Genomic DNA, 144,179 nt, shown 5'->3' with positions numbered 1-144,179 from the left:
GGGCTTTCTTTAAACGCTGTATGGAATTGATTGTGGCTGCTAAAGAGGAGGAGGAGGCATTGATTTATTTACGAGTGAGTCTCTCTCAGCGCAAGGGCCTGGCTACATCCATGGATTTGTGCGTTTGCACTGAATTTCAATTTGTGCTGTGTACTTTTAACCAGCATGACCTTTCGAAGTGTTTTTCACTTGTTTCTTTCTCTTTGTTTCTACAGAAAACTCTCATTTGCTCACCATCCAGCCTGATTTGACCACCACCACAACCAGCTACCAGGGAACTCTACGTTCTCGACATGAAGTTGCCGGGAAGTTTTCCATGAGCAACGGCCCCCTCCTGGAGCCCCTTCCCAACGGCTCCCACACGCTGCACAACGGCAAACTGCCCAGCGACCCCAACGACTTCATGAACCGCCTTTCTTCTCAGACATATTTCAAAACGCTACCGAGAGACAACGTCAACACCTCCTACGGCACTTTCAATTTCCTGGGTGGCCGCCTAACCCTCCCTAACACTGGTAAGATTATACTTGATTGTACTGCAAACAGTACAAAATGTGTTTTTGTGTTTAGTCAGGAGTGTTGTGAAAGAACACTGTAGCTTTGTTAACTGCAATGTTATTATACCGACATGGCCTAAAATGGAAGGGTGAAGTGATCCAATTACACGGTAATCCAAGCAGTTTTATGTAAATCGGGGCACGAGCGAATGCAAACATCTTCTAAAGACGTTTTTCGAGCAACAAGGCAGAGCGGGCAAAGACGTGCTTCCATTTATACACTAATGATTGTGTTATGACAATGAAGACCATTTTCGTTTTTCGACAGAAACAGCTGTAATTGGGCAACGTCTTGTTTTATTTTCCATTTCTTTTTTGAAGGATACCTCACAGCATATTCTGCGAGCCGAGCCAGTGGCTTCATTGTCAGCCGTGGCACTGTAAGCCGATATGCAACGTGCACATTCATAGTGCCTGCAACTCTATCCACTCCAAGGACACCACCAGAGTATATTCAAACCAATTAGTCTCCTTAATCACAGACAGAGGGTTCATCAGGCTGTCACATTATGAATCACACGCGGTCAAAGAGACAGCTCACGAGGCAGTGGAAATGAAATAACCAAGGCTCCCTCGGCTAAGAACATTGGGTCTCGTTCACTAATAATTGTGTGGATTATTTTGTATTTGTACACAGGAGAACTTCTCATGAAAAATATCCACCTAATTCACAACACGTGCGTACGCACATGAATTTGTTCTCAGTCTCGTTTTAATGTTAGTGAATTTGGAGTATTGTAAATGAGTGACCCGCTTGCACAAGATTAGTCATTTGCATAAACATCTCCAACATTTAGTATCTTCGTATATGGGCTTTCCGCACAACCTTTCCTTTAGACTTTCGTCACTCCCGTCAAACATATGGCGGTCTCGCCAAATCCTCCAGCAATGCCAAGTCTGCTATTCTCAAAACCAGTTGAAAGGCAATAAACACCTTTTATACAGACCCAGATTACAGACCTCTTACGCAAGTTTTAGTACAAAAGTTTTTTTTTTTTATTATTATTATTATAATTTGTTTGTGAACTTGTGCGTATGCATACCTAGTGAATGTGACCCATTGTCCTTCAAAATATAATGTCCAACTTTAGATGCTATTATCCTCTGCGGTTTTGAGAATGAAGGCAGTATAATTGCATCCCCTATACCAGCGGTTACCAAGTAATTAAGTAACCAAGCACTGAAGTAATTATAAACATAGTATAGCAGCATTAATCTATTTTATTTTATTTTATTTTATTATTAATATTTAGGAATAGGGGTTTGTTCAAATCACTAACCCAAATTTTGAGCAATAGTAATATTTTTTTAGACACCATAATAAAAAAATCAGAAAGATTTATAGTAGTGTATAATAATATTTTAGTCTTTTTTTATTTTAGTTGAGTTTCATTCTGTCACAATTTCCAGAGTTAGTTGGTTGATTTGATTGATTGATTGATTGATTGATTGATTGATTGATTGATTGATTGATTGATTGATTGATTGATTGATTGATTGATTGATTTGTTTGTGAATCCAATCAATCAATCAATCTCTAAAACTGCACGTTATGCTTTTAATTTCATAGACATAACCCAGCTGTAGGCACTTCCTGTCCCTGTACTCATCTCCAGGACAGAAAGTGAAAGAGTTTTTGAAGGTACACCTGGTAGATGACATCTTTGCCCTTTCACTGTGGATTTGTAACAGCGTTAACCACATTTTCTTTTGTCACATAAAGGCCCACTGTGAGCTGTGACAAAAGCTGTGTTCAGATTGAACAAATGAGCCTACTTTGTCTCTTTTGTTCCTATTTACATTAGGAATCAGCCTGCTCATCCCGCCAGAGGCCATTCCCAGAGGGAAGATTTATGAGATTTATCTCACCATTCAGAAGAAGGAAGACATGAGGTAGGTCCCTGGAAACAATCTGAGGATCTGCCTCACGAAGAAAGAATGCACAGTTTGAATCAGATTTTTAAAAGGCTCTGCACAGAACGTCAAATATAATTGAAGTCAATCTCCACATTCTGGCATGTATGATAGTGTGTGTGTGTGAGAGAGCCGCTCAGATTTAAGACTAATGCTAGCTTGAGATATCAAAAGCTTGTGTGTATGTGATGTGTGCCTTGTCTGTTACATGCAAATGAGCCTTGGTCCACAGCGAGGGAATTGTTCTCCTGTTTTAGATTTTCCTGTTGGAGCGAAGCACCAGGTAACGGTCTGGCTATTTTTTACTCATGCATTCATACAGTGTTCACGAACAGATTCCCTACTGGGCTTGAATGCAGAGTGTGAAAAGTCAGATCAGAGCACCAGAGCCCTGATTAATAGTGGAATCCCGTCTTATTAAAGGGTCTGCTCTGTGCTTGACATTGGCCATCCATCCAGATCCCTTCCTGACCGTGTACTCCCCCTCTGCCTCCCTCTAGATTGCCCCTGGCTGGGTGTCAGACGTTGCTGAGCCCCGTGGTGAGCTGCGGTCCGCCCGGTGTGGTGCTCACCCGGCCAGTCATCCTCAGCATGGACCATTGCTCTGATGCGTGCCTGGAGAACTGGGCCATCCGTCTCAAGAAGCAGTCATATGAGGGAACGTGGGAGGTCAGTGTTCGTTTGCATTTGTGTGCATTTATGTTTAGCTTAGTGGTAAAGATCTGGCTGATAACTGAAAGGATGCAGGTTTGAACAGGATTGAAAGCTAATTTTCCCTCTCAATTGCTATTTCCATAGTGCAAGAAAAATCTCATTATAATTCTTATGTAATATATTCTTATATAATATCATTTAATTAATTTATTAATTAAATTGTATGTATATATATATATATATATATATATATATATATATATATATATATATATATATATATATATATATATATATATATATATATATATATATATATATATATATATATATATATATATATATATATATATATATATATATATATATATATATTTATATATATATATATATATATATATATATATATATATTTATATATATATATATTTATATATATATATATATTTATATATATATATATATATATTTTTTTTTTTTTTTTTTTTTTAAGATATAATTTGAAAATTAATTAAAGTATTAGTTCACTTTAAAATGAAAATTACCTCATAAATTACCCTCAAGCCATCCTAGGTGTATATGACTTTCTTCTTTCTGATGAACACAGTCAGAGTTATATTAATAAATTTCCTGACACATTCAAGCTTTATAATGGCAGTGAATGGGACCAACGTTTATGAAGCTCAAGAAAGTGCATCCATCCATCCATCCATCCATCCATCCATCCATCCATCATGAACCAATCAGCTCTGGGGGTTAATAAAGGCCTTCTGAAGTGAAGTGATGCATTTGTGTAAGAAAAATATCCATATTTAACCAGTTATAAAGTAAAATAACAAGTTTCCACCACACCGCCTTCTGTATTGAACTTACTTTTTTCGTAATTTGAATATGGAAGGTGTAGGACGTCGCATTTTGAACAGTTGAAAAGTTGGAAATTTTACTTTGAATATTTTTCTTACACAAACGCATCGTTATGCTTCAGAAGGCCCCCTGGAGCCGTGTGAAGTAGGTTTTGCTTTGGATGGAGGTACTTTCTTTAGCTTCATACTGGTTTGTCCCATTCACTGCCATTATAAGGCTTGGATGCATCATGGTACTTAATAATATAACTTCAGTTGTGTTCATCAGAAAGAAGAATATATATATAAATTATATATATATATATATATATATATATATATATATATATATATATAATATATATAGAGAGAGAGAGAGAAATTATTACCTTTTTTTTTAGAATTTTAATCATTATTTTTTTCTGCATTTAAAAATCTGAAATAAAATGAAATAAAATGAGCTTGGGGATTAAAAAGAGAAAAACTTGCAAGTGTACTTGGGGAAAGAAAATGTACTTGTGGATAAAAAAATATGCAAAATATAGTTACATTTCTTTTCATATGCAGGGGGTGCTGAAAAATACATTTGACATTTTTGTGAGATTTACCCACTTGCGTACAAGTTTCTCCAGTGAAATCAACCCCACATGGCGACACCATGTGAAGATACGAGAACAAATTCCATCAGCTCCATGCATCATTAGCGCGGCAATAAATAAAGATTCTGTTCTATAAGATAGTGCCTCAATTTAATAAGTGCTGAACTGTATATAGGAGGAATTCATGCTTACGTTCACCTTTCTTGCCCTTTCCCATCTCCTTTTCTCTCATCATTCTGCTACTGAATTGAATATCTTATGGGGCAAATGGTCTGTATCGTCATAATCATTTCAAATAGCCTCTCAGACAATAAAGCTCTGAAGTGTCTCCATCAGCGTACTCCTCATTTCACCTCTCTCTCATACCTTCACATTTAATCTCCATTTAATTGTATGGATCTTTTCCTCATTGCATCCCATGGTCATCAGCACCCACCTTTAAACTGAGCCGGGGTGAGTCCTTCATTATGCCTGATGGCTTTTCCAAATCTGCACTGAACCGCGCCGGGTCGCTGCGAGACACGTCAGGCACAGAGACGAGGAAGAGGAGGAACCTAGGAAGGAAGGGCGGAGGAAGAGAGTGAAGGTCTTCTTTCATGTTTGATACTGTGCATAAATTATTCAGGCTCCTTGGTGTGGCAGCAATGGGGCGGCAGTAGAATGAATAGGCCTGTCTTAGATAGAGGGTAGAGCAGCACTTTTAATCATCCCCTGCCCCAAATATAGCCCATCGGCGGCAGGTCGCCGTTCTTGGCCAGGTACAGCAGACAAAAGAGGGAAAAAAACACAGGGAAGTTTGTCCTGGAAGGAGCCTTGGCAGACAGACTCGCAGCAATTAATTTCTCCAGAGGACGCAGATCAGCAAAATGCGAGGAGAAGAGAATGAAATATAGTCTGTGTCGTTATCGAACCGCAGGATGATTTTTTTTTTTTTCCCAGAGTCGTTTGAAAAAGAAAAAAAAATATAATGGAAAAAAAAAATTAGACTTCATTGTGGTCAAATGGAAAACGGCTTGTGCCAATACTAATTTCACTGATGAAGATAGTGGCTTATTTTATTGATTGCTGGATGTAATTTCCTGGCCTGGATCCAGAGGTGCATGACAGTAGGGCCGCCTCTCTGTATTTGATTAGATAATGGTGTGAGCGAGAGAAAAAGAGAGAGCCGGTGTGTGAGGAATCTTCCTGATGAGCTTCCTGCAAAAGGTTCTGTCGCCACATATCCCACTTGCCTTTTCTCTAATTAAAGCCACTCTGGGGAGCTATTATGTGATTGTATCTGACCAGAGACTGTGAGAAAACGGCATGTTCCCTCACAATAATGTTGGCCTTTGCCAGAGTCACGTTTTCTGACAGAACGCCTTTTTCTCGTGATTTTAATACATTTTTCTCTGTATTAGTCTATATAAGGCACGCTTGAAGAATCTCTGATGTCAGTCAGGATTCATACCTCCAATTAAAGGAATTTTCTTGCCAAGCCTTGATGAGCTCCATATTGCGCATGGCAACCTGCTAATTAGTTTATTCTCCTGGTTATTAGTAGAGAAACAGCTCAAACTGTCAAAGTCACTAATGGATTAACACAAAACAATGGAGTGCAAAATGAAGTAGGATAGGTTTTAGCAAAGTATGAAGTAATTATATGTATCTTAAAGGATTAGTCCACTTTCAAATAAAATTGTCCTGATAATTTACTCACCTCCATGTCATCCAAGATGTTCATGTCTTTCTTTCTTCAGTTGAAAAGAAATTAAGGTTTTTGATTAAAAAATTCCAGGATTATTCTCTTTATAGGCCTTATTTTCCAGAGGAACATGCACGCCGCCATCTTTAGAATATTGTCTTTGAACTTCCATTTTCGCGGTAGCCCTGTATATTTCTATGGCATCGCTGTTGAAGAATGATTAGCTGGTGGATTTACGTGTTGTTGAGTTAACAAAAGTTATCATGAGCATTGTAATGTTTAAAGCGGGTGTCTTAACAAATGTCAGTAGAACGGGAAGATTTTAAAATGAGAAGTTCATTCATAAATGCATATAATCGCTGTGGAAATACAAGCCGGAAGTCAAAAGACAACGAGCGCAGCCCTGAAAAGGGGCGGGGCTACATAAGGTCTATAGTGGACTTCAATGGCCTCCAGACGGTTGAAAGTCAAAATTACAGTTTCAGTTCAGCTTCAAAGGGCTTTAAACAATACCAGTCGAGGAATAAGGGTCTTATCTAGCGAAACGATCGGTCATTTTCGAAAAAAATACAACTGTTTATGCTTTATAAACACACATTATGGCCTTGCACGTGCTTCCGCTTTCCACATTCTTCAAAAAGCTTACACTGTATGTCCTACGCCTTCCCTATTCAACTTACGGAAAAAAACGAAACTGAATATATACATCAAGCTGAATAAATAAGCTTTCCATTGATGTATGGTTTGTTAGGACAGGACAGTATTTGGCCGAGATACAACTATTTGAGAATCTGGAATCTGAGGGTGCAAAAAAAAAAAAAAAAAATCAAAATATTGAGAAAATCGCCTTTAAAGTTGTCCAAATGAAGTCCTTAGCAATGCATATAACCTCACAAAAATAATTTTTGGATATATTTATGGTAGGAAATTTACAAAATATCTTCATGGAACATGATCTTTACTTAATATCCCAATTATTTTTGGCATAAAAGAAAAATCAATAATTTTGACCCATACAATGTATTGTTGGCTATTGCTACAAATATACCTATGCAACTGATGACTGGTTTTGTGTTCTAGGGTCACATATGTATTTTGTATTTATTTTTTTTTTTAAAGACTTTATTCATCAAGGGTGCATTTAATTGATCAAAAGTGACATACATTTATTGATAATGTTATAAATGTTTTCATAACTTTGATTTCAAAAGATTTCATAACTTTATATAATTATTTCAAATAAATTTAACCTTTCTATTTATAAATAAATCCTAAAAAAAAAAAATCTTGGTTTTCACTAAAATATTAACAGTACAAATGATTTCAACATTGATGATAATAGGAAATATTTCTTGAGCACCAAATCACTGAAGTTTATAAAATATATATATTAAAATGGAAAACAGCCATTTTAAATTGTAATAATATTTCATGTGTCACTGTATTACTAAATAAACAAACAAAAAAGAAAATCAGCCTTAGTGAGTAGTACATAGTAGTATAGTGTATGTAGATTAACCAGCAAATGTAGTAAAATGTAAAAATGTAGTTATCTTTACAAATCAGAATGGTGAAATAAATACATAAAGTGTGTTTGTTTGTTTGTTTGTTTGTTTGTTTGTTTGTTTGTTTGTTTGTTTGTTTGTTTGTTTGTTTGTTTGTTTTAATTGCTCCTTTTGCTGTATTTGAATTTTCACATAAGAAGTAAATCTGAGCTGTAGAAAAAAAAAAGGAAGCTCTGATCTCTTAGTGGGCACTACCATGTGTGAAGATTCACAATGAACTCCTGCTATTAGTGTCTCATTAGAGCACAGAACACAGTTCATTATGCAGATCTTTCAGTTTCTGCTCACCCAAGTCACTTCGTTGTATCTAAAATCTGACACCGAACATCCTCAGGGCAGGAGTTGACCATCTCTCCAATAACTTCACTGACACAGTTACTCTCTGCCCTCTCCTCTGATCCCCATGTCATTTTCTCATTGGCTCATCAGGATGTACTTCAGCTGGGTGAGGAAGTGGTGTCGGAGCCGTACTACTGCCAGCTGGAGGCGGAGACGTGCCGGGTGTTTACTGAGCAGCTGGGCCGTTTTGCTCTGGTCGGGGAGTCCCTCAGCATGGTTGCCGCTAAACGCCTAAAACTGCTGCTGTTTGGTCCCGCTTACTGCTCCACGCTGGAGTACAACATCCGCATCTATTGCATGGACGACACACAGGACCTACTAAAGGTGAATTCAAAATATGTGACCCGCGCTGGCAAAATGGGTCGGAATGCACATGGGCTCATTTCAAATACAGGCAAAACAAGTGTAAAATGTCAATTTTGGTCAAAATTGAGGTTTTTACAAAAATGAGATCAATGACAGTCCAATGATCCAAATAGCAAATAAGCATCTAAAAGTATCTTTATTTGTATGTTTTCTGAGAGGAGTACCTATCCCTTGACCATGAAAAATGCTGTTTTTGTTTCAGAACCTTCAGAAAACTTTGATTTTTCTCAAAATTGACTTTGCTGACTCTATCGACTTCAAACAGGTGTAGTTCAGTCTTTTTTTTTTTTTTTTTTTTTTTTTTTGTCAGATTCCAACAAATCCTACACCAGTGGTTCCCAAACTTTTTAGTGTGGAGTACCCCCTGAAGGCATTACCATCCTTCCACGTACCCCTCTCTTCCACTTCAACTGCAGTCAAACCTTTACCATTAAGGGACAATATTTGTCGCCTAAATTGATTTTCCAGTGCATTTTTTTTACCTTTATGAACGACTTTATAAAATAAATAATGTTTTAAATAAAAGAGAAATAAGCAATGATGGTAAAACTAAGTAAAACTTTTAAATATTAAACTAAAACCGCCAGTAAGTGGCAGCAAGTCACTGTTTTTATGAGTGAGTCATCGAGTCATTCATTCAGTAACGAAGCAAGTGGCTGTGAATGAATCATTGAATCGACTCTCACAATTCGTTCAAAGCTGCAGAATTGTTCGCGAAACACAGACGTGTGTTGTAGTTCTGCTGTGGCTTTCGTTATTATTTCATTGCAAAATAGAGTAAATACTGACAGTACTGTGTTTAAAATGTACGTTTTGCTTTTTGACCTGTTGCATAATAATATCACGTTTGCAGTCATGTGGATATTTTGGAACAATTGCGTTCTTGCTCGTTGTCGTCATTAAATAAGAACTCACACAAGGTATGGTTTTGTACCGGAGAAAGTTTGAGTCTTAAATCGAAATTAATTCATTATCTGTTTCTATATTTGTTCTTCATGCGAGTAAGTGCTAAATCCCCACTTTTACAAAGGTGCATTGTCGAGAACGACTGTAATATAGCGCGATTTAAGGCAGCAGACTGCACGTAATCTATCATATGCATGCTGCTTGTTTGGATACAGTCATTTTTGACTGCAAATGATGAGGTAATTTGATTAAATGTACTGGATTTACGACATTTTGGCGGTTAGAAATACATGCTCTATTTTAATATTATTTTAATGTAGAATTAAATGAACTACTCAGCATTTTGTTCGCGTACCCCCTTTTGTCACCTCACGTACCCCCAGGGGTAGCCTACGCGTACCCCAGTTTGGGAACCACTGTCCTACACCATTTTGAAGGTTTTTTAATAGAGAATGGGAATAACAATAACTCATTTTTTGAAAATTTGCTCATTGTGACTCATTTTGCCAGCATGTGTCACATATCTACCTGTAATCATGTAAATGTTATTGTTTACCTATAATTTAGTCTTCTGTCTCTTAATCACAGTCCACTTGTACCCTGATGAAAGGACCAACTTATATCAGCATAGTTCACCTAATTTGCTCACCCTCATGTTTTAAATTCATGGAAATGAGCATGAAAACAGTTTTATGTTTTGTTCACTGTGGAAGAAAGTCATACATGTTCAATACAATTTGATGGTGAGTAAATGATAGAATTTTCATTGCTGAGTGAATCTCTTTGATTGACCAAAGATGTCTTGCTGGCATCTATCCACCAAGACCAAGCATATAAAGACCAGTCATAAAAATAAAAGGCCAGGCACACATAACTAGCATACACACGGTTCCAATGGCTCAGCAGCAGTACAGCATGTTGAATTATCATTTCTTTTGTCTCCTGCATGATGGGGGATTTTCTATGACATACATTTGGCTTGTATTGTTCAGTCTTTATTGTCACCACCTCTGTTGGGGGTAATTCAAATTTCTGTTTGTGACTTGTGCGGCAAACTTCTTTCGGAGGATTACACATGACTACATTTTAAAACCTTAAAATGAATAACATTTCTGTAATTGTTTAACCATTTTGTAATATTTAGTTTATTTGCTGTGTGACACAAAATGCATTTTCTCCTATGCAGCGACTGACAGTACAACCGTGAGATAACGTTACACCAAAACACAACATAAATTCACAAATCACATAAATTTTATTTGTTCGAGAAGCGTTGCAACATGGTTTACAGCACTGATATCGAACGCTCATTGGCTCTCTTACCTGCTTCGTCACAGATTGCGAAATGCCATGTTTTAGCGGATTGACGTTTGAAATGACTACGCGTCTTCACGGACACAAGCCGGATTGATATTTTCATGGATTAGTAACTTAAATTCTGCTCTCTACCCCTTAAACTATAACCGCGAAAAAGGACTGCTACTCCTCATCATTTGAACTACTTTTGGTATCACTTTTGACATTTTTGCTGCTCAAAATATCGTTTTAATGCTATGTTATTACTAAAAATGCCATTTTCCTACAAATTATGTTTTATTCTTTTAATATTCTGTATAAAATGGGTATGTTTAGGTTTGGAATGGGATCTTACATTTATCTATAAAATGATAAAAGGGAAATTATACCTTTATGACATGAAAGATTTGTAAATATTTTACATTTTTTCGCTGCTACATTTAAATGCTGCCAATACGTCCATATTCTACATTTCAGCACCTATCCAAACATACAAAAATGTAAGTTTTATGCCTTTGAAAGTTACGTATTCATATCTATGTATTAACAATGAGACCAGGCTGATATATACATACATACATGCATATATCTTTTCTTTTCATCAGCGCAGTCAAATTGTTTCAGTTCCTTTTGGCTTTTTTTTTTTTTTTGCTTTTTTGCTTCCCCTCTTAACAGATCAGGAATAATCAAGAGCTAATGCCAAAGCAGCCTCCCTCGAGGAGCACGTCTGAGCAGACTGTTAAGATTTCATTTGCATGCTTAATTAGTAAATGAAAAGGAGAGACTCTCTGGTCGTGGCCCCTGAGCTCCGCTCCACTCTCACTGTCAAAGTAAGAGAGCCTGTTCCCTGCTCTGCCCACTCCAGCCTCTGAGAGCCTGCCAGAAAGAATGACCTGCGCTACCCAAAGCTGCCCGCTGTGCCCCGCTAGGGTGGGCTGACAGGGAAAGTGATTGCAAAAGAGATGCCAGGAATTTGCCAGGTTTGTTTAAAATGAGCTCTTAGCCATGCAGAGATGAGAAGTGCTCCAGCACATGATGGATGTGAGCACCTCCTCTCCAATTCTCTCCAAAGGGTCCATGAGAATGCTCACTGTTCTGTCATTTTAAAGTGAAGTGTTGAAGTGGTGATTTGTCCCCCCCAAGAAAAGCCCTTTTTACATATTTATTATTATTTTATTTTAAAAGAAGTTGCTGTTATTTAACGATTAAAGGTGAGGATGTGTGATGTGCTTTTATCTATAGCCATGTGTTAAACTGCTAATATATATGCTTTTTTTTCAACCCATGACCTCCTTTCATACTAACCTTGCCTTTGATCAGGAGTGGGCCACTCCAGGGGAACCTTTATACGTGAACGGACTCAGTCATGCAATGCTCTCGTGTAGAGCTGCTTTCCATGAATCCACCCCATTTGCATTTTTCACTCCCCTCAAATGCACAGACCGTTGTGGTAAGCCTCAATTTCCTCATAGGACAGGCAGTTTTTTACAGGGAGGTTTAGCGGGGAGTCAACATCACAATGCTTATCTCAGTATGAAAAGAGAGAAGATTTTTGTTCCTAAGGTCGGATGCATACTCTATGCAAGTATGTGAATGCAAACACTTCATATTAAACCTTGAAATATCCATTTTTAAACTTTGTAAAAATGTCTATTACTTTAGTCCAGGGATAGGCAACGACGGTCCTGGAGTGCCGCTGTCCTGCAGAGTTTACCTCCAACCCTTGAAATACTGAAATACTGTACTACTGTAAAATACTGTACTTTGAATTGCAGCACTACTGAACCATTTATATTGTATTTTTCATTTTTAAGTTGCTTTGGATAATAGCATTTGCTAAATTAATTAATGTTTTTTTGTTTGGTTTTTTTTTTCTTATTTTGCTATTATTTGCTATTATTACTTCTTGCTATGGCAGCAGTTCCATGTGTCATTTTATTCCAAGATGTTTTAAAGGTGCTCAAGATTCAAAAATTGAATTTACCTCGGCATAGTTGAATAACAAGAGTTCAGTACATGGAAATGACATACAGTGAGTCTTAAACTCCATTGTTTTCTTGATATCAAATCTCATTTGTTTAAACGACCTTACTACTGTTACTACGTAACAGTCAGGATCATTCAAATGTATGACCACAATATTTACATATGCTAGCCCATGTTCAATGCATTACACAAGGGCAGGGCATCTGGATCTGTGCACAGCTGAATCATCAGACTAGGTAAGCAAGCAAGGACAATGGCGAAAAATGGCAGATGGAGCGATAATAACTGACATTATCCATGATAACATGATATTTTTAGTGATGTTTGTCTTTCTAAATGTTTTGTTGCTAATGTACTGTTAAATGTGGTTAAAGTTACCATCGTTTCTTACTGTATTCATGGAGACAAGAGCTGTCGTTATTTTCATTTTTAAACACTTGCAGTCTGTATAATTCATAAACACAACTTCATTCTTTATAAATCTCCAACAGTGTAGCATTAGCCGTTAGCCACTGATCACAGCCTCAAATTCATTCAGAATCAAATGTAAACATCCAAATAAATACAATACTTACGTGATTAGACATGCTGCATGACAAACACTTTGTAAAGATCCATTCTGAGGGTTATATTGGCTGTGTGAACTTTGTTTATGGTGTTTAAGGCAAGCGCGAGCTCTTGGGGCATGGAGCACGAGATTTAAAGGGGCCACATACCCTGAATTGGCGCATTTATTTATTATTAATTATAGGCAGTTAAAAAAAATTAATACCCCATAGTTTTTTTTTGTTTTTTGTTTTTTTTGAGCTGAAACTTCACAGACATATTCAGGGGTCACTTAAGACTTATATTACATCTTTTGAAAACATGTTCTTCGGCACCTTTAAACAAGTGTAAAAATTAATGTCAAAGGTCTACGTCCAGTTTTCTCTTTCACGTCAAATGCTGTTATCACTGAGGATTTTTAGCCGCCACATTGATGCAAAAATACATGTAAAGCAACGTGCTTACAATCTTGCAATGCATTGGCCAAGCATTTGTGTACTCATGTAGAGTATATTTGCAGAGGTGTAAAGTATGTAATTAGTTACTGTACTTGAGTATCATTTTGGCTACTCTGTAGTTTTACTACATCAAATATATCAAAGATATTAGCAACTTTTACTCTTTACTTGACTACAATTTTGAATAAGTGTACTCTTTGTTTCACTACATTTGTAATGAGTAATTTTGCATGGCACCTAACTTTTTCTGCAGCATTTTATTTCTGCTACAAAATAAGCCATCTACAGGGCACTGCAAGTACTTGGGTGTTTTTCCCTTACTCAACTTGTCAACAAGGCCACTTTACGTGAATGTGAATGCAATAGGAAGTAGTTGTGAATCGCTAGTGTTTTATATATGAGATGAGGACAGCTGCAGATGAAACCAAAACCGGCACGTCTACTGCAAAAAGGCTTTGACTTTTTAATTTTACTTAATATTATTTTATTTATCTATGATATTGAAGAGAGCTTTTTTGAAAGATATTGATTTACTCATGCTCTTTTTGAGCACTTGAGCTTAACTGAGACTTGTTTTTCTATAGACGTTTAAGAGGCTGTGTCGGCCTTGATTTATTGCAGTTTTGAGGTGTTATTTTGAATAGAAAATAAATATGATCGCACATCTCACAAATCAACTCTTTCTTGTTTCACTGGCATGTCTCTTAGGTATTGAAGACTAGTGCATATTTGAGCCTAAATTTAGTATGAGTGCTTAAAAAAAATACTTAAGTTCTGTTAAAATCAGATACTCTAAGGCCGGCCCTGTTTCACAGACAGGGCTTAGACTACACCAGGATCATTCCTTAGTTCAATTAGGATATTTAAACATACGCTAGAAAAAAAAAAAACATTACTGGTGTGCATCTTGAGACAAAACAATGGCACCGACATATTTTAAGAAATGTCAGTACAAGTTGCTTTCAGTTAAAACATCTCTAGGACTAGCTTAAGCCTTGTCTGTGAAACTGGGGGTAAGAATTTTACTCAAGTTGTTTTGGAATTGGTGACTTGTAACCTGTAATGGAGTCATTTTCACTGTAAGGTGTCTGTACGTTTACTCAAGTATGGTTTTCAGGTACTCTTTACACCTCTGTATGTTTGTGGTCTAACAGGTGCTGTACCCCCTGAGAAGCACATCTGAGTCCCTGATTGACTTTCCTTCAAAGATGTGAGGCTGATTTATTGTGATGGAATTATTATGCTAATTGTTGCTGATAACAGAAGAGGATTTCAGAATTAGCATAGCATTAGAAGAGTCGGTCATGACAGAGATGCATTGTTTTTTGTGTGTGCGTGTCTCTTTCTCCAACATCATCTTGGGTGAATATTAATTGTATTTTGATTGCTAATGCGCCTCCAATGAATAAGATACCACTGTTTTTGATGATTGTCTATCTTCCATTCGGCTAAGAAATTGTCGTTCTATACAAATACATTTTCCTTTCTCTAACAAACTATTTCTTCACTATTCACTCTTTCTTTCTCAGTCAGGCAGAGTTTTGCTTGTGCCTAAAACAACAGCAATCTTTAATCTCCTAATTAAACCACATTAAAAAAATGTCATTGTCTTTAATCACAAGTATGACATTTTGGGAGTCAGTGACATTTCAGCAGAGATGCTTTCAATATGTTTGTGAGTCTTATGGGACCAATTAGATTAATATTTAATGTACAATGGTCCATTAAAGAACTGCCTCCACTGCTGGTTTTACCGTAGCTGGACATCTCATAGCCGACCTTCCGAAAGTTCTACTACAGGACCTGTCAGAGACACTTCCACTGATGTGGTTAATTATTGACCTCCAAATGTAAACCTGACCTTATTAGGCTAGGCTAAGAAACAAACCACTCTAACACTTTCATTATTAAAGTGATTTCACTATAGCACTTGACCTTTCAACAAATCACAACTGGTATGCAGCCACTGCAGAAAGAGTATAAAGATCCAGATTATAGTGCGCTAACATCAACATATTGCGAATTAAGTTTGAAGCACCAGCGGAGGAATGTTTCGGGTTCACTGGTTTATCTGGCTTGTCACTAGGCAGTGGATTGTAAAATATCCTCTCGTTTCAGAGATAGATGAGCGATGACCTTTGGTGCCTCTTTCCAAATGTTGTTCACATTTAATCAAGACCCGTGTGATATTCTCTTCTCCCTTCAGACCTTTTAGACAAGTAGCCAAATGTCTGTGGAGCCACGTCTGGTATTTTTTTTTTTTTTTTTTATCTGCTGACTGGGCTAGAAACACATAGAGAGAGAGGGAGCGTGAGCATTCTCATATTTGACCTTTTCGTGCAACGTCTGAGCATAATTTGCGCATATGTGCGTGCATTCATGCTACCGAGAGAGAAACCAAAAACGGTGCATGGCTTTGATCACTGACGTAACATTTAACGAGACAGTCGGCTTCATTACCCGACAATGCGAGAGAACGAGACGAAAGAAAGCTTGTGTGTTACTTACTGTTGCTCTGATTTGTCAAATTCATCTCTCTGGCATGCTTGTTTGGAAAGCATCTCGCACATCACTCGCATTTTTAGTTTTTAATCAGAGAGAGGAGGCAAGAGAGGAAATATTTGAGATGTTGGTTGGGAGGGAGGGAGAGAGAAAGAGAAAAATAACCTCATCACCAGCTGGAGAAAACTCACAGACATATGTCTGGGTGATTTACATTTGTGAAATGTTTGCCTCCATCATTCAGATCTCTTTTCTGACTTTTCTGACTTGCTCATCAGCTCAGAAAGTGCAAGGTCTGTTTTCTCACGGCTGAGAAGTCGTGGAAGACACCGGGCGGAAATTAGTCAATGTCAGTCACTTTGTTATGCTATCATATCTTTATGCTCTGTGAGACAGTTGAGATTAAGTTGTTAAAAACTGGAAGAAATCTTCTATTATGGCGGATATATGCTGTCATTAAAATCAAAGCCTTTTTATGCAGTTCACTGATTTAAGATGTTGCGTAACAAACTTGTCTCAGTGGTTGTTAATTTATGGCGTGCTCATTTTAATTTTATATGGTATGATGGTTATTTCTTGTACCGTATTACTGGCAAGCCAATGGGGACAAAATGGATAGACCACACTCTGCATTCATGTTTAATAGCTTTTTATTAGATTCACTTGCAGGAATTTATTAGTGTGCAAGTGTCATTATTACTATTGCTCATACTAAAGGTTTTGGGTTTTAAACAAACCAAAGTATTAAAGTATTAACGTTTGACCTCACATTCACCTTTATAACCACACAATAGCGAATCATCGTAGCAACCATAGAGCAACACACTAGCAACTACACAAATCAACATAGCATCTATATAGCTACAACACCCTCACAGCTACCCAAAACACCCTAGGCAAAGAGCAACAAAAAAAAAATTGAACTTTTGACCACTGTGGTTAAGTCTTCTGAGAGTTGGCATTAAGTGTTTTATCTTAATGGAAGTTTGGGTTACCGTGAACTTTGTAAACACATTGGCCTTTTGCTTGAATTGCTTTTAAATGTTTTGCCTGTGTGTGTTCGGCGGAGGAGCGTTTGTAGCGTGTGAGTTGTAGCTGAGCATCTAACCTCCTTCTGTCAAAGACAGCTAGGGGAGATAAACTATATAAGAGTCTGTTGTATTCCCAAATGGAGTGCAGCACTAGTCCGTCAGAGCCCCGGCTCAGCACACCACAGGAGCTGTCCAGGCCTGCGAGGATGAAGGGTTTGTGGGTTCGCGAGGACTGTGGCCATGCTTCCCGTAATCCTGTTATCTGTCTCTCTAAAGCTTACCACTCTTCTGACCCGAAGACACCAGTGTTAAGCTGCCTCTGTCTCCTCTCCATTCCATTCCATTCCTTTTTTTTTATTTATTTATTTATTTTATTTTTTTATTGTATCACTCCCTCACTCTCTTGTTCACCCTCTCTTGCTCCGGCTCTCAGTTTTCCAGTGAGTAAGTAAAAGTCAGAGGGTGGTCTTCATCCTAGATTTCTTTTTTTCCATCTAAAGTCACTGTCAAAAATAAGGAATCCTTTTATTCTAAAGTATTTTCTATGGCTAAGTCGTCACCATCTTGTCTTTGTCCATGAGAACTTTACTTTGTCTCCTTCCCCCATGTACTTTAAAAGAGTCCTTACTAAAAACTACTATGGTGACCAGCTTCTGCCAAAATGGTTACTGAAGTTCTTGTGAGGGATGTCAAGCTAAGGGGGACAAGTGGCATTTCTGGCTCTCTTGGTGCCCCAGGCAAGAAAAGACATGACCGAAAACTATTTAGTAGTTATTTTTGTGCAAGGGGACTTTAAATTCCAATGTCAGTCTGGTTGGTTGGTTGATTGATTGATTGATTGATTGATTCATTGATTCATTGATTCATTCATTCAAATAAATGAATTCATATTTTAACTTGAAATCATGTTACAATTTAAGTAAAACGATAAAAATAGTAATATATAAAAGAAACCATATGTATATATATTATCTATATAGAAATTATTATCATAATTATTATTACTATTATCTCTAATCTTAAATACTTTTTTGTTGCCACTTTTTACTTAACTACGAATATCTATGGTATATTAAGGTACGTTTTTGTAAGGGTATACTTAACTTTTGCACGTTCTATGCAGTCAAGTGCTTTTTGCATTGAAGGAAAGAATTTTTGGATTGCTTTAATGAAATTCTGTAACAATTTATTAACAAGACAATGGGGTGTAAACAAGGCCAGTATTCACTCAGCCTGAGACATATGTTAAAAGCAAACACACAAATGGCAAGCTCAGTTCTTGGCTGGGATGCGGCAGCGGCGGGCCAAGACTGACATGCTTCTGCTCATCATTTTGAGCTGGCCTTGTTAATATATGTAGGGTGGACATGCTGGACTGTGTCTGCATTGGTATGCATGATCTTAGTTTTTTTTTATTTTTTTTATAATGGGATAATTGGCAAGCTCTTTGGTGTCTCCCATTACTCGACAGCTAGAAGTGCTGATAGGTCAGAATCAGGATCAGAGTCTGCAAGTGGCAATTTGCAATGCTAATTTCTGTCCATAGAGTGACTGTGTTTAAGACAAGAACATAATTCTTGTTATCTAAATAAAGTGTCTTTTGTTGTGGAGAGATTATATTCCTCTTCAGATTCTAGTGCACTTAGTGCCATTGACTGACATACACCCTAATGGAATGATATAAACATTGACCTCTAACCTTTTCGGTTCTCTTAAAATTCACCTATGCGGCTGGGCCGAATAACCATCTTTACTGTGCTAATAGAGAGAATGTAGCTTTACTGTCTGACTCTGATAGTAAAAATGGTTGAAACTACTTTAATTATCTCCCATAAAGCCACTTGTGGTCTGTAAAAAGATAAAAGGGTGTTTTGTGCTGGGACAGGAGACAAAGCTCATGTCTAGAATTTTTAGTTTTAGATTTTTGGCATATTAAGATACTTTGTTCTGGCCATATTCTAAAGAAAGACATAATACACTGTGACAAGCAAACATGAGTGAAATTTGATCATAATTACATATTATATTATAAGATAAATAGATATACATACATACATACATACATACATACATACATACATACATACATACATACATACATACATACATACATACATACATACATACATACATACATACAAAGATGCATGCAGTCAAACCAAAAATGTTTGATATATTTTTACTAGTGGGTGCAGGACACTATAGTTCATTTATGTAAGTGAGGATAGCAAAATAAAGTAAACTGTGACATATTATACCCAAAAATTCTTCATAAAAATTTGGAACCAAAAATTATTCAGACACTTTGACCTGACCATGTTTTGCTTAAGTGTTATCTGACATAATTAAGATTAATTGTTTTCTGACAGTTTAACTCTGCGATCTTGTCATATTGTATTACCATTTTTTTAATGGTAAGTGAATAAACTGTATTAATGAATGAAATGTTCAAGGTGTCTGAATACATTTTGGTTTGACTGTACATACATAGATACATACATAGATACATAGACTGACTTAAATTGAAAGTGGGAAGCTCAAATTTGAAACTGTAGTTAAAGGCACAATATGTAATTTTCTGCCACTAGAGGTCACTTATTCAAAACAAAGGCGTAGCTTGATGACGCCTGGATGCTAAAATTAGTTTTCTGTTGATGAATGTATCCAAACAGTTGCTGACCTGTCTAATAAAACACATAATATATTTAAAGTGTCTTTGGTGTTTCCATGGTTTCTACAAAATAAAACCAGAAATCGAGGGTAACAGGGGTGGATGTCATTGATGGGGACTCACAGACAAAGTCTCTGTCCTTGTTAAAATTGCTTTTTTCTCTGGATTAAAACATCCTTGGAAACATTTGGGATAATGTAAGTACACAAGTCAACAAAATATATAACATTGTTGATATTTTAATCCAAAAATCTTACACGTTGTGCCTTTAAGCAGATAATATGGTACTTGTACAGCAAGTACTGCAAATGAATAATTAACAGGTTCTATACCGTTTTAATTGAAACTGGGCCTGCCGATACTTGGTAAAGAGTGCAGAAAATTGAATCGTCCATGTGCAGATAAAAATCACTGAGATTCTCCATCTTAATTAGAAGCGCTCTCAAACACAATTCATGTGCATCCACATTCACACAGAAAAGAATCAAACATATGGTAATTACTGCACCCCCCATTTCTCTCCTCCATTTGTTGTCTGTTCGTTCAAGTAGCTTCTTTTATACACACCGCAGCTCGCTTCTCAGGAACGCTTCACCTGCTTCGTTTTCCTTTAGTCCTTACCTTTGTGCTGTTGTTTTGTTAGCAAGTTTGCATGTTATGAAAGATTGCCGTCCTGATTGGGAAGGTCTGCCAGTCCTCTAACCTCGGCGTCCAATTCATCATATCCTTTGAGCCGTGGTTCCTCTGTGCAAGCAGAGGTCTTTGATAGGAGTCTTTCGGCTTTCAGAGACCTCTGCTCTGCGCACTGCTTTAGCATGAGAGATGTGCCCTGAAAAAGAATTGATAGATCAGCCAGGATGTGCGCGGATATTATTACCTAATTCCAGATGGCCGTTCTGATGGCAACAAATGGCCTTGCCATACCAACCCCACTGAGACGAAAACATTAGACGTGTGAGTACAAATTTCTCCTGGCACAGCTGCAGAAATGAAATTAAGCGAATCTTTGATGCACGAACAATGAGCACTTGACGAATAGCTCAGCCCAGACCTTCATTACCGCAGCACCCTTGGATTTGGAGTGCGTTCGCCAGAGTTGCCTTGACCTTGGCGTGACATTAAAGGAGCGAATGGGGAACGGAACGGGGTTATGAGGGCCGTGGCCTGACCGACTGTACTGTGCCGTGTTGCTCCACAGGAGGTGATGCAGATGGAAAGACAGCTGGGAGGTCGACTGATTGACGAGCCTCACGTCCTGCTCTTCAAAGACAGCTACCACAACCTGCGCCTCTCAATTCACGACATGCCACAGGCGCACTGGAGGAGCAAACTACTCGCCGGCTATCAGGTGGGTTTCTATGCAACACCTTATTTTTAATGAAGCCTTAGAAGCTTTTGTTTCGAATCAGTGGTTCAGAGCGTGAAAGTCACGTGATTTCAGTAAACGAGGCTTCGTTACGTCACACGTGCTTTGAAATTTCAACTGTTCACCACTGGGGGGCGTGACTTTGGCAGTTTGATAGACGCACTGAACCACTGATACACAACAAAAGATTTGTAAAGCTTCGAAGCTTCATGAAGCAGTGTTTTGAAATTGCCCATCACTAGATATTGTTGGATAAAGTCGTTATCTTGTTTTTTTTGGCGCACAAAAAATATTCTCGTTGCTTCATAACATCTATGTTGAACCACTGTAGTCACATGAACTGTTTTAAATATGTCTTTAGTAGCTTTCTGGGCATCTGAAAGTGTTAATTATCTTGCTGGCAATGGAGGCTTCACTGAGCCATCAGATTTTATCAAATTTATTTGTAAGATGAACGAAGGTCTTACAGGTGTAGAATGACATGAGGGTGAGTAATTAATGACAAATGTCATTTTTGGGTGAACGAACCCTTTAAACCCCTCTATTCATAAGGTTTAATTTATGGATTCATTAATTTATTCACACTTTGACCTTTTTGGTTTATCACTTTATGACACGTTATAAAGTTTTGATTACCTGGACTTTCAATGGAGGGACAGAACCTCTCAGGTTTCATTTAAAATATCTTAATTTGTGTTTCAAAAATTATGAGTTTGGAACAACATGAGGGTGAGGAACTGATTACAGAATTTACATTGTTGAGAAAACTATCCCTTTAAAAGTGTTTGATGGGTTGTGTTGATGGTTTTTCAAAACGCATAACCTCAAATATTAAAGGTATTAAACATTAAATATAAAAGAAAATGCCTGGAACATGATAAATAGGCAAATCAATTTTACGAAGCAATCATTTCTAGTCCATGCAGAACACTTCAGCAGCCCAAATTGTTCTGACAATTTTTGCTAAACTCTGCTTTGTGCAGTTTTCCCTCTATTTTTATCTGTTTGCCTCTGTAAAATGTACTGCTAATGTTATGTTTGTCTTTTTGTTCTTTGTTGTCAAGGTCTTTTCAAAACTTAATTGAGTGAGTTAGAGTTATCTAGCCAAGTTATTTTTCTTGGGGGCACTGTGGCCGCTCTGAGCTTTCTAACAGGATGTGTGATCTGGTATGTCCTCCGGATTGCAGTAATTGGAAATTTCTTTGGTTTCGCCTCATTAGAGTATTTCTGAACGTGCGGGGATGCTAAAGAAGCCCATTAAAGGGTGAATTGGCGAGCAGGGACCCTAGAACGTCTGCTCTTAATAACACGCTCGGCCTTGGCTACGAGTTAACGGCTTCTTGGGTAAAGAAGGATTGAGAGAGGTGCGGTTTTCTCATACGTCTTCCTCACCACTCTGCCCATCTCAGGACTCTTTCCCAGTGGAGGAGATTAAATATAGACCAATATGTAAATGCTCAAGGCTGCAGCACCTGATTTTTCTCGTGTTTCCCTTCCTGGATCATGTATGCGCGGGCCTCGGAGGAGCGTCTCTGGATTGTGGAGGAATCTTGGCGTAAAAAGCTCCTCAGAGGATTTGAAGATGCCAGCTAACAGTGTTACAGCACAAATGTGCATAGAGGAAACATTTTCTCACCTGAACGTCCCCTAGTTTTTACATAAGTGTGTTGCTCGGCTTGGTTTCCCTGCAGACTTTTCAGTCTGTATAACAGCTCCCCCATTAGAGTAAACTGAGGTACTGCGTATTCTCTGATAACACTGGCTTTTATTGATTTGCTGTTTGATTGGTTCATGACTGATGTGTAGTCTTAAATAGTGTGTGCTTATCTTTGTTTTTGTGTCGCTCTACACAGTTAATGAGACAATATGAGGCAAGAGCGTGATATAAAGCTAAATAATTAGTTAAATCAGAGTGTCACGGTGAACGTGTTTTATTTGACAGACAATGTATTGTTTTAATACATGTTCTTATTTTATATGACTGTGGATATGCAGGCATATCTGTTCCATCTAGTGAATTGCGCTCGCTCATAAATTAAATCCAAATCCCCTGTTGTGAACAATTAGCTTTTCAAAATGTTCTACTGTTGTCAGAGACAAAGAAACTATTTTCCTGCTCTGTTTGAAAATGCCAACGACAATAGATTTAGAAGAGCTTTCATAGACTCGCACCGGCAGCCACAGCATCATAAATCATCAGGTGTTGGACTTTTTCTTTTGTCTGTTTCTCTTGCTGACAGTCATATTCAGCTGGATCTATTGTTTGCAAGTGCAGAACTTTTTTTAATGGAATGGAAGCTGTGTATTATCTACCGAGTGGCAGAATTCTTCTTGCAAGTTTATTTATGTCAGGTTGCAAAGTTTGGCAAAGGTTGCCAAAATCTGGAAACTTTTGGATACTTCATGTGTTGCAAAAATCTTACTGTCCACCTACAGCACTGAAATGTAGCATTGCATAAGCCTATTCGTTATTTGAAACCGTGCAACATGTCTTTGGCCCTTTAGGAGATCCCATTCTACCACATCTGGAGCGGCTCTCAGCGGACCCTGCACTGCACCTTCACACTGGAGAGACAGAGCCTGAGCACCTGTGATCTCACCTGCACGCTGTGTGTGTGGCAGGTAGAAGGAGAGGGACAGAGCTTCACCCTGGACTTCAACATCTCAAAGGTAACTGAGACCACCTGCGGTATGATCTACCAGTCTAACAGCACAGATTGTATAGTGTTACCGCACTGTTCGGCGTAAAGCTGGTTTACGAGATGCATTATGATTTTGAATTTAGTTTAGAATGAGAATTGGATTTTTGAATTTAAATTGAATTTGAAATTCCACTTGGTATCGAAGTCGGTACTTTTGACAACACTAGATTTTATTTGTGGTAACACAATTAAATATGCCAAATTGTGTGGATATAATTTTTGGCCAGGCTGTCATACTAAGAAATGCAAAAATGAGAGAACCAATGATTTCCTGTGAGTTTTTGTTTTTCTATGCATTTTTTCCATAGTAAAATAAATATCTGTAGCTGTAGTTTTTGCCAAATAATTTTGTCAGACAAATACCTTACCCAAGTTTAGTGTTTTGTTCTTCCCTCATTTTAAAATATTTAAAAAATATCAAATATTTTCACCATATTTCGAAGGTTTAATCAAACTTGTAGAGTCACTATTGTAGTTTGGATTCAGAATTGAACAGAATTTAACTAAATTAAACTGTATGTGGTCTATACGAGATTATTTTAGAATTTTGAATATAATGTAAACCAAATTGAACTGGGTTACTCTTTATTTTGATGGTCCCCTATAAATATTCTGCTGACTGTAAGTAACACTGCTCCTACATTTCAACAAACTCTCATTAGAGTATTAGTAGACTGTCGACTTAATATCTGCTAACACTTTATTTTCAAGTACATATCAACTTATTCTACTAACCCTAACCGTCTAGATATTCTAGTTGAACTAATGAGAGTTGACATGTAGGTGCAACCTTCATCAACAGAATGTCTAAAGGAGACCATCAAAATAAAGTGTAACCTTGAACTGTAGTGTACACATGCATATTTTAACCATTTCTCAAACACCTTTTAAAAACATTTCAGTTCAGGTTAACTCTATTTTATTGAACTATATATATTCCAAAATGATTCTCCTGCAAACAGCCATAGATCTTCAGATTAAAATCCCTGTACACTTGAGTATGAGTAACACATTAGGTTGAAATGTTCTTGTCTCCAGGACATCAGACCACTGGACTCTGATTTCCTGTTGATTGACAACTGTACCCCTGCCCTGGCCGGTCCGAGCGCATTCCAAATCCCTTACCTTATCCGACAGAAGATCTGCAGCAGTCTGGACACCCCCTGTCCCAACGGAGCAGACTGGAGACTACTGGCCCAGAGACTGAAGCTTGACAGGTACATGAAGGATCTCTTAGCAATGGTAGAAGTTACAATCTCTAAGATCGGGAATGGATCCTGTTTAACAAAATCTGAGGATTTCATGGAAAATGTTTTTTGCAGAGTGCCGATATCTAGAGCAGATTACCTCGGTGCGGTTCTGTACTTGCATATTAAACACAGACTTCCACAGGAAATTGCAAGGCAGTGATGTAATTACTGTCCCATTGAACTTCCTCTAGGTAATGGAACATAATGGGCAGACTTCATTTGTCCAATAATGTTTACTTGCTCCAATTAATTACAATTTGAAGTGTTGTGGTGTGTGTTCAATTAGCACACTAGCCTGAAACGATCAATTTTCATTTACTTTAAGGAAGTAGTTAAGGAAATGCGCAGAATCCACGCAGGTGTAATTGTTCAGATTTTTTTATTTTTTTTTTCACTCATTTTACACTGTCCTCAGAAAAAAGTTTTAGATCTTAAAAGCAGCGCTGCTAGTGAATACAACCCCGACTGTAAACCTTTTCTCAGTGAGAACAGAGCACATGCAGAAAACAACACTTAAAGCCCCAGGCATTTGAGGTCCAGAAAAAGGCCGTTAGATCGAACAACCCACGTCAGCTTCCTTCGGGAGATGCATCTCGCAACATCTAATATGGTGCAAAAAGGGGTTGCTTTGTTCTTATTGATCAGCTTTGATCCAAAAGGTTCAGCCTGGTCAATGGAAAAGGTCACATGCAACCTAGGTTTTACCCTTTTAGAGGACTGAGACCCACAGTAGATAATTCATCAAATGAAAATCCAGGGCTGCTTTAGTTCAGGAGTTAACAAAGGGGTGTAAAGCATGTGTTCTGAAGAGCTGAACATTCGCTCATTGGATTAGTATGTTGGAATGGAGAAGAGTAGGAAAATATTGTTTTATATTCCTCTGTGGAATAACTATGTCCAGCTAATGTGTCTCCCTGGACCAGTGTGCAGAGATTTTCTACTCTCGCTTTGAATGGAGTGACAGTGAGGTTGATATATTGGTTTATAATGCAAGATAAGCTTCTTGATGATTTGTTTTATTTCAGGGAATAACAACTTATGACTTCCATGAATCCTGTTTAACTTTTTACAATGAAACATATACATAATGCAGTATGAAGCAAATTCATTGCATTTCTAGTATATAGTTTCTATTATATCTGGTTATAAAGGAAAAACAGAAGGCTAGCCAAGTAAATCTCACAAAGAAATGTCCAGGTCATATTTCACCACAAAATCAAAATAATATGTGTGTGTGTGTGGGTTTGTTTATATTACATTGTGGGGACCAAATGTCCACCAGCCACCGGTCCCACAATGTAAATTAATTAATGAAAATACTAAATGATGTTTTTGTGAGAAAATAAAGGTGCACGTGCACAGTTTCCTGTGATGGTCAGGTTTAGGGTAGGGGGATAGAAAGTACGGTTTGTACAGTATAAAATGCATTGCGGCCTATGGAAAGTCCCCACAATTCACAAAAACAAACGTGTGTGTGTGTGTGTGTGTGTGAGAGAGATTTGCATAAAGAAAAAGCCTATTATTAACAATGTTTTCCATTGGTGTGTTTAATTTATATATTCAATTTAGTACAACAAATGCGATTGCCATTGCAATGAGTCTTTTTTTTTTACGTTTTACAATAACATTCCATTAGTTACCATTAGTAAGGGTTAGTTTGCCCAAAAATGTAAATTCTCTCATCATTTATTCACCTTCAAGTTGCTCCGAACTTGCATGAATTTCTTTCTTCTTCTGAACAGAAGATATTTTGAAAAATGTCAGTTACTAAACAGTTGATGGACCCCACTGACTTCCAAAGTTGATTATCCATATTTTAATATCTTCTGTTATGTTCAGCAGAAGAAAGAAATTCATACAGGTTTGGAACAACCTGAGGCCGAGTAAATGATGACAGAATTTTCATTTTTGGGTGAACTATCCCTTTAATGCGTTAACTTACTTGAACTAACAATGAGCAATACATTTGTCTTTGTATATTTCTTTTAATCTTTGTTAATTTGTTAAAAATACAACTGTTCATTACTAGTTCACACCTGAAGTCTATAGAATAAGATATATTTGAATTTAATAATGTATTAAATGTTGAAATTAACACTAACCATTATTAATTAATGCTAATGCTGAAGTATTTTTCATTGTACTAACAATGTTAGCAACAAGTTAATGTTAACAACTGGAACCTTATTGTGAAGTGTTATCTTTTTTCCCAATTATTGTTTGGTCTCAAACAAATTTTGATGAAGAAAAAAAAAAAAAAATCAACAATTAGAATATTAACTTAAACCAAAGCTGAAGTTAAAAAGCAAATGTTTAAAATGTATGAAAATTTAATGTAACACTTAAGACTTGTTCCTCTTTTGTAAGTTGCTTTGATAATAGTGTCTGATAAAGGCATAAATGTAAGACTGTGTACATCTATAATTAATATTTTAATAGTTTTATAACATAAGCATCTTAACAAAGTACATAAATAAAATAACATGCATGTGGAAGTCAGACATAAAGTGCAACACTATCCACACTGCAGTAGGATTCTGACAATTTCCTTTCCTCTGTTTTCCCTCCCTAGGCACATGAGTTTCTTCGCATCCAAAGCGAGCCCCACATCAGTGATTCTGGACTTATGGGAGGCCCAGCACTTCCACAGTGGAAATCTCAATCAGCTCGCCGCTGTGATGGCTGAGATTGGCAAGCAGGAGGCCATGATATTCCTGGTGTCAGACGGGGAGTGCTGACACATTAAAACTGGAGCAGAGCGGCCGTCTCTGAGTGATGGGGTGGGGGGAAGGACGCGACCCTCTGCCCGCCCCACCAGAGATGAGAAACAAATCAAAGAACAGGGTTTACCCAACTATATGAGGCCACTTCCCCAGTGAATAGGGAATAAAAGAAGAAAACAAAAAAAACAAAAAAAAAAACAAGACCAGGCTCAGGAGGAACCTGGCAGGGCTTTTAGATGTACTGTGACTGAGACAAATGCCCCTTTCTCAGAACAAAAATCCATTTGTTTTGAAAATAATGGTGTATAGAAACTCCCAGATTCTATGATTCTGGTCCTGCCCTCAGTCACTGACCAATATGTACTTTCTAACCACATTTGTGTTAGGCACATTGATATATTAATATCAGACTGGAAACTAAAACGAATCGTTTTAAAAGATATCAAGTGGAAAATATAGGTAAGGTGAATATTTTGCGAACTAATTCAGATTTGTGACATGCATTTTGTAAATGTGTACCATTTAGCAATATGCAAGCACACATATCGATGACAATTTCCTTTGGCCGACACGTTTCTTACCTCGCGAAGCATTTAAAATTTTAGAGCGTTTGCTAAATTTCAGGTCGAAAACATTAATGAAGCGAAACGTTTTTGGTGAGAGCCATCACTTGTTCCTCTGCCCCTGTGCACTTAACATGTCTGTTCGACTTCATGAAGCCATAAAGTCCAAAATTCACCTCAATGCAACGATATATGTTCTGATCCGGGTGGATAATCAGTAAATAAGCACAGGATTCTGTGGATGTTTAGCTGCTGAAGAAAAGACATCTGGGATGGAGGATCAGGGACCTCAAACATTCATAACTGTCTTGAAAAACATCACATTTGTTGTTGTTTTCAACAGACTTTTGAGATCAGATGTTCTGAAAAGCATTTTTTCTTGTCAATGAAACCCCTTAAAGTGTAGAATGATGGGATCTTTTGGATTTATATTCTTCGTTTATAAAGGAGGAAGAACAAAAGTTCCCTGTTGGAAAGGTTTTCTTCTTTTATAAACAGAAAATGCAATACTACCAAATGCTATTCTCCTTCATATTTAATGAGTCTATGTTTCTCTGAAAGCCATTTTGGCTGCAGGGCAAATTCTTATTTGTAGGAGAAAGAATATTTTCATCAACCCTTAAAAAGCAAATGATCCATCCAAGAAAACTTCATCGACACTCAGCAGCTGACGTGTTTTTCGAAATTCCTCCATCACACGCGTGGTTTCTTTCTGTCACGGCCTGTAGAATGGCAACACGTCTCAGCCCCGCATTTGGCGCCATGAATGTGCATTACACAGTTTGAAGATTGTCCGATTTTTTTTTTTTTTTTTCATTTCTTTTCTTTTCTCTCTCTCTGTTTGAATGTGAGAGTATTTCATTCCAAATGAAGGAGGATTTGTGAGAAACTGTGGATCACAAATTGCCCGTGTTGTTCATCTTGACCAGTAATTACAGCCACGTCTGAAGAGATGATTGAAGGAGCCCGGCACATTCTCTCCACAGCAAGTGGAAATACACAGGCCTGTTTCACTCAGCTAACAGAGAACTCAAGTTAAATGCCATATTGTGCACATACTGTGTTTTTGTTCTTGTTTTTTTTTTTTTTTTTTTACATTTTTTTGTATGGTATGTTTCCTTAAAGGGTTAGTTCACCTAAAAATGAAAATTCTGTCATTTATTACTCACCCTCATGTCGTTCCAAACGCGTAAGACCTTCGTTCATCTTCAGAACACACTCAGTGAGGCCTGCATTGCCAGCAAGATAATTAACACATTTAATGCCCAGAAAGGTACTATTTTAACTCATAAATGCATGAATGTTTCGCCAATCGTTCTTACATATTCGGGTCTTTAGCGACCCGGATCTATATCTAACACGAATGGACACTCATATTTGATTGCATTCAGTATTTGCTCTGCAGTAAATCGCTGAGCTATTTCAAGTTTGGCTTATTCGTTTTCTGTCTGAATTAAACGTCACTCATCATTATCTGACATTGCCACCTTGTGGAAAAAAGGTGAATTGCATCATCAAAGACTCTATTATTGTTGTGCAGAAAAAACTATACGATGCACACCCCGGGTCGTTAGCGACCCTATACAATTTTTACAAAAAATGAATGGGAAAACAGGCATTCTTTTATAATTCTATGATTTTTTTTCTTGTTATATTGTTTATAATTAATTGATTCAGGAATACTAAGAACGTTGATGTCTAACTTTTAAAAAAAATGAATGAGGAGGAAGGTCCTGGGTCAATAAAGACCCGAGGTATGCATTTAAGGGTTAAAACAGTTCATGTGACTACAGTATGAGAATACTTTTTGTGCGCCAAAAAACACGCAATTTCAAAACACTGCTTCATGAAGTTACAAAGCTTTTGTTTCGAAATCTGTGGTCCGGAGCATGAAAGTCACGTGATTTCAGTAAATGAGGCTTTGTCGTGTCATAAGTGTTTTGAAATTTCAATGGTTCACCACTGGGGGGCGTGACTTTGGCAGTTTGATACACGCTCTGAGTCGAAGCTTCATGAAGCTGTGTTGTGAAATTGCCCATCACTAGATATTGTTAAAGTCGTTATTTTGGCGCACAAAAAGTATTCTCGTCGCTTCATAACATTAAAGTTGAACCACTGTAGTCACATGAACTGTTTTAAATATGTCATTAGAAGCTTTCTGGGCATCTGAAAGTGACGCTGGCGATGCAGGCCTCACTGAGCCATCGGATTTTCAAAAATATCTTAATTTGTGTTCCGAAGATGATCGAAGGTTTTACGGGTGTAGAACGACATGAAGGAGAGTAATAAATGACAGAATTTTCATTTTGGGTGAACTAACCCTTTAAGGTTTCCATTGGTGGTTTTCATTAATCAATTAACCAGTCAGCTATTTCTCTCTCACTCTCTTTTTTTTTTTTTTTTTTTTTATCTATGAAAGTCATTGTCTTGTAGATAAGTACTTTTCATATAACACATCTCTGCGCAACCAAAGTGTATGAGCCATCTGGAGCATTTCTTTCATATCTATGCCGATTGTGTACAAGTAACATTTCTATATTCAACACGCGTCTATTTTTCTTTCAAGATCTCATGACTTGTGCTAACTTTTCATTTTGAGCATTTCACTGGTAAAAGAATTTAAATATTTAATACAGCACTTTGTAAAGTAATTGTAAATGATATTTTAATAACAAGCCAAAAAAGACAACTGACGTAACATTTGTCGAAGTATAACCTGTGAAGTGTTTGCCTACTGTTCATTGGTTATATAGCACTGAGTTAATTCTTTCTGCAGTGTTTGAGGTTTAGACTGTTTTCGCCATAAGTTTGTACACCGTCGTTTTGTTTCGTCCTGAGGCTGTTGGTTTTTGGGTAATCAGTTCTTAGATTCCTACGAAATCTCAACTCTGTGTCATGAGAAAACAGATGCGCCAGTAAATTATATTTCTGCCAGAGTATTTAGACAAGGATTTGGTGCAAAACCGATCAGATTCCTAACACTCAGGTTTACAAACAGTTCAGTTGAAAGACATTTTGCGCATTTCTAAACATAAATTTCTCATCAATGTTGCTACTTCTCACTGACATAAAAATCCTTCCAACAGTCTGTCGTTCTAAAGTCGCAAAGCAGAAGTCAGCTTCTAACACTGAATAAAGCAGATGACATGATATTCACTAAAAGAACCACCGATCTCTTTTCATGACTGTACATTTTGTCAGCCTCATTCATGGCTTTTTTCTGTGTAAATGAATGTGTGAGTGTGCTATTTCTTTCCACTGAGTTTCTTTTTGAACTGAAAACCGTAGAATTGTGTACCTGTGAATGTTCTTCAATTCAACTTCTTAATTCAATGTTCCTTGCCTTTCTGCAAGTCAGAATGCTGTATTTATTACATGCCACAGCGCTTATGCAATTGTAAAATTCTTTTCTATTATTATTCTTTTTTTCTTTTGGTAAAGTTACTTTTCATTTTTCTTGTCGATGTAAATTGTCGTCGATGATTTTGTGGTAATAGGAAGCCCTCTTCTGCAGAAGGTTTTCTGTACTTTTTGGACAATGATATGGATTTGTGGGTAGAATTTTGGAAATTCGTTTCTAAGTGCTTTCAAGTATTTACTTGGCCTTATGTATATATCTCTCTATGAAATTTCAGAAAAGGTATGTATAGTAATTGAACCTAAAATGGATGTAAATAAATTATATATTGTTAAAAGAGGAGTGATTTGTGCTAGCGCCACCTACAGTTCCGGAGCCTTTGGACTTCAAATACATGCAGAAAACCCAATGTCACTGGCATTCATATAAGTCAGCACACAGCAACAGGTGACTGCAGGTGATTTATTGACTAAGTGTCTCTAGCACAATTTCTTTATAAATGATTTGCATCATCTGACATAGAAACCTCTATAATATGCACAACAATACAGCAGTTTGACACACACAATAGTTAAAGGCTGCAAAGCTATAAAAAGGCACTTGATAGTTGATACATAACACATTGTCAATACAAAAAAAAAGTACAAAAATTGAGCTGTTGGCTCAAATATATATAGAGAGCGCTTTCAAAGAGCAGGATATTGGAGTGTTGCATTTCTTCCGATTACGGCGCAAGAGATCGCGATAAGGGAATGATGTTCCGGGCAGCATCTGGTATGTAGTCTCTGAAGAAGAGCCATTATGTTTGGAGGGTGAGGTACTGCCCAAATGCCATAAGATTAAGGACACATTGGTGATATCCATAATCCACTAGCCAAAGCTTTAAATAACACGGCAAGCAAATACGAACAAACGCTCTAAGTGACCATATAAGATTGCAGGATCCAATTGCGCCAATGCAAACCCTTTTTATGGTATCACAGGCCTTCCCTTAATTAGAACTAGCTGTCTGATTAGAACAGATGAATGTGGCATATTTAGTATTGAAGTCATGTAGAGACCATTGGTTGGGTCAAGATGAAACGCATGCAATCAGTGCTAATGTATTTCAGTGTAGCTGCCAGGGGCGTTTTATTCCTCTGTGGTTTGCCATTACCTTAAGTACCCTGGCACAGCAAATCAGGCAGAGCAAAAAAGTAGGCTGCACAGCATCTAGAGGATTGAGGGGCCACTTTAAGATCCTGTCTGAGTAGATCACATGCTCAATGCTTTAGCCTACAAAATGGATTGTATGTATCAGAGTGTGACTAGATTGCTTCACTCATTGCATGGGAACTGCTTTGTCCTCATTTGAGACAAAAGAGAGGACAGAACTTTGGATGATATATACATCCAAGTGCAGATGAGATGGATGAATCTCAAAAAAAAAAAAAAACATGGTCATGATTTAAACACTAAACAGGAGGGCCTCTGTGACAATATTTTCATGATAATCACATTCCCTTTTTTTTTTTTAATGGTGATTTCATTGAAAAATTACAGTATTAAAATCAGCCTAAACGCAGTACAAATACTATCATGATGTATAAACACTACTTTATTTATTTATCACATTATAGAAGTGAAAATGTTCTCAACTGTCATGAAAATAATGTCATAAAAATGTTAATCTTCTTACAAATGGCTTAATTTTCTTTAAGCAATAATAAAAAGGGGTGAAATATGACTAGTTCTTGTGAGATTCACTCCAGATGCCAAATTGATGAATACTGATAATAAACAAACCAATTATATCTAAAAAGTGAAAGTTAAGTGAGCTGTTTAAGTAAAAACGTAGAATATCTTTGGATTTTTGAAGCATCATGAATACTGCAGGTGTACTTTTGGAGGTGGATGTGGAAGAGGAGGGACAGCTAAGATACTTTGCCTTGTTATCCATTCTGGCATTGGTGGTTCGAACTGTTCATAAGCTGTTTTTCCAGTTGAATGACTGGCATCGTAACACAGCAAAAGTGAGGCCAGTCTGTCGGCTTACTGTAGCAAGCTACCGAAAATTCAGATCTGTGCTTTACTGAATGACACATACTTAGTAAATGCTGATCGAAGCGGGCTATAACAGCCGGTGAAAGCCAGCGGAGCTACTATATCCATCACTCTGTCAGTCAGCCATATGTTACAGGCTTCAAGTAAAGTACTTGGTCTTGTTTGGCATAGCTGTAGACCCCCCAGTCTCCGTTCCGGCCCCTCCTTGAAGAACAGCAGAGCCTCACAGCGGAGAGAAAGCGTGGCTTTTACACAGTGGCTTGTCCTTCTTTGAATAGAACGTCTTCCCCTCTAGATTGATTTGACAGATCTGAGGAGATGAAAAATGAGGATTAAACAGTGGAAGTCAATCATGGAGCTAATGCAAAAGGACTATTCAACAGGGCTATTCTATAGCTGTGATTCATGATTTGCTACTTTCTAGAAGCCAATAATATTAGGGGGAGAAGTGTTTGAATTATCTTCATTTGGGAGCAGTAAGTCAGTTTGGGGTCAGTAAGATTTTTTTTTTTTTTTTTAAGACACTAATACTTTTATTCAGCATTGAGGATGCATTAAATTGATCAAAAAAGACACTTAAGACATTTATAATGTTACTACAGATTTCCATTTCAAATAAATGCTTTTCTTTTGAACTTTCCATTCAAAGATGCTTAAAAAAATAAGCAGTACAACTGTTTTTAAAGGGGTGATGAACTGAAGAATCAAATTTTCCTTGAGCTTTTGACGTATAAGAGGTCATCATGCAATAACAATATCCTGTAAGTTTCAGAGATGAAAACGTCCTTGTTAGTCCAATAATAGCTTTTATTGACATCAGACCCAGCAAATGACAGGATTTTCAAAGTGAGGATCTATGACGTCAAAGGGCAGCAAGCACCGCCTCCGCAGAAGAAGATCAACACATACTTCCTCACTGCCTGTTTAGCCCCGCCCACCGATTAAGTGCATGACATGCAATAGAATAGGTAGTCTAAGTAACATAGGCCTACGTGGCGCTAAACCAGATCAAGCTACCAAGCAATAAACATGCCGTTGAGGATTACAAAATATTGTGCAGTGCCTGGACTCGACAGTAATGCGACAACATGTAAGTAACTGTGTCAAATCTAATGCCTGATCTGATATGTAATGATTCATGTACAGTCAAATGTTCTTTGTCTGTGTGTCAGTAAATCAAACCTGTGACTAAAGGTCAACTTGCGTTGTCTTAGTAGGATGAAAATAATCTGTAATTTAACAGTGATTAAATCATATATTGCTCCCTTTGCAATCGTTGGAGCGAGTTTATCGTGACTAACGCGCAAAACTCCCGTTTTATTCAACGAATCTCTTAGTTATATCGTTTTTGCACTGTTAGTGAAGATGAAAGCATTTGTGAGTGGACAGAAATTAAGTTGCAATGATGAGATCACTGCTTTCATGCGCTCAACAACATGTCTGTGATCGGCTACACAGTGTTCATCTCCGCAACCTTTAATGCACAATCTAAATATAATGCCATATATCTAAATGTAATGCAACACTTTTCACGATTAATTAACCTTGAGAGCTGTAATAGTAAAAACGTGCTAAAAGAGAGAGTAATACTTGGCTATTTCAAATGGAAAGATGTCAGCCAATCACAGTAGTCTCACAGCAGACATGACCCTTAAAACAGAGCGTTCAAACCAGAGGGCTAAAATCAGGGTAGGAAAAATGCCTTTTTTTATAAGTTATGACAATTTTGGATGTAAAAAGCATACTAACATTATAAGTGCACCCCAGGAAACATTATAAAAGAATGCAGTTCATGACCCCTTTAACAGTGATTTAATGTTTCCTGAGCATCAAATCAGCATATTAGAATGATTTCTGGAAGATCACATTACACTGAAGACTGGAGTAATGATACTGAAGTCAGTGCACATCAAAATGAAAGTAATTGCTATCAGACACAGACTGTCAAGCTATCAAAGAACCACATTTTTGGACACCACCTTGCCTGGGGATGTGATTTTCCAGCCTGAAAAGTATGACCCATGAGAATTGCGTAAACCAGAGTGGCTGGTTACTGTATGATGATTGAAATCGACTGAAACCGACACTATTAGCATTTTTAAAGTGTCACATATGAGTTGCGTTGAAATGGTGATATTCGCCAGTTGCCCCTTAAAAGATTAGTCCACTTTCAAATTAAAATTTCCTGATAATTTACTCACCACCTTGTCCCAGGCGAGGAATAAGGGTCTTATCTAGAGAAACTATTGCTCATTTTCTAAAAAAAAAAAAAAAGTTTTAACTATAAATGCTCATCTTGAGCTAGCTCTCGTCTTCTTCTCTATTAGAATTCCGGCAGTGTAGACACTTTTAAGTGTATTACTGCCCTCCACAGGTCAATGTTTGAACTAATTGTTATATACTTGCACTAGCATATTGTATATGACAATTTAGTTAAAACTTTTTTTATTTTTTTTAATAAAATGAGCGATGGTTTCTCTAGATAAGAACCTTATTTCTTGTCTGGTATTGCTGTAAACTATAATTTTGACCTTCAACCGTTTGGCCTCCATTGAATTAGGAGAATAATCCTGGAATGTTTTCATCAAAAATCCTTTTTTGAAATCCTTGTATTTTATTTTTTCATCAAAAAATCTTTTCGACTGAAGAAAGACAGACATGGACATCTTGGATGAAATGGGGGTGAGTTAATTATCAGGAAATTTTAATTTGAAAGTGAACTAATCCTTTAACTTTTTATGAATTTTACAAACCATGGTTGTGAGAACATGATATGGCTTAGTGCGATCATCAAATCAAGTTTAAGAGTAAAGCACAGCACTGTGTTCATTTTCAGTTTCCATTCACAGTAAATGCTACACTGCAAGTGCTGTGTTCGCTTATCATTTGTATTTTGGAATGCAACATGAACCAGCCATCTTCCCAAATTCGTGATGAGAATTGTGTGTTGTCACACAAAGAGTAGCGATAAAGTCTCCCTGCAGTTTACCGTCAAAAATAAAAGCTCAATGGTTTAACATTTGAAAGCAAATGAAGACAACCATACATTTTAGTGTTGTAATTTTACAGTTGTTCTTTAAAATTATATAAAAATAATATTAATGATAATTAGAATTATTATTATTATTGGTATAAATAATAACAACAATAATAATTATATTAATATTTTATTATAACATTATTATGATTATTAAATACTTTATTTTTTTATTTTACAGTACAATAGTATGTATTATTGTATAGTAAGAGATTTCTTTCGTAATTTAATAAAACTAATAATAAATAATAATAAATAATAATAATAATAATAATAATAATAAGTTCAAATAAAGTTCAAATCTTTATTTATCTGAAATATGAATAAGAAAGTGCAAAGAGCCACTGTATGAATTTGAGAGCGAAATGTCTAGGTTCACAGTGGCAAATTCTTGATAGTGTTGTGTGGTGCAGAAAGTTTAAAATGGAGTTTCGGGACAGGTCCCAATGCATCAAAATGACTTACGGCACAGACAAAGCAAGTGTCATGCCAGCTGTAGCCCAGCGCCTCAAGGAAACGGTCCCCTGCATCAATCTTGAAGTCACAGCCATGGCATTTGGTACCAAACATCTTTTCGTAGTCTGCAGAGAAAAACAAACCAACCAAAAAGGGCCTATTAAGACAGCGAGGAGGAAATGCTTGGTCAGAGAACAAGTCAAGAAAGAAAGAAAGAAAGAAATGCCTTATCGAAAGGAAAAAGAAAAGGGATTACATTTTCTCAGGCCTCACATGCTCAGTGTGTGATAACAGACACTGGTCCAGATTCCTATATGGATTGCCCCAGTTTTACCCATTACGGAAAACTTAAAAGTGGCAGGCTTTACGTCTCGTACGCAAGGTAAGTGGTTTAGAGCACAATCCTTTTAAGGTGCTGAGACTGCAGTTATTTTATCAACACTAGCTTTTTATTTCTAACAGAAACAGCTGCCCACTTGCTGCTGACACAAGACCGAAACTCTTCAAAGCTGTAAAGCACCGGAACTGCAATGCAAGCCAATTTACATAATAAAGACATACACTCCCTTCAGACAGCTTAATGTCTGTTTATGTAAGATTAGGGGCCCAACAAATGTGACAATGTGATTAACTGCACTACATAAATATAAATTAAATATGGAAGGTAGCTGAATTTAGCAACTTTCCACCACTCAGGAAACAAAATGAATGAAAAGCACAGCTTAACCTGGCAAATTTCACTACTGAATTCAGGTTTTCATGTGGGAATGTAGGATCGAATCTGATCAGCAACATTCCCAAACCCCACATACACTGATCAGGCATAACATTATGACCACCTTCCTAATTTTGTGTTGGTCCCCCTTTTTGCTGCCAAAACAGCCCTGACCCGTCAAGGCATGGACTCCTCTAGACCCCTGAAGGTGTGCTGTGGTATATCTGGCACCAAGATGTTCGCAGCAGATCCTTTAAATCTTGTAAGTTGCGAGGTGGAGCCTCCATGTTTGTTCAGCACATACTACAGATGCTCGATTGGATTGAGATCTGGGGAATTTGGAGGCCAAGTCAACACCTCAAACTCATTGTTGTGCTCCTCAAACCATTCCTGAACCATTTTTGCTTTGTGGCAGGGCATATTATCCTGCTGAAAGAGGCCACAGCCACTAGGGAATACCGCTTCCATGAAAGGGTGTTCATGGTCTGCAACAATTGTTCGGCAGGTGGTATGTGTCGAAGTAACATCCACATGGATGGCAGGACCCAAGGTTTCCCAGCAGAACATTGACCAAAGCATCTCACTGCCTCTGCCGGCTTGCCTTCTTCCCACAGTGCATCCTGGTGCCATGTGTTCCCCAGGTAAGCGACACACACGCACCCAGCCATCCACGTGATGTAAAAGAAAACGTGATTCATCAGACCAAGCCACCTTCTACCATTGCTCCGTGGTCCAGTTCTGATGCTCACGTCCCCACTGTTGGTGCTTTTGGCAGTGGACAGGGGTCAACATGGGCACCCTGACTGGTCTGCGGCTACGCAGCCCCATATGCTACAAACAGCGATGCACTGTGTATTCTGACACCTTTCTATCAGAACCAGCATTAACTTCTTGAGTAATTTGAGCTGCAGAAGCTCGTCTGTTGGGTCGGACCACACGGGCCAGCCTTCGCTCCCCACGTGCATCAATGAGCCTTGGCCGCCCATGACCTGTCGCCGGTTCACCACTGTTCCTTCCTTGGACCACTTTTGATAGATTCTGACCACTGCAGACTGGGAACACCCCACAAGAGCTGCAGTTTTGGAGATGCTCTGACCCACTCGTCCAGCCATCACAATTTGGCCCTTGTCAAACTCGCTATCCTTACGATTGCCCATTTTGCCTGCTTCTAACACATCAACTTTGAGGACAAAATGTTCACTTGCTGCCTAATATATATTTTTTGTCAAAACAAAAAAAATTAAATAAAACAAAAATTCCTTGTTGCATCATAAATGTAAGTGTCAAAAAAAAGTTAATAAAAAGTGGCTACAGCACATGCTGACACTTTCAGCTGGTTGCTCATATGGTCAGCATGAGTTTGAATCTGTCTTTAAAAAACACAGTATTAATGGTTTCATTGAGCAGCAAAGTACTTTCTACTAATGGCATATTTTAAGTAGATTCTCAAGCATAAAAGTTCTCAGCAAAGCTCCTAATCAATGTGCAGGGCCGGTATGGAGCAGATTTGAAGTCTGAAGTGAAGTGGCAGCATTTGAATGATTAAACACCGCATGAGCCCGCGCTCGGCTCTCGGCAGGGGCTGTCGATAAGATGTGCGCCCGGGCGTGCGAGTAGGGCCGCGGTGGCTCACCTCTCTCACAGTAGGGCTCTCCCTCCTCCATGTAGAAGGCCTGGTTCCTGATGGGCATTTTGCAGGCGGCGCACAGGAAGCACTGTACGTGGTAGGTCATCTTCAGGGCGTGCATGATTTCCTGTGGAGAGGACACAGGGGTGTGAGGGATCTGCACACACCATCTATGAATTCACACTTCGAAAATCATTCCACTCTCACTTTTAAACTCTCACACACTTTACCCCACTGGCACTGCTCTTCATCATCAGCTTCATGCTATGCAATCTGAGTCAATCTAAAACTTTTTTTGTTGTTGTTTGAGGTCATACTGACATTGTCATAGTATTACATTATATTTATGTATTGTCATATTTGATTAATTTGTCATTTATTGTCATTGTCAAGCTTACGTTGATTTTTTTTTTTCCTACAATTGTAATTGTTTTAGGGCTGTCAAACGATTAATTGTGATTAATCGCATACAAAATAAAAGTTTGAGTTTGCATAATATATGTGTGAGTAATATGTGTAAAAAAGATAATTTAACGCAAATTAATGTATATATTTAAGAGAAATATGTTATTTATGTAAAAAAAATTATTTATATATAATATAAATTATATAAAAATATAAATAAATACATATACTTGTAAATATTTCTCAAAATATATACATGGATGTGTTTGTATTTATATATACATAATAATTACACACAGTACACCCACATATATTAGGCAAACTCAAACTTTTATTTTGTATGTGATTAATCGTGATTAATCGTTTGACAGCCCTAAATTTTTTTTTTTTTTTTTTTTTTTTTTTGGATTAAATCCTGGTAATGCTTAATTTCTGTTAAGCCATTAATATTAAATAATACTTAACAGATCAGTGAATATAAATTTTAAGAATATATGAATTTAACACCTAAAGTCAACATGAAATTCTGTTTGCTACCCATTTTTTAACACTTGGAATAATAAATACATAACGTACAAATGTATTGTGCACAAAAAGATAAGAAATATGTGTAAATATCTGTAAAAATAAACAGGATCAGAAAGTAAATGGGGTAAAATGATTTAATGTTGGCTTTTGACTTTAACTATTAGAATGTATATTACATTATGTAATGCTCTCTCTCTCTCTGTCATTCATTCATTCATTCCTGTGATGGCAAAGCTGAATTTTCAGCTTATTACTCTAGTCTTCAGTGTCACATGATCCTGCGGAAATCATTATAATATGCTGATTTGCTGCTCTAGCAACATTTCTTATTTTTATCAATGTTGAAAACAGTTGTGCTGCTTAATATTGCTGTGGAAATAATGCTATGATGACTTGAGTTAAAAAAAAATAAATAAATAAATAAAAAAAGTCAAAATGTAAATGTCTTTGTCACATTTGATCAATTTCATACATCCTTGCTGAATAAAAGTGTTCTTATTCTTCTAACTGACCCCAACATTTGGAAATGTAGGGTATACATTTTTTTCCCCCAGTATCCTTAACGATTTTACAAACTATTCCACCACTCTTTGAATCAATTGATGCAAATTCCTGCAAAACCCTATTCTAAAGAACTATATTTTGAGTTTGTGTTGCAGAACAGTAGGAAATGCGGTCACCCCAGTGATCTTCTTCTTGCATTTGGCACAGTTGGGTGAGTAACGGTTGTCATAACACTTGGTGCAGTAAATGGATCCTTTTTCCTCAAAGAAGCCCCCCTCGTCCAACACCCTTTTACACTGGCAGCACACGAACTCCTCTGGGTGCCAGGAACGACCAAGCGCCACCACGTAGCGTCCCCTAGAACACAGGCACACAAACACAAAGTCTTACAACTAAAGCCTTTTGCATTGAAGTGAAAGGGTCAGCTGGGGCATTAGCAGCTGGGTTTAGCACTCTTAAGTGTTCAGTGTGCAAAAGCCATTCTAATGGAAATAGTAGGTCAGACGCAGAAACCCACTCCATTCCATATTGATTCTCCACAGCAGAAAGCCCAAGGACACGGCGCTATTTCTGTGCTCGGCGTATTTTAAGAAATATAGCTGCCTTACAAAGTCTGACAACCTTTTTCCCTCCCCATGTCTTGTAAGTAATGACATTTAGCGCATAGTCATCATTGATTTGGAGGTATTTTGGGCTGCCTGCAGCAGTTAGCTCTGGGATTTTAACTGCTAAATTTTAGGCAGTCCTGAATTTTGACTGCGGGGTTAGCAGAGTTCCAGCCGTACCTGATGATCTTGTTGCACGCGGCACATAGAGGCGTACGGCCACTAGTGTCGGCAGGGCTCTGCTGTGCTGCCTGCAGGATGGAGCTGCGGTTCTGCATGGGAGTGGGTTGGACAGGTTGCTTGTGCTGCGTCACCACCGTGCTGGTCTTGTCTGGGTGGTAACGGTCTGCGAAACCAGGGTCCGTCACCCATGGTGGCCTGCAGGCTGGGCCGGAACTCGTTGGTGCTTTAGCTGGTGCTAAACGAAAAAAGGACAATGACACATCTATTTTTTGCAAGCACTTTCTCACTATGGTCCAACAGAGACCTGTTAACAGTGTGTACATTTATGGGCTGCTATTAAAACGAGTGCAATTGTAGTCTAAAATGGCTTGCTTTTATCCAGAGACCAACCTATAACATAAAGATATCCATCGAGATGCTGCTAACACCATGAGAGGAAAGCAATAAGGGCGGCTCATGGTTTAATTCAGCTTATATAAACTGCATCTCAGGACAGTGATAATTGAGTCATATTATCATCTTTGACAATAAACACATCAGAGACCCTTTTGTCTTACTTTTCCCATTAACAGCAGGCCTGTCTGAGCTGGCCAGACCGCTCCGTGAACAAGTCAGCGAGTTAAGTCCTCGCTGTGGGAGCAACTCTGGGCCGGGAGTTAGTGTGTACTGTGAGAGTCAATCTATTCTGTCTGTTCTGAGAGTACTTACCTTGAACTTCATCAGGTTTGTCTGCTGGTTTGTTCTTGGTAGGACAGGGAGTTACTCCGTGACTGTAGAAAGAAAATTTCCCTTCAGAACACAGGCCATAATAAAACGGCTTTAGCCAGAGCCAATGAAAATGTTATTAAGCTACGTGACCTCTGGCATCTACATCCTGAATGGAAAGTACACTCCTGAACAAAGTGAAAAGATTAAAACATTATAGACATGATATATAAATTAAAACACAGGATGGGCGTTTTCTGCTTTAATTGTGAAAAAAAAAAAAAAAAAAAAAAAATCATCTTTATTTATATTATTATTAGCCTTTTATTATTTGGCATCATCAAAGTGACAACATATTCAGACTAGTAGACCTTTTTGACTCCATGGCCCCCTTTTTAAAAGTCACTTAAACAATTAGAATTATTAAAAAAGGGTTTGAAAAAGCTGAATGTTCTCAGGGACCTCACAGTTTTCCAGTCATTTGTGATTTATTGGATTCATATTTTTATTTTTATTGTTCTAAACAAAATTTAATCACAAAATGTACTACAGCTTCGCATAACAAAACAATGTGGGTAGTTTTTTTTTTTTATAAAGAATATACATTTTTATACAAGATTTTATTCATTTATATGACTTTTCCAAGACTAGAAATAACTTTGAAAATTAGGCTACCTCATATATCCAGGTTTTCTAAGGAAAATCTTGGGGCCCCCCTAGAAAAAGAGCAAAGCCCTGGTCCCCTGGTTGAGATTTTAACTGATTTAGACTATGTGTGGTTTAAGCTTATAGGTTTACTCTAAAAATGTCAGTTGTAGCATTTATGAGCTTTTCATCATACATCATCTGAATGAAATGAATAAACATATCCAGATCCTGTACTTCATCTATGATCACGCAGGAATAACAGTCATGTGCTTTCCAGATGTGTGTATGCGGTTTTATGTTTGCGATTATGTGTGTATGTCATTCCTCGTGTTTGGCGCTTTCTCAAATGAATTAATGTCCTGAAGTTCCCAAGGAGTAAACATATCATTCATCTATACAGAGTCAGCCAAACAAGTCTGTCTTGCGTTTTCATTGCCAAACACTGTTTTAAAATGACACCAGTTGGATAAAGCGAGATAAGGAATTATTAAATTTCTAGGCGAAAATTCTGAGAGAATGGATGCATACTAATTCCAAATAATGTGTAATTAATCTCTTATTTGCACACGCACACACACACACACACACACACACACACACACACACACACACACACACACACACGTTTGTTTTGCGATCAAAGTGAGGACATTTTATAAACATAATGGTTTTTATACTGTACAAACTGTACATTCTATACCCCTACTAAACCTACCTATCACAGAAAACATTCTGCATTTTTAATAAAACATTGTTTAGTATGTTTTTAAAGCTATTTTAAATATATGAGGACATTTCATGAGTCCTAATGTCATGTTTACGTCGTAATACCAGTGTAATACCATGTCATTATACAAATTTGTTTCCTCATAAAATCACAAAAACGCACGCACACACACACTCTCTCACACTCACACTCACACACACACACACACACACACACACACACACACACACACACACACACACACACACACACTCACAAACAAAACATTTCAGTTCTTTTCCAACCCCTATGAGCTGCCAACCTAGGCAATATTTTTAGGCACCATAGGCACAAGCACAACAGGAAGTCTGTTCAAACAGTAAGTAACAAAATCTAAGACAGAATTGCCAATCCCACAATGCATTGCACTGAATTTTATCTAGAAGGCTACAATTTAATGAAATAAAAACAATTCCATCTAGATAAAAAATACAATATTTTTGTCATGATTTGAGCATTTGGAAATAAAATTTATGAAGACAGTTGTCATATTTCATTGGTGATTTCAAATATAAAATTTAATCGTAAGCTTGGTGAACAGCTTTGGGGAATCTGACGTTTCCCCATTCAAAGAGATAGGAGCTGTACTTGCATCACTGAAATAACTGCCCCGAAACGCTTTTCAAAGATGGCCGCCAAATGAAATGACTTGTCTTAAAGGTGCAGTAAGCAAGCAAACATCTATGTTGATATTTGAAATCCCCAAAACAAACACTCCTCTACCCAAGTGTATATGCCCCTTACTGCTGATTGGCTAAAAGTGTGTATGTTTGTTTTTTTGTGCTCGGTAGAGGTCAGCTACACAGGTTCAGGTTAAGTTCAGGTTTGGGTCTAAAAAAAAAAAAAAAGTTGTGTAAATAGCTCAGCGGTTATGTGCAGTGTTGGTCTTATTAACCTGTCTGGCTTATGATAGAAAGAATACAGGTACATTTCTACAGTGACAGATTTCGGGTTCGGGTTAAACTATAACAGTACCGGTCGGGTTTGGGTCTGGTCAAACGATCTCAGGTAAGGGCCGGGTTCGGGCCTCAGTTTAAAGCCTGTGCAGACCTCTAGTGCTCTGTCTGATCCACTTTTAACAGCGTTTCTCAGAAATTGCTTGCTGCACCTTTAAAGGGACTTTGGTAATACTTGTGCTAAGAATATTGCGTTGTTAGCTTAACTAGCCAGCAAAGCTAATATTTTAACGTTTCAATCTATTTGACCCTGCTGAAAAAAAGCAAAATAAATCAGCCTAAGTTGGTCTGGGGTGATTCAAATGACAAATATAAGGGGTCAGTTCATTTTTCCTCTCACTTCTTTAAAATACTAAGGAACAGCCATGTATAAAATGCAGAAGAGGGTACAAGCAGAGGTTGAGGAAAATAAAGGAGGACAGCAGAATGTTTCACAGTGTTTTATGTACTCAGAGACATGAGTCAACAGATTTTTTCTTATTGGATACAGAACCAGAGGAAGAGCGATCAGATGACATCATAATAGTGAATTATGCTAAATTACAGTCAGAAAAAAAAGAATGAAATATAAAGGAGAAAGAAAGAAAAATCCCAAGGGGGCTACACAACAATCAGAAAGACAGAAAGAGCAATAGGAACAGTCCTGTGATGGATAACTCCTCTGAACAACCACAAAAATCATAATAACAATAAATTAACATGATTATTAGTTTGTAGAAACGATACCACTTGAAAGAGACTATGTCACACCAACAGCATTCAGATATTCCTAATGGGAACTTGACTGTAGGGCTCAGTTTGTGTGGTTTTTCCAACTATGCCTGCATTTCTTCTCACGTTTGTTTTTGCTATTTTTAACTTGTATTTTTTTCACATTTTTTTTTTATTAACTTGAACTCTTGATAAACCCCCTCCCCCCTTTTTTGTCCTGGTATAGCTGGGGTCGGTGTTCACCCATAGCTGGCACGCGGTATTGCGTTTGTATCTAGTGCGGCCGTATCTCAGCCACCTCGGCCTTCTGATACCCGGGAGGCAGAGCGTTCAGGACTTGATGTTGAGGGCACGGGCGGATCTCTCGTGATGCCAGTCTCTCAGCCTGGCATAGCGGGGACTCTGAATCTCAGTGAGGAACTTTTCCCTGCCATTCAGTGAACGACAGAGAACAGGAAATTAGGAGAGCGGTGAGAAAACAGAAGGAAAGAAAGACATGCCGGCACATACAGAAAGACAAAAGAAGGGAATGAAAATAAGGTTGAGAAAGCAACAGAAAGACAAATCTGAAAGGAATAAAAGAAAGATTAAAGAGATAGTTCACCCAGAAATTAAAATTCTGTCATCATTTACTCACCCACAAGTTGTTCCAAACCTGTATGAATTATTCTGCTGTATACAAAAGAAGATATTTTGAGGAATATGAGGAACCAAACAGTTGATGGACCCCACTGACTTCAATAGTATGAAAAAATAAAATAAAAAAAAAAATACTATGGAAGTCAATGGGCTTCATCAACTGTTTGATTACTGAAATTCTTCATAATATCTTCTTTTCTGTTCAGCATAAGAAAGAAATGAATACAGGTTTGGAACAACTTGAGTAAATGATGACAGAATTTTCATTTTTGGGTGAACTATCCCTTTAAAAGATGCAAGCAGGGAGGAATTCAGAAAAAGAAAACAGTGTATCTGTAGATAACCAGGCCCCGACAGAATCTGCACACTTTTCGCACATTTCCTGTCTCGAATTTAATGGAAAACCTGCTAAATGGATTGAGCTACACGCTTATTTTCGGTTGAAGACACAATCAAATAAGCCAAATGTTTTGAGGGCATTTACATACAAGAAAGAGAGTTCTGACAGACAGCAATGCACAAGACTTTTTTTTTTTTTTTTTTTTTTAAGGTTGTGGAAATTATTTGGTTTGAAAAGAGTATTTCTGAAAGCAGAACTGGGTTGTGTCCCAATTTCCATACTTTCATATAAGTACATTCTGTAGGTATTAGGGCTGTTGAAATCATTTTAATATGCTGATTTGGTGCTCAAGTAGCAAATATTATCAACAGTTGTGCTGCTTAATATTCTTGTGGAAACAGTGATACATTTTTTTCAGGATTCTTCAAAAAGAACCACATTTATTTGAAACAGAAATGTTTTGTGATATCATCAACGTCTTTACTGTCACATTCGACCAATTTAATGCATCTTTCCTGAGTAGAAGTATTAATTTCCTTAAAACATACCGACTCCATACTATTGAAGGGTAATGTACTTGAAAAGTCTTTTTAAATCTAACAATGACTCGGCTCCTGTGGCTTTATGGGATAGCAAGGTTTCTGCTGTGTTAGGGAACACCACTTTCATAAACCCTTGCATTTGTCCTCGACATGATCCACCTTTCCCATCAAATATCAATGAATTTGAATTGCTATCTGACACGGTGTAAACTACATCTATAAAACTGTATTTTATACATGACAGGCATTTATATACATGACAGGCATTTATATATGTGGGCACGATTCTGTGTGGGTCTGATTATAAGGCAAACAGCACTCTGTATGAATTTAAACTACAAATGCACAGATCAGACAAGGGCTTATAATGCGGATCAAAGCATATTTTCAGCGTTTCTCCGCAGAGAGCTGAACACCGTGATCTCTTAATGAGGGTAGTAAAAGGTCAGAGCCAGCGATTTAATGCTTCAAACTGCACTTCATTAGCAAGTTCACACAGTTCTTTACCTGGACCTTTTCATGTTCTCATCATCCGGGTCCTGCACTGAGGGAAGCAGGAGAGATACCAATCAGACCAACCATTACACACAAAACCATTGAAACACACAAAAAAAATCCACTGCCAAGGTCTGCACAATGCTACAAAACACTTGAGGATTGCTGCTTTAAAAAGGAATTACCTATCACCTTTTAACATGAGAGTCAATCCTGTGAGATGTACAGGTACGGTACGGCAACAATGCTTGACTGCACAGCTCTTTCCTACCACTTACACAAGAGCAAAATCACAGCCACTCAGGCTTTAGATCGCATAAAGGAGCAAATCTCCGCCATAACCCTTTAAGCTATAGATAGACGACATTTTCCACTTCTTTATGATCTCACTCTCAATATCTGATCAGCGGGTGGGTCCTCTAGGACATGCTGTCATGCCCTCCTACACTAAGATTAGTCCCTGCCACCAAGTAAAGAAGGGATTTAGGAGAGGGGTTTTTTTTTGTTTTGTTTTGTTTTGTTTTTTTTACTTAGGAACAGGGCTGGGAGGTACAACTATATTGTGCACTAGGTGTGTTGTAATTAATCGTTTCTATGATGCATTGCAATGCGGACGTGGACAATTCTGCATCGATGCAGTAATATAGACCATAATCGATTATAGCATGATGTTTCTCTGACATCATTCGTCGCATACGCGCTTCTCGCAGTGGCGTAAAATGGTGGAAACAAAAAAGTGAGTAATAAAAAAATGACCCACTATTTTACCATTTACATCATATGAGCGTCTGCTTGTGTGTGAGAACGCGTACGTGCACGTGTGTGAGTGCGAGCGAGCATGTGCGTGCGTTAGTGTAACTTAAGTGCACTACTTGACAGTTGCATGCACCTTTAGTATTTACTAGTTGTTTATTAGTTCTAACCTCCTCTCATGCTGCGTTTAGACTTAAAGGGTTAGTTCAACCAAAAATGAAAATTCTGTCATTTATTACTCACCCTCATGTCGTTCCACACCCGTAAGACCTTTGTTCATCTTCGGAACACAAATTAAGATATTTTAGATAAAATCCGACGGCTCAGTGAGGCCTCCATTGACAGCAAGATAATTAACACTTTCAGATGCCCAGAAAGCTACTAAAGACATATTTAAAACGATTCATGTGACTACAGTGGTTCAACATAGATGTTATGAAGCAACGAGAATACTTTTTGTGCTCCAAAAAAACTAAATAATGACTTTATGACAGTATTTAGTGATGAGCGATTTCAAAACACTGCTTCATGAAGCTTCAAAGCTTTAATGAATCTTTTTTTTTAATCAGTGGTTCGGAGCACGTATCAAACTGCCAAAGTCACGCCCCCCAGTGGTGAACCATTGAAATTTCAAAACACTTGTCACGTAATGAAGCCTCGTTTACTGAAATCACGTGACTTTGGCGCTCCGAATCATTGATTCGAAACAAAAGATTCGTAAAGCTTCATGAAGCATTGCTTTGAAATCGCCCATCACTAGATATTGTCATAAAGTCGTTATTTTGTTTTTTTGGCACACAAAAAGTATTCTCGTCGCTTCATAACATTAAGGTTGAACCACTGTAGTCACAAGAATGGTTTTAAATACATCTTTAGTAGCTTTCTGGGCACTGGAAGTGTTAATCGTCTTGCTGGCAATGCAGGCCTCACTGAGCCATTGGGTTTTATCAAAAAATTCTTAATTTGTGTTCTGAAGATGAACGAAGGTCTTACGGGTATGGGACGGCATTAAAGTTTTGTTTGATGTTTGCTACATTCAGGAAGTGTATTTTCTTGGAGTAGATAAAAAAAAAAGGAGTTCATATATCCAATTGCTTGTATTCAGATGAAAATGTAGCCATGTGAACTAATATTGAAAACTGAGAACGCATCGCATCGTGATGTATTGTGGAATCGAATCGTTGACTTGATTCGAATTGAATCGTGAGACCAGTGACGATTCACAACCCTATTGTGCACCACAGTATATACACAGTGGAATAAAAAAAAGATAAAATGGACGCAAAGTGGAAAAATAAAGACTACTTTGACAGCTTCATTAATTTATAATTGAGTAGTTTTAGCATTGTAATGCTAAGAATAAATTAAAAATACTGTCGGTTGGTTGGATCTCGTGATATACCATGGCATGAATAGTTTTATATCGTGATTAAAGATTGTGGTCATAATTCCCACCCCTACTTAGGAATGTCTTTTTCCACATTACTTCACAAAATACTCACTCCCTGAGAAATTATCTTTCCAAAGAATCCCACTGACACAAATGAGCTTCGATGCTGAAAAGCCCAAATGAGAAACACAACTGCTCTGAGAGGAGTCTACGGCGTTGACAGGCTGTGGTCTGAATGTGTCTGTCTTACTGAAGTCAGTGCCTGTGAGCTGGGCCAGAATTCGGAAAGAGCGAGACTGGGTGGTGCCGGTGCGCGGCTGCCAATCCTCCGTATCCTCGATCAGTCTCTTCTTACTGCGATCGTTGGGGATGAAGCAGGCCGTGTTTTCCACCCGCAGACCGTGCCTGGAGACATGAGCCCTTCGTGACCTTTTCATTCACCACAGCAGCACAGCACACCACAGAAAATCCGCAAATGGCTTCACATAATGCGTGCAGCACAAGAAGAGACGACTAGAACAAACACAGCGAGGGAACGTGCTGTACATGAAGATCCAAAAAAAAAAAAAAAAAGACAATGGTGGTGTTGTTTTTTTCTGGGGTGCATGAATTCCCTTCCCTTAACCAAAGTTTCTGACAAAATAGAGTAGTTAATACAGTTATTGTTACGACAACACCAAGTTACAACAAACCTATTAGAGGAACTATATTTGTAAAATTTAGTAAGGTGATGTTTTAGCACCAGGGTTTTCAACCAGCGGTCCCTTAAAGTATAAAATTTCACCCAAAAATTAAAATTTTGCCATCAAATACGCACTCTCATGTTGTTCCAAACCCCTAAGACTTACGGTCATTTTCCAAACACAATGTTTGTATTGTGAATAAAAGTCTAAATAAAATCTGTTCATCATATAAAGCGATTGCATCTCTTCAGAAGTCATGGATTAAAACGTCTCGATTCATATGGATTTATTTTACAATCTTTTAATGAACGTTTTGAAGTGTCAGAGTTTTAGGTGAATAGAATTTCAATGGAGGTACAGAAATCTCTCCAATTTCATTCAAATAACTTCATTTTGTGTTTTGAGAAATTATGACAATTTTCATTATTGGGTGAACCCTTTAGGGGATTTGATGGGGTCAATGGAGAAGATCAGCTATAGATTTTTTTTAAAAATGTATTTATTTTATTTAACAATTAATCTTTATTTTATAATTTGTATTATTAATAGTAATTAATTTTAATATTTTATTTTAATATTTTTATTAATTTATTAATTTGAATTAACTTTGTAATGTTAAAAGTGCTTCATAGTGCTTACACTATGACTATTAGTGCCTATGGATAGAAGCGTCTACTAAACGCAAGTGTCTTAATGAAAGTTATTCAAAATATTATTAACCAGTTTATTATTTAATTAAATAATGTGGTGTTAATTTTATGAAAGTTACAAAAAAAAAAATAAAAAAAAATACTGGAGACTGTGGGTTAGCTGAGAGTCTGGTGGGACGGTTTATAATGGTTGAAAGCCCTGTTTTTCACACACCAGTTTCATAACTACATGCACACAAAATAATAAATCAAAACACCCACGAAATGTGATTTCAGTTCAGGCTCCACATCATTGCTTCATGCTCTAATGAAGTCACTCAGAGAGTGCACGACTACATTTGCTAATAGTTTCAAATGACCCAGCTAAAGTGCCGTGTTTCAATACAGTTCAACTACTGAGTGAAAAAGCAATGAAACATGGTCTGATGTCGTCAAAAGCAAGAGTTTATTAGTGAGGTCAGCGGCAGGTCTACGTTCTTTCAGCTAGTGCATTAGAGCCACAAGCATTCAGCACTTACTTCCCCTCAGGGTACAACTCCTCATAGAAGGCTTCTCCTCTAATGAACGGGAGAGTGAAGGAAGACAGAAAAAACAGGATGGAGGAAAAAAGGAAAAGGAGCACAAATAACAATAGAGAGGAAGAGTGGGAGCAGAACAACAAAGAGCACAACAGTGTCCATTAAAGCAGGCTGACGTTAGGCCGAGTGAATGGAGGCTGTCCGCTGATCTCCACCACTGTGCTCGGAAAGATCAACGCTAGAATAAAGCTGTACATTTACAATTCCTTAGTGAATAATTACAGAACGAGACAACAGCTTATGTGAGAAATCTGCCTTCTCCTAAAGCCAATACTGCAACAATGCAGGCTTAGGAAAAGGGAAAGAAATTAAATTTAGGGGAAAAAATATATGAAAACAGAGAGAGGCAGAGCCACAGGGCTGGGATTTGATAGCCAAAAACAATAATTGCACACATTTCTCAGAGAAGGAGGGAAATAAGGAAAGGCATTACTAACTTGTCAAGAACTTCCATCTGTGGAATGACAAAGGAGATAAAAAAAAAAGAGAAGGAGACAAAAAATGGTTTAGAAATAAATCACACAGAAACACAGAGCAGAATAAACAGCATTTAGAAAGACATGCGGAGAAAAAGCAAATTGTGGGTTTCTAGTGGTGTAAAGAATCACAGCGTGCTTTAAGTAACACAACAGAAAAAACTTGAAAACATGAGCTGTACCTTCTATTAAATTAGTTAAAAGATTCTGTTCTATAAGTATAAAATGTGCATTTATTATTAAAAATATCCCTGACCTTTAGCCAAACATGACAACCACTAGATCTAACTGACACTGTATCTGGCTTTATACCATAAAACCAACATTACCCTAAATGCATGTTCCTAAAATTCTGACCAAAGATGTATGATTTTTCCAGTCGTTTGTGACAACTCGATAAAATCATTTTATAGAGATTTCAATGTCTAGCCAATGAATCATTAAGTATTTTTGAGTTGAGCAAGTAATTTTTTTTTTATTTAAAAAAAAAAAAAAAAAAAAAAAAAAAAAGGAAAAGTTGAATTACTATTTTAATAACTTACTTAACTGTCTAGGCCTGAAAATTTTAATACTACTACAAACAGTACTACAAGAAAAATACAGTCAAACCAAAAACTATTCAGACACTAGATATATATATATATATATATATATTTTACTAATGGGTGCAGGACACTATAGTTAATTTGTGTAAGTGAGGATAGCAAAATAAAGTAAACTGACATATTTTACCCAAAAATTCTTCATACAGTGGACTACCAGTAAAATTAATAATAATTTGGGACCAAAAATTATTCAGACACTTTGACCTGACCATGTTTTGCTTAAGTGTTATCTGACAATTAAGATTATTTATTTCTGACAGTTTAACTCTGAGATCTTGTCATATTTTATTAAAAAAAATTTTTTCAAGTATAGTGAATAAACTGTTATAATGAATGAAATGTTCAAGATGCCTGAATAACTTTTGGTTTGAATTTACATATACACTACGTATAAACTTCTCAGAAAGAAGTCTCTTATGATCAACATAGCTACATTTATTTTTTATCAAAAAAAATAATACATCTGTTTTTTATACAATGAAAACAGTAATATTGTGAATTATAATTACAATTTAATTTTTTTTTTTTTTGTTTAAATATATTTGAAAATAGTAATGTATTCCTGTGATGGCGAATCTGAATTTTTTCAGCATCATTACTCCAGTCTTCAGTGTCACATGATTATTCAGAAATCATTCTAATATGCAGATCTAATGAAAGAAACATTTATTCTTATCAATGTTGAAAACAGTTGTGCGGATTCTGTGATACATTTTGATAGGGTTATTTAAAAGAACAGCAAAATGGAAATGTTTAATAAATATGTTTACTGTTACTTTTGATCAATTTAATAGGTCAAAATATAATACTTGTGATTTGAATGCTTTAGGCATTTTCAGTTCTCCAAGTTGGTACCATTCCACAAACACTGCAAGCAATAGTGCCCCTTGAGTGAACAGTTGTAAAAACAAGCATGTAGGCGTGCGGTGCTGTAAACATGCTCAGAATGCTGACGTGACTGAGGTCTCCATGTTCTCTGGAGATCACACAGTGTTGGATCACAAACACGCACTCGGAACACTCCAGCAGCCTATCTGATTCACCCTCCTTCCCTCTCACTACACTCCAAAACTCCAGCGCTGTCTACCGGTTCTTAGCAGCAGAAAATGTTCCCACAATCCAACTGAAGATCAAGTCTTCTGAATAAAACAATGAGGACATCTATTTGAATAAAACATCACTTTCATGTAATTTGTTTCTGAGGAAACTTGTGTTAAGGTGGATTCGTACAGGAGCCTTTCCAAGTAAGGCTGTTAAGTAATTCAGCACCGGGGGCCGCAACGGCACTTTGAGGGCTCAGCAGATTTTATGGGAGGGTCTCGACTCTATAAACAGCAACAGACAACATCAAGCCCTGGCCTTAAGACAGATTTCAACCTTCTCGACCTGGCCAGATCAACACCTTAAGAGTTTAACAAACTCCTTCATGCATTCATATTTAAAAAAAAAAAAAAAAAAAAAAAAAAAGCACCACAATTTTATTGTCTTCGACTCTACCGGACTTGACTGCTAGCATCTGTTGTTTTGATCATCCTAAATAAAAGTGCTCGTTAAAATGCAGGACCTTGGCGGAAAAGAGGTTCAGAACATCCTCGCAAAGGGATGATGAAGAGGTGGAGGGGAAAACAGATGAAGACGGCATGTTCGAGCGGATCCCAGAACAGTCTGGTCACCGGGGCGGCGATGCAACCGGCTGTTCCAACAGGGAAAACAGACACAGCTGCTTAACGCCACGTTGTTTATTACAAGCACGCACAATAAATCCAGAAAAACACTAAAGACCAGACTTCTGAACTCACTGACCCCAAACCTCACTGTGCGGGAACGCAGAATGTCGACTTAAACTTTCAGAGTAGCCTGCACAAATAAATTTATCATCGCAATATGTCAAGTGATGTGATGGGTTTTTGTAAGAAAAATATCCATATTTATAAAATAGCTTCAGGCAGATGGCCATATGCATTGATTAGCGGCGGAAGAGTAACCTCTGGCCTGACGCATAATGTAATGATGAACACGGAAGCTCAGAGGAGAGAGCAAAACAAAACACCGGTCACGAATTAGAAGTCTAAAATGAGAAATGTCGAAGAATTTCGATATAAGAGAAGAGGAGCTTGAGTTTGTTGCTCAGCCATATTTGTTTAAACCGTGAGAAGCGTCTAAGATTACGCTACTCCTACATCCTGCGTCTTACATCGTGTCAGGGGTTAACTTTACTCATTTGGTGCAAGACGACTTGCGCAGTATGTGTACGGGCCTACGGCGGAAGCTAGTTATTTTAGTGTATAAAGTTTGAAATTAATGTTTTTCTTACAAAAACCAATCGATTAGCTTCAGAAGGCATTTATTAACCCCATGGAGCCATATGGATTACCATTGATTACCCATTCACTACCATTGTAATGCTTGGAAGAGCCAGGATATCTTTAAATATATCTCCGATTGTGTTCGTCTGAAAGAAAGTAGTCATATACACCTAGGATGGCTTGAGGGTCTTCATATTGCAATATATAGTATCTCAGAAAAAGTAAATATCGTAATGTCAGGTTTTTTTTTTTTTTTCTTCAATATCATGCAGCCCAATTTCAGAGCTAGCATGAACTCACGCTCACCATGAACTCTGGGAGCTGCCGGCGTTCTCACCCATCACTGAGGTATTGCTGCATTATTAGAAACATGCAGCCTTGGGTATGATGAGGCTCATTATTGTGGACTAAGCTCATCGAGCAGGTCCTGTGGTGATCAAAGCCCGCTTTAAAGACAAATTATGAGCCAGAGTCTCAGTCGGAAACCTGGCTGGCTGGTCACCTACCCATTCTGAGGCTGCGGCGTGCTGCTCGGCACCTGCGAGTTGAAGTTAAGCTTGGGGGCGTACGACACTGGCTTGATGACGGGCCCCTTGCTGCCATTGCCAAAGGCTGCAGAGAACGGCCGCGCCATCTTGTTTATGGTAGTGCTCGGTGCAAACGAGTACTTGGGCTGACTAGATGCAGGTGCAAGTGAATCCTGAGTGTGGAGAAAGACAGTGCAAAAGCCACACCATGCATGTCAGATCATGCACACACACACAATTTCATAAACACTAGTGGCACCACAGGTGAATGCACAATCCCAGATATGGTTTAATAGTTAATCGTCTTCATATCTTCTCACAGCACATTATGAGCACAGTGAAAGTGGAGAGAGATTGTTTGAGAAGTATGAACACACCCTGGACTCAAATATTTATCTTGAGATCAGGCCAAGGTCCAGCTAAAAGGACCTCCTTTATTTTGGCTGTACTCTGCAGCTGAATGGGTCGAAGGGAAAAGTACTGTATAACTGTCTGATATGACTAGAATTATAACGGGCAATGTTGCAGAGACCCATGCTATGATCTACTGCAGCCACATGAGGGCGTGATTTCTCCCATTCAAATGCAGAGTTTTGTTTTAGTATGCAATGTGGAAGGAGATAAAATCTAATTAGTTATTAATGCTTTTTTGAAAGTTTTTTGTTTTGTTTTATCTGCCCTGCCAACATTTTCACTGATGAATAACATTATAGATGTTCTTTTGTTAATAATTCTTATTAAACATTTCTTTAGAAAGTTTAAAATGTGTATGTCAAATTTATATATTTATATATATATATATATATATATATATATATTTATATTTATATATATATATATATATATATATATATATATATATATATATATATATATATTTTTTTATATATATTATATATATATATATATATATATATATATATATATATATATATATATATATAATATATATAAAAAAATATATATATATATATATATAAAAATATATATATATATATATATATATATATAAATATAAATATATATATATATATATATATATATATATATATATATATATATATATATATATATATATATATATTTAAAAAAATCAATAATATTTAAATGTATAAATGTTATACATGTACATACTCATAATATCAAAATACAAATATAAAATAGTTTATTAGGCTTTTAATTTGCAATTCTGCAATTAATTTGCAAATAGCTATAATTTATACAGCTATAAAACGTAAGGCAGGTTCATTTACAGCATGTGAAAATGGTTTACTGGGAAAATGTACATTCAGTCTGGGTTTGTGCACTCTGTGGTAATGCAAATTCAATCAAACCAAAAATTGCTGAAGGAAAGTTTTAAGCAAGACCAAAAGCAAGAAGTTTAACATTTGAATCAGACAGGCAAATAGACAAACCACCCAAAACTTCCGCAATATAGTGCAACCAGCACATGAAAGCTAACTGAGCCATGAAACTTACATGAGAATGACTTATAAATGAGTTATGAAGTATTGCGTATTTGAGTAAATTCACACTAGTTAAAAGCTAAAACAAGTATGTGTGTGGATGTTAACTCAACTAAATCTAACAAAAATAACAAAAAATTTATTTTTGAAAGTTGAAGGATGTCCCTAAAGAAAAAGAATGTTATATATTATATGTATATGTGTGTGTGCGTGTGCATGTGTTCAGTTCTGAAGTATTCAAGGCAGCTGAGAACTTGAGAACAGATCTAAATCTGTTTCTTCAGATATCAGGAGCTGGTTGAGTGGTCTTGCGAAAGCTTGAGTTCTGTCAGACATAAGAAAAAAAGGGTAACCGTCTTACCTTCTGCTCTCCTCCGGCAGGGTGAAAAGCTCTGCAGAGAGAAAATTAGAGAATGAATTCACTTAAGCTCATTCATAAAATTACTCATTTCACTGCAATGTTTAATATGTTAACTAAGGAGAGTCTAATAGATTTACAGACAATTGTGCCAAATTCAACAAGTCTCATGGGAATTAAATCTTTCTGGCTCCAAATTTCATTTTATTAGTCTGAATGGAATGTTGCAGCTGTTTGTGTGAATTAATAGCTGATGGTTTGGACTCCAACTTGTGGAATAGCAACAAATCTGATGTGAAAAAAAAAAAAAGATCAACACTTAACGCCAACATTAAAAACACCTTTTCCAACTATGTTTTTCTCTTCTTTTCTTTTGCTCATTCTCATTTTGCTCATTCTCATTCTCAAAAAAAAAAAAAAAGACCAAAGACTACTCTGTACCCCAAAGTACCATGGAATTACCATTCAATACCATCACTGTACTCAAGATAACCACTGTATTCTGTATTCTGCCCTAAACTGGACTGTCTAGGTTAGTTTGACTAGGCTGGAAAAATTGTTGCATTCCATCAGTGACCTCCCCATGAGTCTGCATTTCCTGTGCCTATACACCACTTCCTGTGACAGTGATGGTGTCCTTTTGCACAGTGCCTGATTACAGATATCAGCTCAGACAGAAAATTTAAAAGAAAATAACACAACCAGGCTGTTTTGCATGAGTGATATGGTCCAGGAAATGAACATCGTCCAGTGCAACTGACAATATATAGAGCACTATATTTTCTATTTTCTATTATATGCAATATATTTTCCTCCATGCAAAATAAGTCCAAACATTATTATATGCTTTTCTTCAGTTTGTAAGTAATGTTTTTAAAAGAAGTTTCGTCTGCTCACCAAGGCTACATTTATTTAATTAAAAATACAGTAAAAACAGTAATATTGTGAAATTATTACAATTTAAAATAACTGTTTTCTATTTGAATATATTTCACAAAGTAATTTATTCCTGTGATGGCAAAGCTGAATTTTCAGCATCATTACTCCAGTCTTCAGTGTCACATGATCCTTCAGAAATCATTCTAATATGCTGATCTTCTGCTCAAGAAACATTTAATGTGTACAATTGTACAAAATATTTGTGTACAATATTTTTTTTCAGGATTATTTGATGAATAGAAATTTCAAAAGAACAGTGTTTATCTGAAATCTAATCTTTTGTAACATTATAAATGTCTTTACTGCCACTTTTGATTGATTCAATGCATCCTTGCTGAATAAAAGTATTCATTTCTTTTCAAAAAAATTAAAATAAAAATTCTTACTGACCCCAAACTTTTGAACGGTAGTGAATGCTACAGAAGCTTTGTATTTCAGATAAATGCTGTTCTTTTGAACTTTCTATTCATCAAGGAATCCTGAAAAAAAAAGTACACAACTGTTTTCAACATTGAAAATAATCATAAATGTTTATTGAGCAGCAAATCAGCATATTACAATGATTTCTGAAGGATCATGTGACACTGAAGACTGGAGTAACGATGCTGAAAATTCAGCTTTGCATCACAGGAATAAATTACTTTGTCAAATATATTTAAATAGTACACAGTTATTTTAAATTGCAATAATATTTCACAATATTACTGTTTTTGACTGTATTTTTATTTAAATAAATGTAGCCTTGGTGAGCAGACGAAACTTTTTAAAAAACATTAAAAATCTTAGTGGTCCCAAACTTTTGGACTGTACTGTATATATAAGCAGAAAAGCAACATGGAATTACATCCATTAAACAAACTATTTCCAGACAACCTGTATTACACAATCTAAAACAGTAGTTTAATGAAAATAGCTTTTGGTTAATAGCCTGTGTGGCCTATGTAATGCCAGCTGACAAGTAAACCCATTTCAATGGCAGGAGCAAGCTATTGCATTTCGACAAAAGATTACGAAGACAAACACATTGAGAAAAATCAATTGTGATTTCACATTGAACTTAATGCTTTAAACAAACACTTCACTAAAAGCACACAGGAAGGGCAAACTAGGACAACGATTTAAAGCAACAAATCTAAAAAGAGACTTTGTGTTTCAAAGAACCCTTGCAAACCACAATTGAAGAGGTTGCCTGAACGGCTGTGTAAACCAAAACGACACCACCCTCTGTAAAAAAAAAAAAAAAAAGTATATCCCATAGTACATACAGACATGTTCAGACATTTGTCTTCAAGTATGCCTTTCCATGGGATCCAAACACTGTAATTTATCTGCGATAGACAACGACTGACAGATACACTGACATATCTGTCAACCAAGGCACCCAAAACAATAGTCAAGATCCTAGTCATCTATCAGCATACTGGGCAAAGGGGTAATTATGAACATTGATAAACAGATGTTTTCATAGTTATGTCACAACAAATGCCACAAAAATGTCAAGAAATTACATCATTTAACCATCAGCGATATGCCTCATGAGGACACGCCCACTTTCATTCACACATCCAATCAGCTCATTCCGTTCCCCAGCATTCCAAAATTGTAGCCTGTGACAAAGAGCTGTCTGGAGAATCGGCTGATCTCTGCATCCAACAATATATTTTATGACAGAACCGACCTCATTTATTTATGTCCTCCCTCATACCAGGGGACATTAGAGAGAGAGAATGACAAACAGCTTTCAAATATCCAGGTGAATCTCACTAAGAAATGTATGCATCATATTTCACCCTAAAATCCATCCAACGGACCATTTAAAGGATTAGTCCACTTTAAAATAAAAATTACCCCTTGATTTACTCACCCTCAAGCCATCCTAAGTCTATATGACTTTACTCTTTCTGATGAACACAATCGGAGTTATATTAATTATCACCCTGATGCTCCAAAGCCTTATAAAGGCAGTGCATGGAAACCACCTGTTTGAAGCACAAAAAGTGCATTCATCCATCACAAACATACTCCACACAGCTCCGGGGGGTTAATAAAGGCCTTCTGAAGTGAAGCGATGCATTTGTGTAAGAAAAATATCCATATTTAACACATTATAAAGTAAAATAACTAGCTTCCACCAGACCACCTTTCGAACTTACGAAACAAGCTTAACTGATGTGAAATTTATTACAACTTATATAATGAGCAAGAACATAATCAACATCTACCAAACCATGTACGCCTATAATAAGTGTTTATATTCAGACCATTTTAGGCCGAGCAGGACGACAACTGCTGCATCATATCCCAGTACCTGCGGGATGTGTCATAACAAAAACAGAGAGAATTTGCTATGGCTACAATGTTCTTCCACAAGACTTTAGCTTAACAACTGCTAGAGTATCGAAAGTTACATAGTGTAGCTTTAAGCACTATATAAAAATTTCTGGGTGAAATATGACCCTGATTGTGTCCAAAATACTTCCCTATATAGTACATAGTCAGGGTGCGTTCACACTTGTAGTTCGGTTCGTTTGGTTCATTTGGTCCGGACCAAAGAAAAAAAAAAAATGTTGTCCTGGTCCGGTTAGTGTTCACATTGGCAATTTTATCACCGAACCTTAAGGCATAAGGATACATTTACAACGTGATTGGTCGGATTTTATGACGTATTGCCTATTTTGAGACGGAACTTACCGAACATCCAAAACAATGTTGTTTTCTGAGGTAAATGCGCTCGTTGTGTGTGTGTAGTGGTGCGTAGCCTGCATGTGATGGTATTTTGGCCAGCTGGGAACTCGTGAAGAGCTTATAAAATGTGCAAAGTAAGTTAGTCAAAACAGCGGCGGGAATCCATCCGTCACACACACAAACGATCTGCTGTGTGGAGACGCGCATCCGATGCCTGTGATAAGCAAACTTGCGTCTATGACGAGAAAAACGGACATGCGTGAGGATTCTGTCCATTTTAGGGTCTCGTCTTCCTGTTTTTGGTTCGGTTAAGTTACATGTCTTTGGTCCGTGTTGCGTTCATATATCATTCAAACCGCACCAGAGTTCGTTTGGAAGCGGACCGAGACCCATCTTTTCTTGTTTGGTGCGTACCAGTATTTGGATGGCAGCGTTCACATTTGTTCAAATGAACCGCACTAACCGAGCAATCGCACCAGGGTTCGTTTTAATCGAACCAAACATGACAAGTGTGAACGCACCCTCATAGTATTCGCAAAACATCCGCGGATGACCTACGTCTGCAGAGATTCTGAATTCGATGGACACTTTACTATCCCATGAGGCCACGGGAGAGGATTTGAGAATGGCAGTAAAGTGGCAAAGCTGATGCTGGTTGGTCACGTGACAGTAACAATAAGGGTGGACACAGTATGTACGAATTTCATTCATACTACTAGAGTTGTCAAAAGTACCGACTTCAGTACCAATTGGTATTGAAATTTTAAAAATGTGACGCTGTTAAGCAGATTTGTAAACACCTCTGATTGGCCATTGTGTTGACGCGCTCATTGAATATGCCTGTGACGAGTATCATTGATGACCATTTACAAAATTTTTGAAGCGTTGATCATTGAAGCCAATCACAAACATATTTGATGAGCCCGTCAACACAGTGGCCAATCATAGGTGTTTACGAATCCGCTCAACAGCGCTCAAAGCATCACATTTTTTAAATTTCAGTACCAACTAGGTACCCAAGTCGGTACTTTTGACAACTCTACATACTACCCACATTCATTCTATATAGTGCACACTTTTTTAAAGGTTGCAAAGTAAATTCAAATTCAAATGTAGTACCTACTCAAATCGTACACGGTTTCGGACGCAGCATCAGTCTCGACAGTTTTCATGAGATTTGCCAGTGAAGAGAGACAAATAGATTTACATATAAATATTGGAGTCATGCACATATTGTTTGAGCTGAGCCATGTTTTATCAAGGGAGACACAATTCTCAAGTGCAAATTTTTAATCGCTCATCTTCTCTTAAACAGGCCATTACTAACCACTACAAGCGCTTATGTGATGACATATAAATGATTCTCGCACACCTTAAAAAGGAAAACCACATTCATAACTGCGGTTTGGACCATTAAACAGACTCTTCGTCATCTTGTGTTGATCACAGGGACGGCTTAATGACAGAGCAGGAAGGAGTGCATCTGTCACTCTGCAGCTAAGCTCCTCTTTTCCCATTACTCATCTCTTAACCACAGACTCTTTCCACCAGTAGCTCCTATTCTGTCTGAGGGCAATAAGGTCCATTTCAAACTTTCCTTTTTTGGGCCTTTTCTGAAGCTCCCCAAAAGGAGTGCAATATAAGCAATTTTAGAATTGTGTCCCAAGGCTTTGGAGTTTTCCCATCTCCATGCTGAGAAGTGAAGGGCAAATCAAGTCATGGAGTTAGCACTCTGTCTCCAGCTTATCTGCTCTACCTTTAGCCCAGGGTCATCCGAGCCATCGGACAGTTTTATTACACAGCGTGAGAGAGAATTTATAAGATTTGTTCTATGCATTTAATGCCAGTCTTAAAATCTACTTGCAAAACACAAGACACCTGAAGTTTCAAGTCCTAGAGGCCATTTAATTTAGCTTAAATACCACACAAGGTCCCATGCCAAGTTATCAACACAATTGCTATAGCAACAAGCAAAAGACCGTTTCATTTGGAGTCATGTCGCAACCTGATAGATCTGCACTCTAGACACAATTTTGGGCCAAATTACATTGAAAAGCCACATTCACATTTTCAAAACAACAGACCAAAATTAAAAGCTAAATTATATCACAAGGGCACAAGAGTGACTGCCTAATTTTTACGTGGCCTTGGTTTTGAAGTAAAATGATTTTACATTTATGCATCTGAAAGTGTTTTATCCACCAGTTTGTTGTTGAGATTCAAACCTATGATATAAATGATGCCACCAACATGCTTTTCAAACTGAGAGATACATATTTTCCATAGGTATTTAAAAAAAAAAATAAATAAATAAATAAATAAAAAAAAAAATTATATTATATATATTATATATATATATATATATATTATTTATATATATATATATATATATATATATATATATATATATATATATATATATATATATATATATATATATATATATATATATATATATATATATATATATATATATATAAAAATAAAGAGTTCTAAGAACCAAATTAACCAGCTCAGAGATAAATCATAACATTTGATTTAAAACAAAAAAACAAACAAAAAAAACAACAAGACAGTATAAAACCAAGTCTTATTATTTGGATTTTATGTGCTTATAAAAAGCATTTATTATTACTTTACTAATAGTTATATTACTTTTAAAGTATTAATAAATATTTTGAATTAATAACTAATTTTTTATACTTCTATTTAGCTTCAATTTATTTTATTACCATTTTAGTTTTATTAATTTTAAGTACTTCATCTTAAACTTATTTTATTTCAGTTTTGATTTTTTTTTTTTTTTTTTTTTTTTTTTTTGATTAAGTTTTAGTTATTTGGTTATGTGCTTTTGCATTTTTATTATTTAATTTTAGTCATTTTAAGTAGGCTACTTAATCTTAAACTTGTTTTGTTTCAGTTAGTTGCTAAGCAACATTCCTTTTTCATCTAATATTTATATTATTTTATTTTATTACAGCTTTATTTAAAAAAAAAAAATTACTAGTTAATAACACTGAATGCATTTCACAATTCTTTTGTACAGAATTTTAAGATACAGTATATATTAAATCATAAAAATCCACAGAATCAGTGCTACACCAATCGTAGCACTTGTGGTAAGCTTGTCTTAAGATTTGTCATCACTATAAATCAATTTTGTATGGAGAAAATTAAATTTTATTTTTTTTTAATTAAATAACACGTCTGGAGATCTGTTGCTGTCTATAGAGATAGGCAGTGGTTTTCACATCCTTAACAAAACAATGGTAAACCACTATAGACCTTATGTGCCAGAGACACAAGTGCAACGCCATCTTTATAATATTGTCTTTGAACTTCTTTTTTTGTGGTAGCTCTGTATATTTCTATGGCATTGCTGTCAAAGAATAGCTGGTGAAGTGGATTTTTCTGGTGTAGAGTTAATGAAAGTTATCATGAGCATTGTAATGTTTAAAGTTGATGTCTTAACAAATGTCAGTAGACCGGGAAGATTTTAAAACGAGCAGTTCATTCATAAATATGTAAGACTGCTGTGGAAATACAAACCGGAAGTCAAACACAACGAGCACAGTGCTGAAAAGGGGCGGGGCTACATAAGGTCTATAAACAGACAATTACATTAAATGGAATGACAAAATATTCTTTTAGGTATCTATTAACTATTAAATGGTGTCCGACTAGTCTTTTTTTCAAAGCCCTTCAAAGCTCTTTGACGTCACCACAGATGTAGACATCGGAATACATTTGTTTAGTCGTTTCTAATGCACCACATGTTGTAAATAAAAAATCTTTCAAGACTGCAATAAAAGGGTTTAGAGTGATGCATTAACCAGAGAACTCAATTTCCTGTTAAGTCATCCTCTCTCCCTTTATGTGTTACTGAAACTAAAAGACACTGATGTAAGACATGGAGTAAATGTGCGTGTGTATACCTGCTCAGAGTGAGTGTGAGGGAGTCGGTTGCGGCTCTGATCTTGTTCTGTGCCTCCACATGGGTCATCTCCTCTGCATTGGCCTCTGAGATGGACACCACCCAATCACCAACACCCACTCCGGCCTGGGCCGCCTTGCCACCTGGGGTCAGCTGAAACAGCCAAAGAGAACCAACATTAGTCACTCTCTGTCTAATGAAGTGTCAGGAGACGACTTTCAGCGAACTCAAAACATTTCAAATCTAAACCAGATTTTCACATTTTTTTGAAGCAAGTGAGTGGTGCTGAAAACACAATACAAGGGGTGTTGTGAGTGGTTGCCAGGGTGCCAGAGTTCTATAGCACATTGGTGTGTGGTTGCTAAGGTATTCTGGATGGTTACTACGCAGTTGATTAATGACTAAAGCCATAAGTGCCACCCCCAAGCCTCAATGACTTCTCTGGTCTCAACATATTGCTAATCTAACTACTTCTACAGTATGTAAACCTACTGCAGTTTTTAGCTTGTTTTTTTGTCCATCCAGTGGAAATTGTAAGTCTTGTAGCTTAGAAAAGAAATAGCACACACAAACACACCTCAATAAGTGGCATAATAGGTATAAGTACCATCTAGCATGCAGTGTTTTACGTTAAAAACTATAAAAAAAAAGTAATAGCTGAAATAAAATAAAATATAAATATTAGAAACTTGGACTAACCGGAAAAAGCAAAAATAAATAAATAAGTAGACAATACATAAGTAAATATATAAATACAAATAAATATAAATAAAAATATAAACAAGTATAAAAATAAATATAAATAAATAAATACCATTTAAAATGTTTTTTAAAACCAAAAACTAATAAAAATGACAAAAGAACATAAAATGGCTAAAAATTTAATAAAAAAAAAAAAAAAAAAAACTAAAAGCCAATTCAAAATATCAATTAAAACATCATTCGTAATATAGCGAACACTAAAATAACACTGGTAGCATGCAGGACAAGCTTTCTGTCTAAGTTTAATACTTAAGGTAAGCTTATTTAAAGAATTAGTTCACTTTCAAATAAAATTTTCCTGATAACTTTACTCGCCCCCATGTCATCCAAGATGTTCATGTCTTTCTTTCTTCACTCGAAAAGAAATTATTGAACGAACGCAGCACCAGTTCTGTTTTTTTCCGTAAGTAGAATAGGGAAGGCGTAGGACATACAGCGTAAGAATACGAAAAGCGGAAGCACGTGCAAAGCGATCAATTCTGTTTATAAAGCATATACAGTTGTATTTTTTTTTTGATCGTTTCACTAGATAAGACCCTTATTCCTCGTCTGGTATCATTTAAAGTCCTTTGAAGCTGCACTGAAACTGTAATTTTGACCTTCAACCGTTTGGAGGCCAATGAAGTCCACTATAAGGAGAATAATCCTGGAATGTTTTCATCAAAAACCTTCATTTCTTTTCGACTGAAGAAAGAAAGACATGAACATCTTGGATGACATGGGGGTGAGTAAATGATCAGGAAAATTTTATTTGAAATTGGATTAATCCTTTAAGTCCCTAACCTAGTATGAACTATAGTAATAATAATGCCTGTCTTAGCACCACTAATATGACTCTCCAAAGCAATAAACTACAATTTATTTAATATGTAAAAGCTGCTTAATTTATTATAATTTGACCTGGATTCTGAAGATGTCTAAATTTAGGGCTCTGTGCTTTAGTGGGCCACCAACAATTGAGAAGATTAAAATGGGAACATTTCTCTGAACCTGCAAACCTGACCTGTTTTATCAAGCATTTTGTCGCCATTATCACTCAAGAAAGGAATGTTACTTTACAAGCATTCAAAAACACTTTAGTTGTATTAGCTTGAATAAATGACAGGCATTAGGTGTAAAAACAAAAAGATCATCTAAATAAAAAGTACATTAGCCAACCACACATCATGCTGAGCTTTTCAACTATTCAAAACAATGTCATCGCTAAAACCACAGTAGTGAAAGAAGCAGCACACCTAACTTCCAATCGATCAAACCCAACACACAAGAACAAACACAACTGAGAGGAAGTGAAGTCTACAGCATGGACAAAGAACTCACAATGTAATACTGTTGATAAATCCATTGTCATAACAAAAAAAAAAAAAGAAAAGCCGGTCTAAAATAATCCAGCACTTTAACGCAGCATTGACTTTTACAGTCTCACTGTGCAGCGCTTTCAGATAAGGCTGACTTGGCAATGAAGCGAGCCACAGCATTTAAATCACTCAGAAAAAGGCCCGAGGCGACGCCCAGAAGGGAAAGTGAAGAGAATGTAGGGAAATATGCAAGTGCCGGTGTTACATGGAAATGAACATCCAAATTTTGAAACATGGAAAATGTTCTACATGCTGTCTGGACTCTGTGTACAATATGAATGGGAAATTATGTTCTGTGTGTCATGTCTAGGAACATATGAGTCACATTCATGTGTATATCACTGATTTATGCTAAAGCAACACATATGTCCCAGATTTAGGCTTATACCTTGTTTATCACTGGAATAGCAAAACCAAAATGTGAAATTCCAAGGCTTAGTCAGCCTGTGTCTGATTCCTTCTGGGAAATAAGACCAGCAACAGTTTCAGATAACTACGGAGCAAAGTGTGAACAACTTGAATGACACACACACGATAAAGCGCACAACCTAGACCCAAGATCCCGCCAAACTGATATGCCATATAAAATTTCTGAACATTCATTCCAAACCATGCAAGCTCTGCCAAGCTTTGGAGGAATTTCTCTGACCTATTGTTGATCTGGCAAGCAGTTCAGCAAGATTTCCGCTGAAGACGAACATTTATGAGGAAACTTTGCTCAAAACTCCCACAAAAACAGTAAAGAGGAAAGATTCAAGCCCTACCCTAAAGCTAAAAGGTGCACTTTTTTGCTCCAAAGACGGAGGTCATAAGAATTTCTGTTAGCATTTATATTCATTTCGATCATAGTTGCTCAGCTTCTGAATGGCCATTAATGAAAAAAAGATGCTTTTTTGAACCAGATGGTGTATTTACAACATCTACCAGCAGGGTTAACATGATCATTTGAAACCATGACCCCGTGGACCCAAACAGCACCACCACATTTTGGCCACAAATAAAAGCAACTCAAAATGCAAAATGCTGCACATCATTAACAACACTTAGTCTGTGTAATAAGATAATAAGACATTTGGTGGTAACACCCTAATGAGATCCAGCTTTTGCTGCTGGCATGCATTTGAATTCAATGCACATGGTCTACCTTCATGTCTATATAAAGCTGTCCCAGAAGTTTTACCATCTGCTCTGGACATTTCAGACTCCCTATCCCTCCATTCTCCAAGTTCTACCACATTTCCTGTCCCTGCTGCCTGCTATTCACTTCAACAAACATTTACAAGTCTTCTTTGCTGAACTGCGAATCAGAATCCGGAGTTGGACAGCACTGGGAGAAGAGAACAAAAGTTATTGTGCTTGGGCCTCAGCCCTCAACAGCCTGTTTGAGACCATGCAAATATTTATGAAACATAAGAAGCATTGTGACGTCGGCAGGACATCATGAGGAAATGGCTGGGGTCTGAAAAACAATCCTGCAGAACGTCCTCCCTCAGGTGTAGCGCTTTGGCAAGCATACAGGAAACAGACAAGACCATGAGAGGTCTTAGAAAGTACTTAATTGTAATATTATACTGTAAAAATAAGAGCATTTAGTAATAATAATAATAATAATAATAATAATAATATAAGCAGTGTTGGGGAAAGATCCTTTTAAAAGTAATGCTTTACAATAGAGTACAGGGATGATCAGAACCTGGAAGACTCATTCACTGCTGGTTCCCTCAAGATTTTTCAATGGGTTTTTCAATTTATGAGTAAAATAAAGCCTATGGTAAACATACTTTGACTTTTTGTTCTACAACGTAAACTGCACACTCTCACATCCCAAACTAGTTAGTTACTTTTTCAAAAATAAACATGCCTGCTTCAAAATTCACATTTAATGAATGGGTGTGTGTAGTTTACGTTGTAGAACAAAACAAAGTATCATCAAGTTATGTTTACCTCAGGCTGTATGTTACTCACAAAATGAAAAACCCCATTATAAAAGCCCATAGGAAAATTTTGAGGGAAACGGTGGCGAATTAGTCTTCCGAGTTCTGACGTCATCCGTGCACCACTCTATACTGCAGTACTCCCTAAAAAAGGAACTAATTGAGTTACATAGTTACTTTTTATGGAAAGTACTAGTGTGTCACATTACTTTTGCGTTACTGTTTCTCACTTGGGTTGGGATTGCTTGTTTGTTTTAAATAAATAAATAAATAAAAGTTGTCTGTCTTAATCTACCCATTTTAAAAATTTAAACTCATCAAGCTTTTGTTTATTTAGTTTTATTTTTTAATCGAGAGCCGATAAAGCTTCTTACGTTGAGAAGCACTTGTTGTCATTACAAGTTTGGGAAGATACGGTGAATGTTGAGTTTCTGAATGTATGTTATAAGCAAACTTAAGTAACCCAAACTGAGTTTGTGTTGAGCAGCATTTGCTGTGAACCAAGCCAGTCTGAGAGACTACACTGAATCATAAGCTGCTTGCATGTAAAAAGTATCATGATTTTCATTTTATTTCGGATTAATCATACTGTCCTACCTCATGTCATTAAAAATATGAACAAAAAGGACGTTAACAGAATGTTTTTGTGTGATCTTTTACAGTCAATGGAAGTGAATAATGACCAGGGGCCATCAAAAAGCACCATAAAATTAGTCTTGGTGATGTATTCAACAATACCTTTATGGTACTTTTTGTCATTTTAGATCTTCACAGGCCCTGGTCACTATTCACTTTCAAAAGGAAAAGAACAGTGCAAACATCAATTTGTGGAAGGAACAAAATTTGAAAGCGAGATAATGACAAGGATTTTTTTTTCCTAATTTTGGGTGTACTATCCCTTTAAAAGTAAACACAAAGGAAAACGAGCACACACACACACACACACACACACACACACACACACAAATAAAAGGTTGAGCGACAAAAGAGATAGAAAGAAGACAAGAGGAACATGGATGGTTGGTTATGCAGATAAAGCTGATGGACATGGCCACCTGTGTTACTGGCTCAAGTTCAGAGCCCAGCTGTTCCTTGGCTTGAGTCTGGTGGCAGTAAAGTGCTGAGCTAAGATCTTTTACAAGTCAAAGGGGGAAGAGTAAAGAAACCTTAAACCCTCTGACATCAATGTGCAGAGCGACACAAGAAAATACACTTGCATAAACAGTTAAAAACAAGGACGGCAGCCATATTAGATGTGCGATGAATGATGATTTGGGTCACAATCAACAATAAAAATAGAGTCTTTGACATTTCCTATGCATGCCCTGGATATCAGATGCTAAATGGTCTTTAAAATCATGGCCCATTTACAATTTTCTCCACCAGACAAGCAGCAGCCTATCCTTTTGTCCTTTATGGTGCTGAAAGTTTATGTGGCAACCCTAAAGACCACCCTGTTAAAATACTTGCTGCATTTCACTTTCCATTTCCTTTTGGGGGGCTGTAAGACTCTGGGCCTCAGTGCAATTGCGTCAGCTGATACGAGTGAGCCATAAATATCTTAGATGTAAGAGCCAAGCTTTAAAACAAACTGTCTTCAGAGGTCTCCTTGAGCAGCCACTGCCACGCTGGCTAACAAGCCCTCTAAAAGCGAACAAACAAACTGACAAACTTGTTAAAATGACTCTGACAAACTCAGATGATTAGGTAAGCAGGCCAGAGACACTGGGAATATGATCAGTAAACCAAGAACTAAATGTCTCTCATGAGGAATGTCAAATGCATCTCTCTTTTTTATTTTGTTAAAGTAACAATTCAGCCAAAAGGGGAAATGCTGTCATTGTTTACTTACTCCCATGTCGTTCCAAAACCATATAGGTCTACTCTTTCCCCACTTTTGCAATGTTGTTAAGTGCATCCCTTTAAATTTAAATTAGCTGTTGCTCCTGGCTCCCTTTCCAGAGGGCGGAGTTTCAAGGACTCATGCTCCAGCATACCGGCAACAACAAAACAGGACAATCTCACGCACTAAAAATATCAGAAAGGGCGTTCATGTGCAATTTTTAACTAGGAAACTCGTTTACAATAATTCTGACAGCACGTGAGGGCAGCATCACTTCTGGATATGAAGTCTGAGCACAAAGCGTTGGTATTGACCATCTTTCAGAATCAACCTTTGTGAAAAACCAGCAATGAAGCAGTCCGGCGTAAAATGATTGGCGCAAACATACAGACTTTTTCTACTTTCTTTGTGGTTAAAATGAAATTTAACCACAATGTCCTCAGTGACTCAGATGACAGGGGTCTATGGAAACACTTGTTCATTAGTACATCCTAAAACACAACACAACACTTGTAAAGCCTCATTTGGATTAGACTTTGTAAAACTCAAGCTAGTACAGGAAAGATACAGAAATGACAGACTGTGCTTCTCACTCAGGGCTGTGTCTAAGCTAAAAGGGCAGATGTCACCGGTTGTGGGCAGGGCTCCTCCCTATGATAATGTCATTGTAGTGGAGGATCTGAATCAGCTCATTTGAAGAGAATGCTTCTGATTTATGGGAATTATAAAAAAAAAAAAAGAAAAAAAAAAAGAAAAAAAAAGAAGTGAGTGGATTTTTACCATTATAGACTGATTGTTTACACACACTGCAGACACACATCGGCGTTCAAACACCTTATAAAAGTGAATTTTGCATAATAGGTCCACTTTAAATAATCTTTATACAATGACAGTTCTTGGTGACAACAGGAGCCCAGAAGAGAGAGAAAAAAAAAGCATAAAATAACAGTAGTCCATTTGTGTGCTTTATTTTCAGAGGAACAGACCAAAATGTAGGTAGTTATTCACTGAAAACCCAAAACCTTCCCTCCACTGCAGCTCCCAACACAAGAAACAATGACATGCCTTAAAAAAAAATTTCTTCTGCAGGGAAGATTATCAGTGAATAATAATTTTCTTTCGTTTTCTTGACAACCATGGTAACCTTGAGCTGTACTTGAACAGAAATGAGCTATATTTAAAAATATATATATTTTTTTGAGTTTAAGAGCATACAGGTTTATAACGGCAAAGAACAATTAATCTCATAACGTTTTTTAACAAACTATAAATGTATTATTAGCCAATAGAAGGACATTCTCATTCTCGAGAACATATGACTGTCAAAATAAATAAGTGAGTGCAGATTTAGTCAACAATATTTTAGGTCCGTTTTCCTGAAAGAAAAAAAAAAAAAGTGTGCAACTGTTTCTTTTAAATCCTTATATCTGATATAAATTGGATTATGGATCAACTTTTAAGAGCACACTAACATGTAGATGGCCTCAAGGCTAATCATCATTGACTAAGAGTCACAAAAATCCAACTTTGATTTCATGGGGTATTTAACCTCCAGAGAAACATGCACTAAGTAATAAATGTCTTCATCAAGGAAGCAGACCTGCTTCAGTTTGGGTTAAAGTCACAACACTGGAACCCCAGGGAACAAATCACCAAAGAAAAACTCAAACTGTTCTCTAATCTTCTACAGATTACATCATCATACATAATTTTCTAATTGCAGTTGTGCTTAATTTCAGCTGATTGGCAGGTTGTCTGCTAATGCAAACCAGATGGACATCCACTGAAGCAAATATAAATCATAACATTTGTACAATATAGCCATTATGGATTTCACAGCTAGTACACACAGATCCAATGATTTGTGTGTGTTTGTGTGTGTGTGTGTGTGTGTGTGTGTGTGCCATCTCCTCTGTAGGTTTCACTTTTACTGATTTCACCAGGAAAGTATTCCTTTGAGGTCTAAGAGCCATGTCATCTGGTTATGGGAATGATGACTGGAGACATTAATGGATAGTGGGTACAAAAGCAGACAAAGGGCTGCTCTGTTGCCAGAAATAGGAAAGCAGTGTTAAAAATCCCAGGAATGCTGAGGAAATGTGCCGATGTGTGCAATGGAAAGAGAACAGGAGGAGGAGGAGGTGAATGAAAGGAGGAATGAAAGGGAAATACTCAGGCCAGTCCAATTTCCAAATACCATCAGCTGATGAACTCAATCCCTGCTTATGACATGGGGAAAATACAGTCGCTAATGATGCTAGACTTTATTAGTAATGTGGGATTGAGGTGATTTTTAGCAAATTAGCAAATGGGGGTTACTTAATGGCCCGAGTCAAAAGAGACCAAACCAAAGACATGCACAGAAGAGCTATATTTAGGGACCACAATTGGTCCCTAAAAATAGCTTTACTGTGCATGTTTATCATCCAACAGGTGAAAACTGTAAAGTAGATTGCTTAGAAAAGCAACTCTCCTCAAAGACTACCACTCATGTCCATATAGCGCAAACGGCGCAGAGTGAGTCACACGCCAAAGTTTAAAACACAAGATTAGTGGTTTGTGTAAATTCAAAGTAAGCACTACTAATTATTATGTATAACGGCAAATGTTTTAGCTGTCCTCTATAAATAAGCCACTATGTTCCATTTCATCATTCTCCTGTTTAAATGGCCAGCCTTGTGTGCCTCAGCATGTAATACCTCACTCTTTAACCCCTTTGTTCTCCCATTGAGGAGAAGGGGGAAAACAGACCACCCATCTTCAGATTACTCCACTTTACAACCTGTGGACAGAGAATATCTTCAATTAACTCACCATCAATTTCGACCTAGCATGATTTAACACTTGACAGTTCGGCAACGTAGAAGGGCGTAGCCCTCTGTCAAGATGAATGAATCACCGTCCTTCATATCAGACTAACAAATCACCTTTAACAGCATAGCGTAATCGCATACTACAGAACAAACACACCTAATGAGTCACCTCCTGTCATTATAATGACTGGCTGATGTCAACCTGAACACAGGAAGTCATCTGTCTGTAACATTCCATTGAAAATTCATTTTCACATCTGTCAAGAGGTGAGGACGACTGAGGTATGAAGTGTTTGCATTACTGTGATGTGTTAAATATTAGGCACGTTCCAGGTAGTGTGATTAGTATTATGGTACTAAATGGTGATAACATGCCAATTTAGGTCTTCAGAATAGAAAAGTCTTTGTGAGGCCTTACATAGAGAGCCACTGAAATATAAAGTGAATAACTGACCCATCTGGATGGACTTATCTCCACTTTTATCAATTTTCCATTTCTTTGAATAAACGCTGAAGCGGTTCCTGCAGTTTTACTCAAAAAAAAAAAAATTGAAGATATCCTTCATTTCCAAAATGATAGTCATCATTTATGCTATGTTAGCTCTAACATGAAGAAATGGCGGTATCTGTTCAGTCCTGTAATGAAATCATTCTTCATAAACCCAGGACCCTGCAATGCACTTTATGAGAAGCTAAATCAGTTTAAGAATGACACGCACAGACACGCTCCTGTTATTGCATAACATCTGGCAACAGCAGGCAGCTTTATGACCGACTCACACAATGACGGATGAAGTCACCATTTTGACTGAGGCAGACATTTAAGGGAGTGTCAGTGCAAGTCATCAACGTAGACAGACGTCTGAGTGCTAAACAGATGTACATGGCTGCAGATCAGACAAAGTAAAGAAAATTGTGAAAATGTAGAATCTGGCAGAGCTAAAAACAAAGAAAGTCTAGCATTTGTTACTTGATAATTAACAGTATTTAGAAGCCAAAATTCACATTGCCAATGAATCAATAAAAAAAAAAAATGTACAGATGTAGACAAGAAAAACTATTAAGAACAAGACACATTACAAACGCAATGAAAACAGATTTGTGAAGCGTGTAATTTACGCTACACTAGCTTACCTCAGCAAAACCGCAAAATGACTTTTCAAACAGTTTTTTCAAACCCATCTGTCATTGGTTGAGCAAACAAACAGTCCTGCCCCAAATGCAATGCATTAGTTGATCTAGTGTTCCAGTCTTGGAATACAAAAACGTAACTCACTGCTCAACCACCGCAGTACAATTCATCAATTGAGAATTTAACTAGGCTTTCACAACCGTTCAACGAAAATGTAGCAACATGGATTCCTTTTTACACCATACTCCAGGGTTCCCTTATGAATATGCACCACTGATTGTTGACATGCTAAAATATACAGAATGAAATGTATAAATTTAAATGGAATGAAAGACCAAGAATGTTCTGCATGTTAGCTTGCTTCTTGTGCCCAAGAGCTTAAAGGTGCTAAAGAGGATCTTTTCGTCGACTGAGACACCACAGACTGTTAGTGAGTTTTTGAAGTGAGCGCATACGTAAGAACAACCCCCCTCCTTCACAGCTCATTTCAAGGGAATGCCTCCCAAAACTTGTGCACGAGTATTGGAACATGAGTGTTTACCACCGGCATTCGCTGTATCGTGTTAGTGGATTCATTATGTCAGACTCACCGCAGTTAACTCATAATCTGCAGTTGTTACTCCTGTCTCATGACAAAAACATTGCATGCGGCGCCTGTGGAGTGTGGAAAGTTACTGGAGCGCGCAGCCGCGTTCATCTCTCACAAGGAACGTCATGGCAGTGATTGACAAGCCAGAGGGCCAATCGTTTATGTGATGATCACGTAAACGATTGGCTGATGTTTTTAAGGCCCTACCTTGTGCACAGATGATGTATATTAATATTATTCCTTTCAGTGCACCTAATAAATAGTCTTTATCGGTTAGTAAAGACAGTTTCAAGTAATATTGCAAAAATGTATAAAACAAAACATCCTCTTTAGCACCTTTAATAGCCTATCCCCCGGTTTCACAGATAAGGCTTAAGCTAGCCCTAGACTAAAATGCATGTTTGAGCTGTTTTAACTGAAAGCAACTTGCACTGACATATCTTAAAATATGCCAGTGTTACCGTTTTGTCTCAAGATGCATACCAGTAATGTTTTTTTTCTAGGGTACGTTTATAAAAGCTACTTAAAATTCCCTAATTAAACTAAGGCCTAATCCTGGCTTAGGCTAAGCCCGGTCTGTGAAACCGAGCCTAAATGTTAAATACTAACTTAAACTATGCACGTTGAGAGCTGTAGTTCCAAACACAGGTTTTGCAATGTGGTTTGCAAATGTTCGTTGGAACTATGATTTCTGGGAATCCTGAATCATTGAACTATGTTGGTAATGACATGCAGCCATAATGATGGTTTTGGAAAACTAATTGCTAATCAGGACGCTCAACAAACAGAACATTTTGAAAACACTACAGAGTTTTTTTTTTTTTTTTTTGTGGAATCAACCTACGAATAGCTTACTTATGGTTGTCTGTGCATACTAATAGAAGAAAGTACTTTAATGGCTCGTTTCCACTGAGCGGTACGGTTCAGTTCACACAGTACAGTACGATTTGGGATGGTAAACCCTGGTCCGACTTGTGTTTCCACCAACAACAGTACCCTTACTAGGCGTGGTGTATGCCGGAAAGTAGCGATGTCATTCTCACGTGAAGAAGAAAGTGACAGTAAACAACAATGGAGGACATACAGCAGCTTTGTTTGAGCAAAAGCTGAAGGCTGCAAGGAAAAACAGACGAAAATTACATATTGTGTTGCAACGGTATTGTGATGTCACTCACCTTGTAGCACACACAAGTGACGATTCTTTGTCAACCAATCAACGTTCTGCAGAGAGTGTAGCTCCACCCTTTTGGTACCGGAACTATTGGTACCATTGCGCTAGGTACCCCAACAGAAGGGGGTACCTAAAAAAAAGTGGTACGGCTCGGAAATAGGGTACCATTCACAACATCTAACAATGGAAACAGCAAAAATTGCATACCATACTGTACTGTACTGAACCGTACCACTCGGTGGAAACGAGCCATAATATGAAAATGTATCCGCATCACTTTTATCCAAATCAAGGCCTCATTATTCGTCTCTATGGTATTCGTATACATACGAAATGACCTTTCAGGTCCACAACAGCACTAGCTACCAGAGCTGACGTTGTGTGTAAACTACAAACAACACTGCTCAAATAAGGAATGGAAATTCTCTGTCTGGACCTGATCTGTTCAATATGCTCCATTGGAGGTGCCATTAAGCCAAGATCCAATGACCTTAAAGAGCGAACAACGCATGCTGGAAACTAAACAAAGCATAACATATCCTTGTGAGGAGACATCTGAATGGAGTTCTGAAGCAGGCCTTTTCTTATGGGGTTGATATCAAGCGGTGACATGTTTCTGAAGGAATGCAAGTGTTGAAATAGACCTCAAGAAGCACTGAGCACACTGTTCTCATTAACTCTATTGCATTTCCTTTTGAGGTTGTGTTTAATGTCTTTCTGCGTGCAGAGACCGGGACCATAAACTAACACAGAAATGGTGCAAAACCTCATTACGGGTATGAAAACACCTTGAGTGAGTGATGGGTTCATGCTATCTAAATGAAGTCTGTGAAATGCCTCGTTCATTTGTCAAACTTAAATGTTAAAGGGGGAAAAAAATGGGATGAATACATCATTTATATGCAGCTGACAGCTTAAGCTGTAAACAAAACATGTCTATTACCCATCGCCACATCCAAGATGAGGTCACTTACCCTGGACACGGTCAGAGGCATGTTGAAGTCCTTGCCTCCCTGAAGCCGAAAGCCCCAGGGAGCAGGTCCGTTGAGTGTTACACAGTATATATTCATGGCCTAAAGAGAAAACAAACACACAAGAGAGATTATAGTGTCATTCCATCATGTAGTAATAATATTACAAGTGATTCTGAGCTCCAAACAAAGCTGAAACCAAACATTCCAGACCCACATATGTGAACAGTGTCTGGTATGCTGCTGACGTCTGACTGTCTGTGAATTAAATCCAACAACTCTTTGGATTGGAAGATATGTTGAACAATTATATAGTACAATATTGAACCATATAGTATATCCATATTTACTCGCATACATCGAGTTCACTCATGTAAAGCTATATATACTATTACACTCTTAAAAAGGTTCTTTGGAAAATGCAAAATGGTTCTTCTATGGTGTCACAGTGAAAACTCTCTTTTGGAAACTTTATTTTTTTTGTAGCAAAACTCGGCTTCATGATTGCTTATATCGTAAGCTATATTATCGAATAAAAAGTTGGATATATGGGTCAAGTACGTCCTACTTTATTGGGATACATATGTCATACTCACATAAAGCAATATAATAGCAAACCTCAACTGCTAAAATCGCAAAATGTAAACTTTAACGCCCAGCTCTAAGATATTAAGATTTCTGTAACTCTGGTTTAAAACAATGTTTATTGTGAAACGCACAACACACACAAAAAAATAACTTGACAACTGAACAAAAGTTCAAATAACACACATTTGGCTTGAGATTAACAGCACTGAAAAGACTTTTATTCCTGCGTGACCAACCGTTCTCGGCAGCATTCACGGAGACATTTGAGATTCGGCTTGTTTAAATTAATTATCAGGTAGGTGACAAAAATAAGCACCTATTTATTTCCATTGCGCGGTTAACTGCACATTACTGGTCAGTGATACACAAGGAAAGTGCACATTATCTACACTCTAGCAAATCCATGAGTGAAAATGCAATACATTATGACAACCCAGCACATTTTAAAAGTTAAATAGATTTATAGCACTCAGTGGCTGTTTGAATAAAGTATAAGCATGATGACACGCTTATGCGTGATGACAGCAGATTCATTTAATAACTTTTGCATTAATGATTCATTTTATTCCTCAAACACTAAAATAACCCACCAGTGACACCTCCAGCAAATCATTGCATCTGTGTTGATTATATTACAGGTTGGTACAAGAGCAAATAGTAACATAACTTAAAACTGAAAGCCAAGGACAAGCTGAATCCCCAAAATCATGACATTCCGCCCCTGCCTGTGACTTATGGTCTCAAAACTCCAGAGGCTATCCTATCCCACATACGAGTTTACCTGTTACAAGGTGGCACGCTGCACACATACCTTATGCCACAGGCCAAACTTGTCACCCAAACCTCCAGAAAACCAAATGGAAATCTGGCACTGCAAGACAGACTAACTTTCTCACTGCTGGCAAAGCTCAACTCCCTCCCCTCCTTCTTTGTGACATGGGTTCGCTCCACGTCTCTCTTACTCCACAGGCTATATAAGGAATGTAAAACTACACCAAACTATTTCAGCCCAACACCCACGAGTCACAGAGAGGGGGAAAGACAGAGAGAGAGAGAGGGAGGGAGGGAGTGTGAAGGAAGAGAAAACATCTACTACCTCAGATTCTCTGGCTCTAGATGTAACATTTAAACCCATAAACTACCAGAAAAAGACACCAGAAGGCAGGTTGGATGGGTAGGAAGCTAAATGAACATTCCTCTCAATGTGGATAGCATATGTTTCACGGTTGCACCCACGGTTGGGTATGTGACAGCAATTTGAGAGTGCAACGGTGCTGTGTTTGCCCTGTGGTAAAACTGCATTTGAGAAGTCATTATAAATTCTGAATGGTCTTCTCGTACTGTGCGGATAACATATGTTTTAGACGGCAAAGCTGTACCACCCTAAGCAGGTTATGTCACATTGAATACAATTTCTGCTGTTGTCATACCCTATGGCAAAACTGTAATTGAGAGGGCATTGTAGTTTCTGAAAGGTCTCTTTTCTGTGTGCATTTCAATTTTCCACTAACTACCTCCAATTTCACTCGGTCCTTTGTGATCAAAATTACTTTTAAAATAATATTCATTCATAAGTCTGACATTTCATCCCCTAGGGTGAGTTAGAAATGAAATAATGTTGTGCTTAGCAACTGATAATGCTGAAAAAGCACATAACTATGCACAAAAACAGGCAAGTGTTCAAGCTATCTGAACTGCTTTCTGTCAATGTTTTTAGGGTTCGTGCGAGTGCAAGCATGTTTTATTTCCTCATTATGGAAATAAAACAAATGTCATGGTCTTCAGTCAATGAAACTAAATGACAACATCACAAACTGTAATCATGACATAAACATAAAGGATCACTTAAAAAGGAATATTTCCTACAAGAAGAAGGCAAACCAGATTAGATGCCAAACCACATTATAAATGTAAACAAATGTATTTCTATGTTAGAAAACGTTCCAAAGTATCCTGAAGCTGATGCATACGTTTGCCATCATAACCGTTTATAACCTTCTGCAGTACTTCTCATATGAGAGTCTGTAACCTAGAAACGTAATACACTCTCTTTTAAAGCCCAGTTGGTGCCGGTACATCCAAAAAGAAGTTGGGAAACAGCGCACTTACCTCCTTGTGTTCGGCAGACATCGCAGCCTTCTGTTTTCTGGTCTAATGAGCTCTTATAAATGGAGATCAAGTAAACTTAACAACTTTCTGGACTTGGGCGTCAGGTCGCGCGCAGAAGCCGCAGGTTTTCCCTGTTGGATTTTCTTTTAGTAGGACTCTGATGATACGTCATGCGTCACGTGGAGGCCTGACGCACTGGCTCGGTGGGCGCGCCCCCGTGACCAGACTAGACTAGACTCACATATGTTCAATGTGTTTGAATGAAGATGTGTTTAAGTTTGTGTACATTGAGTCCATTACTCTCCCGCAAATACTCAGTTGTTTGTAGAATACAGTCACGGTATTTTGATGTTTTGTAAACAACGTGGGCTCATATTTCTTTTTTATTAATTTATTTTAGTTATTTTTATTTTTTTTTACCCATACTAATGCATTGTTTATTCAAGTATTTACCTAGATGTATGCATTATTTTGTTTATATTTCAGTAGGATTTTATTATATTTAAGGATTCTTTCTTGATCCCTTTGAAATCCTTTAGATTTGATTCCAAATTGATTGAAATTCCAAAAAACAACCCTACATATGTGTTTACCATTTTTGGCTAATGTTTTAATTCACAAACATGGTAAACATATAGTAAAAATGCAATTAAATAGTCAAACTATTATTATTATTAGTAGTAGTATTATCTGTTGCAAACTGGCCGGTGTCTGCTAAGACAAAGAATATATATTTTATTCTTCCAATTCCACTTAAAGGTGGATGATTAAATTAACCAGTCAAGCTATTATTATTATTTTCTATTGGAATCTGAATTTGAAATAGTCTAGGCACTGTATAATACAGAAAACCATGTTCAACATTATGCTTTTATAAAGGTCAGTGCTTACTGTACTTTACTGCATTTTCAGGTAGGTTTACTTTATAGGAAAATCTCAGGATCATGCATCTTTAGTATCAGAGGACTGTTCTGGCATAAATACATCAAAATTTCTACTTCCTAGCTTGCTGGAAAATCTCTTCAGGAAAGTCTCAGAAAGTCAAAGCATGTGCACATATAGACCTATATATAATTGTGCAACACTGAAAGCTCAGCATTGCAGTTCGCCAACGTTTTCCAAATATGCTTAAAATATTATTTGTATAACAATATAAATTATATATATATATATGTTGTATAAAAGATGAAAAAATAAATATATATGCAACGCCATGAACAATGGCATTTATTCAAATACCTGGCTTTCTGTAGGGTTGAAGCCTGTATTACGTACTCTCTCCAGTAGATGGAGACAAAACACCACAAATCAACTGTGTTCAACATTGTTACTGACATTTTCATAACACTCCCAGCAAGAGCTGCGCGTCATTCAACTCATAGCCAACCTGCTGCCATTAAAAAGTAAAAATTACTTTATATACTTTTATATACAAAGCTGTGTACGTTTGACCTTTAACATCTAACGTACGTTTATTGTTTTTTTTTTTCAGCACTACCAACTCGCTTAAAGAACAAAACAGCTGGAGGGTTTTAGGTCAGCTTTACGGAAACCGGTGTTACTTTGTTAAACATGGCTGACGACTTTGGGTTTTCCGCCTCCGACAACGGAGTTCATGTAGAAGAAGACCCGGCAGCGGCGTTTCTGGCCCAGCAGGAGAATGAGATCGCCGTGATCGAGAACGACAGCGCCGGGTTCGGCGCGCTGGAGGACGGTGGACCTCCGCCCGCAGACACGTACACGTTCATCGGAGGTGAGTGTGTCACTCTGGCCTGTTTGCTTTTGCTTATTCAAAAAAAGTTGTATTTTTTATCTGTTGTAAAATTAATGTAAAATTACGCTACAGTGTATTTCTTACACATAAGTACTAGTAGTACCCTGTTTTCGAACATTTACCATGGTATTCTTGGAAGTAGGCTACTTTGGAGTGCCATGTAAATATCGCTTACCAAAAAGTACCATGGTTTTTTTATCACCCCCTATAAGAAGTACTTAAATTCTTGTACCATGGTATTTACAGGTACTTTTAAAAATCCCATTGTAAAAGTATTATATTAAATCATATTACATTTTATACTGTAGAAGTACCATAGTATTACTACTGGATACCACCACTGTACCATAATAGTTTTTAGTAAAGGATAATGCACATTAATTCAATGAATTATAGCAAAAATAACCACGATTACAAAATAATTACACTGTATTGTTGTTGATTGTTAGAATTAATCATCACTTCATTACATAAAGCAAAAATATTGTGAAGATCCTCTAATATGAATTGTGAGGAAAATTATAGAACATCATCATCAAAATGATCTATTAGCTATCAGTCGTGGAGATACATTAATTATGATTGACGACAACCACGAAGACTCTAATATATACACATAATTGAATAATTTATGGTTTAAATAAACTCAAAACTCATTTTTTTTTTAGCAATCTAGCAGCACATCTTCAGCATTAATGCTGGAGTTACAGTCACACCTGAAACTTTCAAGGACAAGCAAGCAAACTGGAAAAGCACGCTTGTAAAGGCAACTGAGTATAATAAAAGAGTCGAGACAATCAAGGTTGCTGAACTAAACCGTTTTGAAAAGTGAACACAACAGCCCATCTGCTGACTAGATCCAGAAATTGTGAGAGAGGTCTTTACGTACTCACTGTCCAACAAGGTGTGCTGCATTCCGGTGATGCCTGTAATGTTTCCATAAGTCAACACAGCGTAGAAACTGTTGTCTAACAAGTGCTGAAACACAAGTTGTTTCTTCTATATGAGTGCAGGTGATTTTGGAGGAGCACCAGCTACTGCTGTAAACGGAGATATGTTTCAGGTGCGTGTGGTTAAAAAAACAACAATAACAAATCTTGTCATATTAAATGTTTTTGTTTGTTTTTATGTACAATAACACAATTGCTAGTTGTGCCAGCAAGGAATGTTGTTAACATTACATCATCATTTGTAACGTTAGGACACCAACGGCACGACTGACAGCTACTCAGCCATTGCCCAAGTTGACATGCAGAGACAAGAACCTGAAAGTCTGCGCAAATGGAGGGAGGAACAGAAGGCTCGGCTGGAGGAATTAGGTATTGAATTATTTCCTGTAGAATTAGAAATTACTTTCAGTAAGAAATTGCGTGTGTGTGTGTGTGTGTGTTATAAACTGGATAGCCTGTCAAGCCCAATTAAAACAATTATTTGGCATGTCATAATATTAGATGCAGGAAATTTCTCAGTTGAAAGCGTTGACTCTTAAAGGGATAGTCAACCAAAAATAAAAATTATCCCATGATTTACATCGAATCAGAGGTCACTCTTCCGCCGGAACTAGACTCGTGTAAGGTTGTTGCAGGAATCCAGCTATTAAAGTTTTTTTTTTAAATAAAAATATAAATATGGATACTTTTTCTCACAAAAACCCATCACTTTGCTTCAGAAGGCATTTATTAACTCCCTGGAGCCGTATAAATTACTTTTATGATGGATGGATCAAAATCTCAAGCCCCGTTCACTGCCATTATAATGCTTGGAAGAGCCAGGATATTTTTTAATATAACTCTGATTGTGTTTGTCTAAAAGAAGATAGTCATATACACCTTGGATTGCTTGGGGGTGAGTAAATGGGATAATTTTCATTTTTGGGTGAACTATCCCTTTAAGCCTAGTCCTAGACTAAAATGCATGTTTGATCTATCTTTACTGAAAGTAACTTTTATTGACATATCTTAAAATATTTCACTGCCATTGATTTGTCTCAAGATGCGCACCAGTAATATAAAACAAAAAAAGATGCGCACCAGTAATATAAAACAAAAAAAAGATGCGCACCAGTAATATAAAAGAAAACAAAACAACAAAATATATATTTATAATAAACTATCCCTTTAAGCCTAGTTCTAGACTAATATGCATGTTTGATATATCTTAACTGAAAGTCACTTTTACTGACATATCTTAAAATATTTCACTGCCATTGTTTTGTCTCAAGATGCGCACCAGTGATATAAAAAAAAAAAAAAAATATATATATATATATATATATTTTATTATGTCATAAATGAAGTTTTGAGAAAGAAACCGGATGTGTGTCAGTTATTCGGTCCGTGCTTTCCTTCTTAAAGTGACAGCAGCCTTTGCTGTCACTAATGTTAGTAAAAAAAAAAAAAAAATCATTATCATCATCTACCATGTTCGAGAGAAAAGAAGATAGTGAGGAGAGCAGTCAGGAGGAAAGTGATTAGGACAGCGTTTAGGATGTGTCGTGTAAAGTGTGAGTACCAAGCAAAATCTCCAGGTACTCCCTTGAGAACCAGACCAAAAAAGTTATGTGCACCCCTGTATATATATATATATATATATATATATATATATATATATATATATATATATATATATATATATATATATATATATATATATATGTATGTCCTAATTTAAGGCCTACTCCTGGCTTAACCTGAACCCGGTCTGTGAAACCAGGCCTTAAAAGCACAGTTTAAAGTCAGTTAATAGTACTTTTGACAAATATGTTTATTCCAGTTTATTCCACATAATACTGGTCCATTCCTATGGTGGCCAGCATGTTTAGATCACATGCACAGCTTAATACTAAACACTTAATCCCTGAAACCCCTCTATTATTTATGGAAGCTTGTTTCCACCACAGAATAAAAAAAAAATGTGACCTTTTGTCTCACAATTAATTTTTTTTTTTTTTTTTTTTTTTCACAATTACACATTTATATTTCACAATTCTGAGAAAAATGAAATTAGAATTATAAAATACTGTATAAACTCACAATTTCAAGAAAAAAAGTTGTTTTTTTTATTCCATGGTGGAAACAAGTTTTCATAATTATCAGACACTTTTGTTAATTTGTAAAACAAATTAATCATGAGTGATAAAAACAAGTAGGGTATTTCTACAACAGTAGCAGTGATGAAAAACTTCTGTCATTTATTACTTACCCTCATGTCGTTTCACACCCGTAAGACCTTCGTTAATCGTTATTTAGTGATGACCGATTTCAAAACACTACTTCAGGAAGATTTGGAGCATAAATTAATCAATGTATCGAATCATGAATCGGATCGGGAGTAAAACCGCCACACTGCTGGAATTTCATTTTTGGGTAAACTAACCCTTTAAGTTATGCTACATAATAGGCACCAGTATATAATATTGGCCAGCAAAACATAAAGTTAGTACTGAGAAAGGGAACACCTGAGAGTGAAAATAGTTGAATGTTGAATAGTTTTATTCAAGCAGCATAATTTCATAATAGGAATTTGCATTTAAAAAACATAAACAGGCAGCAAAAAGCCAAACATATTATTATTATTATTTTTCATACAACAAATTACAGACAAATGAAATGAACAGCTATGTGAACTTTCTCTGGTTTCCAATTTACAGATTCTGCCTCTAAAGCAGCTGAGACTGTGTGGAGGGAGAAGGCCCGGAAAGAACTAGAGGACTGGCATGTACACCAGAATGAACAGATGGAGAAAAATAAAGCCAACAACAGGTATTTTCACCCTAACATCTTTAATATCCATGCTTTATTGAACTGTATGTTTTTGTTAGTGAAAATTAGGATGCACACATTTGTAAACCACTAGTCTATACAAGAAAACATGTAATGAACAGCATCTTGATTACCAGAACATCAAAATACAGGCCAAAACTGGCATTTTTCTCATACAATAGATGAATTAAGTTTCTTTAGAGTGAGTCTTACTGCTGGGCTGCTAATGACAGCCACCTCTCACACTCCCTAATAGACTCTTGCATGGTATCTGATTCCCTTTGTTTTACTGTAGTTTTTCATGTGTACAGAGAAGACTGTTCATAAAGTTGTCTGCATGCTCTTTATTCTTGATGAAATCACACGGACTTTGACTTATATCAGGGATGGGCAACGTCTGTCCTGGAGTGCCACTGCCCTGCAGAGTTTAGCTCCAATCCTAATCAAACACACCTGAACAAGCTAATCAGTGTCTTCAGGATTACTAAGCCTGTGTCCGAAATCACCTCCTATACCCTCATTCATTATTCCCTACATTAGTCCACTAATAAAGTTATTAGGGAGTTAATGAAAATGAGTGAGTGAATTCAGACACTAAGTGCACCGGAAGGGCTGCCACACTTTTGTATAGTTTGTGCTTGCCATTTAAAGGTGCCATTGAACGTTTTTTTACAAGATGTAATATAAGTCTAAGGTGTCCCCTGAATGTGTCTATGAAGTTTCAGCTCAAAATACCCCATAGATTTTGTTTTAATATTTTTTTTTTTTTAACTGCCTATTTTGGGGCATAATTAGAAATGTGCCGATTCATGCTGCGGCCCCTTTAAATGCTCGCACTCCCCGCCCACGGAGCTTGCGCTTGCCTTAAACAGTGCATTAACAAAGTTTACACAGCTAATATAACCCTCAAATGGATCTTTACAAAGTGTTCGTCATGCATGCTGCATGTATGCGTCGGATTATGTGAGTAATGTATTTATTTTGATGTTATTTGGATGTACATTTGATTCTGAATGAGTTTGAGGTTTTGCTCCGTGGTTAAAGTTAACATTACACACTGTTGGAGAGATTTATAAAGAATGAAGTTGTGTTTATGAATTATACAGACTGCAAGTGTTGGCTCTTGTCTCCGTGAATACAGTAAGAAACGATGGTAACTTTAACCACATTTAACAGTACATTAGCAACATGCTAATGAAACATTTAGAAAGACAATTTACAAATATCACTAAAAATATCATGATATCATGGATCATGTCAGTTATTATTGCTCCATCTGCCATTTTTCGCTATTGTTCTTGCTTGCTTACCTAGTCTGATGATTCAGCTGTGCACATCCAGACGTTCTGCCCTTGTGTAATGCCTTAAACATGAGCTGGCATATGCAAATATTGGAGGCATACATATTAATGATCCCGACTGTTAACTGTAACAGTCGGTGTGATGTTGAGATTTGTCTGTTTTTCTGAGGTCTTTTAAACAAATGAGATTTATATAAGAAGGAGGAAACAATGGAGTTTGAGACTCACTGTATGTCATTTCCATGTACTGAACTCTTGTTATTTAACTATGCCAAGATAAATTCAATTTTTAATTCTAGGGCACCTTTAATAATTATTTGAAACTTGGCAAACTGGCAGCTCTAGTAGTAATGAAAAGATTCAACTTGAAATTGAATGTATAAACCTTAATGAAATAATTTAATAATCAAAAGGAAATTATACCTGTATGATATTATGCTGTAACCACATTGGACCAGTGGTTTGAAAAATGGATAGATGATTCAGCTGCATTATGGATATTCTTTATCCGTTGACTGTAGAATGGTTGAATATTCGTTATTGCGGTGCATTGTGGGATTGAATGAGTGCACTCGATAACGTCCACTATGGTTTCGGACTCCACTACAAATGGCTGTCCCCTTAAACAGTGCCCTATTTAAGGGTCTAGGGAGCGTTTTCAGACACAGCCTAAAGCTATAGGCATGTGAGTTTTTTTATTTATTTATTTATTTTATCAAGGTTGGAGCTAAACTCTGCAGGACAGTGGCTCTCCAGGACTGACATTGCCCATTCCAAATTCATTCCATATTGTGAATGGTTATAATTTTTTTTATTGGGTGTACCATCACTGTACACTGTACATCACATTACAATATTGTGTGTGTGTGTTATAGCAAAAACTAAGATACAAAGGCACACGTCAAGTAAAATAATCAATAAAGGGTTCTGGGTTCAGTGCAGGTTAAGCTTTAAGAAAATCATCCCCTTGGAATTATAAGGTTTTATCTGCATTCTGAGCAGTTCTGAGATATTGAGCTTCAAAGTTTTTGCATTCCACTTGACTTTGTATATAGAACCTTTTTGTTTTCTCAATAAAAATCCCAAAATGTACACAACATTAAAAAAAAAATCACATAATGTAAATAAGTTGTCACACAATAAAAATATGTGAATAACTCAATGTTGACAAAAATGTCGGACAGAACCTTATAATTTCTTAAGGGGCAAAATGTAGACTTGTTCCTTAGAAACATTGTATTTACAGTAATGCACTTAAAATTGTACAGAGGGGATGATCAAACTTTCTTTGTTAATGAACAGCAAACCACACCATATATGCTGTTGATTAATATTACCTTTTATCTTCAGTCTTCTTGGTGTCATGAAAAAAGGATTTGATGCATTTTAACACTTATTTTCATGTGCAGCTTGTGTGTGACTGACTTTCTTCTTATGTATCTCTCTCTCTCTCTTTCACTCTCTGGCTCCCATTTTTCTCTTCCTTCCCTTTTATCTGCCCTGTCCTGCTTGTTTGTGCACTAGGATCGCTGATAAGACTTTCTACAAACAGCCCAACTCTGATGCCATAGGCTTTGTGTATGTTTAATGCAAATCAGTGAGATTACATAAATGCATATAGTTTCTTGTCTGCATCACATAAACAAAGATAGTACACTACTGTTAAAAAGTTTGGGGTCAGTAAAGATTTGTAATGTTTTTGAAAGAAGTATTTTATGCTCAACAAGGCTGCTTTTATTTCATCAAAAATGCAGTAAATACAACAAACAGGTAATATATTTTAAAATATCATTTATTCCTGTGATCAAAGCTGAATTTTCAGCATCATTACTCCAGCCTTTAGTGTCACATGATCCTTCAGAAATAATTCTAATATTCTGAATTAGTGCTTAAGAAACATTTCTTATTATTATCAATGTTGAAATCAGTTATGCTGCTTAATACTTTTGTGGAAACTGCGATACACTTTATTTGATGAATAGTGTTATATTCATGCTTTTCTGCTTAAGTCCTTGTAAACAGGTCTACAAGTTTCACCTTTTATTCTTAATAGGGAAACACAGCAATTTAGGCATAACAGCCAGATATAACCCCAAAAAGGATGAAACATTAATATAAAATATCTTCTGATTGGCTGTGATTGTCACATTGTCCTAATGTTTCACATTCAGTGTGTTCAGACATGGTTAGGACAGAAAATAATTACTATCGGACATAGAAAATAATGTTGTTCAATCTCTCATTTCATTTGATGTCTCAGAGGATAGGCATGACATGATCTCTGGTTCTCATGCTTCTCTCTTGTCTGTTCGTGTAGAGTATCAGAGGAGGCCTTCCTCAAGGAGTGTGATGATGACAGTCCTGGAACAGAATGGGAGAAAGTGGCCCGTCTATGCGACTTTAACCCCAAGACCAGCCGTCAGACTAAAGACGTGTCTCGGATGCGCTCCGTTCTTATTTCTCTAAAACAGACGCCTCTGGTTCGCTAACGTAACCCCCTCTTGTATTTTCTAGGCTTTCTTTCTTGTTCCCTCTTGCACTTTATTTTAGTGAGGCTGAACACTTTAACAGATTTAAGTTTTTATGTTTTAATGGGGTCATTGAATGTGTACACTTTACTGTATTTAAACTTCCTATTTATGTATCCTGGATTTTGGCTATTCCGTAAGTTAAAGAACAAATTGCAAGTGTGCCTCGAACATTTGAAAACAGGTCAAAAGAGTTAATGGTTTTTCCCTTAAACCCAATGTCCATGAAAGGCAGCAGTTCTATTTAAATGCCAAAAGTATTTTGGTGCAGCTTACAAGTTATTTTGTGATTCTTGTGACATTTGCAGTGCCTACAAACCATTAGACAGCATTATTTCACTGGAACCATAAGTGTCTTTGTTGTCTGTTATAAAGAAAATGGAAGTATTTGGTTACATTCTATACTTGGATACAGTTTAGTTACCATCTCTCACCCTATGTAGTATTTTTTTAACCAATTATTTGTCTTCATGAGTTGAACACTGCGTTGTAATCAGTATCTGGGTTTGAAATTATCTGCTTTTTTGTATTTCTGTTCACTGCCAAGAGGGACGTTTCATTTCTGAGCTTGCTAAGGTTATTGTTGTATGATGATTTACACATTATTACTTTTCAATATTCAAAGTTTTTAATTTCACAGGCACGTTGCTCATCACAGCTTCTTTATTACTTAAAATAGCAGAAATCTTTTATAAATGAAGAACTGTTACTCTAACTTTAACCTGCTAATGTACCACTCAAATCAATCCTTCATTGCACATGCGCTGTCCGTGCTCATATAGCGGTTAATATTTTATTAATATTTACTGCATACATATGCGACTGATAATACAGAGTTTGAACCGTGTGCTTTGTCAAGTGTACAGTTCCTGATTCTCAGCCTACAACAGCAAAGAATCCTGTGCCTAAACCTTTTCTCACTGTGAGACTTACTGTCTATCTGTAAGACCTTCATCAGTCTAGCTTCCAAAAGCGCTAGAAATGAAATGTAACACAGTGAAATAATGCAGGTAGTTGTACTTTTACATAAAATGCTGGATGTTTAACAATACTGCTTTTTATAGTGCAGAAGTTTACTTGTCTGACTTAATGGCATGTGTATAAATGTTAGTTTGTTTGTACAAGTTAGGAGGCCTTGTTTCCATTGAAAATTGAATTTTTATTAAAAGTTTAACAGTAGTTAATAGCCAAAGAAACCATCTATGTTTTTTTGACTATGTAATCCAACAGTTTAATTTTAGCAATCTGATGAAAAATAATTTGTAATTTAAAACTAGTTAAATTTCTCTACTTCCCCCCCCCCCCTTTTATAAATCTCTTAGCCCTCAATCTGACTACAAATAAATGTGTGTGCATCAATGCAGACCATGCAATAATTATTGTGTATTCAATAAATAAATAAAATTAATTCAATAAAAAAAACTTCCAAATTCAGATGTTTACTGTGACATTTCTGAACAAATAAGACTTACATTTATTACACTTGGAGATTTTTGATAATATCAAAAATTCCCATTATCTTTGCATACATTACATTGCACCTTGAGTAGTCCTACATACATAGACATAATGGAAAACTGAGGTAAGAAGCAATGTATTGTTTCAAGCAATGGTCAACAACATGGAAAAACAGGTACTAAGCTTGTCAACCGAACGCTTTAACCACCAAACAGTGGCTACTGTGACACTCTTTAAATTAAATTCTGGGTATTAAATGTGTGTATAATTGTGGCAGATTGATACATTATTTAAACAGTGCCACCTATGAGATCTTACACGGAGCTATTTTTGCTCAGTCTGAAGGGATTAAAGAAAATAAAAACAGTTGGCATTTAATGTTCAGTTCATTCCACATTCACATCACATTTCACCCATCGACCATATAAGGCGCTTGTTAGTGTGGTCAGACAGGGTCTGTCTTCTCGTCACTGCTTGGGCTTTAGTGCTGTTGCAGCCACACCCACTATAATGGCAACGACTGTAAAGCCTTGGGCAAAGATACGGGCTCTCATTAGCAGCTGGGACTGTCGAGTCTTGCCCCGTCTGAAGGCGCTGAGGCCGTAGATCAATGCTCCTGCTGTTCCCAAACAACCTGAGGAGGAAGACCACAGAGAAATTACAGCTATTTTTATTTGATTGTATAATACATAAAATAAGAAATATTACCATACTTACACATTTAATGCCAAATGGTTTGTTCTGATAGAATTTGAGACGATCCATAACTTATCTTTCTGTGAAGGATGTTAAAATGTATTTTTAATTCTTCTGGCATACCTATCTTATGTTTCTGTTTTCATTAGCTTGTATTTTGAGTGAACCCCCAGCTAGACAGCTGTGTAGGTCACATTTAAACCCCACAGCTGGAGAGAAGGGTGTGTTTAGTGGAAAATCTACCATGCCCTGGGATTCTCGTTGATGTTAACAACTCAGCCAGAGACCAACGGGTCAACGAAAATAATCTGATTTCATATCGCTTACTCTCTGCTAAAAATACTATATAATTGTCCTATTAAGAAAATTATCAGAGGTCCCACAAAAATATTAAGCAGCAAACTTTTTAACACTGATATTGATAATAAGAAATGTTTTGAAAGCACCAAAGCAGCATAATAGAATGATTCCTGAATGATCACGTGACACTGAAGACTGGAGTAATGCTGCCGAAAATTCAGCTTTGCATCACAGAATTACATTTTACAGTATACTGAAATAGAAAAGAGTTCTTTTAAATTGTTAAAATATGTAATATTACATAAAATGCTGTCTTGGTGTGCATACAAAACTTCTTTCAGAAACATTAAAGAAATCTTATTAACCCCAAACATTTGAACGGTAGTATTTATGTTTAAAAATTATTATACAATGTTAAAACAGACATTGTTAATACTAGGAAACTTTTTTTTAACTTGGTATCAACCAGGTAGCCATCAAAATGTGTTATATATTTATATATTATACATACCTAATTATAAGCATCATCATTATTAGTATTATTATTAGAACTTCTCAGAAATGACAAATAACAGAAAGGTATGAAAAAGCAAAGAATGAAAAAGAAATTATAGTTACATTCAGCCTTGGCCAAGCTTCAACACCAACAAAGTCAACAATGCCCTTGTTTTGGTTATTGTATTTCATCCTTGTTATCCTTTTATTCTAGCTTTGACTCAGCAAAGAAATTTGCATGGCAGCACTTCCATACACAGAAGAGAAAACTCTGTATGAATTGCTGTTGTTACTTTGACGGGGAGATGAAAGTCAAACATGCCATGTCATTGCAAGATAGGGTAAACATACCTATTAAGCTCAAGTACCCATTAAACACACTACCATCTTTGAGCTCAGATTATAAAAAGAAAACTTAAATGATTAATAACTTATTTTCACACCCTTAAAGGGTTGGTTCACCCAAAAATAAAATTACCCCATGATTTACTCACCATCAAGCTATCCTAGGTGTATTCTCAGACTAGTACAATCGGAATTATATTAACATTTTTGGTATTAAATAATGTCCTGGCTCTTCCAAGCTTTATAATGACAGTAAACAGAGGATGACATTTTGAAGCCCAAAAAAGAGCAACCATCCATAACAAAAGATATCCACATGGCTCGAGGGGTTAATAAAGGCCTTCTGAAGCAAAGCGACGCATTTGTGTAAGAAAAATATCCATATTTAAAACCTTAAAAACTAAAATAACTAGCTTCCGACAGACGGCTGTACACATCGATTTACGGCAAAAGAGTGAACACTTGACTTTACACATGACGTAATGACGAACGCGGAAGCGCAGAGAATAGAGCAATGCAAAACACCGGTCATGAATTGACCCTTCGCAAAGACCCGCCCCCCTTAGTTACTGTTGCTTTGTCCGACAAGCCATGGTACTGTCACACCACACAGAGTGAAAAATACATTGCGGAGCAAAGAGGACACTGACAACACGTCGACAGACAAGACAGAGCAGGTTACTTATGATATTAAACAAAGTCCCAGCTTTCACACTGTGTAATTTTTTTTTAAGAAATTCGAACAATAAAAACTGTTTTGTGGCTCTTTAATGTGTCGTGACAGATCGTTGTAGTGCCACCGCTCAAGTGGCTCGTGAACCGATCATCTCGTCCAACTAGTTAATTTACAGCATCAAATAAACATGAACGAACATCAGAAGGAATGTTGTTTCAAATGCAGAAAGACGTCAGTACACACCATTTTTCAAGTTCAAGTCCACTGAGGTTAATCTTCTAAATCTTGACTGCTTTGTCGGACAAAATGGCGGTTTCGGCGTTATGATTGGTTAGATTGCTTGTCAATCAAACTCCCAGCGAAGGGTCAATTACAATATATAATTGATCAAATTGAATGCCTTGTTGCTTGATTTTAGTGTTCTTTTTGTGTTCTTTTTGTGTGTGTGTGTGTGTGTGTGTGTGTGTGTGTGTGTGTGTGTGTGTGTGTGTGTGTGTGTGTGTGTGATTGACTCTGTACCTTCATATAAAACATTTTTCAATTCTTTAAAAAGGTTGTTTAAAATAAAATGAGCTTAATGGCAACAGGGGTGTGCTTAAAGGGTACAAATATGTACCCATTAAGCACAGCCAGACTTTTTGCATTTAATGGTTTACATCTTAATTGAAATGCTTTTGTCATTAAAATAAAATTAAATATCATTATGTGAGAGATTAATATTTTATTTTAACATAACTTATTATACTGAAAACAATATCCTGTGCACTAAAAATGTCTCAATATAGATTTTGGTGAGCTTAATATGTACGTTTAACGTTACCCTAATCACCTTGATCTAAAATGCATGACATTAAGAGTTATCCATGCAATGGCATTGCATGTATACAATAAGCCCATTCAAACTCCTTGCATTTTATCTTTTACGGTGTTTAATTGTTGGTCACCAAGATCATATGAAGCTCTATAGTGATTATATCATGTAAATATGTTGTGCAACTTGTGTAAGTCACTGCTTTATGTAACTCACCTATAGGAACGAATGGATTCTCTTTCGTCTTCCTGATGAATTTGTCTTTAAAGTTCTCTTCCCTCGGCCTGGGCAGCGGGGTGAATCCCTCGATGACCGGAGGCTGAGACAAATCAAACACGACGGGTGGAGAAGCTGTTTTGGTCGGTTGATCTTGGCCAACCGGGGTCGTTGCAGTTGCCATGATTAGAACTTCGGTTGACAGGAAGTGGAATAAATACGGCATTTCCGCCAGCTGTATATCACATGACTTAACTGGTGTTTCGTTTTTGTTTTTTTTCTCCATGCTTGCTTGATGTTTCGTCGTAAGCTTCGTAAAAAGATACAAGTAAATAAATCCGAAGTAGGACTGGAATTGATTCTGAGGCGTTGGCAATCAAGAGTCGCCTTCTCACACATGACTTGACAAGTAGAGCCTTGCCAGTGTCTCGAATATTTGGTTCTGTTTAGGAAAAGTTGGATTGTGTATTTAGCTATTTCGCTGTGTCCCAAGGGGCTGCTTCCTCCATTTGAAGGCTGCATATGTCGTCGAGTCGGTCTCATTTAAGAAAAGTGACCGTAATAACATTGACTGTTATTCTTCGTGAGGTGTAAAATACTGTAATTTCTTTATTACTTTGCAATCTAATGGTTACTTTATTAAGTGACTCGATAACGTATGCAGCCTTCACATGCCACCTTTCGGGGGGAAAATTCAAGTCAAGACCTCTCACTCTTGTGGGAAAATGTTCTCTTTGGCTTTACTGACTGTTCTGATCAAGCAGAACAGTACTTTTACTTAATTAATTTACTTATATTGTTAAATTTACCAATAAGAAACCAAATTTTATGATTTTGTTGACTGAAATATGTATATTGACAGTATCAGAGACTTTGAACAAGAAAGCTTTACAAACTTGTGAACTTTATAACACATTTGATTTTTATCTCTCTCTCTCTCTCTCTCTCTCTCTCTCTCTCTCTCTCTATATATATATATATATATATATATATATATATATATATAATTACAGTACAGTCCAAAAGTTTGGAACCACTAAGATTTTTAATGTTTTTAAAAGAAGTTTCGTCTGCTCACCAAGGCTACATTTATTTAATTAAAAATAGGCTACAGTAAAAACAGTAATATTGTGAAATATTATTACAATTTAAAATAACTGTTGAATGTATTTCACAAAGTAATTTATTCCTGTGATGCAAAGCTGAATTTTCAGCATCATTACTCCAGTCTTCAGTGTCACATGATCCTTCAGAAATCATTCTAATATGCTGATCTTCTGCTCAAGAAACATTTAATGTGTACAATTGTACAAAATATTTGTGTACAATATTTTTTTTCAGGATTATTTGATGAATAGAAAGTTCAAAAGAACAGTGTTTTTCAGAAATCTAATCTTTTGTAACATTATAAATGTCTTTACTGCCACTTTTGATTGATTTAATGCATCCTTGCTGAATAAAAGTATTAATTTCTTTGATTTCTTTTCAAAAAAATAAAAATTCTTACTGACCCCAAACTTTTGAACGGTAGTGTATAATGCTACAGAAGCTTTGTATTTCAGATAAATGCTGTTCTTTTGAACTTTCTATTCATCAAGGAATCCTGAAAAAAAAAGTACACAACTGTTTTCAACATTGAAAATAATCATAAATGTTTATTGAGCAGCAAATCAGCATATTAGAATGATTTCTGAAGGATCATGCGACACTGAAGACTGGAGTAATGATGCTGAAAATTCAGCTTTGCATCAAAGGAATAAATTACTTTGTCAAATATATTTAAATAGTACACTGTTATTTTAAATTGTAATAATATTTCACAATATTACTGATTTTTACTGTATTTTTAATTAAATAAATGTAGCCTTGGTGAGCAGACGAAACTTCTTTTAAAAACATTAAAAATCTTAGTGGTTCCAAACTTTTGGACTGTACTGTATGTATATATATATATATATATATATATATATATATATATATATATATATATATATATATATATATATATATATATATTCTATCTTTGCTTTGATAGTTACTTCCCCTTGTTTCTTGATACACTCTGTTATTGTTCTTTGAATAAAAAAAAAAAATTAAATTTGTAATTAAAATGCGGTCCCTGAATTGGGACACAGTTCAGTATTGAATTATATTGCAGTGTCAATTTTAGTATTGTGAGGCAATCTAACTAACTCAAATTATTCATTATGGGTCGTTCAATGAGTCTAACATGCACTAATTTAAAATACAGTTTTATTCTTATGCTGCATAGAAAAGAAATTAAATGTTTTTTTGTTTGTTTGTTTTTTTATTTAGGCTATGGCTCTGCTGTAATCACTAAAAAATTGCTTTGTGATCTCTAAAGCTCACTTGATTTGTAGATCATTGCACATAATATGGTGCATTGGGTGCCTGAATTGCCTTCACACACACACACACACACACACAAATTGGACTGTAAGGCAATACCTTTGCTTTCAAATGCAGCCAGTGCATAAATTGTGCAGCTGTAATACCCCATGAGATCGACTAGTAATTTTAATGTCTGTATTTGCATATGCATATTTGCATGATGAAACGCAGTAACGCACAACATAAACATATCTGCCCACTTCAGAGTTGATCGGTTTGTGGAAGAGTTTGCTTTACATGATACTTGTCTTGCACAGTCACCTTTGTCTCATTTTCCAAACAATTCAATGGTGCCAGATTATCATTTTACAAACAATCAGGTCTTAAAATATTTTTAGCAAGTAAATCAATTAATTATCTGATTTATCACCAATACAACTTACAAAAATTGATCCAAGTACAGATGAAGTTAAAAAGACTGCATTAAAGGAAGCTGATAAGGAGGGAAATATTTATCCAAATCAATACAAAAGGTCAAGCTGATTTATTTACTTGGCCAGATTATAAAAAAAATAATAAAAACTCTTGTGTTCCCCCATTAGTTCACATTTTATGCAAAACAGCAGTTAATTGTTATGCAAAGCAATCAGTCTGCAAATCTGATTAAGTGTCTCCACCTGCAATATAGACAGGGCCTTAACTTAGTCACCAGTAGTAAACTGCTGTCTGCAGACTCTAGAGCTGCTGCTTGAGCTTTTATTATGTTTTAAAGGGAAAAAAAATTTCAGAACTCTCTCCTGAAACTGAAAACACCAGCTGCTCTTTTCCCAGCAAATGAAGATGTTGTGGATTCTGCTTTTCTTAGAATGGTTTGTGGATTGGGCTTGTGGCATGTTCCGGTATTTGTTGGGTTGGAGAAGTGGACTGTGCAAGGGAACTATCAGTCCTCCTGGTCCACTTGTTGCAGACCAGAAGAAAAAGAACAGAGTGCTCCAGAAAGGTACATAAACTTTTGAGGTATTACATGCTAGTGAAACAAGCTGACTGCAAAAGACAGGTGTCCACTGTTAGCAATGTTATTTCTTGACCAACAGAATTTGATGACTTTGTAGAGCCCAAAAGAAACTTGGATGTCATTGTGATTGGCAGCGGTATCAGTGGTTTGACAGCAGTGGCAACTTTAGCCAAACTAGGAAAGAAAGTCCTGGTGTTGAAGCAAGACAAGCAGGTATGAGGCCTGTGTAGGACCTTCACTGAGAAAGGCTTTGAGTTTGACTGTGGTGAGAACCTCAACTTCTGTTCATGAAGTTGATCAAATGCTGAATATCGACTTTTCTCATTTACGCAATGTACATTTGTCAAAGGCTTCCATTATGTGGGACGACTTCATGAAAACCGCCTCCTGAGAACTGCATTGGCTCTGATCACTGATGGCCAGGTGCGTTTTGCTGAGCAGGGATCTGTTGTTATTGGTAAAAAAACTCGATGTAAAATAAAATACACCATTTACAATGGCAAGAAGCAGACGGAAGCTCATCTGAAGAAGCAGTTTCCCAGTGATGCTAAAGCAGTAGAGTTCTTCAAAATCATGAAGGTATTTAGTTGATAGCTTTTTGAAGTTTATCGGGCATTATAGAGTGGTTTTGGTGTTACAAATTGTCTTTTCCCTATAGATTTGTTCCAAGAAGATCCATCTGCTGTGTATGCTGAAGATGGGCCCACTCTGGTTTGCTAGCTTCATATTGTGGAGTGGAATCGCTGACTTGATCTCTCCAATAAGATACTCCTGCACCAATACAACAGACATTGTCAACACTCTTACCAGCTGTGACCTCCTTACTGTGTTTTTATCAAATATTTTATGGTAAAAGAGAAATGTCTATTGTGTTCCCAACTTATTCCTTAAATGAATTTGAGATTTATTGGCATGTTCAGCACCTTCAAGAAGATTTTGACTCCAGAGATCCAGGAAAACCCGAGTAAGTGACAATGTCGTCAATACAAGCAGTCTAATGTATTTTTCTCATGAAATGCTTGATTACTGGCCAGATCCCCCACCCCCCTTGTTTTTTTTTGTTTTTTTTTAGAAAACAAGTGATGGTTTCTCTAGATAAGACCCTTATTCCTCATCTGGGATCGTGTAGAATGTTTTGAAGCTGCAATGAAACTGTAATTTTGACCTTCAACTGTTCGGGCTCCACAGAAGTCCACTATAAGGAGAATAATCCTGGAATGTTTTCATCAAAAACCTTCATTTCTTTTTGACTGAAGAAAGAAAGACATGATCATCTTGGATGACATGGGGGTGAGTAAATTATTTGAAAGTGAACTAATCCTTAAAGAGAGAACCTCTTCAGGCAGCTATTTTGGCCCATTACAGGCATGTCGTACAGGGGAAGTGATGACCCGCTTAAGTGTGTGTGTATATATGACTGGCTGAATTGTGTTGGTCTTGAATTAAAATTTACCTATAAAGTCTTTCAATTCTTTCACTACAGGACAAGATGTTTTCTCTGGTGCTCTGCATGGAGGTCTTCTCTGTGCTTCAAGTGCTGTGGATCACTGTCTATGTTGACCTTCTACTCTAACAAAAGAAACTTAAGAGGAAGGCGGTCAAGAAACGAGATATTTCCTGTGTCTAGACAGGAAAGGTTAAGGTTTAATGACTGGTCATATGGTTCTTTTGCTGTATTTTGTTTTGCTGTGCATTTGTACCTTCTTCTGCAACTCTGAATAAAGCTGTCTACTGCACAATGTGTTCTTGGTAATAAAGGGTTAGTTGACCCAAAAATGAAAATTCTGTCATTTATTTCTCGCCCTCATGTCATTTCACACCCCTAAGACCTTTGTTCCTCTTCGGAACACAAATTAAGGTATGTTTGATAAAATCCGATGACTCTGAAGTTAATTTACACTTTGAATGCCCAGAAAGGTACTAAAGACACATTTAAAACAGTTTTCTTACAGTGGTCCAACCTTCATGTTATGAAGTGACAAATACTATTTGTACTACCCCTCTCCCACACATTTCCTTGTTTGTCACCAACAACATATATAATTCGTCAACACAATTATGGCTCATTTGCTTCAACTGTTTGTGTTTCATGAAGCCTCACTCTGCCCATTACTAGTTCACGGATATCATCGCCACTGGGGGGGGGTGAACCACTAGAATTAAAATGTTTCGAAACCCTTATGACGTAACGATGCCTCGTTTACTGAAAACACGTGTCTTTGGCAGTTTGAAACGCGCTCTGAACCACTGATTCGAAACAAGATTCGTAAAGCTTTGAAGCTTCATGAAGTGTTTTGAAATTGCCCATCACTAGATATTGTTGAGTAAAGTTTTTTTATTTTTATTTTTTTTGGCGCACAGTGTTCTCGTCACTTCATAACATTAAGGTTGAACCACTGTGGTCGCATGAACTTTTTTTAAACATCTTTAGTACCTTTCTGGGCATTGAAAGTGTAAATTAACGTGCTGTCAATGGAAGCCTCACTGAGCCATCAGATTTTATAAAAAAATATCTTAATTTATTGTTTGAAGATGAACAAAGGTCTTACAGGTTAGGAATGAAATGAGGGTGAGTAATTGAAGGATTAGTTCACTTTCAAATTAAAATTTCCTGATTTACTCACCCCCATGTCATCCAAGTTGTTCATGTCTTTCTTTCTTCAGTCGAAAAGAAATTAAGGTTTTTGATGAAAACATTCCAGGATTATTCTCCATATAGTGGACTTCAATGGAGGCCAAACGGTTAAAGGTCAAAATTACAATTTACAGCGATGAGAGATGAGAAATAAGGGTCTTATCTAGAGAAACCATTACTCATTTTCAATTTTTTTTTAAATTTTTTTCAATTTTTTTTTTTTTAATTTTATGCGTTTTAACCACTATCATTACCACCACTTAACTTGCACTAGCATATTGAATATGACAATTTAGTTCAAATTTTGACATGTGGAGGGCAGTAATACACTTAAAAGTGTCTACACTGCTGGAATTCTAATAGAGAAGAAGAGAGCTAGTTCAAGATGAGCATTTATTGTTAAAAATTATATAATTTGTATTTTTATTTTTTTAGAAAATGAGTGATGGTTTCTCTAGATAAGACCCTTATTTCTCATCTGGGATCGTGTAGAATGCTTTGAAGCTGCCATGAAACTGTAATTTTGACCTTCAATTGTTTGGGCTCCACAGAAGTCCACTATAAGCAGAAAAATCCTGGAATGTTTTCATCAAAAACCTTAATTTCTTTTCGACTGAAGAAAGAAAAGACATGAACATCTTGGATGACATGGGGGTAAGTAAATTATCAGGAAATTTTAATTTGAAAGTGAACTAATCCTTTAATGACAGAATTGTCATTTTTGGGTGAACTAACCCTTTAAAGGATAAGTTCACTTTAAAATGAAAATTACCCCATGATTTACTCACCCTCAAGCCATCCTAGGTGTATGACTTTCTTCTTTCTGATGAACAGAAAGAATCTGATGAGTTTAAAGCTTAAAGTGCATCCACCCATAATAAATGTACAACACACAGCTCCAGGGGGGTTAATAAAGGCCTTCCGAAGTGATGCGTTTAGTAAAATATCTAGCTTCCACCAGTGACCAGACCGTATTCAACATACGAAGAAAATGTAATGCCTCTCACAGTTCAAAACGCTTATACTACATCCTATGCCATCCGTATTCAAAAACATAACTGACGCGAAGGCCTTTAGGAAGGAGGGGATCGCCGCTAGTCCTGGAGGAGGCATTGGCTGTTGCTAAAGAGGAAAGGATGGTATGCAGGATGGTATTCTTATAGTGTATGATGCCCTTGATTTAACACATATCAGGTTTCTGGTTCAAATATGATTGCTAGAGGTTTAATTGATTTGAAACGGTTACTCTTCAATTTAACTTGATGTTTTCTTTTTGAATAACATGTTTAAATCAAGTAACCCAATCAAACAGGACTTTCACTTCCCATCATGCTTTGCAAAGGGGCTGAATTTATGTTTTTAAAGCATTTTTTTTAGCAAGATGAGAAAATGGAGAGACTTGATAATGTTCAATGTTTTATTATGTTGGTATTTAAAAGTTCCTGTTAAGCAACCAGTATGGTAGTGCTCTGGTTGAAATCAGTATCACTTCAAATCAAATCTATCATCTAGCTACACTTAATTCATTTTTTTAATTGTTAAAATAAAAATGGCAAGAACACGGTTTATTGTATATTATAAATGAAAACTGTTCTTGGTGAATACAAATGTAGGTAGGTAAAACCGGTAAAACCAAAACATGCGCCACACGACTCCTGCGCAGCAGGTGGCGCAAAAAGAAGAATTGTTGGTGCAACGTTTTACGTATTCGTCGTGTCAGCACGCTTTATACGTCATCACGTTTTGTTAGGGCTCGGCGAGGTAAGATGGCGGCGCCAGAAGAACAGGAATTATCTCAGGCTCAAACTGAAAAACTCCTCCAGTTTCAGGTACCAATTACTTTGTCTTGTTAACACATACCTATTCACTCTTTTATACACTCAATTATCAGAAAAATAGTGTTCGCGGTATCCAACGTAGCTGCTTTAGGTATAAATGACAAGTCAGCGAGCTAACTCCCGTTAAGATCGTTAGTTTTTACTCAGCCGAGACCAGCTTCAGTTCATCTAATAAATACAGAATTTATCTGAATAATAACCTCTTGATTTGTGTCAATATAAAGACTTTCTCGTGTAAATAAGTGTCTTTTGTTTTACTTGAAATGGCAGCTGTCAGTTAGGCAGCGAGTCATTTGTTGTCTCAAAACCTAGATAGCTGCCTAACTAAACAGCAGGTTTGACCAGAGGAAATTGGGATTATGATGCCCAAAATGTTGCCTACTTTGGCAGCACTGTTTAATTTTTATTTATTTATTTTTTTTTATTATTAAAAAATGGGGAGAACAGTTAGTCGTACTGAACGGTGCGTCAAAATATCAAAAATTCTAGACAGCTCACTTGGTTTTGAGACGCAGTCCTAATCTGCTCCCAGTTTGGCAATACTTCAACTTCTAATTTACTTAATTTGGGGAAGATTTTTGTTTGTGTGTTGTTTTAATCTGGATGTAAGTAACGGTCATGGGAGAAGTTCCACATTTACTACCGAGTCAGAGAGAGTAATATAAAAAATATGCCCTTGAATAGTGACTGATCTTGAAAACACTCGGTAATCTATAATAATCTATAATTTTACTAATTTACCCAAATGTTTCATTCATTAACAAAACTTTTGGCACACATTTTATAAGCATGCCAGGCAACTGGATATTTATTGTCTAACTTATTGTGAAAATCGATTCCAGCTCTTTTTTAACCTAGAGACTTTTCTTTGCAAACAGGACCTGACAGGCTTGGAGTCAATGGACCAATGTCGGCGCACGTTAGAACAACACAATTGGAACATTGAGGTGAGAGCTGGTAAACCAGATGAATTGATCCTTTCTTTTTAGTTTTGTTTACCCTTTTGTATTAGGAACCATATCATTATAATGGGATTAATGGGAATCTCTCCTTGTTGCAGGCCGCAGTACAAGACAGACTAAATGAGCAAGAAGGAGTTCCGAGTGTCTTCAACCCGCCACCCGCCAGACCGTTACAGGTCAACACAACAGACCACAGAGTGTATAGCTATATTGTCTCAAGGCCACAGCCTAGAGTAAGAGGGTGTTTTTCGTTTTTATGTTTTTTGTTTTATTTCCTTCGTTCACAATGCTTATATTTTGTACCAATGTTTTCAAAAATTATACATGTCTAAAACATATTTTTATGCAGCTGTGGTAAATATAAAAATATCTAGTAAATATGCAAGTTTTGGCCTGGTGTGACATGGTGTTCAGTGTAATAACGTAGTGTGTTTTGACAACTAAATATCGCAACATGGTCCACTAGGGGCCGGTTTCACAGACAAGGCTTGGGCTAAGCCAGGATTAAGCCTTATTTCAATTAGGGTATTTAAGTAGCTTTTATAAACATACCCTTGACAAAAAACATTACTGGTGTGCATCTTGGCACAAAACAATGGCAGTGACATATTTTAAGATATGTCAGTGCAAGTTACTTTCAGTTAAGACAGCTCAAATACGCATTTTAGTCTAGGACTATCTTAAGCCTTATCTGTGAAATCGGGGGACTAATATTAAATTAACTGCTTGTATAAACATTTTCTGTTTTTTTTTTTTGTTTTTTTTTTTTTTACAGGGCTTATTAGGTTGGAGTTACTACTTGATAATGCTTCCCTTCAGGTTTACGTATTATACTATTCTGGACATATTCAGGTATTAAAGCAATTAATCTTTGAAATGTTAATATAGACCTGTATTATATCACAATAATGTAGCAACTGGTCTTTATCGATGTTTCTTCCTCTCCCAAATTTTCTCAGGTTTGCCCTGAGATTCATTCGGCCAGATCCGAGGGGTCGTGTCACAGATCCTGTTGGAGATGTCATGTCCTTTATTCATAGTTTTGAGGAGAAATATGGTCGATCGCATCCTGTATTCTACCAGGGAACATATAGTCAGGTATGTTAATACAGAAAGTCTCAAAACTAAAGGAATAAAATGAACTGATGTATGTACCTAAACATTCTTGCATTGTTTAGGACTGAATAAAAGATAAAGACCATTCAAATATTCACCCATTTATCAGGCAAACCGAAACAACTTGTATCTAATTAATCTTTCCTCTAGGCTCTGAATGATGCCAAGCGAGAACTTCGCTACTTGTTAGTTTATCTTCATGGAGATGATCACCAGGACACAGATGAGTTCTGCCGGTAGGTTTTAAAGTTATGATGTTCTCCTCCATTCACATGTTACATCTGCTGAGCTTCTGGTCTCATAACTAGAGCTCTTGTCTCTCTCAGAGCCACATTATGTTCAGAAGAGGTACTGACCTTCGTTAACACAAGGATGCTGTTTTGGGCGTGTTCCACCAGCAAGCCAGAGGGTTACCGAGGTAACCAACTTCACTTCCAAGTCTTTGATTAATTTCTTTCTGCATGTCGTTATGGCGTCATCAGTATCTCACGAGATGTGGTTTGAGCTCATTATCTTTATGATGTGTGTTCAGTGTCTCAGGCCCTGCGTGAGAACACCTATCCCTTCCTGGCTATGATCATGCTGAAAGACCGCAAAATGACAGTTGTTGGGAGACTGGAGGGGCTGATCCAGCCTGAGGATCTTATCAACCAGCTGACCTTCATCATGGAGGCAAACCAGACATATCTCATGTCAGAACGACTAGAGAGGTAAGGTTACATAGTTGGCTTTCTGAAGAGTTGAAAGTCTTGCACCTTTATATATAATTTTGTGTTTTGTAACTACAGGGAGGAGAGGAATCAGACGCAGGTACTGAGGCAGCAGCAGGATGAAGCTTACCTGGCGTCCCTCCGTGCAGACCAGGAAAAAGACAGAAAGAAAAGAGAAGAACAAGAGCAGAAACGTCAAGAGGAGGAGAAGGCCCGCCAGAGCATCCTTGCCGAGGAGAGGAGACGAAGAGTAAGTGATTTGCTAGTGTATATAAAGAAAAATAAATAATTTTAGAAATGCAAACTGTCAGTTGTTTAAATTAATAAATTATAGGATATACCATATAATTCAATCTTTTTTAGGGTGCTTTCACGCTAGCACTTTTGGTGCGCATCCAGGTTCAATTGATGTCAAAGTTCTGTTTTGTTTGGGTGTTGTGAACGCTGGCTGCATGAACTATCCTTGAGTCCACATAAAAAGGGTGGCCTGGGTTATGGTTCATGTGAACTCCGGTACGGTTCACTGCTGATATGAATGCAATCATACTAAATCACAGAAGTGAACCGCTATCGATGATGTACGATTCGATAAATCTGTGGGTTTGTGTGTGTTCTCACTTTCCTGACAAGCATGGCTGATGCACTGCAAGCAGAGAGAATGGATTAACACATTCTTTAGAAAATTTGCAGTACATTAGCAGCAGATAGACGCAAATACCAATTGAACCAAGTGTGAAAGCACCCCCTTAAATAACAGATCAAGGTAAAATTAAATCAACCATTTTTGACAAAAATAAAATTATACATCTGTCCATGGTAGGGCGGGCTTTGACACAAATTTCACAATTCAATTATATTTCAATTACATTCGATTTAGATTAATTGGGGCTTATGCATATTGTAATAAAATAAGAGGTTAAAATTAACTGATTTGTAGGCTACTTGCATTCCACATAAGGAAGTTTTTTATAATAACGTTATGATAATGGCTAATCATAAAATAATAATGGCTGTCATAAAAAAATGATGGATTTATTCATACATAAATTAAAGGGTTAGTTCACCCAAAAATGAGATTTCTGTCATTAATTACTCGCCCTCATGTCGTCCCAAACCTGTAAGACCTTCGTTCATCTTCTGAACACAAATTGAGATATTTTTGATGAAATCTGAGGGTCTCTGATCCACACATAGACAGCAACGTCACTGCACCTTTTGAGGTCCAGAAAGGTAGTAAAGACATTGTTAAAATAGTCGATGTGACTACAGTGGTTCAACCTTAATATTATGAAGCGACGGGAATACTTTGTGTGCAAAAACAAAACAAAAATAATGACTTCATTCGACAAATTCATCTGTCCCCTGTCAAACTGAGCCCGCATTCAGACATAAACATGAAAGCTCTACAATGAAAATAGCATAGCAGTATGACAGGGGACAGACGATTGTTGAATAAAGTCGTTATTTTTGTTTTGTTCTTGTGCACAAAGTATTCTCGTCGCTTCATAACATTAAGGTTTAACCACTGACTATTTTAACAATGTTTTTACTAATTTTTCTGCATCTTGAATGAATATCTTAATTTGCATTCCCGAAGATGAACAAAGTTCTTACGGGTTTGGAACAACATGAGGGTGAGTAATTAATGACAGTAATTTAATTTTTGGGTGAACTAACCCCTTAAATATTGAACAGGTTACGTAAAATACAATGAATATGCAATATAGTGCATATATTTACTGAAATGCTCCACTCTAGAGTTCATTTTTCTAGCTGACAAAAGTTTTTGGGCATTGAATGGCTTTTCTGAGGTAAATATAACATCTTTCTGGGGTCAAAACACTGATTGACCGATTACAAGTGAGATGATACAGATTTCAGTTGTACTGTATCTTTCAACATACCTTCTGATGTTCGTTTATGTTTATTTCATGCTGTAACTAGTAGTAAAGGAAGAGAAAGATCAAGATGATCAGTTCACATGCACTTCGTGCTGCCGCATCGTTTGAACTGAGTGCTACAGCGATCTGTCACGCCACATTAAAGAGCACCGAAAAGTTTTGGTGTTTTATTTGCTTTTGTTTTAACTGAGACTTGTTTTTTTTTTTTTTTTTTTACACAGCCTTAGTCCATGGATAAAGTATGTTGCAATTTCAAACACTTGTGAACCATTACATATATTGTCCTTTCTTTGCACATCATGAGTAGCTGTTTTTGATGACTGTTTGTTTAGTCATTTGACAAATTTCCGTCATCTGTAGCTATGACTACTCGCACTTAATGACTTCCTAATGATTGTCTAATGACAGACACTGGAAGAAGAGAAGGAGCGCAAGTCTGAGTGTCTTCCCCCTGAGCCGCCCTTGGATGACCCTGACAGTGTCAAAATAGTGTTCAAATTGCCCAACGACACTCGTGTGGAGCGGAGATTCCTTTTCAGCCAGTCTTTGACGGTAAACACCCTTCATCTGCCTTTTCGCATCACTTATACAGTGTTGAGAACCATAACAGTATGATATCAGCGTCTACAGCATCTGTGGTTAAAGATAAGAGTACAGACTCATGAGACACTTTGTTTTGCTTTTTGACGTTGACGTTTTTGGGGAATCTCAGTATTTATTTATTTTTTAACAATAAAACCACGTAATATTTAAAAACTGTAATTTTGGACTAAAATTCAGTGGCTAAAACTTTTGCCCCCCTTTTTAGGTAATCCACGACTTCCTGTTTTCTTTGAAAGAGACCCCTGAGAAATTCCAAATAGTAACGAATTTCCCACGCCGGGTCCTGCCTTGCCTGCCGACGGAAGAGCAACCCAATCCCCCCACTCTGAAGGAGGCCGGTCTGAGCCGGTCAGAAGTCCTCTTTGTGCAGGACCTCACAGACGATTGACATTTAGCTAACCCCCTGCTCTCGACTCAAGTCCCGCCTCCCCTCCAGTTTGTTCTATTCGATGGCCTGGATGAGGGATCACCGAAATAAACCTTTTACTGAATTTAAAAAAAAAAAAAATAACCCATCCTTCCCTGCAGTGAAGTTTTGTTCTGTAAAATGAGTGCAAGGTGAACGGCCCTGTAAATATTATGACCTAGATATTTAAGGACAAGCCTGGAAGCCACAACAGAGTTATCTTTTTCTTTTTTTAATGCAAATCAAAGTCGACCATATAATGTATCTCATCTAACGACCAAAAGAGAGGTTGTCAGCAAAGGAACCGATGGGCTGCTTGCAGTTCACGTGAGTTCAGATAAGAAAAAAGGCCACAGCCTTTCCATGTGGCTTTGTCTGTATAAAGTATAGTGCAAGTCTGCCCATAGTGTGCCTGTGGTTATTCATAGATGCCTATGTTGCCTGTCGTCCATCTGATGGGTCTGGTCATGTAAAGATGTCATTTTCCAATTCTAAATTAAACATTTTAAAATGTTGTTGTGGTTTGACTAACTAACAATGTTCTGGTTCAAGCTTGTTCAACATTTGCATTGCAGCCTGCTGCACAAACCTGGAGCCATGACAGTTTTAATATTTTTGTAGGTTTGTGGAAATAAAATATGGTGCTAAATAATATCTTAAAACTTGTACAATTTTATAAAGTAATTGGAGAGGCAGTAACTCAGATTACCTTGTTTTATAGCATTAAGTCTGTTTCAGTGTGAGTCTCAACTACTAGGGTGAATCTCACAAAGTTGGTCAAAAGATGGGTCACATTTAACCCCCAAATCAAAGAGTCCATTAAGATTATTTTGTTTTTGCAATGTAGACATTTTCTCCATTTCTCAATGTTGTACTGTAGAAAAGTCATCCATGCAAAAAAAAAAAAAAAGCGTTGTATACCATGGTAGTATTTTTTTTTTTAACTGCCTTTATTCTGATTTGAATCAAATTGTGTACGGACTGGATGATTTATATTACTGTACCACAGCAATGATGTGATCAACACTGACAAATTTAAATTGGTAATGTCTCAATGCAAAAAGAAAAGAAAGAACATAAAAGTCAGGATAAACTGATATTCTAGCCCAGGGGTGGCAAACGTTGGTCCTGGACAGCCACAGTTCTGCAGAGTTTTGCTTCAACCCTAATCAAACACACCTGACAAGCTAATCAAGGTCTGAAGGGTTACTAGAAAGCTTCTGACAGGTGAGTTTTTATCAGGGTTGGAGCTAAACTTTGCAGGACTGTGGCTGTCCAGGACCGGAGTTCGCCACCCCTGTTCTATCCAGTATGATAATCTATTTTTTTTCTTATGACCAATAAATGGCTGATATTATAACCCTTTTTTTTTTTTTTTGTATGCTAGAAGTTAGAAATTAAAGGCAAAATTTAAATGTACAGTGTGATACTATTGTATAAATGTTGATTTTGAAATCTGCTATAGATAAACATACACTGCTTGAATAATAATAATAATAATAATAAAAAAAGTGATTATAATAATGAGGGATCTATGGGATGCTAGTTAGATAATAGAATGCATAGAGCCATAACCAATGAATTTAAATCATTATTTGAGTATTAGTCAAGAATTTTTGTGTGTGTGAGTAACTTTAATAAAAGGTAATTTTTCCAAGAATGAACTATCATTTTTATTCACCAGTGCACAGCAATTCACTTCTATGAAAGGGGGGGTAACAATCAAACAATGTGGTAACAATCAAACTGCCTAAAACAATCGATTCCGCAGGTACTGATATGATGCCAATATATTGTTCTTCCTTCCCTAGGTCTAAATATGTATTGCACCGAATAATGTTCTTCATACAAAATATTCCTTTTGATTATATGGGCAAATATGAATTTGAGATTCACCTTCTAACCGTTTTGAGACAGAAACCCTCAGACAAGACACTGAACTGCAACACACCTGTATTGTGCAAAATGTTTAAAGCATTGATTAATTTAGTCAGTTTAGTATGAGTATACATCACACATTTATTAGTGAACAACCCTCTCCAATCAGCCACAATTAAAAAAAATATGATTGCACTACTCGGTAAAGCAGAACTAGCAACTTTCATTTAAAAAAAGTACAAATCTTAAAAATTTCAATCAGTATACAGATGTATTTATAATACACTATAACTAGTTATGTTAAATGCTACAAACAATGATTCCAATGGAATGAAAAAAAAATTATAGCATTAAGAACCATTTCCTATATATAATATATATATATATATATTAGCTTTTTTATTTCATTTTTTTATTGTTTTTTTTTCTTCCAAATACAAACATGGCAAAAATGAGGTAACTGTAAATGTGCAAGTACCAAAGCAAAATATCTTCCTAACACAGAACACATGCCCCTGGCCCTGTTGTTGGCTGGGTAGTCTGGAGTTCAGGCAATGACTGACCCCTAAAGGCCAGGAGGAGAATAGAACAGTAAACAATCCACTATCCCACCACAGCAAGAAATCATTGGTAAACAATCAGTGGCGTCTATGGAGCAATCAACAAATCACAAATCCTAAAGTATTTAGCTGCTTATTGGAACACAATTTTCCACCACACAAGCTGTGAGATTATTTATTAGTTGAATCACAGAAAGACTACAAGATTCTATTTATCATCATAACTCATAGGTTGTTGTTTTTTTCCTTTTTTCTTTTTAGTAATTCAGTACAGGTAACACTGAGGTTCTCAAGGAATCTTGGTTATTGTGAAAAATTCCTTTATAAATCTAAATAAGGATATATTAGAAATAGCCCACAGCCGGTTACCCCAAGCAAAAGTGCTTGCGTGTATATCAACAACTTATTTTTAAACCATAACAGTTACAGATGCTCAAGGTAGAGAGAACCGTACAACAGGTACATATATTTCTGACCATTTTGGTGAATGAGTGATAGCGCCGTGTTGTTTTAACCCACACAAAACCTCCTACTACTTCGATTTAAGGCAGATGTACTGAATCTGATCACTCGGGCGGTAAAATAAGATTATCCTTTAAAACGGTCACTGTCTACCAGCACATACAAGTAAAGCTAAATAGTTCATTATTTTTTTTTTATTTTATTTTCTTAATTGAAACCCCTGTCGATAATGCTATTAACTGTTGCTGACCACCGTGAAGGTACTAGTAGCACTGCATGCTGTATGAAGAGACCCATAACAAAACTATTGCATTCTCTTATGTGAATGTAGCATTACACCTAAATATAGAATATCTAGCACCTTTTTACTATATGGCTTTCCATTATCTAGATTCCAGGCAAGTGTGTCAGTAACTGAGGCAACAATAGAAGCACAAATGTGGTGAGGAGCCAATCACATTTCCCATCTCAAAAAGCCACCGTCTTCCCACTGGCATCAAGCTTAACTTTGTTATTTTAAACATCCTATATTACTATTCTTGATTTTTTTTTTCTTTTTTTTTTCTTCTGTTGCAAGTACAAGCACAATAAAATCTTGTAGTCATTCGGTTCTATTACAAATGTGTGCAGTACAGTGCATGGCAGTTATCAGCTGAGCAGAAAGTCCCCTACACCCAGAACCCAAAGCCAACTAGATCTACCTAAAAACCGGTTGGGACCTGGTTAGACATGCATGCATATTGTGCACAATTAAATACTTGCCCACCCCTGATTTTTCACTGAAAATACAGATTTCATTTTTTGTTAGTCTTTTTTTTTTCTCTGTTTTTTTTTTCTCTTCTTTTTTTAATCCTTAAATCATGCAAACACTGTAAGAATAGTCTTGGAAGTGGTCTAGGTAGGACAGTGTGCACCGTGGCACCTTTTTCAATGGGATTACAACCTTTATGTGTGGTTCAAGTACAAGAACACGGAAAAACGCAACGGCTGGAAAACAGGTTCGAGTAACATACGCTAATGATCGGCTGCAGTGACGAAAAGCCTATTCTCACTCGATACAACATGTCACTTCATCTTTTTTTTCTTCTTTGCATGCCAGTCTTATAATGGAATAATATTCACCACTATTTAAAAAAAAAGGAATATTAGTTCAGTTGATTACATTTAAAATATGCATGGCCTGAGGAAAACAACCAAGAATTCCCAAATATACCTCCATGGCGTCAATCCCATTTGAAATGGACTGTTTTCCTATATTTTTCAATTACAGAGAGGCCCTGAGTGATTTTTTATTTTTTTTTGTTATACTTAAAATATATGCCAGTGAACAGATATGTATACATAGATTACTTATCAAAAGTGTGGATTAAATTCATTACAATGGCTTTTTTTTTTTTTAAACCTGGCACGCAAACGCAAGATACTCACATTTTCATGAGAGAGTCCCTTTACCCGAGAAAGCCAGTGTGTCTATTGAGTTACAATGACTATTCAGTGGACAAACGACTCAGGAATATATATATAATATATTTAAAAGTCCTATAATTAAAGTACTTAGGGAAAAAAAAAAAAGAATACCCAAATAGTTCATAGTTTTCCCCTGAACAATGTTCAGGTTTGTTTTTGGAATCGAGTGAACCACGAGTTGAGCGTTTTACAGTGCATTTTTTTTTTTCTTTAAACGACCCTAACGCTCCGTCTCTGCCGTTTCGAATCCTGCCTGGGATCTTCGTGGAACGACAACAGTCAACTGGCACACAGGAGAGGGCGTAGCTAGAAATACAGAGGGTTTCAACATTCTTTTGTCTTAAAAACAAGACGATAATTTGCAACCTTTCACACCAAGGCTATGCATACAATGTTTTTTTTTTCTTTCACATCACTTGACACTGTGAACATGGCCTGAGACCTGACAACGGGAGGCAAACTAAAACGCGCTAAAGATGTTTTAGTATTCCGACCGAATCCTTCAAAAACGCTCTCAAAAGAAGAAATAAATAACACCACTTAAAAAAAAAACTTATACTTTTAAAAGAGGAACTGACAAAGGATATCTGAAGATTAGTAACAGGTTTGTGCTTGTCAAGGTCTTGAGAAGGCAGAGCTAAAATCTTGTAGAGTATATTGATTATTTGGCTCACGAAAGAGGAAAAACAAAAGGCCTAGTCCTCCAAAATCAGGTCAAAACGTTGCGTTCACCTCACACACTCATTGCACGTATTGCTTTCCGCAAAGTGTTCCACCCTTTCCCAAAAAGTCATTCTGGACAGGCAAATGCGTCCTCCTTGGCCTGGAGAATGGCAAGACGGAGGCCGTCCGACGTTCCTCTTGTGGTTGAAATGCGGTGGATCTCGTTAATTCAAATATTGCTAGTCTAAAAGAACAGTCCGCGCGAGGCCCGTGAGATGTTCTCCTGGATCTAGCCGAGAAAGAGTTACACAGCTGAGTGTGAGGGAGCGGGATGAAGAGGGCCAGTCCAGAATGGATGAGGGTTGTGCAGTGCAGCCAGGTGGGAGCTGGCAGAGGCAGTGTGCTGTCCTCGTCCCTGTGTTCCCATGGGCCAGTCAGATTGGCCTTGCCAGCACACAGCAAATGCGAAAACGCCACAGCTTCCTCAATGTCTCTACGACTGTGGTGAAAGCCCAGCGGGAGTTTACCCGATAGATTCACGCCTGTTGTTTCCCAGTCCTTTTTGTCTACGTTTCCCTCTTTAACCTCAGGCCTTGGAACTTTGAACCACTGAAAGTCACACCTTCACAACAGCATTCGCAGATAAAAGAGAATCGGGATTAAGATATTCAAATGATCAATACATTATTGCAAAACATAGATTATTAACAAGTCCCTCAGCCCATCACTTGTAGAGACATGCATCTACGATGGTCGTTCACCGGCGGAGCGTCTTACAGACTCGTCCGATTGCACAGTAAAACCAAAAACCACCGTCATCTTGACCCGCTCCCACGGTCCCTAACGATACTAAAGCACGATTTTAATTATTTGTGATCAAACAACTAGAGAATATTCAATTGTGTAAACAAATATGCCAACACAACACGCATTACAGGTTATCTTTGGAATCTGCGAAAAAACGAGGGCAGGGAAATGAAAAACAAAGATGAAAAAGAACCAAAAAAAAACAAAAACAAAACGGTCACAATTCCAGAACTCCGAAGTGGCTATAGGCGGCAGTAGCTTTCATGAAACTCACACAATGACGCACAGCAGAGGTCAAACATGTTCCTTACAAATTCCAAGATTGCTTATTGTAGAGGTGGGGTTGGGAGCGGGGTGGGGGGTAGATTTGCGTTTGGCTGGAGATCAGGTGTCCCCACTCACAGAACACACTCAAGGATTTGTGCTGCTTTCCAGTGAAGGACAAAAACCTGAACTCATTCCACATCGCGGTGAACTTCAGACGCGTCGGCTCGACAGATTGGACAGGTGCGATTGGTCTGCAAGACATGTTACGGATTAATTTCTACAAGCCAGTGATGTTTCTATACACCATTAATGGATCTATGCATCAGCTAGTAACTGTGACTGCCTATACATGAAAACAAACATCATCTCTTTCTAATTTAAATTAAATCAACATTTACTAAATATGAAATATTTAGTGAGTAGATAATGTTCCATTTTAGCAATTATCATGAAATTATACATTTTTTCTACCATTCATAAATTTGGGGCCAGTAAGAAAAAAACATATTAATACTTTTATTCAGCAAGGATACATTAAAATGATCAAAAGTGACAGTTTAGACCTTTACATTGTAAAACCGTTCCTTTGACCTTTCTTTTCATCAAAGAATCCCGGTTTCATGGTTTCAATAAAAAAATAATAAGCAGCATAACTGTTTTTAGATTAATAATAACAATAATAAATGTTACCTGAGCATCAAATCAGCATATTATAATGATTTCTGAAGGATCATGTGACACTGAAGACTGGACTAATGATGCTGAAAACTCAGCTTTGCCATCACAAGAATACATTTTAAAATACTTTAAATTGTTAAAACAGTTTTCTATTTCAAACAGTTTTAAATTGTAATAATATTACCATATTTTTGATCAAATAAATGCAGCCTTGGTGAGCATGAGAGTCAAAAATCATACCAACCCCAAACATCTGAATGGTTGTGTACGTAAGCATTTTATAAGCCACCTAAAACCTATATTCATTGACCATTTACACCGTCTTAGCATTTTGCTGTCAGTTAATGCATATTTTGTGCATTAAGATGTTGCTCTTACCTTTAACCACTTGTCCACACATTTCGCATGAAATTCGTGGTTGCAGGGTAATACTCGAAGTAGCTGCCTTGACTCAAAATCACTAAAGCATACAACACACCTGTAAGAGAAGCCAAAGGAACATCAATACCAAGTCACAATCAAAACTTAAAAGATTATATAACAGAGGGCAGATATAACAGAGAACACTTACAGAGTTTGTTCAGATTGGTGGTTTTCTAAATTGAACCTGTAGGACGGAAGTTGCTCTATATCAGCTTTCGTTAGTCCTCGAGGTTTTGCTTCTCCGAGTCTTTCAGCGAGGTTTAATAACGCCTGAGAGAAACATCACAAGTGTTCAAAGCTTTCCACACAAAGATAATGATGTTAGCTCTGTTCCAAAATTAGCTTTAATTCTATAACGTAACTCGCTAATTCTATAAAGTTAACCTTTTCTCAACTTTGTTGCATCACTGCACATGCCCAAATGAATGAGTTTGCTTGATGATTGCAAACGAGGATGTTTAAATGCCTCTTTTAGAAGTTAGCGAGCTGCCTTTGCAGACAGCAAAGAAGTTCACTAGGTTTTGGAACAGAAGCGTTACATGAAAACCATAAATGGCTTATTTTTGATAAGCCAGGTTATGTAAACAGTGGGGCGACTCCATCACCCACCATGTGAGGATTCTCATTTACCTCATAGTTTTCCATCTCCACATCGTCTACATCCAAGTCCAAACTGATAGCAGGACCCACAGCAGTTGGAGGCACAGGAAGCATCGAGCTGTTTCACAGGTCACAACACATAAATCTTTAGCATACACTCAATGCCTTTTCTTTCACTATAGCAAAGAAATATCACAAAGGCTTCATACAAAGGCAATGCATTACAAGAATCGTGCATTACATAATCAGATTACCTTTCTGATGTAAACAGTAAAATAACTCATTCCTTTATAAATTTACACACTTTTCAGTTTAATTAACTTGCTTAAACATATTTTAAACTAGTCAGAACCATAGCCTTGTGGGCAGCACTCTGACATATAGCGCAACAGTGCTTCTGGCGACCCGAGTTTGAGCCTGTGCCCCTCTCTCCTCCCCTGTTACTTCCTGTCTCTTCTTGACTGTCCTAGCCAATAAAATATACTAAATATACTAAAATATACTAAACTAAAGTCCCTTTCAAAGAAAGACTGTTCACTTGGCGGCCATATATGCATACGCCTCGGCCATCCAAGACCACGTCATATCTATTTGAATGGGGGAATCTTGAAATCTTAAAAACTGCTTGGCGAATTCACAATTAAATAACATATTTCAAATCAGCAACAAAATCTGTCATAAACTGTCCCATAAATGTTGTTTCTTATGCTCAAATTCACTTAAAAAAAGCTTCTTTTTCAGGCTAGACAAGCTAATGCGCACGTGCAGTCCTAAGCACGAGTCTCAGGTTTCTATGGGAACCGGAGCTTCTAACGGCAGCTGCAGTGACGCAAAGACTTTATCCATCAGCGATTGGCTCTTTCACTTAGAAGGCGAGACATATTCTACCATAATGCGCGTTGCATTTTCACTCATTCATAACTAATAGGAAAGAACAGTCTTTCTTTGATATAACTTAAAAAAATTATACTGAATTAAAATTCTCTCTCTTCTCTATAATGTAGAGACATGCACACTTTTGCCTATGAGGGAACAGACAAAATGAATGCAGTATTGTAATGCATTACTTTTACAAGTAACTTTCCCCAACACTGATTATAAACTTATAATGTCCATTATTGTAATGTGAATCAATTCATATGGCAAAATGTGTGTGATTTGTATTATAAATAGTAGAAGAGACTCACAGGAAATATGGTAAGAAGCCGGGGTAGTAGGGCGGTGGAGGAGGCGGGGGAGGCAGAGGCTGCTGTAATCGGTACCTCTGTCCAGTAATACGCCTCGGCAGCATGTGCGGATATGGCTGAGGAAACGGAGACACCAACACATGAGAAAAACCTTTAAAGTTATTATCCAACTCTTATCCAAAGCTACTTTGGCAGCATTTCTACTATAAGGACAGGAGCAACATGAGATTAAAGATAAAGCGTGTCAGTTTTTTTTTTGTTAAAATTGCCACATTTCTGTTTACTATGCAAAGAGGACTATAAATTAGCCATTAGTGTGTTGATTTCCTGAAAAGAGTAACACTGCGGCTGTTTGGCAGTTGGTTAATATTAATCAACAGCCTCTGTATTTTTAGTGACGTCAATGGAAATGTAAAGTAGTTTCGGAAGAAGAGCAAATTATTTGATTTTAATTAAAGATTAAGGTGCACCAATGAATCGTCCACAATAAGAACATAAATGGAACAAATGTTGCTATCATGTTGACTTTAACTCTTAGAGCTTTCATTTACCAAACTAGGCACAGTCATTCAGCCTGTTCTGACTCGGGTTGCAATGCATTTTCTAACTGATTGGACAAACCTTTTTTTGAAGCAGGTGATCAAAAATATGTCCGTTATCTCACTTTTCTGAATTAGTAGTCTTTATTTTAGCTAATTAATCAAACTTTTCTTGTAGCACACATTTAAAAATACAATATTTGTCCAAATGTCAACTGTCAGTTCAACTGTCAAACAGTTTAATTGTAAACACAAACATGTATTTTGTATATTGTCTTCTATCTATACTGTAAAGTATTCAAAGAAAGTAAGGACTACACAATTTTTTAAACTTTATGAATTGTTTCAACTTTTTTTTTTTTTTTTTACTTTGACAAAGCATATACATATTTATTTTTATTTTTTTAGAAAATGACCGATCGTTTCGCTAGATAAGATTCCTCGTCTGCTATCGTTTAAAGCCCTTTGAAGCTGCACTGAAACTGTAATTTTGACCTTCAACTGTTTGGAGGCCATTGATGTCCATTATAAGGAGAATAATCCTGGAATATTTTCATCAATAGTCTTTTTGACTGAAGAAAGAAGGACATGGACATCTTGGATAACATGGGGGTGAGTAAATTATCAGGAAAATTTTATTTGAAAGTGAACTAATCCTTTAAGAGCAAAATATTTTTGCATAATGTCATTACCCGTTTATGCAAATGCTGCTCATTTGCATCAGTATTTAATTTTTGACTAGACCACTGCCATTTATGCTTTGTCAACATAAAGAAGCAAAGACAACTCACCACTCCATAGGGTAGCTCTTGATGGAGGGGCTCCTGGGGCAGGTACTGGAGGGGGACGGAGGGGGTCATTGCTGGTGGATGGTGTGCTGGAGGATAAGAGAATGTTCCTAACGGATGCTGGTCTCCTCGCAGATCCACTTCATTCTCCACCCTCTGCAGAGGCTGAATACACACATATAAAATACTTTACACAACCAGGAAAAAAAGAAAACCCTACCTTTAGCATAAGATTATAACAATTAATACCATAAAATTATATGCTATTTTAGAAAGAATACATTTTGTCACACCAATATTAAGCATTGTTTTTATAGAATTTATTAAGATCAGTTATGGGGACTAAACTAATTGTTCTCTCTATATTGTAATGAGTTTGCTTTACTAATTAAACTGTAACAGTAATCACAACACACACTATATTACAGTAATGCATTACACTCAACATTGGGAATAATAAAGTAGTGCAATGCTGGCTGGCGTTTTTTAGCATTCAGAACCTTCAAACATGGCTCATCCAATCACTGTTATAATGTATTACAGCTTTGAGATGTTTTTAACTGTAACCATGTTTTTTAATAATGCAACACTCAGTTGTTATATAATGTAAAGATGCATTTGCACTAAAGGCAGATTAAGAATAAGCTCATTAAAAGTAAGCTTATCTTTTAGTTTGTATTCGTCAAGAGTGAAACTCATCAAATGATATAAACTGTATTTTTATATGAAAATAGCACTACTACTACTACTACATAAATATGAAAGATATAAAACATTTTTGGTGAGGAATTTCCAGCAAAAATTGTATCCCTCTAATTACAGCTAACGTGAACATCAAGTCAAGTCACTTTTATTTATATAGCACTTTTTACAATGCAGATTGTGTCAAAGCAGATTTACATTGATAACTGGTACATAATTTTTGCTGCACAGCAGCTCTTAAAGAATAGTGTCAATGCAGGCAGATCAAAGCACTGTAGAAAAAATGTCAAGAATACTGTTGAATATCAAATGTCAAGTCAAAAGTCAAGTGTCCCCAACTAAGCAAGCCAAAGGCAACAGTGGCAAGGAACCCAAACTCCAACAGGTGACATCAGGTGGCAAACAAGTGGCAAATAAGTGTTAAAATGGAGAAAAAAAAAAAAAACCTTGGGAGAAACCAGGCTTAGTCGGGGGGCCAGTTCTCCTCTGGCGAACATTACTCACACCATGAAGATTTTGGTTATGCTATCAATGCAACTTATTCTTTTCTGTTTGGTCCATAAGTGTCAGAAGCGGGTTTTATTTCGACAGCTTGGGACTTTATCTATCAAGTTTAAATAAATGTTGGCATATTGATAAATTTTTCAAATAATTATTTCTAAATATGTAAAATATCTAAATACTTGTTATGCATGTGTTATTCACTATCATTATATGCTTCACATACTATATTACAATCACATCGGCTTTATATCAGCCAATGGCCACCCTGCTAGATATCGGGAATCAAAAAATCCATATCAGTTGATCACTAAAAATAATAATATATAATACTGCAATTTTTATTTTATTATATATAAACCACTATAATGTGCTTAAAAAGGACATTAAAGGATTCAAATGAAAATTAGCCCAAGCTTTACTCACCCTCAAGCCATCCTAGGTGTGTTTGACTCTCTTCTTTCTGATGAACACAACTGATGAATATTAATAAATATCCTAGCTCATCCGAGATTTATAATGGCAGTGAATGGGGGTCACTAGTATGAGCTGAAGAAAGTGCTTCTATCGACATCCATCCATCATAAACTTTTACTCCACATGGCTCCGTTGGGGTAATAAAGGCCTTCTGAAGTGAAACGATGTGTTTGTGTAAATAAATATCCATATTTAACAAGTTATGAAGTAAAATAACCAGCTTCCACCAGACTGCCTTGCGTATTCAACGTACGAAGAAACTGGTGTCGCGTCAGTTTCACTTTTTCTATAAGTTGAATAGGGAAGGCATAGGGCGTAGCGTAAGCTGCAAGAGTTTTACACTTTCTCCATATGTTGAATACGGAAGTTACTTCATAACTTTTTTTTTACACAGACGCATTGTTTCGCTTCAGAAGGCCTCCAGAACCCCCTGGAGCCGTGTGGCGTACACGTTTATGATAGATGGATGTAGATGGAGCCACTTTCTTCAGCTCATACTAGTGACCCCCATTCAAAGCTTGGATGCATCAGGATATTTATTAATATTTCTCAGATTGTTTTAATCAGAAAGAAGAGGGGCATATACACCTAGGATGGCTTGAGGGTCAGTAAAGCTTTGGCTAATTTTCATTTGAAAGTGAACTAATCCTTTAATAACAGTTCTCTTCCATTAAGTAGCATTCATAGATGTTGTGATTTGCACTCACCATGCGTGGGTGCTGGGGCTGTATGGGAACAAACTGGTTGAGCGGAGGCAGATGAGGAGGCTGGTGGGGCGGCACTGGCGGACTAGGGTGCAGGATAAAATGTTCACTGGAGATCAATGGTGGAAATGCCTGATAGGACACTGGCAGGTGCTGCATGGTGCAGGCCTGAATGAGCTGCAGACAGACAGAAATACCGGAAAACAAAAGGGTCACTCACACCATATATACACTCGTGAAGAAAGTGAGGATAGGCAATTGAATACTGCACTGCTGTGCAGTTAGAGAAATGACTGTTAAAACGGGGAATGCAACATGCTGACATACTCTGGACTAAAGCATATCTAACACTTTCTACTCTCACTACTAGCTAATCCACTAAAGCATTTCAAAAGCAATAGGGTTAAGGATGGGGAAAACTTTGAAAATAATACTATTATATTTTTTCCCTTTTATTGTTTTTGTTAATAATAACTATTAAACTATAAAAGAAAAATACATTATTAACCAAAAGGTATATCGTTTTTTAGTTTCTATAATTTCATTAAGCGTACATAATGCAAAGAGGACTGAAAAAACATTTGTCCACTGCACAATGTGAGACACTTTCAACTGTACATCACTATGGCCACATTAAAGTACACAGGTGGGTATGTCGACACAAATGCAATGACTTGAGCAGATGATAAAATTAGCAGAAAGTACACTATCAAAGATCAAATACCTCAAAGACATTTGCAGTGACAATGCAAAGAAAAACTAAGGGGTTGCACACTGTCCCTTGAAAGTTGCATCATTAATCATTCTAGAGACACAGGAAAAGCCTATAGGAAAACCAAAACGTGAAATGTTGCTGTAAACCAATGTCTAATGTGTAAGCATGAGAGGGACATACAGAACAACACTCATAATCGAATATCTTTGGCTAACAGGACGGGTGGGCATAATGGCTGCCTGGGACACACACACATCGGCTAAAGTAAAGCTGGAGCGATGGGACATGTTAGGTGTGCTCTACACAAACTTCACTGACATTCCAGCTCTTCCTTTTCAAACTCACTGGAGGAGGAAGGCAGCAGAGCAGAGAGAGCTGTCCGCTGAACATTACCGAGCATGCTGGGAGCTGCTGAGCATTGCAGGCTGGGATAGGTTGCCCGGTGTGGATGGGAAAACCGTGGGTCGTCACCGTGGTAACTGTGTAAGATATCGGAACTGATCCTTGATGCATCTTGAAGGACAACACAAAAAGTTCAGGTTACTCGTTAAAAAACAACCACTATCTCTCACAGCAATCAGATTGATTTCACATCAAAGTCTGAGTAAAAACACTTAATGTCTATATTAGGGGACTCAAACTAGCTTATCCTAAATTTGGCTCGCAAATCAATTTCCACTCTGTGCATTTTGGTTTAGTGCCCACAATTTATCCATAGTTCTCTTGAGGATTATTATGAAGTAGCTGCCTAATATTTATTAGTTTTTACACTTAAAAATGCATGAAACACAAATAAGCACCCCATTTGTAGCCTAAGTAGCAAATATATAAAAAAGTAAAATTTTAGTTTTAGAAATGTCATTTTTAAACAAATTTTAAAATAAAATAAATATAAAACACCCAACTGTAGCCTAACTGACAACAAAGTTTGCTTATGCACTTGAATGTATCAAATCTCTCACTCAATTCCCTATATAGTGAACATCAAATAGTGTGTTATATAGAGAGTAAAGCTGCACGATTAATCCTTAAAAAGATCACAATCTGGATTCGAACACCTTATTCCTAAATGACCATGATTTGGCTATGTCTATTAAACCTTTGACAAGTACGATCACAGCGAACATTCAAATCTGCATTGGTCCTGCCGCTGACCCAGAGAAAGCAGTTATCATGTATAGGTATGAAACAGCTTCAAAAACACAGCTTCTTTTTAACCACAGTATCATTATTTCTGAGTGTTAAAAATAATTCAAATTAACACAGAAGAACTATTAATGTGTATAGTTCAGATATAAACACTGATGTCTACGGTAGTGTTCAAAATAGAGTAAATCAACTTCTGAACATAAATTTGTGTTTAACTAAAGATTGTATCAATGGCATTGTTACACCAGTAGGTGGCGAAAGGTGACTGTTAAAATTGCTTTTGTCACTGAATCATTAATTCAAGAGATTTGTTCAAAAACCCTGATTCACCCAGTAATGAAACTTTATGAGTTGTTGAATCATTCATTCATTTTTTTTGATAGACTGCAATTTTTGTCAGAACAGTTGTCTGTTTAGTTGTCTGTTAAGAATCATGAGAGAATTATATATATACATACACTAATTATATATATATATATATATATATATATATATATATATATATATATATATATATATATACAGTACAGTCCAAAAGTTTGGAACCACTAAGATTTTTAATGTTTTTAAAAGAAGTTTCCTCTGCTCACCAAGGCTACATTTATTTAAATAAAAATACAGTCAAAAACAGTAATATTGTGAAATATTATTACAATTTAAAATAACTGTGTACTATTTAAATATATTTGACAAAGTAATTTATTCCTGTGATGCAAAGCTGAATTTTCAGAATCGTTACTCCAGTCTTCAGTGTCGCATGATCCTTCAGAAATCATTCTAATATGCTGATTTGCTGCTCAATAAACATTTATGATTATTTTCAATGTTGAAAACAGTTGTGTACTTTTTTTTTCAGGATTCCTTGATGAATAGAAAGTTCAAAAGAACAGCATTTATCTGAAATACAAAGCTTCTGTAGCATTATACACTACCGTTCAAAAGTTTGGGGTCAGTAAGAATTTTTATTTTTTTGAAAAGAAATTAATACTTTTATTCAGCAAGGATGCATTAAATCAATCAAAAGTGGAAGTAAAGACATTTATAATGTTACAAAAGATTAGATTTCAGATAAACACTGTTCTTTTGAACTTTCTATTCATCAAATAATCCTGAAAAAAAATATTGTACACAAATATTTTGTACAATTGTACACATTAAATGTTTCTTGAGCAGCAGATCAGCATATTAGAATGATTTCTGAAGGATCATGTGACACTGAAGACTGGAGTAATGATGCTGAAAATTCAGCTTTGCATCACAGGAATAAATTACTTTGTGAAATATATTCAAATAGAAAACAGTTATTTTAAATGGTAATAATATTTCACAATATTACTGTTTTTACTGTAGCCTATTTTTAATTAAATAAATGTAGCCTTGGTGAGCAGACGAAACTTCTTTCAAAAACATTAAAAATCTTAGTGGTTCCAAACTTTTGGACTGTACTAATATATATATATATATATATATATATATATACATACAGGACAAATCTCATTCATTAGGTGTTAGAGATTCACCTACAAAGAGATCTTCTATAACTGCGTTAATAGTTAAAATTCCTGAAAGTAATCACTAGTATTAGATTCTAATGGAGAACAACACCTGGATAGTGGCCCACAGAAAACTAGAGTTTCAGACCTATGGTCTAAAATGAATAACTAAAACTTGAACTAATACCTGTTCATGAAGATCCACCATGATGGAGTTCTGTTGGGGGGGCTGTGTGGCAGTATGCAGCATGCGTGGAGGTGCACTGGTGTGGCTATATTGCCTGGACTCATCTAAAGGAATCTGCTGATGCTGGGAGAAGACAGGGTGGTGGAAGTTCTCATCCTGATGTAGGGAAGTGTGCACAGCAGGTCTATCTCGCTGCCCCCACTGACGTCGTACTGGAGGACTGGACATGAACATACACATAATGTAAGTAGTCACTCTGCAGATGTTTTTTTTTTAATTATTATTATTAAAATTTACAACTCGAATGGTAACTGCATCAAACTCAATATAATGACGGCTGACCCACCTTCTCCTGAGGTGCAGAGGGGTGATGCAAGGCTCCCCGACGACCCTCCTCTGGTTTAAGGGGGCTGTTGATGGCCGCCTACTCACTGCTACTTCCCATGGTCGCATTTGTGACGTCGTACGAACGAGTCACACCTGCCTATGGGGGGGTGGGGACCAGTAGTGCAAGAGGCACTTGTGTTTAACAGCCTCAGATTGTCGGAACTCTGTTTGAAACACAAGACATATTGGTTTTGTGAATTGAATAATGATGTACAGAAAAACTTTTTTTGTCATTTATTCAACTGAAGTTAGATTAAAGAGGACCTATTATGGTCTGCAAAGTTACAAAGCACAAACTCCACTCCAATGTACAAATCACAAGATCCTCATTTAAATAATTCCCAGCCAATGCATAATTATGCAAATAAGGGGTGAGGCCTGATTGAGTTGCATTAGTAGTGTGTTGAAACTCGTGGTTATTGTAAAAGTGGTGTGACATTTCTGAAACACGCTCGAAGCGGTTCACCAATCACAACACACTGGTCCAGCCGACCAATCAGGGAGCACTGTGCTTTTTGGAAGTAGGGGCTTCATAGAGAAAGGAAGTAAACAGGGGTGCATTTCCAGTACAATGACATAATTTGAATAACAAGAAATATATACATTTAGTTATATATTTAATTTACACAGTGAAGACTATGCCCCATTGTTTGTACATTTAATTACTTTATTCAATTTATGTAGCATTTCATATTTGGTGGTTGAATATTTTCAGATAAGTCCATTTCATTTGTCTTTGTTTTATTGTAGTTTTGCTTGGAATTAGTTTCTTTGTTCTGCACTGACTGTTTACTTCAGTAAGCTTGAGAGTTTTTTCAGTAAGCTTGAGAGGCTAGTATTAGTTTTTTTTTTTCTGATATTGAAATTGGTGATAAATTATTAAATTTCAATGATAATTTAATATTATTCATTAATATAATAAAAACCTAATTTAAAGCAAAAATTGGGAAAATGTAATATATATATATATATATATATATATATATATAGATATATATATATATATATATATATATATATATATATATATAGTGAAATAAAATTACTCAGACTTGTCCCGATATTCGGTAATGCGATATATCGCGATAATGAATATGCACAATATTGTTTTCGTGGGTATTTCAAAATACCGTAAATAATAATTTATTACCAATTATTAAAATTTTTATAATGCATTTTACAATACTTTCCCCATCAACCGTATAAAATGCACAACACCGCTGTATTCTGCGTCAAAAGAACGCGCTCAGATGTAAACAAGCCCAACGTGCACGAGAAGCACATGGCGGTGAAGGAGACGCGCTAAATGAAAGTGCGCGTTCACTCTCTGACAGCAGAGGGCGCTGATGGAACAGCAGTCAGTTAATGTTAAGAAATCAGTTGTATTTCTTAACATTAACAAAAAAATAATACTTTCTGTAACAAATGTAGCTATTGTTCAATCTTAGTCAATGCGTTAAATACTGATACCTAATTGTAAAGTGTAACCTGTTGTTCTTTATAGCGTAATTCTTTCGCATTTTAATCTGTTTGAGAATTTTACTTTATATATTTTGTGTATTGTATTATTGTATTCAAACATTTAGAGGTTTTTTTTGTTTGTTTGTTATTACAAAAAGAGCTCTTAAACCTGTTATACTATGACAACACTTTTTTTTGCAACTTATTTCAATACTGTGATAATACCGTATACCGTGATAAAAGCTTCAGCAATTAATCGCAACATGAAAATTTGATACCATCACATGCCTATATTACTCATATTGTGATTTAAGATTTTGGTCGTATCACCCACCCTGTTGAAGAAATAGCTTGTCACAACTGTTTCCCGAAACTGTATTATATCAAACTTGTCATTCAACCATAATGTTAATGATGTCACACAGGTGGAGTAATAACTTCTTTGAATTAATCTGTGAGATCAAATTAATGCCAGATTTATTTTTTTCTTGCTATGAATTACAGACACGGCATCAGGGGACTAATTCTCTTTTTTTCTCTGTTATTTTTGCATAATTTCCAGATTTAATCATATGATCCTTCTTATGTACAACACATACACACTCTTCAAAAATGGTGCTTTGAAACTCTTGACAACTTAAAAAGATGCAAATGAAATTTGTACATATTCAAAATTAAAGATATAGATTGAACTGAATGTCAGCTTGCTTCATTTGCTCAAGATATGGATTAATTAAGTCATACAAACAAACAAAAAAAATTATGCTTCTAACTAAAGGTCGTTCTGACCACACAACTTTGCAATGCTGTTTGCAAATGTTTGTTGGAACTAGTTTCAGGAAACACCGACTCGTTGAAATATGCAGATAACGACGGAACTTGTGACCATAGTTGGCTAACAATGCTTTTGGGAAACACACCCTGAATTGTTACTGACAGACTGGGGAAATAGGTGCTACAATAATGCAAGCTTTCAAAACATGAGGCAAATTAGTGATACACATACCCCCGGTTTCACAGACAAGGCTTAAGCCTAGCCCCAGACTAAAATGAATTTTTGAGCTATTTTAACTGAAAGCAACTTGCACTTACATATTTTATAATATATCAGTGCAACTGTTTTGTCTCAAGATGCACACCAGTACACTGTTTTTTCCCCTTCTTTTTTTTTTCAAAAGCACATTTATAATATCTACTTAAATGTTCAAATTGAACCAAGGCCTGATCCTGTCTTAATCTAAGCCCTGTCTGTGAATCCAGTTTAGGCAGGGAACCTGGTTTAAGTCCCAACATACATACAATAACATTTTTTTTTTTTTTTAGTAAAATCAAAATATGCTGTATGGAACAGAACAAATTTGCATGCTGTATTTATATTTTGTTCGCAGATCATTTTATTCTAGCCTGTATCACAAGAAAACACAAGGCACCAACATGAAGGAGAAGAATGATGTTTGAGGAAATTTCTCCTTTTATATTCTACTAAAAAAACAACAGCATACAAGCTAACAACAGTATTTTGGGGTGAATTATTCCTTAAATATGACCCTGAACTTAAAATATGCCCTCAATGCAACACATGGATAAGCATGGATAGTTTTAAAATAAATTGGTCGTTTTTTATTTGAAACCAAGAACAGAGTAATATAGAATTAAATAAACAATGTTTATATTTGCCTCAAAAAATATGTATTGTATTGTATTTATTTATGTATTGTGACATTATTTCATTGTGTAGTACACCTGAAGATGTTTGAAGCTGTAATAATACAAAACCAGACATTTCAGGCAAGCAGACATCACATTCAAGACACAGACATTGAGCCACACTTAAAAGCATCAGAATGAATAGTTAAAATATTACTTGTACACATTTCAAATCATTTTTATTACTTTTCTCCTAACAAAATCAGTGAAGTGTGCATTGATTCACACAAACAAGTAAACTTCTCATTATGCTACATGACGTTTAAATATACAATGCCATGTGTAAAATTACAAAACAAATAGCAGCAAATATTTACAAACCGTGTTTAATGGAAAGACGGTGCTGATTTGCCACAAAGAGGGGGAGCTGTAACTTCAACAACAAAAGCGTGGATGGCCATGTGCTCCCTAACAGACAAAGCAATAACAAAGGAGCGCCACCAAACCTCGCGTGCCTCACTTTCTCAAAAATAATAATTTGAAAGGGCTTGTGGATGTGGTTAAAACATGATTCATTCTTCATACAAGGACTGTGCTCATTTCCTACCAATAAAACAAATAAAAATGTCACCGTGGCCCAGCATATCAACAATAGCACAAAGAAAGGCCGAAGTTTTACAGGCGCGCGCGGAGCTCGTGCAAACATCCGCAGTTGCCCTCGTGCTTTTTAAACATGTTCTCGAGACTACACGGAGTTTGTGCATTACATTGAAAAAAATAAACAAATCGCATGCACTTCCCAAGCCCTTAGCTGCTATCGCTAGCATATAGCCCGAGCAGATGAAGCCCTAAACAGGAAATGCAGGGATGCACCCCTGACAAAAGAAACATGGTTTGGTTTGAACGCCACATTTATACAGTCTGCATGTTATAAATGCAAATGTTTGCATATCAAGAGTGTTTTCAGTTTTACTTTAAGGTGAGATATGAGATCTTTTTGTCCAATAACCAAAGTATGATGGCACCAACCGAGCTTACTTGTTTTCAATGTCGCGCGAGTTTCCGACTCGTCCACGCGCTGCTTGTTGGCGACTAAAACGATGCAGTTTGTCTTGTTTGATGAATTTGCAGACTAATCCAAAAGAAATCGTCCAGGTACACTAGCAGACGGTCATGGTTAACACTGAGGTATCGTCCGTTTCCTATTTCACGTCCACGAGCTTGAGTTTGTTGTTGTTGTTGTTGAGCTTCAGCATAGAAAGAGAAAATGCATATTCCTCTGCCGCCTAACATCAGTTGACTTTATCTCCAACAAACTTATAATAGCGTGCAGTTGTTGCTTCCTTTATTATTATGTCCGATGCATTCATCTAGGTTTAATCTGTGACATGGGTGCTGTTCAGTATTGTTGTGATGGTTCTTCTGTGCTTGTATAGTCACGCCTTCTTCCTCTAAAGATACCACGCAATAGACAGCCAGCCAGTCACTTTTTAGATGCTGCTGTTTGGTCGAATTGCTATAGCCTGATCACAACTTTAAGGGCGTTTTCACACTTCCTCTTTACTAAAAACAAACTTTCAAAATGAACTGAATTAAAGAGGGACCCAGTTGCATTCACACTGTCCATGGACACTAGTTTCTGGTCCGGTTTAGCTGCACTCCATTTTACAATGCACCTTGCGTTTTTCGAGAAAACAAGCTAACTTCAATACTATATTATGATATTAGAATGATTGTTATTGAAAACATTTAGTTAATAAGATATGTTTAATGTCCCTTAAAGGGATAGTTCACCCAAAAATGAAAATTCTGTCATCATTTACTCACCCTCAAGTTGTTCAAAACCTGTATGAATTTCTTTCTTCTGATGAACACAAAAGAAGATATTTTGAGTGACCAAACAGTTGTCATCCCACTGACTTTCATAGTATGGGAAAAAAAAAAAAAAAATATATATATATATATATATATATATATATATATTATGGAAGTCAATGGGGCCAATCAGCTGTTTGGTTACTGACTTTCTTCAAAATATCTTCTCTTATGTTTAGCAAAAGAAAGAAATTCATACAGGTTTGGAACAACTTGAGGGTGAGTAAATGATGACCGAATTTTAGTTTTTGGGTGAACTATCCCTTTAAGAAAAAAATAAGCACAGGCCAGGGGTTCACATGTTCAATAAAAAATATTTTTAATGGATTTTTGGAAACAAAACATATTTATTACATATAGTTTTGTTTTCTACAGCATAAAAGAACATGATGAATGCATTAAAACAATAATATGATACTTATATATTCCATGATAGATTAATAATATAATATAATATAATATAATATAATATAATATAATATAATATAATATAATAATTTGGTGAAATAAAGTGAACATGGAGTGTTTTTTGTTCACAATGGTTCACTTCAAAGTTATTTTGGAGCATCTATGTCAAAATTGCTAAGAAACAAACTATAAGCAGCTCCCGAAATTGTTTTGCAATCAAACAGATGGAGTCAGTTGATTTGTGTGTTTTGCAGAAGTCAAAACATTAAACATAAGCATGGCAGGCAGAGCATGTTATCGGTGATGATTTATTATGCCACTGACATTCATTTGGAGGTTGCATGGGTAGTCCCAGATAAAGGGGATGTTGTTTGTCACAAGGCATATGTTGCAGTTATCAAACAACAGTGATGCAACACAGTCATGTTGTATATTACAATTCAGCGAGACAGCATCTGTTAATTCCTTTAAAACAGTACAATGCACAAGATAAATATAATCTTAAATCAGTTCGATGTCAAGGGATAAAAAGGATGCTTTAAAAGATGTCAAATAACCAAACAAATGACTCTTGCAAGTGGAAATCCTTTTCTCCACTCCTTGAACCAAGCTTAAAAATGTAACTCATGGTTCTCGTAAATGTTTTCTTGAATTGAAACTGACCATCTCCTTTAAGCTATGTTCATGTTTCATAATGCTTAATAATAGAATAAAGGAACAATTTGAAAATAATTTACAGTTTCTGCAGAAACCACTGCAACATGCAAATGAATGCAATATTATATATTTTTTTTACAATTTATCTAAAAATTAATTACATTAAGTTTAACATTTCTTTTAAACATGCAATATTTTACAACATAAATACTGTTTTTTTTATTATCATCATCATCATTACTAATAGAAAAAAAAAACAGAAAAGTAGAGAAATTAGTAAGTTAGTAAGTAAGAAAGTAGAATAGAAATTCTTTACATTTAGAAGTTATGTTTAAGTTGCTTTTGTGATTCATGTATGATGTGGGTGCATACAGTATAAATCACCACTGCAAAACATTTCAAATAATAATAATGCAATGATATATTATAAGTCATTATTATTAGTTATTATTGTGTACTAACTGAAAAGCAGGAAAAAACATCATGTTGGGGAGTCTCTAACTGTGTTGAGTGTGTTCTCTCTCTCTCTCTCTCGCGTTTCTCATCCGCCTCTCCATCAGAGACAGTGTGACACAGCCCAGTCTGTTACATAAGCCTTGCGCCAAATGGCGAGCCGGCGGACAGAATCACATGCAAGCGTCTCAAAGCGGTCAAAGTAACATCTTGTTTATTCTATCCACTTTAAAGTTCATAAACTGACATCCTAAAATATGGATTTAATTTGCACTAAAAATGCCTCGTAGGATGCATGAATGAGACTGTAGAAGAACTACGAAGGCAAAGTGCTCCTTTTTTTTTTTCTTCTTATAATAATGTTTGAGTTTAATTCGTCTAAGCAAGCATAGGTCAAAATCATTTTTGCAGCATTTTCAAAGGGCCTCTCGTGTGGCTTCACTGCAGAGAAAACGCCGCAATGTAACCTTCCTGCCTAATGTTTAACTCACGAGAAAATAACGAAAATAATTCAGATTCTAGTGAAACCCGCGCTGCGCGTGCAAACAATCACGCACATCCGAGACAAGCGCGAGACAAGCAAACCCGCGTCCAATCCATCCATGCACTTCCAATCCAATGTAAACATTACAGCATTACAGCAACAAAACAAGGAGGGGCTCAAGGCTTTAGGGGGACAAGATATAAAAACACGCTGATACCTATGTGCGATGCATTCAAGACCATGAAAACCCACGGAAATCCACGCCATCAACACGAAGACGCAGGCGCGTGCGTTACCTGATTGTTAATTTGTGAGCATCGCAATCGCTGACATTTCTCCTTGTAATTCTTCACATCTCTCCCATATTCGGTGCGGCATGATCCTCAGCTGTTCCTGTTAATGGAACATTCCGTGGATTTCACCACTGATTTGAGGAAAAGGTACAAACTGGAGCTCGCGCGAAGAATAAAGGGAGAAAATGTCATTACTCTTCGCATCTCGCGCAAAACAACCACTCTCTGAATGCATCAGACTTTGGAGAAACCAATGCACTCGGTTGAACTCAGTATCATCCGCCGCCTATTTGCGTGATTTTATGACATACCCCTATGTGGGGCATTTAGAGGCCGCTTGCGTATGGCAAGCAGTTTGAGCATTATTCCGTATAAATAACTGTAGTTATTTAAAAAAAAAAATAACTGTAGAAATCATATGATCAGTAAGTCATGGCAACTTATGTTTTTACTTTAACTCATCAAAATAATTTAGCAATTTAAATTTTTTATAAGTTATACAAGATTAAATGCGGTGTATAGCTTGTCAGTTTAATATAAATATAGTAGAGATTACTACAACCAAGTTGGATTGTACTTAAAAATTGAAGGCAGCAATTGAACTTAAAGGAACACTCCACTTTTTTTTGAAAATAGGCTCATTTTCCAACTCTCATAGAGTTAAACAGTTGAGTTTTAACATTTTCAAATCCATTCAGCCGATCTCCAGGTCAGGCGGTAGCACTTTTAGCATAGCTTAGCATAGTTCATTGAATCTGATTAGACCGCTAGCATCTCGCTCAAAAAAAAAATGACCAAAGTGTTTCAATATTTTTCCTATTTAAAACTTGACTCTTAAACAGTTGAGTTTTATCATTTTCAAATCCATTCAGCCGATCTCCAGGTCAGGCGGTACCACTTTTAGCATAGCTTAGCATAGTTCATTGAATCTGATTAGACCGCTAGCATCTCGCTCAAAAAAAATGACCAAAGAGTTTCAATATTTTTCCTATTTAAAACTTGACTCTTCTGTAGTTACATCATGTACTAAAGGCCCCGGTATACTTCAAACGAAGTTCTTTTTCATTCTTCGCTTAGGAGTAAACCGAAGTTCAAAATACGTGACCAGCGATTTACTGTAATCGAACATCTGACGCCGTCCACACTGTTGAGAGTGACGGTTAGATGACTATGTAAATATGTGCTGTACACTTTCTTCTCAGTAACAAAATAATCACAACAAAACTGAGAAAACAGCAAGCATTTTTTATAGAAAGCATAAGAAAAGCGTCTGATCATAACAACATGGGTATGTTAGCACGAGTTCTGCAAATTAGCACTCCAGTCACGCCACGTCTTCATATAGCACTTTATTCAATAGATTGCTTAAAATCAAGCAGCTTTACACTATCAAACATGAAAAACAGTGTCAGTGCCACATTTTATCAGAAGCACAACTTAATTTTCTATTATAAAGTGGCTATCCAGTGTGTTCATGTTTTCATCCACGGAGATCTTACCTCAACGAACTCAAACACACAAAATGAGTCAAAGAAGCGTTCCACGTGAGTGAAGGCGGAGCCTCGGCGCACACCTCCTGTTACGTTATCGTCACGGACCAATGGTTGTACGAAGGCGTTTTGCAGCTGGAGCGAACTTTTCCTAAAAGTTCGCTTTGGCAAGCCGTTTCGAACTTCCAAAAAGAACGCAAAACGAACTTCATTTTGGCCTGATTTAGTTCAAAGTGACGTCACATCAGTTCGTTCTTCGATTTCATTTGAAGTATATTGGGGCCTAACTTATTGTGATTTTCTAGGCCGATATGGCTAGGAACTATACTTTCATTCTGGCGTAATAATCAAGGGACTTTGCTGCCGTACCATGGGTGCAGCAGGCGCAATGATATTACACAGCGCCTGTGACCACCTGCTTGCTCAGGGAATGTGCCTTGCAACCATGGAGACATTTGTGAGAGGCACTCAGTAGCCCCTCACTGCAGAAGACTTGAGATCCAGGGGGCGGAGTCGGGTAGGTTAAGGGATATGTAAAGTGGGAGTAGTTGGATCCAGATCCAGGGGGTGGCGATGGGTAGGTTTAGATCCAGGGGGCGGAGACGAGTAGGTTTAGGGATATGTAAAGTGGGAGGAGTTGTATCTAGATCCAAGAGTTGGATCTAGATCTAGACCTCCTAGATCTTGTGTTCTGCAGTGAGGGCCATCTCGAGGCGCTGCATAATATCATTGCGCCTGCTGCACCCATGGTACGGCAGCAAAGTTCCTTGATTATTACGCCAGAATGAGAGTATAGTTCCTAGCCACATCGGCCTGGAAAATCGCAAGTTTTTATTTTCCGTCGGTCTTAGTACACAATGTAACTACAGAAGAGTCAAATTTTAAATAGGAAAAATATCGAAACTCTGGTCATTTTTGAGCGAGATGCTAACGGTCTAATCAGATTCAATGAACTATGCTAAGCTATGCTAAAAGTGCTACCGCCAGACCCAGAGACCGGCTGAATGGATTTGAGGACGGTAAAACTCAGCTGTTTAACTCTAGGGGAGTTGGAAAATGAACCTATTTTCAAAAAAAAAGTGGAGTGTTCCTTTATGTTTTTAAGTTATTTTTATACTAGTGCTACTTGTATTGTATTTGTTAGTAAATAATAGTTATCCAACAAGTATAATTTTCTGCGTCACTAACTATTCATTACTAGTTATTCCAATTGTTAACTAGATTTTTTTTTTTTTTACTGAACTATAGCCATTCTGACTTGTGACATGTAAACAAGCAGTTTTGTTACTAAGAAAGGTTAGAAAAAGTTAGAGTAGATAGAAACAATTTAATAATTATGAACTAGTATTTATTTGTTAGATGGATACTATTAGGATTGTTAACATTAATTTAAAAAGTTCTGTAGTCTGTAGTCTTCCTGTATGTTGAATCTCTTTACTGTTTTATGATTTTATGTGTGAATTTCACTTAGGTGAAATCAATGCAAGGGGATGTTATATATGATATTTAACCATACCATGGACTGAAATGTAAGAAACCATAAAAAAATATGGATGACACACCTCCATGCGTTGGGTTAACTTTTCAGGACTTGTACGGCACTCTTGTAAGAAACTAAACAGATAGTTGGTAACAGTGTTGAGGGAAGTTACTTTTAAAAATAATGTCACCCCCCCCAAAAAAGTGCACTTACTTTACATGTTACTTGAAAAAGTAATCTGATTACGTAACTCAAGTTACTTGTAATACGTTACCCCCAACACTACTTGGTAAGGAATACATGTTAAAACGGCTTGCCACAGTTGTCTTGCTCTACCGTAAACACTGTATGAGTTTGTCCTCATGAACTCCCAATGTCAAGTCTCGGTTAACAAGATCACAGGGCTATGGTTAGGTCATTGCATAGACTGTGCCATTATCCTATTCTCCACATTGAATAAAAATTAATAAAAGCTCAAATCCTCGTCGGGCATCCTCAATGACAAAAATAGATAGCTGTCTGGTTTATTTGTTACTTCATAACGATGATGATGACATTAGCTGTGCTCTATTTTCTTATTAAAGCTGTTTGCGTCATGAGGGAGGCATATGTCATCATCAATTTGATTCCTTGCATCCATTATGGAAAAACTAATCAGGGTCACATTACGTAAATGCCCGTCTATGATTAGAATGTGCTTTGCTTTGTCTCCCTCTACTGGCCAAACGAGGAACAGCAAACACTACCTGAGATGATGACACACGACACACAATCATGTAATTCTCGCATTGTTTCTTCATAAACATAAGATGTTACAAAGTTATTTAATGTATTCACAGAGTCTATAACATATTATAGTAAGGGTCTATCTCTTTTATAAATCATATGAAAACACCATCTAGAATGTTCTATAGAATTGTTCAGGTTCATAAAATACATTTTTTGAGCCTGGCTTATTGTCTGTTTATTTATTTTGTGTAGCCTATTTTCTTAAACAAGATTATGTAATAATAGGGTGTTAGTCCATACTTTTCAGAACCGTTGCTTAGTGAGATGACTGCACTTTTGACAGCAATAAATGAGAAAACACTTTATTGTCATGGAAAACTATTCTATAAATGATTGACTAAACAGTGTTCCTGTATAATAGACCAAAACCAAAACTTATCGCACATACTTATTGTTATTACAGTAGAAATTATGACATGATGTCTGTAAACATCATTTCATTTCCCAGCATAATTATACAACATGCATATCATTAAAGACGTGTCTTAGGATGCACGATCACTGGGCCTCACCCATTTCACATCACTGAGCGATGTCATAAACCAAAGTCTAAAATGATAAGATTAGGATGGCACATTAGTTTACTGCAATGCATGTGGCATGAAAAAGTCACATTTTTACAAAATGAGGTCCAGTAAATAGATTTATGAGAGAGATTTTATTGTATTTTAATGTACTATTCTAACACAGCATTCTTTATGGTCAGAAATGAATAGCTGATAACTGAACCATAGACTTTAATGGCAAAAATGTGCAAATTTTAGCAATAGTTACTACTGGGGTAGTGATTTGTTGTTTATTTAATTATTTGTTTGTTTATTCACATATGTATTACTCCATTTACATATGTTTAGCAGCTTTTATATACAGGGATGCAAACAGGTAAGGGGGAAAAAAGGTGAGAACATTGCGTGGGGCAGGGGGCATGCTCCGCACTGAATTTTTTAAAAAGATATTTGCTTTACATGCTCATTTGTAGTTACTTTAAGGGTTTTTTAAATTTATTTATTTTTTTATTTCCTTATATGTCCAAAACTGTAATTTTTCACACACAAACAAAAAAACATATTGTTGCAACATTCTACCAAAATCAACATTGGGTCATGTTATAAAAGATGAAGTGCTATATCTATTTTTCTCTATTTGGTCTTAAAGTGTTAGTTCACCCAAAAATGAAAATTCTGTCATTTATTACTCACCCTCATGCTGTTCCACACCCGTAAGACCTTCGTTAATCTTCGGAACACAAATTAAGATATTTTTGTTGAAATCCGATGGCTCAGTGAGTCCTCCATAGCCAGCAATGACATTTCCTCTCTCAAGATCCATTAATGTACTAAAAACATATTTAAATCAGTTCATGTGAGTACAGTGGTTCAATATTAATATTATAAAGCGACGAGAATATTTTTGGTGCGCCAAAAAAACAAAATAATCACTTATTTAGTGATGGCCGATTTCAAAACACTGCTTCAGGAAGCTTCGGAGCATTATGAATCAGCGTATCGAATCATGATTCGGAACGCGTGTCAAACCGCCAAACTGCTGAAATCACGTGACTTGGCGCTCCGAACCGCTGATTCGACACGCTGATTCATTATGCTCTGAAGCTTCATGAAGCAGTGTTTTGAAATCGACCATTTCTATAAGTCGCTTTTACGCTTTTTTGTCACTTTATAATATTAATATTGAACCACTGTACTCACATGACCTGATTTAAATATGTTTTAAGTACATTAATGGATCTTGAGAGAGGAAATGTCATTGTTGGCTATGGAGGCCTCATGGAGACATCGGATTTAAACAAAAATATCTTAATTTGTGTTCCGAAGATTAATGAAGGTCTTACGGGTGTAGAACGGCATGAGGGTGAGTAATAAATGACATTATTTTCATTTTTGGGTGAACTGACCCTTTAATACATTGTCATAGGCAACACAAATTTGCCACAGGTAAATTGTAAAAAAAGAAAACATACTATATATCACTAGAAAAAAATGATATAACCTGTTAAACATAAAAGTAGTGCAATCATTTAAGACATATCTTCTTATATATAGAACCTTGGCATAAAGGGTTCTTCAAAATTTAGTCAACAACCATAGGGTTCAATATAGAAACCAACTAAAAATTTTTTTAAGAGTACACACACACACACACACACACACACACACACACACACACACACACACACACACACACACACACACACACACACACACACACACACACACACACACACACACACACACACACACACACACACACACACACAGCTAGATAGCTAGATAGGGATAGATCACCCAAAAATCCCCAGTCACCAGTGATGGTAGGTTTAGGGGTGGGGTTAGGGGTAGTTCATTTGTACCAATTTGGCAACTCATAAAATATGTGCGATTTAGTAGAAAAACTCGTACGAATCCGTACAAATTAGCCATCTCATAAAATACGTACAAATACGTACAGATCGGGTTGAATAGAGCATATGTTGCTGTCATTGCTGCTTCATAAATTTACTTTAGGATTCGTTGATCTTCAGAGCTCTAGTGGTTTTAGTTTGATCCCTCATTCCACAGCATGTCCAGTATGGTAAACACCAAACAATTAGGGACAAACAAACAAGCTTTTCTGTCATTCCCAGGAGAAAGTTCCTCCATTGTTTTTGTTTGCTAGCAGTAAAGATTCTCCCCAGGGGAGAGTAATCTTTTGTCTTTCTCTCGTTAATTATGAAGACCCACGAGGGAAGTGGGCTCATTAGAGCCGGGCAGAGGGTAGGCCGGTTCTTGAATAGCTAAAGAACTCATTTGCTCCCCTGGAATCTCTCAGACCACGTTATGTCCAGCTCACTGGGGTGATGACAAGAAAGAGCCAGAAAATAAAACCTGGATCTGAGGACACATGGTTCAAAGTATGTCATATAAACACTTCACTAGAAATGGTGGTGAGCCATGTACTCGTCTTCTGGATTCTTTCAGCTTTTATGATCTCATCTAATCAGGTATAATAAAAATAATTCTTTAACCCCAGTCATTTTCTATTCCAGCCTTCATTTATCTCGTGCCTTTGAGTTTGCTCAGGAGTCGCTGAATTGATGTGTGAATGGACTGGATTATTCTAGACATAATCTGTTGTGACATTTGTTTGTCTACCCAGACTTGCAGTTCTGCATTCTCTGAACACTGTTTTAGGATCTGATTCTGTGGTGCCACTAAGCAGCTTTGTCTACAGGGTGAGAAGACATTTCTCCTCTGCGTTGCTAATGATTAACGTTTACAACTGAAGGACAGTAATAGCCGGTGATGCACTAGCCAAAGGTCTCATATTGTTCCCTCATTTGAAGAACGGCACTTGTTGGAATAACGCTACAAGGGCAGACTGGGCACGGTAAGTCTTCATAAGCCAAATCAATGTTCTCTTATTATATATATTGATATTCAGTTACTGCTATTTAATAGCCTATCTGGAATAAACTTCAATTCTCATAGATACTTTTTCATGAATGAAATAAAAAAGAAATTATTTTTTAAAAAAGAAATAACTTTACTTAGATATTGGTATATTAAGTGAAAAATCAGAGCAAGTATGTTATTTATGATATTCAACCATTCCAGGGCTTGAAATGTAAGTCTTAAAGTCTTAAATGTGCTTACTTTTAAAGAATTGTTTTCTGTTTCATAACCTTTGTAAAAAAAAAAAAACACTATAGCAAAATAATCAAAGTTCTATTACCTATTTTTAGAGGTGGAAATGTTTTGGTTTAATGGTGATTTTGTGTTTCGTTTCTTTGATATTATAGCCTTACAGACAGACATGGGGAAGATGAGGACACCTTTACTTCTCCTTTTCACTTTTTTAGCCTCTGGTGAGTAGGCCTATCTGAGAATCAATCAGTGTCCATTTCATCGATCAAAAAGATGTGACTTGTTATACTGCACTAGCTCAAAGTCCAAATTATGATACAGTCTTGAGTGGAGAAAAGCCAATGTGATAAAGTCTCACTTTTATTTACTGAGAATAATTTATAAACTTGTTTTTTTAAATACTTTTGGTAACATTTTATTTTACAGTGCCGTAGTTACACATTACTACATGTACTTACTATAGTAATAACAGTAAATGATGCATAATTACAAGTAACTAACCCTAATCCAAACCCTAACCCTAAATGTAACTCTATATATGTACATGTTAGTTAATAATACTCAGTACTTATTTGATACATTGATTAATTACAATGTAACTATGGCACTGTAAAATAAAGTGTAATGATACTTTTTTTTTTCTTAGAATTGCTTTCTTATGACTCACATCTTCATATTTGTGTTTTCTGCAGCATATTGTAATTCTCTCCCTGAGATTAACATGAATCTGGTAAATGTGAGAGAAGATCTTGGAGTAGGTCTGTACATCAGCCCTAGTTTCAGTCTGTTAAGCTCAATCCCATTTTGCATTTTTTTTTTCTATGCCTTAATGTAACATTTTCCCAATGATTAATTAACCTGACAGGTGTATTTGCATTTCAAATCATTGCATCTGATCCGGATGGTGACACTCTAACATATAGTATCAGAGGAACAGACAGTAATTTTTTTGAAGTCAACAAAGTCACTGGTGAAGTCACAATCAAGAGTCAGCTGGACAGAGAGGTAGTTGAGTCTGCCTATATATACTGCCTACAACAATTGGGAATTATTATTATTAAATCATTTCCACAACAATTTTATTACAATTACTCTTCATGAAAGACAATCAGTTAACTTTGTATATGTATGTGTTTTCTTATATCAGACAAAAGACCTCTTACTCATAGAGGTTGTGGTGAATGATGGTGTTTATGCGGATGTAAGTTGGAAAGTTGGAAACATGAAAGTATTACCATGGTCAGAAAATTCACTTTCCTGAATCCTAACATGTATCTCTTCCCTTTCAGGTGACAAAAAACGTTTATATTTCTGTGGATGATGCTAATGATAATGCACCTGTATTCAGTGGTCTGCCCTACAACATAGAGGTCCCAGAGGTGAGTTTATCATGATGAGCACTTTATCCTGTTGTGTAATATATGGATGTATAAATGGATGCTGTAACTGCTCAACAACTTACAGTTGTTACACTGAAGGAAGCGTTCACCTAAACTTGTCATTAGCTCACCCTCATGTCTTCCACAACAGGGCCGTTGCTAGGGTTGGAAAAAAAAAAATGTTATGAAATAATATATAATTGCATTGTATTTATTATTTCTCCAAAACTCGAGGCTAAATTTATAAGTTCATGTTGTAAACTCTACAATTATTAGCATAGATGGTTTGTTGAAACCTTCCGATTGACAACAGCCCCGTCTTCTGGCCGGAACGTGACGCTCATGCAACCGCGGCCAAAAATAAGAGAATTAGGGTGTTTTCACACCTATGGATCGCTTGTTTTGTTCTGAAACAGGGACTAAATTTGTTACAATGTTGCTTTTTTTTCTTGGTTCGGTTCGCTTTCACATGGCAAAATTTCAAAGCGTACCAAAATGCGTTAAGGTAAGTCACATGGGAGTAAAACTGTCCTCTTATTGGTCAGAATTTTCTCTGCGTCATCCATCAACATAATGATTGACAAGTTCGCTCCATGAGTTTATTGTGGCTTTATTTGTAACTGTCGAGACACACACAAACACTTTATAAATTTAGCTCTCTCCCGCAGTTAATTCATATTTGCTGTGGCAAATTCAAACCCGCGCTCTTTCTCTCTCTCTCCATCTCTGGATTTCCCAGCGCTGTCTAGTAGGCGACCTGTTGTCCGTGTGTCTGTCGAGAGAGACCATTTGAATTTTATAATGAAGCAGAGCGGGAATTGAGACTTCGTCGGGACAGCATTCTCGCACGGAGAAGTGTAATTACACACCAGAGGCGATTGTTGGCTTTCAGATATTGTAAATAATGTACTCACTCACAGAATCAGACATTACTGATTTTTATATCATATTTTCCGTTATGAAAATGATATAATTTGGTTCGTTGGTCCGTTAACTGGGTCGATTGCTTTCACATGTCAAGCGAACTGCTCCAGAGTTCGTTTGAAAGCGTACCGAGACCACCTCTTCAAGCAGGTCTCGGTACGCTTGTTTGGTCCGCTTTTGGTGCGCACCCGAGTGCGATTGCTGCTTTCCCACCTGCCCAAACGAACCGCACCAAAGGCAAACGAACTCTGGTACGATTCAACCGAACTAAATGAGGCAGGTGTGAAAGCACCCTAGCCTATATCCAGTGCTGGGTAGATTACTTACAAATTGTTGTAGTTTACTGATCCCAAATGACTTGACAAAACAGTGGTTATGCAATCTATATTCCTCATTTTAGGTGATGTATTCTGACTACAATTTTTTTTTTAATTAGTACTTTTTTGGCCAACTTGTTTATCACATTGATTTGAATAAGATAATCTCTGGCGTGCACTTATAATGTTAGTATGCTTTTACATCAAAAATTGTCATAATTTAGAAATAAAAGGCATTATTCTACTCTGATTTTAGCCCTCTTATTTGAATGCTGTTTTAAGGGGCGTGTCTGCTGTGAGACTTCAGTGTAAACGCCCACTGCTGTGATTGGCTAACATCTCCATTTGAAATAGCAAAGTATTACTCTCTTGAAAGCTTTAGCACATTTTTACTGTTACAGCTCTCAAGGTTAACTAATCGTGAAAAGTGTTGATTATAGCATTACATTTAGATTTATGGTATTATATTTAGATCGTGGCATGAACGGTTGCAGTGATGGACATTGTAGCCGATGTTGTTGAGCGCATGAAAGCAGTGATCTCATCATTGCAACTCAATTTCTGCACACTAACGAATGCTTTCATCATAACTAAACAGTCCAAATGAGATGTAAGAGATTTGTTGAGTAAAATGGGAGTTTTGAGTCCAGAACTCAGTCACTGATAAACTTTGATTGACAGCTCAAGTGATTATAAAGGGAGCATTCTTTGATCGCTGTCTATAATTTAATCACTGTTTAGACAACAGATTATTTTCATCCTACTTAGAGAAACAATGTGATGTTGACCGTTTAGTCACTGGTTTGATTTACTGACACACAGACAAAGAACATCTGACAGTAGGCTAGGCCTACATGAATTATTACACATCATATCAGGTATTAGAATGAACACAGTTACTTACATGTTGTTGCATTACTATCGAGTCCATACCGTAAAAGTCTGTTTGCAAAGCCTTCGCCGAAATTGATATACCAAAGAATCCATAGTGAAATGTAACAAATCCAAATAAATAATGCTCAACTGAGACATTAACATTGTTGAAAATAAATAACCATATTCCTAGCATTAGGATCCTTCGAAAGGGAATGTTACTTTTAGTCCTGTAGCGTTCTTCTCGCCTCGTCATCTCACTAACATGAGGCTGGGCTAACATTGCAATAATGAATAGGCATTGAATTCACAGAGGCAGCGTTTCACTTATCTGTGACATAGATAGGCACATTCCTGGACAAGTAGTTCACTGGGCCTGGTGTCAATAAAAGCTTTTAGTGGACTAACAAGGAATCAGTTCTGAAACTTAGTTTTCAGTTCTAAAACTTACAGGATATTCTTATAGAACGATGACCTATCAAAAGCTCCAAAAAAATTAGATTTCTCAATTTATGATCCCTTTAAATATTATATTACGTTAGGGTTTCCCAGACTGGGGTTTGTGATGGATAAAATGAAAATGTCATAAAAATGTAAAATTAAAATAAATAATTTTAAAATAATTTCAAAATAAAACATTTACCAAATTTTTTTTTTTAAAGAATTTTACCTTAGTTTACCTGCATGTGACCATTAACATCAGAGAACTGTGAACTTAATTTAATTATTATTATTATTATTGACTTAATTTTATTATTGGCTTAACTTATTAAATAAAAAATCTAAGGGCTTTCTTCAAGTAAATATATTAGGGCAAAAAGGTTCAGCTGACATAAAACTTTGGGGAATACCTAAATCTGAAATGACATGAATTTGTACTTTTGCATGTGTTTGAAAGACAAAAGCCTTCCAAAGACAGTAATATAGTAATGTACACTTAATTTTTGGAATCTGATTATGTAATCCAGATTACATGTAATCAGTTACTACCCAGCACTGCCTATATCCTGTCAGATTCGTAAACTAAACACTGCAACTAAACATTGCTGGTTTGCAAAGTTTAACTTGAGAA

At 36.7% G+C, this 144,179-nt stretch overlaps 8 protein-coding genes across 18 annotated transcripts in view; 5 read left to right on the top strand and 3 right to left on the bottom strand.

Moving 5' to 3' along the window:
• The window catches only part of unc5a (unc-5 netrin receptor A), a 238,326-nt gene extending 210,133 nt beyond the window's left edge, over nucleotides 1–28,193 (top strand). The window contains exons 9-16 of the mRNA XM_067381855.1: nucleotides 216–515; nucleotides 2,363–2,450; nucleotides 2,972–3,140; nucleotides 8,245–8,478; nucleotides 21,115–21,264; nucleotides 23,788–23,952; nucleotides 25,023–25,201; nucleotides 27,807–28,193. Coding sequence (XP_067237956.1) covers nucleotides 216–515; nucleotides 2,363–2,450; nucleotides 2,972–3,140; nucleotides 8,245–8,478; nucleotides 21,115–21,264; nucleotides 23,788–23,952; nucleotides 25,023–25,201; nucleotides 27,807–27,972 — 1,451 coding nt within the window. The 3' untranslated portion in view covers nucleotides 27,973–28,193. The remainder of the gene's footprint in view (nucleotides 1–215; nucleotides 516–2,362; nucleotides 2,451–2,971; nucleotides 3,141–8,244; nucleotides 8,479–21,114; nucleotides 21,265–23,787; nucleotides 23,953–25,022; nucleotides 25,202–27,806) is intronic.
• A 2,799-nt stretch (nucleotides 28,194–30,992) lies between these two features.
• On the bottom strand, nucleotides 30,993–80,576 carry pdlim7 (PDZ and LIM domain 7). Of its 3 annotated transcripts, none has more exons than XM_067389372.1 (11): nucleotides 79,106–79,239; nucleotides 77,710–77,808; nucleotides 65,135–65,286; nucleotides 57,579–57,609; nucleotides 55,731–55,924; nucleotides 42,690–42,751; nucleotides 41,979–42,216; nucleotides 41,370–41,550; nucleotides 39,763–39,883; nucleotides 37,424–37,539; nucleotides 30,993–34,231 (listed from the first exon to the last, which is right to left on the bottom strand). In XM_067389372.1, the coding sequence occupies exons 2-11, from the start codon at nucleotides 77,803–77,805 to the stop codon at nucleotides 34,145–34,147; spliced, it is 1,278 nt and encodes a 425-aa protein (XP_067245473.1). In that variant the 5' UTR covers nucleotides 77,806–77,808; nucleotides 79,106–79,239; the 3' UTR covers nucleotides 30,993–34,144. The 3 variants fall into 3 exon arrangements, with proteins under 3 accessions (XP_067245473.1, XP_067245469.1, XP_067245480.1); XM_067389368.1 differs by lacking the exon at nucleotides 79,106–79,239 and adding an exon at nucleotides 80,404–80,576 and having other exon boundaries at nucleotides 31,000–34,231; XM_067389379.1 differs by lacking the exons at nucleotides 30,993–34,231; nucleotides 37,424–37,539; nucleotides 39,763–39,883; ... (3 more) ...; nucleotides 55,731–55,924; nucleotides 79,106–79,239 and adding exons at nucleotides 45,483–46,194; nucleotides 47,796–47,832; nucleotides 50,177–50,331; ... (1 more) ...; nucleotides 52,275–52,291; nucleotides 80,404–80,558.
• Nucleotides 80,577–81,666: 1,090 nt separating this feature from the next.
• cltb (clathrin, light chain B) lies at nucleotides 81,667–91,201 on the top strand. 2 transcript variants are annotated; one of them, XM_067389387.1, is made up of 7 exons: nucleotides 81,667–81,806; nucleotides 81,896–82,156; nucleotides 83,191–83,240; nucleotides 83,379–83,496; nucleotides 85,827–85,938; nucleotides 88,764–88,817; nucleotides 89,557–91,201. In XM_067389387.1, exons 2-7 carry the CDS (start codon nucleotides 81,976–81,978, stop codon nucleotides 89,726–89,728), a joined length of 687 nt encoding a protein of 228 aa, XP_067245488.1. In that variant the 5' UTR covers nucleotides 81,667–81,806; nucleotides 81,896–81,975; the 3' UTR covers nucleotides 89,729–91,201. The 2 variants fall into 2 exon arrangements, with proteins under 2 accessions (XP_067245488.1, XP_067245496.1); XM_067389395.1 differs by lacking the exon at nucleotides 88,764–88,817 and having other exon boundaries at nucleotides 81,688–81,806.
• A 155-nt stretch (nucleotides 91,202–91,356) lies between these two features.
• On the bottom strand, nucleotides 91,357–94,991 carry higd2a (HIG1 hypoxia inducible domain family, member 2A). Its single transcript, XM_067389441.1, has 2 exons — nucleotides 94,765–94,991; nucleotides 91,357–91,859 (listed from the first exon to the last, which is right to left on the bottom strand). Exons 1-2 carry the CDS (start codon nucleotides 94,988–94,990, stop codon nucleotides 91,693–91,695), a joined length of 393 nt encoding a protein of 130 aa, XP_067245542.1. The 5' UTR covers nucleotide 94,991; the 3' UTR covers nucleotides 91,357–91,692.
• A 3-nt stretch (nucleotides 94,992–94,994) lies between these two features.
• On the top strand, nucleotides 94,995–100,185 carry LOC137022932 (inactive all-trans-retinol 13,14-reductase-like). 5 transcript variants are annotated; one of them, XM_067389410.1, is made up of 6 exons: nucleotides 94,995–95,092; nucleotides 97,982–98,116; nucleotides 98,229–98,344; nucleotides 98,481–98,710; nucleotides 98,790–99,421; nucleotides 99,615–100,185. In XM_067389410.1, exons 2-5 carry the CDS (start codon nucleotides 97,983–97,985, stop codon nucleotides 98,982–98,984), a joined length of 675 nt encoding a protein of 224 aa, XP_067245511.1. In that variant the 5' UTR covers nucleotides 94,995–95,092; nucleotide 97,982; the 3' UTR covers nucleotides 98,985–99,421; nucleotides 99,615–100,185. The 5 variants fall into 5 exon arrangements, 4 of the variants coding, with proteins under 4 accessions (XP_067245511.1, XP_067245504.1, XP_067245525.1 ...); XM_067389403.1 differs by having other exon boundaries at nucleotides 95,062–95,173; XM_067389424.1 differs by lacking the exon at nucleotides 94,995–95,092 and having other exon boundaries at nucleotides 96,955–98,116; nucleotides 98,790–99,095; nucleotides 99,320–99,421.
• Nucleotides 100,186–102,457: 2,272 nt separating this feature from the next.
• faf2 (Fas associated factor family member 2) lies at nucleotides 102,458–112,052 on the top strand. Its single transcript, XM_067389344.1, has 11 exons — nucleotides 102,458–102,595; nucleotides 103,483–103,551; nucleotides 103,665–103,799; nucleotides 104,342–104,418; nucleotides 104,526–104,664; nucleotides 104,833–104,918; nucleotides 105,009–105,100; nucleotides 105,215–105,392; nucleotides 105,471–105,642; nucleotides 107,702–107,845; nucleotides 108,102–112,052. Exons 1-11 carry the CDS (start codon nucleotides 102,533–102,535, stop codon nucleotides 108,282–108,284), a joined length of 1,338 nt encoding a protein of 445 aa, XP_067245445.1. The 5' UTR covers nucleotides 102,458–102,532; the 3' UTR covers nucleotides 108,285–112,052.
• Nucleotides 112,053–112,200: 148 nt separating this feature from the next.
• rnf44 (ring finger protein 44) lies at nucleotides 112,201–132,435 on the bottom strand. 4 transcript variants are annotated; one of them, XM_067389350.1, is made up of 11 exons: nucleotides 132,218–132,435; nucleotides 124,896–125,100; nucleotides 124,550–124,769; nucleotides 122,066–122,233; nucleotides 121,009–121,182; nucleotides 118,625–118,786; nucleotides 117,295–117,410; nucleotides 116,138–116,225; nucleotides 115,656–115,777; nucleotides 115,463–115,562; nucleotides 112,201–114,657 (listed from the first exon to the last, which is right to left on the bottom strand). In XM_067389350.1, the coding sequence occupies exons 2-11, from the start codon at nucleotides 125,000–125,002 to the stop codon at nucleotides 114,595–114,597; spliced, it is 1,320 nt and encodes a 439-aa protein (XP_067245451.1). In that variant the 5' UTR covers nucleotides 125,003–125,100; nucleotides 132,218–132,435; the 3' UTR covers nucleotides 112,201–114,594. The 4 variants fall into 4 exon arrangements, with proteins under 4 accessions (XP_067245451.1, XP_067245450.1, XP_067245456.1 ...); XM_067389349.1 differs by lacking the exon at nucleotides 132,218–132,435 and adding an exon at nucleotides 129,083–129,495; XM_067389355.1 differs by lacking the exon at nucleotides 132,218–132,435 and adding an exon at nucleotides 129,083–129,495 and having other exon boundaries at nucleotides 122,114–122,233.
• A 6,684-nt stretch (nucleotides 132,436–139,119) lies between these two features.
• The window catches only part of cdhr2 (cadherin related family member 2), an 18,258-nt gene continuing 13,198 nt past the window's right edge, over nucleotides 139,120–144,179 (top strand). Inside the window, exons 1-6 of the mRNA XM_067389337.1 lie at nucleotides 139,120–139,357; nucleotides 139,770–139,835; nucleotides 140,307–140,372; nucleotides 140,480–140,619; nucleotides 140,762–140,815; nucleotides 140,904–140,993. Coding sequence (XP_067245438.1) covers nucleotides 139,784–139,835; nucleotides 140,307–140,372; nucleotides 140,480–140,619; nucleotides 140,762–140,815; nucleotides 140,904–140,993 — 402 coding nt within the window. The 5' untranslated portion in view covers nucleotides 139,120–139,357; nucleotides 139,770–139,783. The remainder of the gene's footprint in view (nucleotides 139,358–139,769; nucleotides 139,836–140,306; nucleotides 140,373–140,479; nucleotides 140,620–140,761; nucleotides 140,816–140,903; nucleotides 140,994–144,179) is intronic.

Source organism: Chanodichthys erythropterus, chromosome 1, assembly GCF_024489055.1.
Source record: "Chanodichthys erythropterus isolate Z2021 chromosome 1, ASM2448905v1, whole genome shotgun sequence".
Classification (NCBI taxonomy): domain Eukaryota; kingdom Metazoa; phylum Chordata; class Actinopteri; order Cypriniformes; family Xenocyprididae; genus Chanodichthys; species Chanodichthys erythropterus.
The sequence above is the reverse complement of the archived record's forward strand: the minus strand, read 5'-3'. Positions and strand labels throughout refer to the sequence as shown.

Excerpts from the sequence above, each read along its gene's own strand:
- LOC137022932 (XM_067389410.1), top strand. The coding sequence starts at position 97,983 with ATGGTTTGTGGATTGGGCTTGTGGCATGTTCCGGTATTTGTTGGGTTG. Across the intron at positions 98,117-98,228 it reads GAACAGAGTGCTCCAGAAAG|AGCCCAAAAGAAACTTGGAT; the intron begins GTACATAAACTT and ends ATGACTTTGTAG. Across the intron at positions 98,345-98,480 it reads TGTTGAAGCAAGACAAGCAG|GCTTCCATTATGTGGGACGA; the intron begins GTATGAGGCCTG and ends CATTTGTCAAAG.
- higd2a (XM_067389441.1), bottom strand. The coding sequence starts at position 94,990 with ATGCCGTATTTATTCCACTTCCTGTCAACCGAAGTTCTAATCATGGCA. Across the intron at positions 91,860-94,764 it reads GAATCCATTCGTTCCTATAG|GTTGTTTGGGAACAGCAGGA; the intron begins GTGAGTTACATA and ends CTTCCTCCTCAG.
- cltb (XM_067389387.1), top strand. The coding sequence starts at position 81,976 with ATGGCTGACGACTTTGGGTTTTCCGCCTCCGACAACGGAGTTCATGTA. Across the intron at positions 82,157-83,190 it reads CACGTACACGTTCATCGGAG|GTGATTTTGGAGGAGCACCA; the intron begins GTGAGTGTGTCA and ends ATATGAGTGCAG. Across the intron at positions 83,241-83,378 it reads TAAACGGAGATATGTTTCAG|GACACCAACGGCACGACTGA; the intron begins GTGCGTGTGGTT and ends TTGTAACGTTAG.
- pdlim7 (XM_067389368.1), bottom strand. The coding sequence starts at position 80,424 with ATGTCTGCCGAACACAAGGAG. Across the intron at positions 57,610-65,134 it reads CTCACACTCACTCTGAGCAG|AGCTTTTCACCCTGCCGGAG; the intron begins GTATACACACGC and ends TTCTCTCTGCAG. Across the intron at positions 34,232-37,423 it reads ACACTTGCTTTGTCTGTGCC|ATCTGTCAAATCAATCTAGA; the intron begins GTAAGTCATTTT and ends TCATCTCCTCAG.
- faf2 (XM_067389344.1), top strand. The coding sequence starts at position 102,533 with ATGGCGGCGCCAGAAGAACAGGAATTATCTCAGGCTCAAACTGAAAAA. Across the intron at positions 104,419-104,525 it reads ACTATTCTGGACATATTCAG|GTTTGCCCTGAGATTCATTC; the intron begins GTATTAAAGCAA and ends AAATTTTCTCAG. Across the intron at positions 105,643-107,701 it reads CCGAGGAGAGGAGACGAAGA|ACACTGGAAGAAGAGAAGGA; the intron begins GTAAGTGATTTG and ends GTCTAATGACAG.
- rnf44 (XM_067389350.1), bottom strand. The coding sequence starts at position 125,002 with ATGCGACCATGGGAAGTAGCAGTGAGTAGGCGGCCATCAACAGCCCCC. Across the intron at positions 116,226-117,294 it reads GGCTTCTTACCATATTTCCT|CTCGATGCTTCCTGTGCCTC; the intron begins GTGAGTCTCTTC and ends CCTGTGAAACAG. Across the intron at positions 114,658-115,462 it reads GTGTGGACAAGTGGTTAAAG|ACCAATCGCACCTGTCCAAT; the intron begins GTAAGAGCAACA and ends CATGTCTTGCAG.